This window comes from Tympanuchus pallidicinctus, unplaced genomic scaffold, assembly GCF_026119805.1.
Source record: "Tympanuchus pallidicinctus isolate F22 unplaced genomic scaffold, pur_lepc_1.0 scaffold4, whole genome shotgun sequence".
Lineage (NCBI taxonomy): Eukaryota > Metazoa > Chordata > Aves > Galliformes > Phasianidae > Tympanuchus > Tympanuchus pallidicinctus.
Window position 1 is genome coordinate 29,089,645 of NW_026294758.1, and position 144,179 is coordinate 29,233,823.

A 144,179-nucleotide genomic window follows, 5' to 3' on the forward strand; every position below is an offset into this window, starting at 1 on the left:
TTATATACAGTTTAACCACCATTAAATTAAGCAAAATTAAAAATAGCAATAATAAAAATGGGAATAATTCCCAAAGAGTGAATGGCTCCTGCTATGACTTGAATTCAGATCAAGCTTCCTTTTCTTCCTTCAAATCTATAATGGTTAGCTGGAAATCCTGCTGGAAACTGTTAGGAAAATGATTCTCACTCAGAGGTTGTTAAAATATAGTAGAATCTTACAAATCTGTGTATCTCATAAGCAGAAAAAAAATATATTTCCAGTTGTCAGACATGGAAAATCAATGCGGTAATCTCTCACATTATGTTTTCTCCATAATGTGTAGGAAATATATTGCTCTGCATGTCATAATGAGTTAAGAAATGTTACAAATTAATGAAACTGAAGCGTAGCATTTCAAATATATGAAACAGTCGTGTAATGTTGTAGCTGCCTTGCTTCTATAATTGTGATTACTCAGGTAAGGAAAAAAAAACAGCAAAATAATTTTCACTATGCAAGCTCTGCATTACTGGATGCACTAATATGTCTTTCAGATATTGCCTTAAGCTCCATTTCTTCTGTCACAACTGAAGAGTATTCTAGTAGCTGGTGTGCTGACAATATGCCTTAGTTACAGCTAGGACAACTGAGCTCTTCCTGCCCCACATAGAAAGGGTCCATACTGGGATCCCTAAGCTGAGGCTACTGCAGCTTAGTTAGAGATGTTTTGGAGCCTGTTTGAACTTAAGCTTTATTTGTATGCATGAGCAAGAACAAAGGATCAGGACTACATCAACGCCAGTATTGGTCATCTCCCCTTCTGCAATATGAGCAGGTCGATTAGCACCTTAAGAAGGTGTTCACTGTCTCTTCACTCTTGTCAGGAAATTCCTATGTCTCATAAGGAAATTCTCTGAAGAATGGTACTGTAATGTAGGTTTTCTTGATTAACTCATACAGTCTTCCTTGTCGTATACTTAAACCACAAGCTTGGGTTTAGAGTTGATAGAAAAGATGTCTCATTCCCTTTATCGTGAAAGGAGTTGAACTATTTGGTGTATGAAAGGAGCTATTTGGTGTAATTAGAAAGAGGACTTTTACTGTAGTTGTAATTGTTTTAATTGTATTTGCAATATACATATTGCTAAACTACAATGATGGACATACAACTAGACGTTTTCTTGGCCATCATTTATTTGAATGAAAAGGAATTTTTACATAGACAGCAGTATCCTAGCTGAACCAAAGCAAAATTGTATCTAAATGGTTAAGAGAACCTGGGACTAGAGCACAGGCTTAAGTGCATTCAAGCAAAGTAGATAACTGTTTGTTCTTCCCTTTAAAAAACAGTTTTTCCTTTGACTAGCACAGGAAGGACAAATGAAGGAAATAGACAAGTCTATGCATTTCTTACCTGAGTTGCTTCAGTACATGAGTTAGTTGTGCTCTTGCATTCAAGAGGTTTCTTGTTCCTTCTCTAGACTGGTTTTTCTCTCTTTCTTTTATTGGACTATATACACAGCTGTTTCCTTCTTTGCCAGTTCCCAAAACACTAATCTCTTCATCCTCTGCCTCCTTCTCTATTTCTTTTTCTCTCCTTTTTTTTCTACTACTTTCCTAGTGGTCTCTAATCCTTATTTCTGCTTCCTGATTTTTTTCTGTTCATCCCAATCATAAAAAATATAGGATGATCACTTTCCCTGAAGGCAGACTGTCTTGAGTATCACTGAAAACAAAATATGGGAGGTCGTGCTCATCATTATTGAATTTCATGCATACAGCCTCTAGGAATACGATAGCCATTTTGATTTAAAGCAGTGTGGTTTTAGCTTTTCTGAAAGGTGCAGTAGCTGATAGACATTTTAAATTATCAGAAATTTGCAAATATATGCCAAGATCTATGGGACATTTGCAATATCACACATCACAAAAAGGTGATGAGGTAATGACACCTGAAAATGTCCTGTTTTAGGTTGGCAGGTTGACCTCTCCCTGCATGATCACTCTACTTGAAATGTTAATCTGATTTATATTTTACAGTCATAAAGAAATTGTGCCTGGATCAGGGAAGTCTGTACACAATAATGTGCGCCCCTAAATTAAACAACCTTACTTGCTGTTACACTGCAACTTCAGCTAGGAGCCTCTGCACTGGATGAATACCTGATGCACAATAAAATGTAAAACAGAGAATACGACCTCAGTGGGATTTAGTTCTAACATGTCTAAGGAGCTGCTGTAGCATTTCTTTGCAAAAGAACTTCTCTTCCTATCATACACACACACAGAACTTCTCAGAGATTCATGTAAGTTTATTATAGCTGTCTCCGTATTATTGATCCTGAGGTTGTTCTGTAAGGCAACTGCAAACAGTAAGTCACCATTGCATGTTAGACACAAAAACAAAAGTGGAAGTGAATCTGAATATAGATTCTGAACTGCTTTTTATGTCTCTGAACATTAAAAGAAATTTAAGCATCACTAACCCAAACCTTGAATCTTATACAGTGGAATAAATGCACTTAGCAGTGTAAAAATGTAATTCATTGGATCATCTTTAATTCCGCTGCATATAGAAAAGCAATTGCTCTATAAAGCTGATGTATTTGAAATGAAGCTATTTCCAATGCCACTAATGCTAAAAATGTAATACAGAACTGTTTCTAGTACAATAGCATGTAGATTACATTCCAAAGAGAAAGACATCTTAACAAAAGTATGTGTGGATAATGGCAAATAGAAGCACAGAAGATATTCAGATTTTGACTGTGAGAATATTTCTTTTGCAAAGTATTAGTGGTTTGTGAACATTAAACAAACAATGGGGATGTCTGCTATCTTTGCTGGAGTCATCAATGAAAATATTAAAAGATATTGATGTCTGGAAGGAATCAGATCTAAGTATCAGCTTTACATAAATATTCCTCATTTTTCATTTTTTCATTTTTTTATCTGGTGTTTCTTTTCTACAACAAAGCCTGAATAGTTAATACTATTAAATATGTTGCATAAGTTGGGGTTTAACTGTTAGCAAAGACAACAAAAAAATACTTGATAAGCCTATTCCTGAAACAGAAGGTGGACAAACAGATGAGCTTGCCAACAGAGTATTTAGTTTTCTGCTATAAGTTATTTTCAATGAATCAGAAAACTACACTGTAAATTGAGCATATATATATATATATATATATGCTTTATATATGTATATAAAGGACCGGAAAAAGCTGCCTATCCTTTCAACATGGGTTAAGAATCCAGAGATTTGTTTAGCCTCATCCTCATTCCACTGATGGAAATGCTATAGCTTCCCCAGGCAATCTCTTCTAGTGTATCTCTGTTCTCACTGTTAATGAGGACAGAATTAACGCAACAGATATTTTCTGGGCACTGACACTCAACATGAAAAACCCTTAATGCAAAAAGGGCTTTATATGGTAATATGTTTCAAAGAATGTAAATGTTTCAAGTCTTGAGCTGCTTTCTTCAGAATGAAATGAAGCCTTTTCAAGAACTCTTTGCCGTAGGAACTAATTAGCACTCTGAAATTTGAAATGCTTAAATGCATGATTATTTGTATTATTCACATTTTCACTCCTCTAGACTTCATGAAAGAAATTTTACTGTCATCACCAGCTGCCATGAAATAGGATTTACTGAACATGTTTCTAGGTCCACAAAGCTAAAACCATTTCTTTAATTCACATAAAATAAACTACACTATTTGATAGAAACTCTATTCATTATTTAAATACCATTAGATTGTACGAGAAAGAGGAAAACATTTCAAGGCATAATTTAGATAGCTTGTTAGAGTTATGAAGTGCTGTTGATGATACATTAAAGAAAGGTAATTAAAAGAATTGCTGAAGTACTAGACATGAATGTTTAAATTCTTTATATAGTAAACTCATTTTTTGTCATAATAAGCTTTGTCATTGCAAATGAAATGCACCACCTGGCTCATTTATGCTATATATATTATATGTATGTATACTATATGCCCCTGATGCCTCTGCCTATTACTTAAGTGCATCAGAGAGCTGCAGGATAGAGGTACATTAGGAGAGAATCATAGAATCACAGAATACCCTGGGTTGGAAAGGACTCACAAGGATCATCTAGTCCCACTCTTGGCTCCACACAGGATCACCCAAAACTGAACCCTATTTTTGAGACCACTGTCCAGATGCTCCATGACCTCTGTCAGCTCTGGGTGTGCTCACTGCCCTAGGGAGCCTGTTCCATGCCCACTCCTCTCTGGTCCAGAACCTTTCCCTAACCACTCCCAACCCTCCTAACACAGCTTGATACTGTACCTTGGGGCACTGCTGCCGTCACCAGAGAGAAGAGCTCAGCACTGCCCTGCGAAGGCTGCAGCTGCCATGAAGTCTCCACTCATGCTGTTCCTCTTACGTCTTATATGATCTCTAACAGCTTGATGTCCTTCTTGTAGTCTGGCACCCAACCCGCATGCAGTGCTGTAGGCTGTGAGGCTGCACAACGCAGAGCAGAGGGGCAGCCCCTTCCCTCGCCCAGTGGCAGTGTTGGTTCTGCTGCATCCCAGAGTACAGTTGGCCCTTTGGGGCTGCTTCACGTTCAACTCACCATCAGCCAGAACCCCCAGATTTGTTGCCACAGCACTGTTTTTCATTCTCTTGGTCCCCAGTATAGGGGATATTGAGGATTGAGGATATTGAGGATATTGAGCATATTGAGGATTACCACATCCCAGGTGTAAAATCTGGCATTTGCTCTTCCAAAAACTAACGTGGATGGTGATTTCACAGCCCTTTAATTTGTTCAGATCTCTCTGCAAGGTTCCTTAGCCCTCAAGGGAGTCATCTCTCTACCCTCAGTTTAGTGTCATCTACAAACTTACTTAGTATGCATATGAATCCTGCCTCCAGATCATTTATAAAAACACTGAAGAGAACAGGACCCAAAATAGAGCCCCTGGGAACCCCACCAGCAACTGGCTGCCAGTCTGATGCAAATGAATTGCATTTACTATAATTTTTGAGCCTGACCCATCAGCCCATTGTTCACCCATTGTATTATGTTTTTGCCAAGCTGTATGCTGGACATTTTATTCAGAAAGAGAAAAATATATAAAGATACAGAAAGCTTTTCTGAAATCCAAAAATATTACATCAACTGTTTTCCCTTGGTCACCTAGGTGTGTAACCTTGTCATAAAAGGAAATTAAACTGGACTTTCTCCTCATTAACCTGTGTTCACTGTGACCAACAATTGTGTTGCTTCTAAAGCATTTTTCAGCAATTTCCAGAATAATCTTCTCCATAATTTTACCAGACAGTAAAGTGAGGCTGGCGGGCATATAATTACCAGGGTCTTCTTTCTTACCCTTATTGGAAATGAGGACTGCATTTGCAAGTTTCCACTTTACCTCTTCCTAATCCCAATACTATTGAAAAAGAATTGAAAGAGGTCTCACAATATTATCAGCCAACTCTTTTGGTACCTTGGTATGAATCCCATGGGGCCTCATAAACGTACATGCATTCAGCTGAAGCATCAAATCCCACACAAGTTTAGTCCCCTGGGAGTTAGTTTTTGAAGTCATAGTCCTCCAACTATAGGTTCTGGAATTTCCAGAGTCCATCATAAGTGTTACAGACAGAAGTTTAGCCTGCATTAAACATCTTTCCATTGCATCCTGGTTTGTGAAATGACTACCCTCATCAAATAATGGAACAATGTTATCTCTGGTTCTCATGATGCTGTTAACAAACTTGAAAAAAGAATCCTTTTTGTTGTCTTCCACAATAATGGGCAGCTTCAACTCTGTTTGATTTTTGTCTGCACGAATTTTTTCTTGGTAGTGATGAACAGCATCTTTGCAGTCCTGTCATGTTTCCTGACCTAGATTCCAATGTCCATAGACTTTGTTGATCTACTGGAGTGGAAAAGAAAATCACAGCTCAGTCAAACTAGACTCATACCACGCATGCTCACTTCTGATATGTTGGAATTACCTGCTTACTTCCTTTCAGGTGATACTTCAAAAATAACCAGCAGTGATGGACCCCAATACCCTTGAAAGCAGATACCCAAGCAACATTACTAACTAGTTCTTTAAGAAGCCTGAAATCTGCTCTCCCAAAGCCCAGGGTAGCAGCTTTGCTGACAATTTTTCTCACGTTATTAAAAATTTGAAACAACCATTTCATGATCACTGGGCCAAGACAGCTGCTGATCACCCACTGGCCCACAAGACCATCTCTATTTACCTGCGCTGCTTCTTGCATCCCAGATTATATTTGGCCTTTTAAGCTGCCAATGCACACTGTTAACTCAAATGAGTTCATAATCCATTGAAACCTCCAGATCCCTCTTTGTAGGCCTGCACTTCAGCTGCTCATCACACAACCTATAAGGAACTCCAGGATTGCACCATTTCAGGTACACAATCTGGCGTCTCCTTATTTTAAATATCACACAGCTGATGACTGACCAGTGCTTTGGTCTATTAAGACTTCTTCTCTTTTGGGCCTTCCTACTCTGAAGGGAACTGGCAACTCCTCCCAGTTTAATGTTGTTTGAAAATTTATTTAATGTGCACTTAACTCCAGCAGCCAGGTCAGTGATGAAAACATAAAAAAAAACAGGCCCTAAGGTTATGGTCTGACCCAGTAGGCAGCTAAGCTCCATCCCAGAGGGATGAGAGGAGGAAGGATAGCTTAATATGACAAAAATGGAAGGGGAAATCACAACATTATCATAAATAACAACAGTAACAACAACAAAAATAAAGAATACACAACATGGACGATTCCCAGTGCTATTGTTTGCTACACACTGACCAACGACCAGCCAGTCTCTGAACAATGGCTGTCCCCCACCCTGGCCAACTGCCCCAGTTTTATTGTTTAGCAGAATGTCAAATGGTGTGGAACACCCCTATGATCAGATTGGGTCAGCTGTGCTGGTTCCGTACCAGAAAAAGAAGCTTCTACTTTTTGTGCGTCCCAGACTCCTTATTGGTAGGGAAGTTAGAGAAGCAGAAATGTCCTTGATTTAGTGTGAGCACTCTTCACTAACAATTAGAATACTGGTGCGTTACCAACATTATTCTCATCCTAAATCCAAATCACAGCACCATGCCAGCTGCTATGATGAAAATTAACTCTAACATAAACAAAACCAGGACACGGAGGAACACCATCAGTGACTGTCTATCACCCAGATGTTATTCTACTAATTATATCCTTTTCCAGTTCAACCCTTCAGCTAATTGTTCACCCACCATATTGCATATATCTGGACATTTTGTCCAGAAGGATGCTGTGACAGACAGTACCAAAGCTTTGCTAAAATCCAAAAACTACATCCACTGCACTCATTTGGTCATGTACAAGTGCAACCTTATCTTGAAAGAATATTAAATTAGTAAGGCATGACTTTCCCTTCATGAACCCATATCAGCTTTCTCCGATGGCTGCATTGTTTTTCAGGTGTTTTTCAATAACTCCAAAAATGATCTTCTCCATATTTTTACCAGGCACTGAACTGAGATTGACAAGCCTGTAATTGCCAGTCTTCTCTCTTGCCCTTCTTGAAAACTGGAATAACATTTGCTAACTTCCAGTCGACTGAAACTTCTCCACTTTCCCAATACTGTTTATAAATAATTGAGAGAGGTCTTAAGTTCTGTCAGTAGCTTAGGACGAATTCCATTGGGCCCCACAGACTTATGTGCATTCAGTTGCAGCAGAAAATCCTGTACAAGTTTAGTATCAACAAGGAGCTCCACTTGTGGTCCATCAACCCAGGCACTACAGGTCCCAAGCCTGTCAACAGTGTTAAAGACAAAGATGGGGAAGGCCTTAAATGCCTGCTTTATCTTTCATCTCTTTTTTCGAGTGACCATCAAGTAAAGAATTTATATTTTGTTTAGACCTCCTCTTACTACTAATATACTTGAAAAACACTTAGTTTCAGTTGTAATTGTGCTTGATTTTAAATTCAACCATTTCATGATCATTGTGGCCAAGAGAGCAACCAAGTCAACGGTTCATCTATGAGACCATCTTTATTTAAAACAACCAAGACCAAGAAGGGCACCTTTTCTAGTCAGCACGCTGAGTATATGTGAGAATCTTTTTTTGTTTTTTTTTTGGCTCAAAGCTTGCTTCCTGAGGTTTTTCTTGTGATAAAGACTCTGAGTGACTTGTCAAGGAGGCAAGTGATGGGTGCTAACCGTGTGACAATCGATATCGCTTTGGGAACATTTGAAAGCCCCTTCCTCCAGGGCTGCTTGCTCTGTAGAAGAGCGGAAGAGAGTGCTCAGGAGTGTTTACTGGCAGAAGATCTGGCTCCAGCTTGGTATGGGAGGCTGGGGGATGATGCCATTGTATCCTGTGAAGGCAAGATACAAGTTGGTGCCTCCCTGCTCCCTCTTATCTGCTGGCAAGGCCAGGAAGATAAGAACAAAGGAATTTCCTGCTGAGGGGACAGAGCCAGAAGCTGCCACTCAAAGGAGAGCTGACTCAACCACCTTGGGTTTGAGCTGTCACTCCAAAGACAGCTGACTCGACCACTTTGAAAGCATTGAAAAGGGGCCATCATCGCCACAGTCGTCATCGTTGTAGTCGTCAATAGAACAACTCTGCCCGATGACTCACAACTACTGAAGATCAAAGACTGAACTACGAACCACACTGGATCCATGGTGGTGGCTATCTCCCTCTTGCTTCCTATAAAGACTCCTTGCTTCTTCTTTTCTATCTTTTCTATCGCCCTCCTTCCCTTCCCCATTACCCTAATTCATAATAGTGTCCATCCTCCCCTTCTCCATTTCCCTGATTAAGATTTGTAATAAACTGGTAGGACCAACATTCGAACCGTTGTTTCTTAATCTCACATCGGGTGTACAGATATTAAAAGAACCTCATCTCCCTCCTATAAATTGGAGCGAGACAGTATACCTGTATCAAATATTTCCGTGCATTCCCTGCAATGAAGGCAATCTGAAGCCAACTTACTTGGCCTCTCTAGGTGATGGAAGTGGGTTTTAGGTAGACTGGTTGCATGCAGGTCAAGCGCAGACAAAAAAGTACTCTGCTGAGCAGGGATCTCCTTCACTGCATCCATACCCTTTAGTTCTTAAGACTCTTTGATGCGAGCAGGCTAGTCTTTGTATGGGGTAAAGATCAGCCTGCACCTGAGGAGCTGCATCTTGAGCTTCAAGGGAAGAAAGTGCAGCTGCAGACAAGGAAAAGGAAGAGGAAGAAGGCGACAGCACACTACTTTCTGAATATACACATGGCCTAGCATGAAACCAGGAACTACTGCTGTCATAGTGCTGTGCTGCTGCAGTGATACTGTGAGCAGCCATCATTTGTTATGAGTGGAGCTGTGTAAAGCCACCACTGAAGACAGAAGAATCAGAGATCCTCTGTATGCTTTTCAATATCTGTTGCTGATGAGCCCATATATAGCTACAAAAAAAAGTACAACAATAAGGTAATGTATGAAGAAGAGCATTACAGATGCTCAGCAGGGTTAACAGGACTGATGGAATCTTGACTTTCTGCTGAACAAATAGTGTAGTTTGTACAGTGGTATCAAAATTGGGGTTTTCTTTAAGTTACTTATTTATTTATTTTTTGAAAAAATAACCTGTCAGGTATGAATTATATCAAGTGAAATTTGATGTTCACATACACACATGCAAAAAAAAAAAAAAAAAGTTTTTCTCCTTTTGCTGGTGATGCTGTTTGGAGGTCACTTTCTGAGACAAGGTTTTTGGAGCTGCAGAAGTGCAGACCACAGAAAACAAAGCTCAATCTGGCTTGTGTGGAAGGAAATTGCTAAGCTTCCATTCTTTCCCACTGAGGCTGAATTAAACCTTTCTCACTAAAGAAAATTGATTTTTAGAGCAACACAACTATTAGAAGCTCTGGCATCCTCAAGGATTTTTCTAAACCTTGCTTCATATACTATGCTTGTGAGTGAATATTCTCTTGGGTAGGAAAAATCTCTACCCATCTCCCCATCTGCTTGCATGTGAAATATCTGATACCGAACAATTCTGGAGACAGGCCATTAAACTAACGAGACACGGGGAAGGTTCTGTCATCCCGCACACGGGTATCTGCCCTGTATTGGGAGGAGAAGAGTCACCCTCGATTTGCCAGAAAACCTTCTCGTGTCTCCGTGGGAGCCTTGCTCCACAAATGTGAACCTGTGTGAGCAGATCCCTGTCACACAGAATGAGGACAGCGCGGGACAGCCCAGCCACATCGCGAAGGGCAAAACAACACAGAAGGAAGCGGGCACAGCTCGTGATTTCTTTCTCGTGTTGCATGACGCATTCAAGTTTCAGGTTGGCTTGTTGGGGTTGATTTGTGAGGAAGGGGCATTTGGGGCATTTCAGGAAAATGTCCTCGCACAAATTGGCAAATGACAACACAGCGTCGGCGTCGATGAAATGAGACCCAGACAGCGAGGAACCGGCTCCGGCAGCATCTTCCGAACCGCTTCCTCCCTCCCGCCCCCGGGGACGGGTCACCACCCGCAGCCAGCGCCCACACCCCTCCCAGTCCCCCGTCCCAGCCGCCCCGCAAATCTCCACCCGCGGTCCGTCCGGGGGAACGGAGGCCGCCCCTCCCGTGGCCCGCCGGACGCGCTGGATGCCCGCCCCCGCGCGGCGCCCATTGGCTGCGTTCCGCCCGCCACCGCCCCGCCGCGGGGAGGGAGGCGCAAGCGTCGCCCTCGGGCCGTCGCCGACGCCGCTAACGGAGCGAGGTCGGCGCGGAGCGGGGCGGCGGCGGGAAGAACGCGGCGCGGAGTTGTGCCCCGGGCGGAGGGGAGCGAGGCGCCGGCTGCGGGCGCACCAACCGGGCAGGGGAGGGCAGGGAGCAGGAGAGTCAAACTAAACGCCCAACAGCCTCCGGCATCCGCGGCCGCCCGCTTTTTTTTTTTTTTTTTTTTTTCTTTCTTTCTTTTTTTTTTTTTTTCCTTAGAATTATTCCGAAAGAGAAACATCACTGTGTTTTTGGCACACTGCTCCGCGTGCGGAGTTGTTTTCCGCGCACCGCTGACAAACAAAGGAAAAGGGGGAGGGGGACCGCGCTTCGCAGAAGACATGCGTTCCGTCAGGAAGAGGTGGACTGTGTGCACCATAAGTCTCCTCCTCATCTTCTACAAGACCAAGGAGATCGCGCGCACTGAGGAGCGCCAGGAGGCTCCGCTCGCCGGGTAAATGCGGCGCCGCGCCGGGAGGGTCCCCGCGGGGGCGGCGGCGCTGTCCTGGGGGCTCCTCGGCTCCTCCACGACTGCGGTACCCCTGAGCCTCGCGGTGTGCGCGCCGCCGCGGGTCTCCCGGAGGCCGGGAGGGTCCCCCCTGAGCCGAGTGTGGCCCCGACCCGCGCCCCGAACTTTGTCCGGGCTCCGCGCGTAACTCGGGGCGTTCCTCCCTCTTGCGCCTGGCATTGCTCTGATGAAGAGCCGCCGCTCCCCACCGCCAGCCTGTGGAAATAAGAGGCGAAAAGTCCCTTCCCGCTTTGCGCTGCACCTCAGCTTTCTCTTTCTTTGTTGGTCACCTTGGCTGTGTACGTGCATGCCGGCGTTCCTCTTCTCCCTGCTAACTTGCACCCATCCTGTGCAGGAGTTGGGTGTTCCGCTCCGGCTGCCTCTTTCCCGGCGGCGGTAACCGGCACTGTTCGGGTGAAGGATGCGTGAATCCCGCAGGCACGGTCAGCTCGGCGAGGGCGCGGAAAGGGCTCGTGCCTCGCGTTCGCCTGTGCGCGTCTGTTGCGGTGAGATGCGCTCAGCACCCGTTCTCCTTGGGTGTAAGCCCTTAATTTGAGGAAAAAGAATAAAGTTGCTGAAAGTGCCCATAGGAGCCCGGAGGGAGCGAGGGCAACTGCAGTCCCCCTGCGTTCCCGCGCACCGCTCTGCCCCCAGTCGGGGCAGAAAGCGCGTCCTCCCCCAGCTGCTGCTCGGGCGCAGCGCGACACAGCGTTGCGGGGCACATTTGTTGTGCAGTGGGACAGCGGTGCCGTGCCTCGCAGCAGTGGCAGGTCATAGAATGACAGAACTATAGAATATCTTGAGTTGGAAGAGACGCGCCAAGATCGTCGAGTACAACTCCTGGCTCCACACAGCACCACCTAAATATCAGACTGTATGAATAGGGCTGATTGTGCCTCTCTGCACCTCTGGTGTGGTGTTCGGTTCTTGTGGCATTAAGGATTTTCACAAGTTGCTGTAACTTTCCCTGTTGTTCAGTTTAGGTGTGATGCTTCTGCTGCAGTGTTGTGGCACCTGCATATTTGGAGATGTATGGAAGTGTACAGTGTTTAGGTTGTGGGGTACACAGAGGTTGGTGTGAATACAGAGCTGTGAGGGACTATCAGCCTCGACCAGAGGTAGTATGTTTTTCAGCAGACATTTCTTCCTGTTACATTAGGGGCAAGTTAAATGATTCAGGAATTAGTCACTAGGTAAAACCCGTATTTGCCAGAAAAGTCCCCTACTTGTTATGACGCATTCTATTTTACATTATTTAAGAGATAGTAAGGAGAAGCAATGCATTAACATTAACGAAAGTGTATTTAGGCATAGGTATGTATGTCTTTAGGAGTGCTTCAAAAGGCATCAGTGCCAAGTCTCTGCTTTGGTGGCAGCAGGATGTCCTGTGCAGGGTGGAAGGTGATGGAATAGGGCCCTTCTCACCCATGTCCCCTACTTCACTGGAGGACCACAGGTGGGTGCACTGTGACCGTCTGCCACCACTGCTGGCATGAGGCTCCATTCCTCTTGAAGGAAGGGCTCTGGTATTACACGGGTTGTTTCTGGCTGCCACAGAGGAGATCCAACTGTTTTTTTTCTGTGGGACGTGTTACTTCCAGAAGTGCCAGGAACAGGCACTGTGAAGGCGGGAGATGGTCTGTTTGGGGTTCTTGGTAGCACCACAGTTAGATCCCAGGCTGTCTGTGTGATGCACAGGCATGTGGTGGTACCATCCGCTGTGTTTTCATAGTTGAGTTCTCACGGATGGTAATTGCAAGACTGTGCCCAGTGTCCTCTTAAAGGTTATGTGAAGTAATGTGAGTAATGAAATATTCATTACATAGAAGAGCTGTTTCCTACATTGTCTTGGTATCATTGTCTTGGTATGAAATATGCCACTTAAAGCTGTAAAGCAGTTACTCGTATTCAGTGAACCATGTTCGGGAGAATAGACTGTTGTCCTGTGCTGTCTCAGTCAGGTTGGTCACCAGAGGAAGCTGGCTTGGGGCTGGGTATGATACCATCAGCCACACGCTGCTGTTGCTCCAGGTAGGGCTCGCTGTGGTTGTGCGTGGTATAGGGAGGCCCAAATCCGTTTCACACTTTTTTTAAACAATGAAGAATTTTCTGGAATAAACTGAGAATTTTATGTATCAGCTTATTTTATTTTATTTTAAGTAAAAATTGAATGAACCAGTAACAGTAAATGGAGGGGAGCATGAAGCGAATGCCTTTGTATTCGTGCTAGAACTTTAGTGCTTAGGACCTTATTTTAGCTCATGAGAACATAATTCAGCATTGTTCTGCTCCACTGTATGAAAATCTGTGCAGTTCACTGCATGTGTAAATTATGAGTGCAGAAGACAACGACATTTGAAATGCAAGGGCACTGTAGGTGTTGTCAGCATAATTTCTCCCAGAGTTGTGTCACCTGTGTCACTCTTAAGGCGCCTGTGGGACAGGACTTGGGGGCATCTGTGCGGTGCTTTCAGACCGGGTACTTTCACCAGATGCATTTTGGTAGTTTTTTGTTAGGTGTATATGCTTGATCTTACTGCAATAAAATATATGTGGTTATCCATAACCAATAGGGAAAATTTTAAGGAATAACATAAAAATAATAAAAAAGGATAGCAGAAAATACTAATTACATTCTGACTAGTAAATTCAGAGTGTCCAGTGTCATTCTCACATCCTGTGAATAAATTAGAGTAGGGAGCATGCTTTGCATGCACATCATGTACATACACAGTTGCTTACAGTGGTAGATTTTTCGGTAGGTGGCACTCTTACCTATGAGTCGGTGTGATGCTGGTGCTGCAGTGTGCTGGCATCGGGGAGGGAGGGAGACTGCTGTCAGTGATGCTGGGCTGCTTTTGGCTTTGTTGGTTTGTTGGCTACAGGGTCTTCTGCAGCCATAGCAGCTTTTTCAGATGACCGCTGCTACAAGTTATGTTAGCTTAATTAATGTCCCACTGAAGGATAGTTCAAGTTTAGTCTGGTTTATAATTTACAAAATCATTGAATTATAGAATCCTTAGAGTTGGAAGGGACCTTCAGAGGTCATCTAATCCAGCTCCTTTGCAGTCAACATGGACGTGTGCAGCTAGATCAGATTGCCAGGTCTTGATCCAGCCTTGATCCAAATGTTAATGCTCAGTGTGGCTCTGTATTGTCATAGTTCTCATTAAGGACCAGGATCCAGTTGCTTCATGCACTCACAGCCACAGGAAAACAAAAGCCAGCAATCCCCTAGATGACCGTCGGCCACACATCTTTAATCTTAGATCCTGTTGGTTGAATGGTTGGTGATCAAGAGTTCTGTTGGCAAGTCAAGCGATGCCTTTATTGTCAGTGGTATTTCAGACCATGCTTATTTAACTTACAAAGACATTTCTGTACATTACTGTGATACGTATTCTTTCTTCAATACATTCTGCATGGTAAAATGTTAAATCCAGTGATTCTGATATATGTATATACACATTTGCTTGTGCATATATATATATATACATGTATGATATATTTATGATTAACAGCTTTGATTGAACTGAGCTGAATGTTGCTTACGGGGAAACTGTGGAAGGTAATGAAAACATACGGTGATAAAACACAATTCAGACCTAAGGCTTTACACTGTGCTTGCAGTGTTTTATCATTTGTTTTATTTGTGTGACCCTGTTGATGAATATAATTATAGTTGATGATGAACATTTATGATTCTTCATCAGTTACTCTGTGGTTGTCAGTCACAGCTTACTATGGTTCTTAATTTACTCAAATAGCTACCAAAATTTCAGTATGAGGTAAATGAAAAGGTTTAAGACAACTGAAAATGTTTGGATACACGCATGCAAAAGTTTAATGAAAGGAAATTTTGTGTGGTTAGAGCCATTAAACTCCCAAAATTCCACTCATGAAAGTACTAGTGGGAGGGAAGGAGAGTCTGCAAGGCAGTTATTGTGTGCAGTGTGACCAGTTGCTGGGGGAAAGATTGAAGGTTAACATTTAGTTTTTAGTTTAAAGCTGTAAATTTGTAATACAGAAGTGCAGAATCTGCTTTGTACACCTGCTGAAATTTGATGTGTAGATTCACAATTTGGAATTTGTTTTTTTTTTTTTTTTTTAGTATATACGTATACATTTCATTAAAAACAAAAACATACTAGAGCTCTTAAATGGCACATTAAAGTGTTACCTACAGATGTCTCGTAGACTACTCACAGGGAGAGCTCATTTGCTTGGCAAGTGGAATAAGATAAGGGAAGATAACTGCTTCTTTTTGTGAAGAAAATGAAATAGTGCTGGTGCTTGTGAAGTAAGGTACTTAAAAACAGAGCTAGCCTTGCTGTAACTGTTTTTTCTGTGTTGCATTGCAGAGATGGTGAGCTGAGTTTGAGTCGATCGATGATCAATAGTTCTGATAAAACAATCCGAAAGGGCGGTTCCGCTATCTTCCAGCATTCTGTAGAAGGTTGGAAAATCAATTCTACTTTGGTACTGGAGATAAGGTGAGTGTCTTAAGTAACACACAATTCATTTCATATCACTATTGCCTACAGTTCTCTTGGTCCAGAACAAAGTCATTTGATTTACTGCTGCAGGTAGATGTTTTATAACTGTACTCTCTGAAGGTGCAGTGTTAAATGCAACTAAATGCCATTAGGCTGCTAAGTAAAGTCAACCTTTGTATGAATGAATAAAATGTTTTCACCTGGCTATGTCAGTCAGACCTTGAGGACAGTATCTACATTATGCATGTTGTCAAGAACCCTCTTGGAGTCAGTGATGAGAAACTGCACTTTTAGAATATGATTTCCTCTCATCCTAGAGGACTAAAATAAGACAGATGTAGCCTGAAAGTACTTATTTTTCTTCCTAACTACAAAGGGAGTTCAGGCGTGTGACTTAGATGTAGGAGTCAAGAGCTGGGACGTGAGGTGCTGACCTCCCTGAGGCCGGTCTGAGTCAGAAGGCACACATGTCCTGGTGATGCTGACAGTCTCATAGAGTTTTCTTTTTTTCAGAGGCAGAGAGGCCAGAAAGAGCTTTAGGCTCATACTGAATGTGGGAGCACAGTGGAAGAATTAAAGCAAATGGTAGCTCTGATGTGTCTTAACAGAGTGGGCCTACCCATGCTGGAGCCTGAGGGAAGAGCAAGTGAATCTCCAAGTACTGCATTGCCATCGTATCTTGTCTCAGTCAGGTGGGCAGGCAGCAGGAGAGGAATATGGAGCGGGGCTTAGCAGTGTGGGAGTGAGAAACATGAAAGTAAACAAATTTTAGCTGCAGTTGTTTATTAGAGCAGCCTTGATTTTTGGAATATTAGGATGCTAAATTGGAATTTCATCTAATTAAACTGTATTTTCAGTGTGATTGTTCTTTCTTCCTTTTTTTCTTTTCTCTTCCTTCTTTTCCTTTTTTTTTTTAAGTAAAACAAAATAAACAAACAAAAAAGTAAGGCCAGCTTAAAAAAACCCCTCAACTAGCAATCTTTCATCTTATGAAAAAATATCTATTCTGAATGAGGAACTGTGGAATTTTTTTTTATGACTACAGTTATGTGTTTTTAATTCTAAAACACGTAGAGAAACACAGAAGCAAATGATTTGGGTTGGAAGAGACCTCAAAGATCATCTTGTTCCAGCTCCATTGTCTTGGGCAAGGCTGCCACCCACCAGGTCAGGCTTCCCAGGAACTCCTCCAACCTGGTCTTCAGTGCCTCTAGAGCACAAGGTTAACTCAAAAATGATTAATAAGTACACAGTGGTAGTGAAAGCAGTGGGTGCCGTATGTGTCACCCCATTCTGGAAGTCCTCTGCTGTGACAAGTGAAGTGCATTCCCACTGCAACAGCAGAGAATGGGGTCAGGGATGAAAAGTGTAGCAAGAATTGAGTAGGCAGTGAACTATGCTGCTCTTAGTACTTCGGATCCTGTAGCTGTGTCTCAGCTCTGTTGTGCACTGTGGTGCCCTGTCCCCTGGATGGGCTCCCCGCTGTTTTCCAGGCTCATACCAGCGAGCATCTGGCAGTCAGCCATTACAGATGTACTTCCAGACCTTAGCACTAGAGTTTTTCCCAAGAATTTTTTTTGTCACTTGTTTGGCTGGTGTGTTGGTCACGAGGTAATGGACAAATTACGCTCTGAAGGTAGGCTAGGAAAGATACGTGATGTCCTGTACCAATATCTAAAATTCATATGCATGTAACAGATAGTTTAAATTGGAAAAGTAGGAAGCAACTTCGGAAGAATACTGCAGAAATTTCAAATCATATATTATAGTTTTGACAATGAGAAGAAAACAGCACACTGTTGTACTTATGAAGTAAACTTGGAAGCCACTGAAAGACTGTGAGTAGAAGGAGGTAATTATCATTCTTAGTTATCTAGTTTTTTGGAAAAATCAGTTATCCTATTTAGGAACCATTTACAACGAATACACCTTTACTGCTCAAGCCAAATAACATACAAGTAAAAATTTTACAATAGATTTTTGATTAAACTTAAAAGCGAAAATGAAGCTTAGGTTATGCTCATTTTTCACCTGCTTCAGAAGCAGCATAGATCATTAAGACAGAGGGTCAAACAATGGTGAATGCCATTGAAAGTTTTTTTTAAAGTCTGTAACTACAAGACTATCATCTCAATCTACCCCAAAAGATGAGTTTCAAAATCAATACCTTTTCCGTATTGTTGGAGGTGGGGAAGTTCTGCCATTTAAAAAATAATTAATGAGCTCTGAAGGAGCATATGATATGAACATGTGGTATTTCTTAAAAATGGTACAGTGAAGAATGCTTTTTGTCTCAGTAGCACAGTGAAGAAAAATGTGTGTCCTGAACACAGTATATGAAAGGAATCCATGCCACCTGCTAGTCCTATCCCTTCCAGAAATCATCTTTGCTAATATATGTCCCATATTCAATTATGATATTCAGCAGTGAGGAAGGAAACTTTGCTGTACTTTCTCCTGAGGACCCCCTTGTGAAACTTGTTCTGTTCCTGATGCTGACTGAATAATACACATTTTTCTTTCATTATTGCAGGAGGATTGCCATAACCTTTCTTCCCCATTTCAGCAGCAAGAAACATCTTAATCTTAAAATATTTGTACTCTTAGGAATCTTTCAGGATTATCTTCAAATGTATCTAGCAATCTCCTGTAGTGTTTTCATGGTTAAACTAACTCTTCAGCCCTCAAAAGAGCATGTGAAGACCATGAGGATGATTCACGCAACTGTTAATGTGAGCAGCAGTGCTCTTGTGGTTGAGCATCATCCTAGCAAGTAACGGTAGGAGAGAAACACTTTAAAAAAAGCTAGCACCTTTTGAATAATATATAAGAAAACTTACCACTTGTAAGGAGTGGAGAAATAGTTTGTGTAACTATTAGCGTACAGCCTAGAGACATTTCATAAAACTTTTCATCAGTCATAAACTGCAGCTACCTTTGTGTCTTACATCAGCTTGACACCCACAATGACTATTTTAGAACATGGAAAATATTTGTCAGTGAATTTTGCTTTGTGCAAGGACTGCTCTTTAGTGGTATGTCTGGTCATTGCTGTCTGGCAGCTGGAATGTTACCTTTTGTTATTATACTGTGCTGCTTTCTCTGTTTGCTCATGTATTGATTTTATTAGCTCAGGGTAGTGACCAGTTTCTGTCAACCACAAAGGTCATAGGGGATCTTGGCCAGGGCATTCCTTAGTGAGTCAGTGAGTGAAAAGATTCATTATCCAGACCCATAAAGGTTTTGCAGGGTGTCTGGTGTCACAGACTGCACTCTCTTGGGACCTTGCAACCAGAAGAGGTAAGGGAATGTAGCAGCTGTTCTGGGAGGCCGATGCCCTTTTGAGGAGTTGCTAAGCAAGCATTAAAAGAAAGTGCTAGGCTTTTTTCTATTACTGAGGAGGGAATGGTGATGTTATTAATAACAAGGGGCTGTACCATATTTGCTCTTCAGCTGGTCACAGTTGCTGTAATGGGAGAGATTTTTCCAACTGATGTTACCTGCTGATTGCTGACAATTTCTTTGAAAAATAATTAGTAATTCCTGTGCCTGAGGGTAGAAGACTGCTTGCTTGATTCCCTTTCTGTCAGAATGACTTCAGCCATGTGTAAGGGGAACCCACCTTCTGCAAAATTGTGCGTTTTAAGTCCTTCCTATTCTTAGTAGAAATGTGAAGGCTTTCTGGTACAGAAACAAGGAAATTTTGGTCATGTAAGGGGCTGTACCTTCAAACAGGAGAGGTGTGGCTGAGATTATACAATCCTCTCTGATGGAGGACTGATGCTAGCACCTCTGTAACCTTTGTGAAATCATGTAATTACAGTGTGAAGTTTCAGGATGGGACTTTGGTCTTCCACTTATTTTTGATTAAGTGTGGCATGTGTTTGTGTTGAAGGGAGCAGATAGGGGTTTTGAATTTCGAGAAGACAAAATGAAAAAATGATGTGTGTCTAGATGTGTTCATCTCTTTACTATGTGAGAGAGTGGAAATTTCCTTTCTGAAAAGTGTGAGAACTTCTAAGATGTTAGCAGCATCATTAAAAACAAAACAAAAAAAAAAACAACAAAAAAAAAACAGAACAAAACAAGAAAAAACACTGTTGTGACTTCCCCTTCTGAAGAGTTTTGATTATTATCACTGTTTATCTTTCAAGTTAATATGAAACAGCTATGATAAGCCACTGAACAGCAAATGATAGACGCTGAATTGGCACTGGAATAGTGAAATTGCTCTGAAGCTTTTGTAGGAGCTTTTAGAGGTTTTAGAGCCAGCCACTGGCCATTTCCTCCAGAGTCTGAGACCTCCAAACTGGGGCTTTCCACTATGGTCACAGTAAACTTCAGAGTTTTTTTCTTGCTCAGTCCTTAACGTCAATTAAAAATTCAGTGTTCTCTGTAATTGGAAGCAGTTAACTCCTTTGACTCCTTTCCTTTGGCTCTGGCTTTCTTCAGTGCATTGAAAGCTGAGGTATTTCTAGCCTTCATATGTTAAGCAGCAGTTAGGCCATGCTAGGTTTAAAAGTCCACTCTTCTTTTTGCTGGAAAGCTCTAAAGATTTGTAGCTCGATTATTGTAGCTTGATTAATGTATGCTTCCGCTGCTAAAGTGACCTTTCTGGTCAAGGAGGAGCATGTTGCCCTGAAAGTAGAGAGGGGGGGGTCAGCATGGAAATAGTCAGAAACTAACTGTCAGCCAGCACTTGGTGTTGATTGTCTGTGGGCTGGTGACTGCCAGGAACCTCTGCCGTATTAGATGCAGTATGCATGGTTGTAATGAATCCAGATCTCTGAGAATTTGCAAAATTATTAGGAAGAAAGCAAGTCAGAGTCTGTGGTGACTTAAGAGAATTAGGAACTTCTGAGAGTGAGATGTTGCTGGGCATGTGCTAGTTATATATCAAAGGAATTTTTTACATTGTTTTATGAAAAAAAATAAAAATCAAATGAGTCCCAAAATACAATAAGACAGCAGTTTAGCTATTTAGCTATCATTGTGATCAAAACAATATTTAGAAATTTAAATAATTATTTCTTTACGGAAGAAAAAAAAATACCCACCAAATGTTTGTAGATAAGTAGCTGCTGGCCTTTCAGTAGTAAGTAGCTCTTCAGAAAAACAAACAAAAAAAACTTTCAGTTTTGTTAGCATGTGAAAAATATTCCATGTAGTTGAATGAAGAGCACATTCAAAAAAATAACTAACTGATCTTAATTTAGGAGTCTCCATGTGATTGGCACACATAGAGCATAAAAAGGATGTCCTGGAAAGGAAAAATAATTAATCAAACATTCACTGTTTGTAAATATCTCTTTCAGTGCTGAAGGCAAGCAGAGAGCTGGAGAGCATAGCTCCTCTGGAGCAGGCGTATTTTTAGTGTCTTAAATAAAAACAACAAAACAAAAAAGAACTCTGCAGTAACGTGAAGTTACAGCCTGCCCTTCTAGGCAGCTGCAACTCCTGTGTGCCTTCAGAGGAGGCAGAGATGTTTGCACCTAAGTTGGTTTTGGCCAGTGGAATTTCTGTATTTCTCTGTTGTCTGACTGAAACAGAATTTTTAAAAAAAGCTCTTCAAGGAAAGAATTAATTAAGTGGGAAAAAAAAAAAGTGTCTTTGTCTAGTGTGCATCATCCTTGGGGGTGTCAACAGCTGAGAGCCACATTCTGCCTTCCATTTGGGGAGGGTGAAGTGATGTCAATACTTGACTAGACTGGAGTCGCTGGAAAATCAAATTGTTTAAAGGCCTGAGTAAATCAGTTGGAGGAAGTCTGAAGGAGAGCTACAAAAAATGTCAGTGACCTCAAACACATGACCTGTACTTAAAAAAAATATATATATATTTTAATTGGATGTCTTCGTAGCCTCAGTTAAATGAAGGTTCTTGCCAAGAGTAAGCAGTAATCTGTCCTCTGCATGCAAGGTAAATGGAAAAACAGGCTTCAGTTGCTGTGGGAAACACCCACACCAGCACTTGGAATATTGTGCTCCAGTGAGAATAAAAAAGCACTGAAATTAATCAAGATCATGAAAGAGTCCATTCAGTCTACACCGCTGGGGAGGCTGCTAAGGCTAAGCTTGATAAGCATGCAGGGTGATGTTGAAAAAGATCTATCTTCAGAGGAGTAGGGAGTGGACTAGGTGATCACTCAATCCTGCTGTTTCCATAAGGTAGTAGTTAGTGGCTGACCTCAGCTAGCTACCTCAGTAGCGAGGATACCAGTCAGGCACTTCGCCAAATCCTGGAATTCCTAGCCAGAAAAGCTGGGACACTCCGGTGACAAGGCTTTCCAGCAGTTCCATGCACAGAGGAAGGATTTTCTCTGGAAAGGTATTTCAGATAGGGTTGTGGCCTACTTTGGCTTTCACTGATATTAGTGTTTATGACCACGGTTTAGAAATTTATTTGCAATCTTAAAAGCCAAGTATTGAAATGAATTTTTTTTTTACATAATTCACACAGTTTGGAGGAAAATGAGGAAGAGTTAACCACTGTGTAATTGTAAGTGTAGTTGCTAGTAGTTCAAAGGCTTTTTGAACAAAATAAAGCTAAAAAATGCATATAAGTAGAAAGATGTCACCACACTGCCCTGAAACTTTACATTGTTTGGAAAGCTATTTGAAGACAGTGTTATCTGTTACATATCCCTTGACAGTTAATCAGGAGTTGTACTCAGTGTTTAAGTATTATGAACATCTGGTTTTGGTCATTGAAGACAAGCCCCAGGTCAACCACGCGTTGTGACACCATGTTTGTATAAGTCATGTAAACAGGTAGCCGACAGTTCCTTGGCTCCAGATAAGCCTGAGCCACGTCTGCCTCACCCGCCCACGAAGGGCTCAGTTGCAGTTTTATTCATCCAAACAAAACTTAAAGACCACCTCAAATGAAACAGTTCTGTTCCACATTCTATGTTAAGGTTGCAGAAGCTATATCTGTTTAACCCATTTACTAAAAGGTTCAACTAAAAATTATGCTGTTTTTTTTTCCTTCCTCTAATTGAGCGTGCTTTTGAATTTTATGTGCGTCAGAATGTGAATTAGCACTTTCTTAAAATTATTTGTCAAGTCCATTTATTCAGCCTTTTTACAGCCTTTTTGTGTTGTTTTTTTTTCAAGACTCTATGCTTGGGACAGAATAGAAATTTAAAAGTGCTCTTACTATTAACCAGGATTAAGACTGATACAGCCATATGTGCTTCATAGTTTGAAGTTATCATATCCTTTAGCATATCTTTTTATCTCAACACTTACGTGAAAGTGGGAAGTCCTGCTGTCTCTGTGGTACAGATGAGTCAGTAGCAGAGAGGAACTTAAAACAATAATATGAACATCTGCATTCTTAATCATATTTCCTTTAATATTAAAATACATATTTTAATGCTGGTGTTATACACATTTCTTATCAGCAAAGGGATTCTTATGCATACTTAATATCTGTGCACACAATTGAATTTTCTAATGAAAAATTCAGACTAAAATATTTCAGCTGTTTAATACGTGGTTGGCTGTATCGATCTGATTCAGGTCCACTTGAGGACCTGTGGAGAAATTCCATGAGCAAATGTAGTCAGGTAAAAAAGATTTAACTGTGAGTTGCCGAATAAGTAATGGAAGCCAAGGCACTTTTTTTTGGGGGGGGGGAAGAAGGGGGGAGCAGACTCTGTTTGCATAACTTCACTGCCTTGCTCTTATATTTTGGAATTATGTGCAAGATACTCAGTTGATGAGTAAATGTTGCTACTTGTTTGGTTACACAAATATTTAGGTCAGTTTGTTCCAGATATCAGGTATGGGTGCTTTAAATAATTAAAGCAAAGCTGGTAGTGATCATGTGTGCCTTTTTTTAGTCAGAGCCCTAGGTTTCACGTAATTTCTGTTGTGTTTTCTGGTTTAGTTGTGGTCACCTCATCTCACATTAGAATGAGTTATAAAATGAGTCTCTGGATACTTTGGCTGATGCTGTTGGTAACTTTCAGGGCATTCATTGTCCAGCCACTGGCACATTACAGCCACTGGTCTGGTGGATCTTCTTAGATAATTAATAATTCTTGTCACTTATAGTACTGCTAGATCAGACAAGTCATTCTTTTTTGCTCTTTTTTTTTTTCTCCTTCTCATTTCATGGTAGTTTCTTATTTGTTGCAGAGCAACAAATTACAAAATGAATTCATTGGCCTGGGAGGATTAAAGTTCATTAGACTTACAGGCTGAAGTGGAGTCTTTATCCCGTGTTACAGAAGCACTTTGCCTGGCCCTTTACACCATTTGCAGGAAGATTTCAGTACTCAGAATTTTAATATTCTCCGCCATTCTCCCTTATTCTGAGACCCTTAGTGTAAGCTGTCTTTGCCTCAATGCTCCTTCATTTATACCTGACAACTGTAAAAGACACCTCTGAACATTCTTCTTTTTTCCCCTTTGTCCTGTTGCAGCAACTGCGAGGAAGCACTCAAAAAAATATTTTTATCCTGTTTCCCTTCCCCTGTGGCTTTTAAAGTCAATTCCAGGTTGAGCGCTTTGTGTAACGGCAAGGTTTAGACTTGCTCTTTCCACTTAAGGCAGTGACACAAGAGCTGTCTGGTCATGGTGCTCCTATAGTTCACTCCTTTTTATTTGAGATTATTTCTCCTTTGTATCTCTCAGCAGGTGTTGCAACTGCTGGAGCAGCGTCTCTTTTCCTGTTTTGATCTGCTTTAAGGAAGTTCTGCTCTAAAAGTTGGTTACGTAAAAATAGTATTCTCTTACTCAAGAAATAATCTATTTTAAATCTTATTTTATCTGCTGACAGCAGTGGAAAATGTAAAGTTATTGCTTTTCTTCTTGTCTTGTTAGTATTGCAGAAAAAGAAAGAAGAAGTGTGTTCATATTAACAGCTATAGGGATGACCTACCTCAGTTCATCAAGTCCTGCCTGTTCCATATCGGACTTTAGCATGAGCTTAAATTCAGCCATGGTATTCACATCTGCTCCCAAATATTCACACTTTGCAGGGCGAAGTAGGCATGGGCATGGGTGCATAAGGCTGTGGTCAGTGGTCGTCCTGAGCCAGCAGAGTCTCCTGCAGCTCTGACCTTTTGTAGCTTTTTATCCCAGGGACAGACATGTACTGCAGACTGCTTGAGACTGCCAGTGGTGGGATAAGTCCTTACTAACTGTAGTCCTTAAAAGAATCCTTAAAATGCTTACAAGCAGGTATAGGTTACCATGATTTAACTTCCAAAACTAACGTTTAAGCAGATACGCTTTGTTACTTTCTGGGCACTGGAAGTGTACAGATGCTTAATTATCATAGTGCCTTGATCTGTGATAGCTTGTTAAGCCCTGATCTTGATCCCATGTATCTGAACCCTGTTAACAGTTCAAACGTTTAGTGGCAGAGAAGCAAGCTGCAGGACTGAATTAAACTGATTTAAAGTAATGATCGTTTTCTAGGAAGTGTTCTGTGAGTTCAGGGAACAGTTTAACTAGACCTTGAGCTGTAGTACTTAAATTTCCAGCATGTTTTTAAGCTGATTTTGCTTAAATCAGAGTGAAAGACAGTGGGTGTTCTTATTTCATGTTAATTAGAATAACTTTATCTGAGCTTCAGTTAATTAGTACTAAGTTTATGCTAAACTGAATGTGTTACAGTGAAATAAGGAGCTGTATGAAAACACAGCTATTCTTGAACCGAGTTGAGTTGCGAGACGTGACAGTGTACTGAAACACTTATTTCCTGAGCTATAAATACTTAATGTTTTAAACTGTCATGTTTCTATGAAAACAAACAGCTCTTGTCCTCTTTGAAGTATATGAATGTTCTGAAGCATTGTAAAACATTAGAATAGTATATGCTGTGTGATTTTTAAAGTCATCTTCCCTTGGTCTCTCAGTGCTTTCATCTCTATGGAGGAATTAAAATCCACTGCTGTAGTACTTTACTTGTGATATTGTAATTAAGATTTGAATTCTGTTGTGACAGCTTTCATCTAATTCCATTCTAGAACATGGGAAGTGACTTCTGTCTGTCTGTTGCTAACTACCTGCAGTAGTATGCTGCATGCTCTGCATGGTCTACGTTAGATAATTCCATGCAGCAGTGAACAGTGGGTCTTACCCATGACTCATGTTTTTTTTTTCCACCCAGAAAGAGTATTCTTCGATTCTTGGATGCGGAAAGAGATGTCTCAGTGGTCAAAAGCAGTTTCAAGCCAGGAGATGTAATCCATTATGTACTTGACAGACGTCGCACCCTAAATATTTCTCAGGATTTGCACAGCCTTCTCCCTGAGATTTCCCCGATGAAGAATCGCCGATTTAAAACCTGTGCTGTAGTTGGAAATTCTGGCATCCTTCTGGACAGCGGGTGTGGAAAAGAGATTGATACCCATGACTTTGTTATAAGGTGAGTGTTCTGCTTTTGAACACACAGCCTGCTTTGCTTCTTGGACAAAAGCTGGGAGAAGTGCTTTAATCTCACCTACAGATTTCAGGGGTTATCTGAAATTACAGAAAAATTAATGTGAAACTGTGTTCCTCATTATGGGATTCCCCAGATTTGAATATGTTCCTGTATTATTTACAAGAGACTTTTTTCTAAAGTGAAAGTGAAACAAGAAGTGCACTTGAGAGGAGAGAGATTTGAGCTGCTGTTGTTTTTATTCCAAACAAAATAATTATTGTTATGGAGCCCATAGTAGAAAAAATGCAAAGTATTTTCTTTTTCAAAAGTATTCTTTCTTTCAGTAGTGATGGCCTTTTCTTTCTTTAGCCAATAGTGATGGCCTGTTGTAAATTACTATGTTACTTCTGTGCAGCATGGGGTAAAATTTCAGTGTGATGTGTTGATGCTGAACCAGATGGCTGCCATTAAGGTAATCGGAAGTCACACACATAAATTTTTTCACATTGCTTTAGAAACGTATCCATGCAGTTTGGGAAAAAATGCTGATAGGCTTCACTTTTTATTCATTCATCTGTCAAGTATATACAATAGAATACCGTTGGCCTTCATAAATCAATAGAAACTATGCAAAATAGTAGCTGGGTTCATCTGAGAGCCTGGCATTATAAAGATATAGATCACAAGATCCATGGTTAATGTATGTAATATGATAAAAGGGAGTAAAATGGAGAATTCCTTTTATTTCAAATTAAAGTCAAAGCATACTTCAGGGTTATAGTTTCCTACATTCGTCTTCTTACATTACAAAAAAAAAAAAAGTTATATACAACATACATGATCACGTGATCTAATATTACCAATACATTTGGTAACCACTCACCTTTGGCTTTTGGGATTCTGGTATTTGTAGTGTGGCAGACAGCTTGTTTTTCTTCAGGTCATTTTTCTAGAAGTAATACGTACTAATTCTGCTCACTACCTAGCACTGTTCTGAAAAGCAGTTAGTGTATATAGAAAATCATGAGTGCATCTAGGTATGTTGACTGATGAACAAAACTTGCAGAATCTCATGATGCTGAGTGCATTATATTTAAGTGCTACAAAAAGTAATTTATACTATTGGGGTTAAATTTATGATCCAGTTGATTTTGATACTAATTTATGTTCTTTTTCTCTTATGAGATCTAAAACAAAGGTATTTGTATTTGAGAGGGTCATTTCTTAGAACAGGAATTTTAATGGTAGATCCAACACCAACAATACCACTAATTTTATGATTAAGCTGATGGTGAAAATCTGTGAAATCCTAAATTTTCATCTTTCTATTAAGGTGATATGAAGATCTTAGTAATAACAAATAAAGACAGAGAATAAGAGAATATAGGCCCTATCAAGAGTAAAGATATAGTCAATACCTAGTGGTTTCCCAGGTACTATCAGGTATAAATTAGTGTCTTTGAAAGTCATCCAAAGTTGCTAATAACTGGCCATATTTCTTTGAGACAAGCCTTCTGTTTAACAGTGCTTCTCAAAGAGCATTCATCTGACAAAGACACAAAGTAATTAGAATACTAAAATTTAGAAGAATGTTTAAAAATAGACATCTAAAATAGAGGTAAGTAGTAAGCATTCCTGAAATCCTACAAATTTTACAAGTAAAACAATGCAGTTGTTCTTCACTCAAGAGTCATTTTTGCAAGGAATGTAATATAAGCGTAAGCAGATTTACTGTATTTACTGGACATTTTAAAGTGGCCTCTTTTTTAGTTACTTGATCACTTGGGGACTTTGTTTTTGTAACATCAGAAATGAAGAGTCTAGGGACATGTCTTCTGCCAGGATAAAATGGATTAGTTCCACAAGTTTAGTGTAGTCATGCTTGTTTTGACAGCAGAAAATGTGACACACCTTGCTAAAATGGCAAGCACAGGGGCTCTTCACTAACAAAAAAAATAAAAAAAAACTTAGGATGTCTGTACTACTACTATATTATACTACCCTGTTTCTCATATCCTTTCTGTTTTTTCTATTTGTTTTTTTTTACACCTTATCAATCCTTGCACCTCTAGAACTGTAGTGGTGGCAAGCTAAAGCAAAGTGAATGTTGCTGCATTGCCTGGAAAAGACTCTGAAGCATTCCCAAATCACTGATTCCATAAAGTAAATTAGAATGAAAATGTTAGGTAACTAATCTGATTGCATTTTAAATGTTTTAATAGCACAGTTCTGTTTCAGGAGCTGTTTTTCACACGATGCTCTTTTCAGCTGTTTCTATAACTGTTGGGTCAAACGGTGTTCACTACATCTGAGAGTTGAATCTGAGATACATTTTGCTTTCTTGTTGTCTACACTTTTTCATCCTGGAGGTCAGAGACCAGAACTGGTGTAGACATTACCTATCTCAGCTGATGTTATTGTAATCTTTGTTTCTGTTATAGTTTCTATGGAAATAAATAGGCATTACTTTCAGAGTAACCTGCATACATTATAATTATCTCCTTTCTTCTTTCCCCTGTCCCTGTTACCTCCCTTCCTCTTTTTTAATGGACTTTAGTTTTCATTATGGAACCTTTTCAAAAGCAGTTGCTAACTAGAGTTTTGCAATTTTTTGATTAAATAAAATATGTAAATAAGTAGCAAAATCTTGTAGATTTACTCCTGGTGATGCTACTTCTGGAGAAATCTGTTTTGTTTTAGCTGGTCTATGTGGAAAATAGACCTGAAGTAGTTAAGACACGTTACATGAAGCTGTGAAGCTTCTTCAGTGCCATAGTGAACGACCATGTCAGGATATCAGTATTTAATTGCGTCTTTGGATTGAAGTGCACAGTTTATATATTACAAATCCTTTTGCTCAGCACAGGATTTTTCCTTCCAGTTTAACTCTCAGAATCTAGGAATCAAACTGGAAATTTTTGCTATCGTTGGTAATGATATTTTAATAGACAAATCTAGCTCTTAGTTTTTCAGTGTCACTTAACTACTTGCCTTGTACAGTCTCACACTTAGTGAATTTGAGGTGGAAAAAGCCTTGTAGTCATGTAATAGATCTGCTGCTTGATCCTGTGTAAGGAGAAGGATAATCTGTCCTAATTCTTCTCCTACGTGCTGGTTTTGTGGACAATTGTGGTGTAAGCAGCAGACAATGAGCAGCTCTGTTCGGAAAGAATAAAATGACAGACCTGCCAACAGTACTGTGTACATGTGATTTCTTGTTTCAGGAGGATAGCTGGAATTTCTCTGTATCTCCTTAAATTTTAATCCAAGTGGACAGTGATAGTATCTTTTTTCTTCTGTTTTGTTCCTTAAATTGATAGGAAAAAAACAGTTGTAATTTTGTTAGAACCCTAAGTTTGAGGGTAGTAATTTACTTATATCTTGAAACTATTACTTTTTTGTTTTTAAGTATTAGCTTCTATATTTCAATACTCATTTAATTTGCCTTGCTTGGAGTACAGCCATTGTGCCAGTGGAGCTGGATGCACAAGGAATTAGATCTGTCAAAAGAGAAGTTGCCAGTTAAACGGACTTCAATACAGAACACTGCCTTTGAATGTGTCCTCACTAGCTCATTTGAGTATTTTCAGCTTTTAAATGTGGCACTCTTTTTTTTCCTTTGCTCTCTCTTCCTTCTTTAGCGTCAAAATGCTTAACAAGTGCAATCTACAAATATACTTCTCAGTAATTTGGATGGCCTCCCATACTCATGAGTAGCCTTTGCCTCAGGAGATCTTTGGTTTCTTGTCAGATTTCAGATTTCTTGTGGCTTCATTTTCTTTTTGGCTTCACCTAATGATAACTGGACGGTGCTGTGCATGATCAGTCAGTCAGCCTGTTCTGGGAACAGAAATGGAACAGAGATGTTTCGCTATGAAGCTGAACTTCTGTCAATAAGTAGCACCTGTGCCACAAATGCTGGTGGGCCACAGTACGGAATACATTCCATTAGTATTTAGAAGTCCAACATTGGAGCATTTTTCTTCTATCTTTTTTCTTTTTTAGGAAAAAATAAAAGTTAATTCCTAATATAAGAGGTGATTTAAGGACCTAAATTTAGAAAACTAATGGAACTGCAATAAGAAATGACTTCTATAAACTCATATTCACCTAGTTCCACATTATCCAAGTGCATCTTGAACACTGACAAGCACAGAAAGCATGGAGATCACCCACCTCTTTAGGAAATTCATTCCAGATCAGACCGGAATAAAGAAATTTTTCCTAATATCCATTCTGAACCTTCCTTGGTGCTGCTTTTTGCTACTGTCTCACATTCTATCATTAGGAACCTTGTCCCTCTTTGTTTTGGCCTAACTCCCTCTCCCAGCTTTACCTAATATTTTGTCTCATTAGACCACCTTCTAAACATTTCTACTGTAGAAAATATGCTTAGAAGAATAGGGGAATAAGTGAATAGTCATCATCTTAGTGCAGGAGAAGAAAGAAGTAGCTAGAAAGAAGTAGCTAGAGATTCTGATTTAAATATATATATAGAAAGAAAATATTATTCATCAGTTCGTTAGGTTAAAAGAGTAAAGAGTGCACTTTAAATGATTTTTTTTTATGGAAAAACAAAAGAAAACTAAAAGGAACTCAGGGAAGTCATTATTTGGCTTTTTTTTTTTTTTTTTTTTTTTTTTTCCTGGGGCAGGAGACATTTCATCTTTTTCCCTTTAAGCAGTCAAGAGCTCGAGCTCAGGAGAAACAGCTTTACAAATCTTGGTACAATCTAATGTATATTCACAGTGCTGGTGTTTACAGCTGCTGTTGTAATTGATCAAGCTGATTTTCTGTGCTGCATGTGACTATTATTTCCAACCTGTTCTTACTATCCCAATATTAGTAGCCTTGTTGTAAAGTTTGTCCTACTCAACTCTGATCTGCAGTCCACTTAGTTCAGTTGTCTAAGGTGAAGGTAGCAAATAAATACTTCTAGAATGAAAGTGTATGTATGTGGTGGAAGATACAGCATGTTGCAGAAAATTGTGTTTTGGGCTCAAATTTTAAACAATAGTATTGTTGCAAAATATTAGCAGTGCAGCATGTGAGAAAGAGGGAGCTCAGTAAATGACAGTCTTCTATTTATTCTAATGGATTTAGTATAGCAGTGGCAACTTAATAAAAAAGTAAGGTTTTATTTATTGCATGCAAAATCCTAGGTACTTACTGTCAAAGCTGAGGTGTCAAAGCAGTTTTACTCCTGTGGATGTGTGTGGAGTTCTGTGCCTAAATAAGCAGGAAAGGCTATTGTCTGTTTCAAAGTGTTTCAATAAATAGACTTCTTAATTTACTTGGCAGAAAGTAGGTATATGAGTCTACGTATAGGGTGTTTTCATGAAAGAATCCTGAGAACTGTTGTGGAAGAATCCTGGTGGATTATTGATACTGGCTAGAAAAATTAACTCTAAAATTTCAGTAGCTATATGAAGCTATGTTAGCATATAAAGATGCGTTAGAGTTTAAGATAAAACTCAAAATTAAGTAACAGAAGTTATTTACATGCACTCAAGTCTGAAGGCAAACATACGATAGCCTTTTATTAGCTTTGAAATGTACTTTTCTACAAAGATTTCTGGAAATTATCTGGAAATACATATTTTCTTGTGCAAGCAGTTCAGAATGAGTGTTACCATTACAGAAACTCTGGTACACATGTGGAGAAAGTTTATTGAGCAGATGTGCAAAGTTACAGAAAAACGTAAATCCGTTTCCCAAGAAAACTCACGTCATGATAAAGCTGGACAACTGTATCTCTTCAGGGTATGCAGGGTTAGTAGCCTTATGAACATTTATTTCTGAAGATGATTGCACCACTTTACTTGATAATTACAGAATAAGGTGTTGTTCTGAGAAATTAGTATTGTTATCTAGGCCTAGATCATGCGTATTAATTGCCATCGATATGCTGAATTATTTTTATATAACATGAGTATCTGACCAGTAGAAGATGTTAAGGGATTAAGCTTAAGCAGTAAGTTCATTGTGCCAGAAAATAATTGCAGAACTAGTAGAATGACATTATGTTTGGAATATAATAACATGGAAGTTTTTCAAAAGACATCTGACATCACTTAGCATCCTTTCACTCAGCTAAAATGTTTGCTGAATCATGAATATACGGTGTCAAGGTGCTGCACTGGTACATATCAGCTAGAGGTGAATTCACAGAAGATTTCTGGAGATGATTTGTGTTAGGTCTGACTCATCACTAAAATCACAGGTAGTTTCTGAACTACAGACACCTGCCTCTTGTGCTGCCCATAGAGAAGGGCTTCCTGCTTATGATACATACATTTATATGACAGAGACAAAAAGATATGGAGAGCAAAGTCCTGATGGAAGCGACAAAATTACTGCAGGTTGGACAAGGTTTGACCATAAGACATCACAGCAATTATTTTTTTTCCAAAAATGTAATTTCAAAATGAATTTAAACATTAAATTTCAAAACATCTGATCAGCTGCAGTGATATTCTAAAAAAAAACAAAAATCTTTTTAACATGAGCTAAATTTAATTTGTCAGTTATACTTAAATACTGTACTGAGCAAATAGGCAATGAGTATATAAATTATACCTAAATTGGCTGACATGATTTCCTGTAAGCATGTGCATTGTTGGTAACGAGAAGATGAGAAACGAGCACTAATGAAAGGTAATAGATGTTACAAGGCATACCCTGAGCTATGCTTTTTAAAGAGTAATGACATTGTTCTCAAATACACAAAACGTCTTTTCTAACTGACTTAGTTGCAGTCAATGCCTTTTGTTTTTTTCGAAGTCTGAAAATGTTGGCAAAATGCTATGTGCAGTCACACCTACTATCACTGGTATTTTTTCCTCATGTCAATTGAAATAGGCTTGCACGTTCATTTTTAGCTTTTCCTTCATGCATACATTTTTCTGAGTTAATGTTTCATATTTATTTTCATTTTTTCCATTAATTTCTTTCTCTTCAGGTGCAATCTAGCTCCCGTGGTGGAGTTTGCTGCAGATGTGGGAAATAAATCTGATTTTATTACCATGAACCCATCAGTTGTACAAAGAGCGTTTGGAGGCTTTCGGAATGAGAGTGACAGAGAAAAATTTGTGCATAGACTATCCATGCTGAATGACAGTGTCCTTTGGATCCCTGCTTTCATGGTCAAAGGCGGAGAGAAGCATGTGGAGTGGGTTAATGCATTAATCCTTAAGAATAAATTGAAAGTGCGAACCGCCTATCCATCACTGAGACTTATTCATGCTGTCAGAGGGTAAGTGTCTGGAAAAGACTGGTCTGTCCTTGGCACAATGAAACTCATAACTAGAATTTCTAGCAGCCAGAAAAAAAGAGGGCGTAAATTGTTAAAACTATTAGCATATTTCCCCTATTGTTGTAATGGATTGCATTTATGGTGAAATAAGCTTGTTCGGCAATAAATGTCATCCACTCATTTAGCCCACTGTAATGCAAACAATTGAAATGCGACAGCACAATAACATTTCTCTTCTGCTTTTACATGCAAAGTATTTTTATGCTCATTAGAGTGAGAAATTGATGAAAAACAGACAGGAATCAAAGAATATTTGTATTCTTAACAAATCAGAGGACAATAAAAGTTCTGTTTGGTTTTTTTTGGGCAAGACTATGGAGTGAAAATATAAATTCAGGCAACGTATTGGAGGGAGGGTAACAACCATGCAGATAATGAAGTCTGGCAGATCTGAAAGTAATGAGCTCCTTCCCAAAATGCCTAAGATTTTGTAGCAAACTTTCTTCTTTTTAATTCAGCCAGGTGCTTGGTCACTTCAAGAGTATTAACCAAAAAGATTCACATTCACTCTTTGTACAGAGGCGTGCTTCTTTTCAACCTCATAATCAAACAGAATTCTTAGTTGAAGTCTCCATTGCAAGTATGAGTATGTAGGGCTCTATATGAAAAACATTCAGAATACGATAATACAATATCTATTTGTTATGTGAAATATGACAGTGTGATAATATTCAGCATCTGTTCCACTGAACTGTCTAATTCATGGAGTTTTGGGAGATGTCTTAAAGCTTGCACAGCAATTAATGATTATGTATCTGCCTAGAAAGTTTGCTGTTGTTACAGCAGCAAAGATGGGAGCAGAGGGGATTTTTCATCTGATAGCTCAGTGTAGTATGAGAACATGAGAATAAAGCTTAGAAATGTGTTTTTCTTTTGGGTATTAGTGCTTTTGAGTGTGTTTCTCCTCTTCTGCCGTGTCCCAGATGGACTGATGGTTTTGTTCTTCATATGGTATAATTCTGGCACTGAAATAAATCACTGTCACTTTTGGGATTTCATTGATTTTTCACTATGTTTCTCAGTTTTCAGGTGGATAGTTCTTTTATTATACAGTTACAATTTAATTACTTTTGGGCCTTGATTGTGTTGAATTTTCAAGTGTTCAAAATGCCTATAGCACAGTCCACAATAATGAGGCTTGTTAAATGTAGGTTAAATATAAGGAGTGAGAGTCAACTCTACATAGGTTGCATTAAACTTTTCTAAGATGTGGTTGGTTTCTATTTTAAATGGAATATCATGGCAGTATGGGAAACAAATGAGCAAAAAATATTTTTGAATTAAGCATGCCTAAGCTAAAAATTAATATTTTCTGCAAGTGAACTGAGTGTTAAATCAGCCCATTTTGAGCAGTAAGACATGGGAGAATTTAAGCAAGCTATGGGTGTTAATTTCAGTTCGAAACTAAAGGGCAGCTAACCCCAATGCTATTTAAAGAAACATGTGCAGTGTAGCTACATAATTTTAAGTAAAATATTCATGTTTTATTCTGTTACGCTCATGTCTTTTTCAAATCCGGTAAACTGCTATTTTATGAACTTATGAAGAGACACTTCCTAAAATATACACCTATGAAACAGTCCTTGTTTTATGAATCTGAACTATTTTTGTATATTTTCAATACTTTTGCAAGCTGTGCGTTTTGCAAGTGTAAGTCTTCGTGACCACATAAAGTAAACAGTGATGACCTGTGGAGGGCTCACAGTGCTGCAAAACAGAAAAGATAAAATAAACACAACCTGAAAACAGCTTCTAGTTGGATGAGAAAACAGGAAATCTACCCACAAAAACTGCAGTTAAAACACTGCAAGGCTTGTGCAGACCTTTCTTAATAGGTGTCTGAGCACATGTGTGCAATTGAGATTGCAAGGCTTATGCTGTGTCTTTCAGCGTCTTAAGCCATAAGAGGGAAATGAAGTTTGAGTTGTTGATAAAAGAATGATAAAGAAATCTGAACTGCAGGAGGTGTGTTCTGTCGTTTGTCTTCCTTTACATGAGGAAATGACTTGCATGTACATTTTCAATTTCTGTTGTGCAGAGTGCAGTGCTCTCAAATATTTCTATCTTTGTTTCAGTGTGGCATAATCTTTTAATTTACAAATGCTTGGAGCAGTCGTTGTCCTCTGTTTCTTACTGTAACATCCTCAAGCTCCTTTTAACTTCCATACAAATAAAAGTTCGCTTATTCTCCTTCTCTTGTGTTAATAATACCAAAACATTCTGTCTTCGAGAAGCCGTATTTTGGATTTAATAATAGTTGATATGAAGGTAGTTAGAACTACTTTAACTTAGACTTCAGTGATAAGAGAATCACTCAGGAAAGTCAGCCTGGCTCATATTGCTTCCCACATTTTTAAATCATCCTGGTGTAACTAAAGCACAGTGAGAATTTTCTTAGATTGTGCCAAAGACATAATACCAGGAGTATGTAGTGAACTAGCATACTTAGTTTGAAAGTATATGGTTATAGAGGTGAATAAAAGGTGCAGTTTTATCTTTAATAAGCTAAAGTAATCCCTTAGCTGTTTTTGAAAATTTTAGCAGCCTTGCTGGTTTTTGTTTTGAGGGCTCCGCCACATCCTTATCATTCAGCTGGGTGAAATGAGGCTTGTATTTGAAACGTATTACACTGCAACTACAGGTCTTTATAATCCAAAAATACACAATTCTGTACTGCAGCCTGAAAACTTACAAAAAGAGCATATAACTACCCTTAACAGGTTTCAGTTCTGACTTTTTTTTCCTGAAGAACAGACTGCTTGTGAAAACGTAAATTGATATTGAGTTATTTAACACACCTACAATTTTATGAAAAAACGTAGAAATATAGTGTATTGTGTGCTAAATAATTTAATAACTAATGCTTATAAATTCAGTCTGACATACTTAGTAGTGTTAGAGATCTTTAATGCTGAAGGATGCAGGCTGATGGCCATAAGGCTTGGAAAGGATTGCCTCTGTTCTTTTTGTACGTATCACACTGCCACATTGTTCAAGCAAATTAGATTCTTCCTTCATTAGTCTGTAAACCATAAGGCATAGTTAGTTGCCAAAGGCAGGACAGTAGTTTTCTTGGACTTCTGTTATAATCTAGAGTCACTATACTCTATGTGCTCTATTAAATAATAACAGCAGTTTTGCTGCAATTGCATACATCTTTGAGATTCTGTCCTTTTTTTTTTTTTCCCTTTTAATAAAAGCAATTTTCTGAGCAGTACTTAGTGTTTGGGAGGTGATCTTGGTCACATGTAGCATAAAGTCTGTATTCTGAGAACGTTCTGAAAACTTTTTTCTGTCTGTTCTTGCATGTTTTGCATGTTTTGGGTCATAAGAGAGGTAATGTGGTGTTTAAAAAAGAAATTGCTTTTTTTTTTTTTTTTTTTTTTTTGGTGGATTCCATGCCATGGCTTATTAAACTTATGGGAATGATGTCTTCTCCTCTAAAATCTCAGAGAGATTCAAAGTTTTGAGAAGAGGTTATATAAACACTAAGTCCAGCATGGCAACCAGTATCTTAACCGATAGCATAAATTTTAAATGGCTGAGGTATACATATATTTAAGTTGAGCTGTCTAATACCAAGATGATCTAGTAGTTCCATATGGTAATTTCTAATTTTCTTTTTTTTTTTAACTTCTGTACTTCTTGCTCAACAAGTTCGTTTATCAAGTTAAAAAATGGGATTTAAAAAGTGGGGCAGTTGCATGATTTCCTCTTGAAGTGTTTCTAAAAGCTTTTTTAATGGAATTTTTAATGTAACTGCGCACACATTATTGACAAAATAATTGAGGTAGTTAATACCAAACTGAGTTCAAGATAGAGGTAGAATCTATAAATGAGGAGCTTAATTGATTAAAGGGATTCTTTGCTCTGTAATGTCAGTGCTAGGAAGGTTAATTCTAAATAATTGAGATGAACAAAGAGCATTATTATTTTTTTTTAATTGAATTGAGCAACAAATTTCAGAAACTCTGATTTATTAATAGATCTGAGATTTCATACTGAACACTTTCATTATTAGGATTATTTTTAATGATCTATTCCAGGTGCGTGATTACCCTTTGAAGCGTAAAGTGTGTCTGTATAATCTAGTCTCAGTAGCAGAGTTCCACTGGAAGGCGTGCTCAACTGCAGTGTGGGCAAACAGGAACTGAGCTTACAGGGATCAGAGTCCAGATGCTCGTGTTTATTTCTGATGGTGGCAAACAGCTAAACCTGGAAAGAGGAGGAGTAGATGCTTTTTGCTGTTGGTGCTGTCTTTCAATTCCCCTGGGGGGTCAGGTAGAGTTGCTGAGGCTAGGCACGTTGATGCACTGGAGGCTAGAGTTAACTCTCAGAGCCCACATCTGCTGGCGCATATTGGAAGACATGGGCTGAAGATGCAGAAACATTCTCACTCTTGCCAACACTGTCCTTTTATCTTCTGCAGTTTTCTGAGAACTTTTTTCTCACGTTTCCTCCCTGTCTCTGCAAAACAAAATTCTCACATTTATCTTAATGTGTGAGAATCTTTTCTTGGCTTTTTTCCTGTTGGAATCATCCCATGAACCGTGAGTCACTCACCAGCAGTAAACTGTTGCAACTGCTTCACAGAAGATTCCTTCAGCCTTAGGGGTACACAACAACTGCATGAGCATCCTGTGGGATTAGCTTGGGCTCCACTAACTTCCTCCTTGCTACTGCCTTTACGAGAGTGGTATTAGACTTGATCCTACACTAAACACAGCAGAATTCCCACTGAAATCTCTGTGTTGTGCCTGTGTAAAGAGTATGCCTTGTCTATTTATGGGCATTTCAGTGCAGAGTCCTTTTCCCTTTGTCAGTGAAAGCAAACAGCTGTCGTTTAAGTGGAGTGACCTTTTGCACAGCTTCAGCATAGCTCTGGAGTCCTTCACTGTGAGAAATACAGAAGTACTCTGAGAAACTGAAACGGGCAGAAATTGAATACTTCTCCAGTAACTCTCTGCTAATAAAGGAACAATTGCCAGGAGCAATTGAAACTGTAAACAGTCAGTTCCTTTCTTTACTGCTACCATATTGTTTCTTACTGCTAAAATATGTTCCTAAAGGAAAGCTATTTTGAACTACATGGATTACAGTCACTGCAGAAATCAAGGAATGAAAAAGATGGACAATAAGCTGAAAATAACTGAACAGATTTAGTATAAAATAAGAAAGACTCTTACATCACACCAGAAAAAATACTCAATATGTGGAAAAAAAATCAGATTTCTCTTTCAGCTTTCCAGTGAACTACGCTCCTGTTTTCTATAAATGTGGGGATAGAAATAGCATTTTTCTGTCACAAGTATCCTTCTGACTTGGTCTAACCTACTAGTAGAGCTGGCTTTGTCTGCCAGATTCTTTGAAACCAATGGGACACCAGCCAGTTAGGATTTTCAGAACTTGAGTTGTGTGAAGACATTCACCATATCTCAGGATCTTTTCCTAATGTGAGAAGAGCATGTGGCACTCCTCTTCCTGAGGCAGAGACACCACCAAAGCACCCGGGCCAATCTCAGCCCAGCAGCTGATGGCCAGGGCTGCTGGAGCCCTGCATGCCATGAAAGTTATCAGTCTGCTTAACTGGGCTTAGAGCTCCTCAGCGTGTCCTGCTGATTGCTTTGCACAAAATCTCCTTTCTTCTTCTGGTTTGGGGAAGTTTAGGAAAGATGAGATGTGATGCTTTTTGAGAGAAATAAGTCTTTTTTCAGTGGGAACAAACTCAGTTAAAGTAGGGGAGGACACAAAGGGGAAAGAGAACATATGAAAAGTAGTGTTTCCTATCTTATTATGTTGGCCTGCAACAGGGGCAGACATTGATGGTATGAAAGTAGAAGTTGAACCTTCCCACCAATATTCCGTTACACGTTGTTGCCTTGTGGCAGATGGCAGCACTCTTACAGAATGGTATCTGACACGCAGGTGCATATGAGCAAAGGTGTGTGTAAATGAGTTCCTCCATGTGGAAAAAATGGCACTGAATATTCATTAATGTTTGATGTACATTTCTGGAAACCGAACAGTGGATGTGAGCACAGCAAAAGCTGGACTGTGCATGAGTGTGGCATGTGAGCTCTTGTTTGTAATTGGCAAAAATGCATGGCTAGTGGTTGTGACTGTGTTGAAAGAGGAGTGTTTTGTAGCTGAGAGCTTTCTCTGTCAAATAATGTTGTTGTGCATTTTGTATCTGTTCTAGTTTCCATGGAAAGAAATAGAAGGCATGAGTTTTGAAGTGATCTTTGTTTTTTATAAATGTATTTTTCATAGTTTAGTCCATTCAGCCGAGTAGAACCTGAAAAGTCAGGTCATGATTGTAGAGAGACAACCTTTATTCTTATTTCTTTGTTGATAATAAAGCTCTGGGTTGTTTCTTGTGTGTGTGTGTGTGCATGTTCCTTTTGCTGTGGCAACTGCTTTGCTCCTAAATACGAGCAATGAATGTACTTAGGAATTGTAAAACTTACTCTACTAAGGCTGAATTTTAGCTTTCAAGCAGATGAGAGCAGCGGACTTGGTTATATGAAAAATAGCAAGGAAATTGCTTATTTTCTAGTTTCTGAAGCTTAGTTTGTGGCTGTTAGCATGACTGTTAGCATCTAAGGGAGGGATAAACTACACATAGTTTATTCATGCACTATATTTACATCTTTATATTTGACAGCAGTTTTGCTACTGATCTGTTATTTTTCAATTGTTTTGTATGATCTTGCATAAAATCTTTTAATTTCTGTGTTTTTGAAAAGTATACAAAAGTGCAAAGTTAATTAATTCTTATTTGTCTGTATCTTGCTCCTGTAACAATAATTGTTGATGCACAGCAGAAAAGCAAATCAGAAACAGTTTTCACAGACCTTAGAGCAGGTCCTTGGAGTCCATAAAGAGCCATGTTTGATGGGCAGTGCTAATAGGATGGAGAAGAGTTTTTCAGTGCTTTTGATACATGAAGTAAGCTGTCGATTTCTGTATGATACATGTGTGAATGAGGAAGTTCTGTCAGGTTTACTTTTATTTGTTTAAAGGAAGGTGAAACTTACAGTTCTGCTAATTTTTGTTTTGTCTGAAATGGTTAGGTAGAGTTTTCAAAAATCTGTGTATTTAGCTTTCATGTTAATGAACTTCTGTGATAAGGAGCAGTTATGTCGTGTATCTAGCCAGTAACTTATTTCTTCATATGGTCAGTTAATTTCCTAAGTAGAGTGGAAAGTAGCAAACAGATACGGTTTTAAAAGATGTGACTAAAAATGGCTGTCTGATTTTCCTGCATAGATGATTCTGAATTTTTCAGTAAAATTGAAGCACTAGTAGGACATGGTAGATTCTACTAATTCTAAATATATTAATCTGTTTTCCAAACTGATTCTTCATCCGGAATAAGAAATAAAAATAGTTAGAAAAAGAAAATTAAGAAGACTTGATTGTTTTTTTTTTTGTTGTTGTGGTGGTTTTTTTGATTTTTTTCTTTTTTTTTTTTTTTAAGTCTTCATTACATATTTTCATAGGGAAGAAAAAAAAAGATAAAAATGGATACACATACTTCTTCTGGTTCCTTTGTTCCGTGATATACTTCTGGATGTCCCATTGATTTTTTAAACTGAGCTGGAAAAGGAACGCTGTATGCCATGTTTTTCAGAATGGACAGTTTTGGCAGAGGAACAGTGATTCTAGCAGGCCCTTACAGTTACCTTTTACTCCAGCTCAAATAATTGGATAGTTTATTAGACTGAATAAACAGTCCAGTCCTTCAGCGAAGTGGTACTCTGGGACAAATAGTGCCAGTGCATGAATGAGCAGTTTGGCTTGATGTCATCATAGCCTCCCGTTTTAGTTCACATGAGCTTCTTAAAAAAATGTTCTAATGTTTGTTTGAAGTTCCTGGATTCTTCTTGTATGGAGAAAGACTCCAATACTCCAGGTCAGAGCTAAGTAGAATTAGGCATTTTAAAGTTAACCAGCGCTGAAGCCAATCACTACCTTACTTCCAAAGACTGCTTGTGAGGAAACACTCTGCCTGTTCCTTAGAAGAGTACTTAGATGTTACACAAAAAGCACATGTTCCCCCTGCTTTGTGAAGTGTACAACTAGGTCTGGCTGTAATGACATTAACGTTCTTCACAGTAGCCCTGTGCCACAGCGCACAGAGACTGTGTTCTGGACTAATGGCTGAATCACTGTTGGTAGCATACCACTGTTCTGGCATCAGGGCCTTCTCCATGTCTTGCTCTTCCCCACAGTGAGCTGACTTGGGTGGAGAAGAGGCTGGGAAGAGGCACAGCTGGGACGATTGACCTGAGCTCACCAAATGCATGTTCCGTGCCACATAAAGCCATGATGAGCAAAAAAACCCACAGTAGATAATATCTTTTTTGTTACTGTCTTTTCGTCTTCCAGCACAGCCACTGCTGAAACACTGAGTGGCTGGGCCTTTAATCTATGTGTGGAAGATGCTGAGTTACTATCTGTGCATAACTTCAGATGTTTTTTTCCATTTCCTTTGTCTAGTAAGTTGTCTTTATCTCAGTGCATGAGTTGTCACACTTTCACTCTTCCTGTCATCTCCCCCATCCCACTGGGGAGGCAGTGAGCAGCTATGTAGGGGAAGTGAACTCAAGCAAAATTGAGTTTTTCAGTGGCTAGAAAAGAGCTTCTAGTCTGTTTGGTTTGCATTGGAGAATTAAAATAGTTGGTGAGTTACAAGATGAGGAAATGGGTGAGCATTACTTATTCCATGTATTTGTGAAATTAAAAGGCCAGGTGGTTAGGTCAGTGCTGTAATGTGTACAGAGTTCCTAGGCACTGAACACGTTTGGAAAGAAAGTAGTTGACCAATCAGGTGACAGTTGTAGATTGTGTTTCTTTGAAATTAGAATTGTGACACAGCTCAGTTAGAAGCTCGCTACGCAGGGAGTAAGGTTTTAATCTCTTGCCAGTTTTCTTGCCTCTGCCTTGCTGTACACTGTCTTGTGCACCTCTTTCAGCTGATTCCTGGGAATCTTGTGCTCAGGTGTCTTGCTGTCCTAATGCTCCTGTATGGACAGTGAAGACATGTTTTTTGTGTATGGGAGATTAAGTTGTATGTGAGTTCATATTAGCTAACAGATTGAGTTTGCTGATCTGAAGTCTGATTTTGAGATTTGTCCTTTAATCTTTGGCAAGTGAATTTATGGATCACAAGAAAAGAATATAAATTGTGTTTGTAAATGTAAAAGAAAGTAGTTTTATTTTTACGTTGCTTTTCAGTATTTCCGTTTTGAAATAACACTTGATATGCCTCAGAAGCACTGCAGACGTGTTATTTACATTTCTGTTTTTAGTGGGCACAAGTGTAATTGTGTTCTTTGAAGCGTGTGTTTAGTGGAATAGTCAAAGAAAATTGACTTAGAGAAAGCTATTGCTAGAGCTTATATTTCTTTTTAATCTTAGTTGTACTCTATTAACCAGCAGAAGGATACAGGAGAATTTCCAACCAGACTAATTGTTTTCTCTCACAACTTGCAAGTGAACATTTGCAAAAGGATCTGAGAGAAGACCCTACAAAGAATAAGAGCAACTGCTGGTTTCAGAACATCTAGGAGGTTCATGGGGTTTTGTGTTGTTTTTTTTTTGTTATTGTTGTTTGTTTTCCCATCTTCGTTTCAGTATAAAAGAGGGCACAGTCACCAGAGGTGCTGGAAGGAGAGGAAGTAGTGGGTACGCTGGAGTCATACTGAAACCAACAGGTGGCACGTCTTAGTCTTATGTCAAAATCTTTATCTTCAGATGAAGCCTGTAACATGCAGAAGGCCTAAAAGGGTAGTATCCTCCTCTTCATGTTCCAGACAGATCTTACAATCTAAAATTCATCTGCAGGCTTTCCAAACTTGAATATGCATGCTGGCAAGAACTTTCCAGATGGGGCCCTTCTCATGTTTAGTCTGTAAGGGACAAAGTAAAAGATGTAAGAAAGAGAATGTAGACCATGGCATATTGCTCTTCAAGACAGGAAGCTTTCAGAAGATAATTCTGAGTGTTTTAGGTGTTTTGGGGGGGGGGAGTTGGTTTTTCGGGGTTTTTTGTTCTTGTTTGTTTGTTTGTTTGTTCCTTCTACAAAGCTAGTAGTCATTTAAAAATCACAAAGGTTAGAGCCCAGAAGGCTGTTAAAGACAAGACCCGAGAAAGAGTACTTCTTTTGATGCTGCAGTGTGTTCTCCCTTTTGAGCAGTGAGGTATACTTACTGGCAGCAGCTGGGAAGCTGGATGGCCGCATGAATCTTCATAAGCTGTGAACATTCTGTAGAGACTGTGGGGCTGCTGTAAGGGATGGGTGTAAACTGGTGCTAGAAAAAGAGTGCAGGGCTTGACTTACAGATCCACCGATGACCACTGAGATTTCCACTGCCTGTAAAGGATTTATCTTGTGATTTTCTAGAGGATGTGAAGCTCTGTAGTTTGGATTTCTTAGAGACCCGAGGGACGTTTCGTATAGGAGCAGATCTGTAGGGTCAGTGCAGATTTTTTTTCAAATTCTGGCCAATCATGACAAAGTTTTTGGTTTTTTTATATTTTTCTACGCTCTTTTTTGAAATATATGGTACAACAGACAAATTGATGCAGGAAGCTGTCATGTTGGCAAATCTGGGAGGACGGCAATATAAATAAAGGAAGTCTTTCTGGAAGAAAATCAAGCATTAATCTCCTTGCTCATTAATCATGGGAATTTGTGTTGGAAATCGCCTGGAAAATTTATCAGTGCATTCTGCAGCCTTTCTCATAGTCATCACATGTTAAATTATGACCCAGTGTAGTAGTGACTCCAACCATTTTTTTCTCAGTCTGTTGCATGTGTTTGTGAAACCAGTTGGAGGGCTTGGCAGAGCTCTGATCACATTTTATTTGCTGATAAGTAGCATTATGGTTGGCATTGTTCTAGCCGTGCATTCTAGCCATGAAGCTAGAGCTTAACAGAATATGAAAAATGAACATTTTGCTCTTTAAATACACTGATTCTTTGGCATAGAATCATAGAATGGCCTGGATTGGAAGGGATCTCAAGGATCATCCAGCTCCAAACTCCTTGCGACAGGCAGGACTGCCAGCCTCTAGATTAAGTACTAGATAGTTTGCCCAGAGCCCCATCCAACCTGGCCTTGGACACCTGCAGGGATGGGACATTTACAGTGTCTCTGAGCAACATGCTCTTGAATCTATCAGTAAGAACTTCACCAGCATCTACTCTAAATCTTCCCTCCTTTACCTTAAAACTATTACCCCTTGTCCTCTCACTGTCGACCTGTGTAAGAAGTTATTTCGCTTCTGTTTATAAACTCCTTTTAAATACTGAAAAGCCACAATATGGGCTACAGTGTATTGTTAAAAAGTTTTTCATGTTTGATGGACTTTGTAAGGCTATGTCTCACTTCTCCTGATCTTTATATTAAGTTGTGATGGAACAAATTATTACTGTTCAATCACGTTCTTCAAAAAAGGCTTTAAAGAATGTTTTTTACCTGTTTGAAGTCTTGTGGAATCTTTATCTTAGGGAGTAGCTTCTACTTTCTTCTTATATGAAGTAGTTGTATTAGTATGAAGTCTGGTTCGTCTGCTTGACTAATTCATTGCAGCTGTGGGATTTATTATGGTAAAATCAATACATTTTATATGCATTTGATTAATCTACTCTATCTCATTGTACTGTTCAAATCTAAATGCCTGTAATGGATATATTATGTAGTAATTTCTAAAAGAGATACTTTAAATGTTATTGATCAAACCAAGAGGTCGGATTTTCTTCTATATACTTGATGGTGGTTGAGCAAATAAAACAAGTAACGTAGCACTGCACATGTTGATTTACTGTATCAACTGCGAGCTGATGTTAGACTGACTGCAGGCTTCAAGGGGAGTAGAGCACAAGCTGAAAGTGGTTTTACGCTATCAGTCCAGTGAGCAGAATGCATCCTGAAGTAGTCTAATTTATATTCTAATTTCTCTTTTATTATTATTTTTTCTTTTATGGCCTTAACTAAGACGTAGGAAATTGTTTGCTCTTATTTTTAATTATTGTTTTGCTGTGCTGTTTTTTTCTTCTGTTATAAAAGCGTTACTGCTGGAAACTAGATCTTCTTTTTCCTACTGATACGAATATTTGCTCTGTTGGTGAAAGACAAAATTGTTAGTGCAAGGTGTACTCCAGTAACATGGTGTTAAAATTTTCAGAGGAAAGAAATACTAATCAATTTGAAGTTGTAGAATACTTTGATTAAAATATTAAGAAGTCGGTATTTAAAAAAATAAGAAAAAGGCAACCTCTTCATGGCTGAATGCCCCTGGCCCTCCCGCCCCACCGCGTGCTGCAGCTCCGTCCCGGGGCCGCTCCCACCCTTCTGGGGTGATGTCCACTGCATAAGGGTGGCCTGCTCCTCCGTGGGCCTCTCCTGGGCCATGGGGAGGTGCTACTCTGCACCCCAAGCTCCTCGCGCTCTTCTCTTGTGCTGTACTCTTCATCTCTCTGTCCCAGCTGCTGCCAAAAGTCTTGATACATAAGCCCAGTAAACTGTGTTAGGAGCGTCAGCTGGTGTCTTTCATGACAGAAACAAAGAGAGGTGTTTAAGCTGGCGTGCAGTAGAAGACTAAATGTGTTCATTTTCAACGGCTCAGTGCTATTTTAGGTGTAATGAGTTCCGAGGAGTTTAAATGACTTTTAAAAAATATATTCATGGATATTCTTTGCTGTTATTGGTGGCTACACAAGCTTCTGCTCTCCTTTTCTGTTTATTCAAGCAGCAGATCAGTTTTTCAAAATGTTTCAAGGTGAAAGCAGGAAGAAGATTTATGTCTGGGCAAACTCAGTGCTTGGAGGAGTAGGGAATACTGACTTGTGGCACACAGGTATGTAAATAGAATCATAGAATTGCTCAGGTTGGAAAAGACCTTAAAGATCATCAAGACCAACCGCAGCCTAACCGTACAACCCTAACAACCCTCCACTAAATCATGTCTCTAAGCAGATAAATACCTTGTTAGGAAAGTTGCAAGTGCAATGCCTGCTTTCTGTGCTTTCAAAGTCCTGATGAAAACAGAAATGATTGAGGTGACTTCCGAGAAGCTCATATATTTTGATAAAGGAAGAGGTTAAAAGGAGCTGTGCAGACAGAGAAGTCCCGTTCACAATTTTCTGTCAGAATGCGGGGCAGTTAAGCACAATCACAGTGTGAAGACTAAGGTGTTCCACAGATGGAACAAAATATTGTCCCATCAGCAAAATGTTTGCTCAGACATATTTTAAAAGTTGTTTTGAATGAGAGTTGCACAGTGAAAAAAGTATGAAAATTAAGGGAAGACACATCTTCCCTTAGAGCTGAAAAAATGTGATGTAGGTAATTGTAGGTGAAAGTGAATAAATGATCTGGAAGATCAATAATCAGCAGGAAAAAAACTCTTTTCTACTGCAAATAATAAACAGAACTAGTCATGTCTACTAGAAGCTATCAAGGGAATGCCAAACAGGCCAAGGCTTAAAACCTGAGGATTCCTAATACAGATTTTCAGATTCGCAAAATAACTTGTGTAAGTAAGTCTTAACAAAACATTACAGGATGTGTAATTACAGCAGCACAGTAAGACTATGAGAAGACAGTTATTATAAATGAAGAACATATTGATACGATGATCCTTCTAGTAGGATTTAGCTAGAAGTACCTCAAGCCCAGTTTATTAATAATATAACTGAATTATAAACAGTTTCATTCTTCAGTTGGGATCAAATTTTTCACATTTAAAATGCCCTTCTTGCATTGATTTTGGTCTCACTAAGTTCGGAAAATAAGAACCTTCCTAGATAATGTTTTGATTCAAAACTGCAATTTCACTTTTCCATGCAAGCACACGTGCACACAATTACTTCTTTTTCTTCTTTTTTTCCCGTTACTTACTTATTTTGTTCTTCATAGTGACAGCCAAAGCATGACATGGGCAAGTAAGATATAGCTGTTGTATGGTCATATTCACATTCTTTCCTAATGAGCAACAAACCCAGCTTAGATTTGGCATCTTTTCTCATAAGCTTAATTCTTGACAGACTTAGTCTCAGAGGAGAATAAGAATGATATCTCTTTCATTATAGAAGGGAAAAAATAAATGTTATGTTGCTTTATTGAGTACAGTAGGCAAGTTTTAGTGAGAGACCTCAAAGAACATTTCAAACATGCCAGTTAGAATCATTAGGAAATGTCTTTGAGACTTTTATTGATACCATATAAGTCAATAGTTAACTGTCATGTGTTTCTAGTGTGAATCAGAGAGGCATTTTTAAAGTAAATGTTCTGTTACTTTACTGTTCTTCATGGGAACTTCTTAAAGCAATTGTACGTCAGATAAACTGGGCTATTCTTGTGGCACACTCAGTATGCCCTAACTGCAAAAGAGCTCTCAGTATGTGTTGCCACGTGGGAAAAGATCTTTATATGATATGGACATCCCATATACAGCACCAAATCTCCTACCCCTCAGAGCAAATTCAGATTGTCCCCACCGCTTGTGAATTTCCAATTCCATGGGAGCAGAAATCAAAATAACTTCATGTAGAACCATAGGATGGCTTGAGTTGGAAGGTTCCTTAAACATCACACAGTTCCCTGCTGTGGACAGGTTGTCCAAGGTTGTGTTGGTCAGTTGCCAACTGAAAGCGACAGTTGAGCCTGCTTTTTTAGAGTGATGGCTTCTGGCTCTGGGATCTCAGCAGGAACTTCTTGTTCCTTGTCTTCTAGGCCTTGCAAATTTAAATTAACAAATAAAAGGAAGCTAGGAGACTCCAGCTTTTATTATGCCTTCACAGGATGCAGTGATATCTCCCAGTCTCCGTTCATTTGCTCCAAGGCCAAATCTTTAGCAAGTAAACACTGTTGGGCCCTCCCATTTGAAGGCTAACTCAGAAATGTTTTCAGATACAAAACTGTCCACAAAGTGATGCTAATTGTCTCATGTTGGTTTGAGACATTCCTTACTAGTCTCAACTCAAGCTGCCCAAGGCCACGTCCAACCTAGTCTTGAATACCACCAGCAATGAGGCATCCACAGCTTCTCTGGGCAGACTGTGCCAGTGCCTCACCACCCTATGAATAAATAATTTCCTCCTATGTAACCTAAATCTCCCCTTTTATTTTCAAGCTGTTCCCCCTTGCAGTATTCCTATCTGCCTGTGTAAAAAGTTTGAGTACTGAAAGGTTGAAATGAAATCTCTCTGGAGCATTCTTCATGCTGAACAAGCCCAACTCCTTCAACCTTTCTTCATAGCAGAGGTGTTCCAGACCTCTGGTCATCTTTGTGACCCTCCTCTGGAACCACGTAAACAGTTACACATCTTCTTTGCTCTGAGGTCCCCAGCCTTGGATGCAGTATTGCGGATGAGGCCTTACAACAGCACAGCAGAAGGGGGACAGTCCCCTTCCTCTTTCTGCTGGCCAGCCCTCTTTTGATGCAGCTCAGGATACAGTTGGCCTTCTGGACTGTGAGCTTCTGATGGCTCATGTCCAACTTTTCATCTGCCAGAATCCCCAGGTTTTTCTGCACAGGGCTGCTCTTGATGAGTTCTTCTCCCAGTCTGTACTCAGATCCAGGATTACTCCAACAACAAGTGCAGCACCTAATACTTGTGCTTGTTCATTTGGGCCCACTTTTCAAGCCTGTCCAGGTCCCTCTGGATGGCATTTCCGCCTTCTGTTATGTCAGCTGCACCACTAAGCTGGTGTCATCAGCAGACTTGCTGAGGGTACATTCAGTCCCACTGCCTGTATTTTTGGTTAATGAGCAAACCAAACAGAGCAGTGGTCTGAGATGAACCGCCTTAGGGACACCACTCATGAGCAATCACCTGGATACAGATCTGTTGACCAGAACACTATCTGTAACCATCCAACCAGCCCTTTATCCACCAAATATCCAACTTTCAAATCCATGTTTCTCTAACTTAGTGATAAGGATGTGGTATGAAACCTTGCAAAGGTCCAGGACAACATCAGTTGACCTTCCTCTTTCTACCCGTGCCATCACTCCATCACAGAATTCCACCAGACTGATCAGGCAAGGAAGTATTTCTGTTAGTATCTGACTTCAGTGATGTTGCCTGTATGTCACATGCATAACTCATAGAAGAATTTAAACTATTTCATCAAGAAATCTCTTCTGGCATGTTAACTGCTACAACATTTTCAAGTCAGTTCAAAACAACTGACAGGCCACTAGCATGTAAATGAAACTCAAATTTAACATAGGTTATTGTCCTCATATCTGTCCAATCTCCTTTGCAAGTCTCATATTTAAACATGCTCACGCATCTGTGTCAGTCACCTGACATATCCTTATTAAAGTTACTTCTGTGAAGGTGGGCCTTCACTGTTACTGTCTCTTTAGAGAAATGTATCTGTGTTTTCCAAAAAGGCAATTGATGTATATACAAAATAGGCTTGGAAATTTGCTTTATGTTCTCGGAGTACTTGTACTCGTCTGGTGTCTAAATAACATGAATGATAGTATCTATGTGAATAGCCATTAACGTTATTTTGCCTATTTGATCATTAATATACTGCTCATGGAATGAAAGTGAAACATCATTTTTCAGTTTCAGTCCTACTTATAGCAGTCTTGAAAAAAGACCTCTCTTTCCTACTGTGACAGTTTAGTGTTTTGGTAGCTGCATCAATTCTCTTTTCACAGAAGCTCTTGGAGACGTCTCTTGTTAGTGCTATGAATAACTTACCATTTTGAAAGAAAAGTTACACAAGCATGGGCTAGTATCTCTGCACTCCTGTCATTTTCAGTTAGCCCAACAATTGAAATTTAGGGTAAGACTTAAAACTATAGTCTGGTTCTTTATGAACCTGCTAGAGCAGGATTGTGCACTGTTACTTTCTACAGGAATGCCAACAATTTCATTAGTGAAATCTAAGGTGAAACAGCTGCTATATCACATTTTTCTTTCTTGTATAAAGGCTATTTAAAGATAATTGCAGTTGCTTTTTAAAAATATATGTAGAGAAGTATTCCAACTACTTCTGTAGATTGTGTGCAGAATCATAATAAGTATGTATTGTTTATTGCTTAAATTGCACATTCACTTTTCTTTTTGATTCCATAAGCTTCCTATTTCCTATTTCTCCTTTCTTCCACAGTTTGCTATTTATAGATGGAAAATACAAGTAACAATCAACTTCTTCAAAAAGAAGGATTTTCCTAATAGAAACCTTGACATTTCTTTTAAATTATTTCTAATAAAAGTATAATAGTGCCCACTTTCATTCCTATTGTTTCTTCCTTAGATCTTAAAGATCAACGATTTCATAGGCAGAGTGTACCCATAATAGTGTGAAAATAAGAGCATTTACCAGAGTTTCATAGCTAAGTGAAGAAATTCTCTCTTCAGTTGAAATATGTTTTGTACAAGCAGTTTTGTATTGAGGCACAAGTGTTTAGAAGAACAGCTTGTTTTTTGTTTTTGTTTTTTTTTTTTAATTTGGAATTTCTGATATAAAGTTCAACTTTTGCTCACGTTGTGGAATATCTAACCATGACAGCTACAAGCAGGGTGTCCAGTGCTTCAGTGCTAAGCTTTGCAGTGGTGTGGCAGTGTGATGTTCTTTCAGCCTAATAAGATCCTGGCTTTGTAGATGTGTTTTGTGGTGGCCCTTGCCTGTTAAAAATTAGGCCCCACAGACGTACACTTACATTTTCTTTCAGAACCTACTGAAACAGATGGAAGATATTGTCATCCATTCCCACTTTTTAGTACAGTATTGGGTACAGAGTACTTGCAAAGGACCGGAAGACTTAAACTTTTTTCCCCTAGATGTGACAAACTGAGGCCCATATTTTCTACAGTCACGGTGTGTCATATATTTGTTAGCGGGCATTTCTGAGGAAACAGCTGTCTCTGTTCTGCTGGAATGCTTCTGCATGATAATCAAAAACGTGGGCATTTTTGGAAGTCCTTGTTTATGAATGAAGGGTCAATGTTTCTGCAGTTCGATCATATCACGTTAATACACTGAAATGTATGAGTTCCTTATGACATAATCTTACAGTTTAACATAAAAAAAGCCGTTGTCACTGATTCATCAGTGACCAAAAGAGGAGTATTTCCTTTCTTTTGCTGAATTTTCTTATTAAATATCTAGAGAGGCTTATTCATCTTTCAGTCTTGTTCCAAGCCAAGCTCAGTGTTTACTTTTTAGATATGAAAAGTGAAGGTCATCTGGTTTCAAATGAGAGTGTTTTGATGGCTTGGAAATACTGCTGAAGTGGGTCAAAGGTTGACACGTTGTCAGTCTTACAAGTATTTTGTAAAGTGCCTGAGAAGACTCTCTTCTTCATTTATAAAAATTTCTGCCTTATACTTCCAAATACTACGTGGTTTATGTCACTGACAGCTGTGGAGGATTCCAGCTATGATACCAAAATCTTCTCATGTATGAGCAAAGAGTTCATATGCTTACATGGTTTTAACTAGCAAGTGATTCTTAATTAACTGGCAAAAGAAATGCAGTGCTATGCAATGACTTGATACTTCTTTATCCTTAGCTCATCCTTTTCTTACGAGGTGATTTGCCGTAAGTTGATAAGGCTGCCTTGGGAGCAGATCATTCCTTTTTTTTTTTGGAGACAGGAAATAGTAAGCTTCAATATGTTCTAAATTATTTTGCCAGATCCAGAATAGACTATGTACACAGTGGTTAAATTTATGTGGAAAGATGGTAGAGCTTCATGGCGGCCTGGAGGCCATGAGTACTGATAGCTGGGGCAATATAATGTGTGTACCATGTACCATGGTCATATTCACCATTGATGTCATTAATTTTTTTCATTCTCTTTCACAGCAAAGTTTCCATGCAGAGTCCAAGCTCTTGAGCGATCTTTTAAATCTTCTTCATAAGCAAAAACTGGAATTTGGAACTTAACAGTGTAAGATGAAGGGATAATGGGAAACAAAGAAAGAACAGGCCTTAATATTGATGTAGTTAATTAAGCTTAGTTGAAAGTGAATGACAGTTTGAGGAATGTTTCATCTCTTCATTAAGCAACGATTTCTTTTGCTGAGGTAATTATGCATACTGTTTCAAAATACATTGGAAGATATAAAGCAGTCTCATGCAAACCCTCAGCAGTGTTTTTGTAGTGGCTGTTGCATTCTCAGTGTTATTTGTACTTGAATCCTTTCACGCATTCCTTACGGAGTATTCTGCCTAATAGATTTTTAATTAATACATTAATGCATTTAATTAATACAGTTGGGAGGGTCAGATGAAGGGTTGTTTATATCACTGATGTGATTAATCCCACTGAAGACATGAAAGTTCAAAAAGAAGTAGCTGAGAACTAGCAGAGGCTTTATTCCTTCAGAGTCTGTTATTTTAACTAACGTCTTCTAGAAAACAAGCTAAATAAATTGAGTCTAGATCCTGCTTCACTGAAGATGATGGAAGTTTCAGCTTTGACTTTAGACAGACTAAAGTCAGACAACTGATTCAACTTTCCTTATTTGAGAATAATTACTTAAAATGACTACAGTTAGAAGCATCGTTTTATGGTAAGCTATGCAATGCTTCTGTGACAAGATAATTCTTCAATACAAATTGCTATTTGTAACATGCCATCCAACGTGACATCCAACCAGATTCTGGGTCTAAGACCCTGTCTCCTCTCTAAACTGTCTGCTGAAGTAGATTCTTTCCTTGCTTGCTGTCATATGGATACTGAATGCCAACTGGATGGAAATGTTAAACGCAGAGGAGGTGCCAAGCTGTGCTCTTGAGGCCAACAGGTTAGCAGTTCCATGAGAAGGAACTTCATCTGCGACCCAGTGTTTGTCAGCTTCTGAGTTTCACTCTTTGTAGTAGGTTAGATGTTGTCATACTATTTAATGTCTACTATTTAATGGATGCATAGCCTTTATATTGCAGTCTTTTCGTTTAGGTCGTTAAAACCCTGTTTGTCCCCTTTTTCAAGCTACTCCAGTTTCTTTGTCTTCATACAGAAATAACTTTTTTTTTTTTAATTATTTTGAAAGAATGTAATTGAGACAGTGTGGAAGCTCTGGCTTCTTCTTGTAATACTATATAAATGTACATACATTTATATACATGTATATATTTTATATAAGTATTATATGAAATCTAAAGCTCGGTTAAAAGTATTCTCTCAACTTAGTGGCTTTAGAAAGAAAAGAATTTCACTGCCAGGCAAGTGTACAAAAGCAGTTTCACACTGAAACTGACATACCTATCTATGAACAGAGATTGATAAGTAATCTTTAGGAGCTATTTGGACTTACATACTTTTTTGTTTCCTCCTGTTCAATCCTGATCCAAGAAAACAGTTAAAAATGCGCTGAAATACACACATCCAGATTCTGATCTAGCATGCTGGGCAACACTATTGAATTTGGTACACAGATACAGCAAGTAAAAGCGTTAAATATGCTAAATTATGAGGTAATTTAACGTAGCCTGTCAGTTCAGATTTTCTTTGTTAACGCAGTAGAGCCTAGGAAAAGCACATACCATGTTCTAATGTAGTCAGAATTTATCCATTCCGCAGCAGCAGAGAAAATAATAGTCATCTAGATTCTCCATTTAATGTAATGAAGATTGACATCAGTTGTTTCATGTATTTGTCATTGTGAAAAGATCATTTGTTCACTATCTTTTAAACAGATATCCATATTTTTGATTGTTTATTTGAATTTTTGTCTGCAAGGAGTCTTGACCAGGTAGCAATATGCTGTTCAATTAACATTTCCTCTGAAAGCATGCTTTTAATACTGCATTCCATTTTTATAACTTGTAACTACTTTTGTAACTTGTACTGCGTGTTACCGCTCTGTTCCCAGTGTCAAAGGATTGATAATAGCAATTGGAGAGTTGTGTAGCTGGTTGGGAATAACCATTTTCACAGAAAGTTTACTATCTGATCCAAGCAGAAATGTTTTATATTATATTCTGCTCACATTCTGCTTTTCATTTTGTTTCCCTTTATTTCAATTTCTTTCATGCGAGGTTGAGTTAAACCATTTCACGGTTAAACCAAAAAGATGAATGTTTGTAAGGATGTAAAGGCGTCATGAAATGTTGTGAAGAAATAGAAATATGCTCAAAAGTAGATTTAGAAAGTTCTAATCTCAAGAACTCTGAGAATTTGTTGACTTCAGTAGTAACAAATTCTTAAGCTCTTATTTTTTAATATAATTTTATTGATCCTGATGGAGGTACAGCAAGTATGGGATAGGAACTTCTAGGGAGAGAAAAGTTTTCCTACTTCTACTTCTCTATATGTAGTTGAAAGCCTTCTTGCAGTTCCTGAAATAACAATAATTGACCTGCAAATATCTCACAGTACGAAGGTATCTTGAATTACAGATAAGATATAAGAGGTTTGTCTTTTTGACTCACAGGTAGTTCATGACCAGTTCTAAACTCTACATGCACCTCTGAAGAAGTACATGAGTTGTTCGATTTTATCTAATCCTCTAATTTTGCCCATGCCATTCGCATTCACTGCAGCAGTATTTTATCTATTCCACAATATCAGACAGTTGTGTTACCTTCTTGATAGTAAGTGCAGTCAGTACCACATTTGAACTGCAGAGCTTGGATATCTTTTTCATGTTTAAGAGAAACCAAAGAGAGAAATTCACTTTTTCTGTGACAAGCAGAAAAGAAGACGGAGCTTTTAAGTCCTAAAATTGTGAAATGCTCTTCATTATGTCTTCAATACTTCTGTACAGAAGCTCTCAATTAGAAGTTTTTGTGGCCCTCTCAGGTATTAAGATACATCCATTTACAGTTCCCTTTCTTCTCTGCAGTAATCATCTTGTAAGGTTGAAATTCAGCTTGAATGGTGGCAGTTGTAGGCTATTGCACTAGATACGTCAAGTCTGAATACTGTTAGGCTAGAGACAGTCATGTAGATAGCTGACTACATGTAATTAGAGCAGATGCAAAATTATTTCTGAAGATATAAATTCCAATTTATATGAATATTAAAAAGTTTTACTTTCAGTCTGTTCTACTATATCTATGATACAAACTGCCAAACGTGCTAAGCTTAGTTTTTTCAAAAACTTTTCTACAAGCAAACTTTCAAAAGTAACAGTAATAAAAAATCATAGGATCATTAGTCACAAATAAAACCCTTAAAGTCTTCTAGTCGAACCGTCAACCTGACACAACTGAGTCCACCACTAAACCTTGTCTCTAACTGCCACAGGAGACAAATGACAACTCTACGACTTCCCTGGTCATCCCGTTCCAGTGCCTAAATATTCCTTCCATTCTTTATATCCAGTCTAAATCTTCCCTGATGCAACTTGAGTGGTTCCCCTTATACTGTCACATATCACCTGTGTGAAAAGATGGACATCCTTCTTGCCACAGCCTCCTATCAAGTGATTAGAGGGAGTGTTGAGGTCTTCCCTCAGTCTCCTCCATACTGAATAACCTTATAACCCTCAGCCACTCCTTGTAAGTCTTCTTTTGTAGTCCATTCACCAGCTTCATTGCACTTCTCTGAATATATGCAAGTGACTCAATATGCATCTTTTAAGAAGTCCAGAACTGAGTGCTGCATTCAAGGTGTGGCCTTACCAGAGCTGAGTACAGAGGGACAATCACTTCTCCAGTGTATGCGGCCACTGTATGTCTGATACAAGCCAGGCTACTCTTAGCTATTTCTTGGTCACCTGCACACACTACTGACTCATGTCAAACAAAATCAGTAAGAGTCTCTCCTTTAACTTGTCCTGTTTTAAAAATACTGTATCAGTTTCTCAGAGTAGGAAGTGAATGCTTAGCTTTATATGTCAGGAGCTTTTGTCTCAAAGCTCAAGTTCATGAAAAATGGTGTGCAGTACATTCAGTACATTGGTCATTTATACTTGTAACTATTCCGCACTGTATTTGCTTCTTAACTGCACTTATTACTGTGATACCTTTTTTTTTACAGTCAAACAAAATTCTGACTCATTCGCTTTGTTGTCTTTGGTGAGACAGTCAGTCAGCTTAGAATTGCTTTCTGCTCGTAGATTCCTTCAGCTTTCAAAAAAGTAACTGAGTACAATGGAAAATAATCTCATTCACACATATCTTTGATTCAAAGACATTAGCCTGTAGGGCCTGTGTTTTTGGAAAAGGGAAACTGAAGAGGCCAGGTGCAATGCAAAGATTATTATTAATGTTATATAGCATCTGTTGCTTTTGAGTCTGTTCACTGTTTGGTTAAAAACATGCTCTTGTTTTTTGTCATTTGGGTGAGAGTCATTTTGCTGTTTCTCTAAACGCTTTTAATATGATACTATCTAAGCTTCAACCTTATAATAACTGTTTAACACAAGACTAACTGTGCTGGTAAGGCTAATCTCCTTTGACCCCTTCTAAGAGTGTAGTGATACAGTGCAGTGGTTTAGATTTGTGTGGCAGTACTGTATAAGGACTTGATTATTTTTCTGGTTTTACAGCTTCTTGTTCCCACAGTTTGACCAGTACAGCTATGTGTGTGGTTGTTTATCTGGACCAGCAGAATGACCAGGTTTAAAGTCTAAGTGCCCTTCTTTTTATGTAACTCTCTTGAATCAAGGATGGGAAAGTTACGTTAGCAATAATAATAGAATGGCATTAGTTTATTGAAGTCTAATTTTTAAAGATTAAGAATGTAAAACAATTTTGGTAGTGAATTTTGAAGATACCAAAGTGAGTTACATGCCAGAATCCTGACCAGTTTCTGTGTGCCTTCTGTATCCACCTGCCACTTATGTCTTTGAAAACTACCTGCAGCTTTTAAGCTGCCAATCAAATGTTGTTATTGCTTCAGAAGAGTAACAGTCCTGTAGTTTTAGGTGGGTTTGTGTGCTGTTGAGTACAAAATCAAACCATTTTACAATTATAAATACAAGATTCTGAGTTTTTCCAGAGACTGCTGTTCGAAAATAGGAAGCTCTAAGTACTTCCAAGCAAACTAATTAAAGCTAAATTTGTATTTAGTTACAAACATTGTATTTACCTTTGTTTATGTTTCTCTATATTTAGTCAAATAATCTGTGAAGTAATTGGAAGGCTAATCAGATATTCAGTGTAGAGTTGATTTGATGAGGTGAATTGGATACTGCATGGGGTGAAAGCCTATGACAAGAGCTGTGTTTCCTGATCACAGCACAGCATCAAGGATGTTAATGGAAGTTTTCTAGCAGTTGCCGACACTGTGGGTTCTTATCAGAGTTGAAGCCTGAAAGGGAAACTTAATTTAGCTACCCTTTCTCCAACACTGTCGTTTTTCTTCCTGGTGGTATAAAGGCATATTAAATATAGTGTCACTGATTATGATCTCAGTTTAGAGCGAAGAAAGAGACTTGTTTGTTTGATGGGGAAAATGGATGTTTAAAAAATGAATAGATAAAAATAAGTGTAGAATCACAGAACCATAGAATGGTTTGAATTGGAAAGGACCTTAAAAATGATCCAGTTCTGATCTTCCTGCCATGAACAGAGACATCTTCCAACAGCTCAGGCTGCCTAGGGCCCCATCCAGCCTGTCCTTGAGCGCCTCCATGGTTGTGGCATCCACAGCTTCTCTGGGCAGCTGTGCCAAGGCCTTACCGCCCTCTGAGTAAAGGATTTCCTCTTAGCATCTAACCTCAGTCTCCCCTCCTTTAGTTTAAAACCATTATCTCTTGTCCTGTCACTATAGGCCCTGGAAAAAAATGTCTCCATACATTTCTTAATGGGTACTGTAAGTAAAGTGCAGAAAAACTGTAGTTAGGTCTCCCCAATGCCTTCTCTTGTGTAGACTGAACAAGCCTAGCTGTCTCAACATTTCTTCACAGGGGATGTGCTCCAGCCATATGATTGTGTCTGTGGCCCTCCTCTGGACCCAGTCTTGACAGTCCATATCTTTCTTCTGTTGATCTCTCAACCTGTTAGCTGCAATTCTTTCACTGCAGCCAACAATACAGTTTGCTTTCTGTGCTGCAAGCTCACATTGTCAGTTTGAGTACTTCACAGTGTAATACAGTGCAGCGCAGAGCACTGCTCCTCCAGTTCCTTCCCATCAGAACTGCTGTCAATCCATTTTTGTGCTTTGGATCGCCCCAGCTCATGTGCAGGACTTGGATTGCATTTGTCTTTGTTGAACTTTATGATATTTATCTGGGCACACCTCTCAAACATGCTCCAGATGGCATCCCTTCCTTCCAATATTTCAACTGCTTCACCAGTTTGTTTTTGTCTCTGAGCACTTTCTCATGATTTACATTATTTATTCACTGGAAGTTGTATGAGAGGATTTTAATGTACTTTTTTTTTCTTCGCAGCTACTGGCTGACAAACAAGGTCCACATCAAACGACCCAGCACTGGTCTCCTCATGTACACACTTGCTACCAGATTTTGTGATGAAATTCACCTGTATGGATTTTGGCCATTCCCAAAGGATTTACATGGAAAACCAGTCAAATATCATTATTATGATGATCTGAAGTATCGGTACTTTTCTAATGCCAGTCCTCACAGGATGCCATTAGAGTTTAAAACATTATATGTATTACATAACAGAGGAGCACTTAAGTTAACAACAGGGAAATGTGTACAGCAATAAAGCACATGTGAAGTACAGTAAGAAGTTTGGAATATGCTCTTCATCATAAAGATGCTGTGGAATGGCAGTGGGACCCCAGTGAGGATATGCTTCAGTACCCTTTCAGCCATTGGAAAAAGGAATTTTATCAGAATTACATAACCAGCTATTGTACCTGCAAAGTGCTATAAAACTAAGCTATTTTGACTGCAAGGGTTCAAGTAAGTGCCACTTTCACTAAGAACAAAGTTTGAATGTATACTCAGTAGTGTTTACAGTATCCAGTGATACATTCATCATGAATTAAAGAAAAAAAAATATAGCCTGCTTACTGCTGACTTACCACTGTGGTCAGAGAGAAGACATCACCTGGGAACAACATATTTTCTTCTGTAAAGAAACTAGGCTTTGGCAGAAAAAAAAATATATATATATCATTATGGAATTGAGTAGAGAAAGTGAAATAAGGTCAAACAAGTAAATGCATTTAGTCAGGGGACTGTTTCTGATCTTGTATTATAACCTGAGCTTTTGTTGCTGTTTTTCTTATGGCTGTTGGTTGGGTTTTGTTGCTTTTGAGTAATTGAATCCTTAAAGGATTTTGAGGATGTAATGAGTAATTAAAAGTAAATATTTTATGGAATTGTCTTAGGAAAAAAAAAAAAAAAACTACAAAAAATAAACACAAAAGAACATAAAGGTAGGAGGGTGGAGGGAAACATAAAATACTGTGTCAGTTGTTATTGTGTTGTAGCCTACTGTCACACAACTCTTAACCTCTCAATTGTTTTTCTAGCTACAGCTGTCAATACGTGGAAGCACTCAGAGATAGGTCATTTGAGCCATTTTTTTAAGAGTGTTTCTGTTGTGTTCATATTTGAAGACATTTACAAAAAGGTGCCCTTATTTTTGGTACCAAAGATTACTCTTACAGTGTATACACCTTTTTCCTTGAAGAAATAAAGTAGATTTAACGATGTTTCTTTGCTGCTGAGGGGAACGTGTTTAAGTTTTTGAACTAAGCATCTCAAAAGTGAAGACTTTGCCTATATAGTTTCGTTCTTCAGAAAAATCTGCAAGAGTAAAGAAATTGTTTCATACATTCAAATATATATGTGATTTTTATTCCTAATTGAATGGAAAATACGAAGTCTAAAGAAACTCAGGTGACACAGTGGAATATGGTTAAAGAGGAAGATGTCCAGTTAAATGGAAAATAAATGAACTGCAGATCAAAAAGTTCTTTTAAAGCTCACATTTCTAATGTGTTGGATGATAACCCCATCTGATATACCTCTTTTCTAACTTGATGTTCTGATGGATAATTCTCTGAAATAACACAGAGCTGCATTATTTTACACTGATTTTTCTGAGCATCAACTTTGTTTATCCATGAAATTCAGAATTCTTTCCCTCTTTCAGAAATGAAGAGGATATAGGAGGGCATGGGAGGGTCAGTAAAACATACAACAATATGCAGTACATGTGTGCATACAGTATGTTTTAGCTCTTCAGGAGCAGGTGAAGTAAAAACACAATGGTTTCACCCTTTTCACGTAAGGCTAGACTAAGGAGATGGATGCCAGGAGTATTTTCTTGTGATGTTTTCAGCTCTAGGTTAGATTTTCATCTCCAGTGATGTTTGGTTTATCTATCCTAGTTTGAGCAATATGTAGCATGGCACTAACAAATATTACTAGTTAAAAACACCACTTGTTAACTACTTTTCTTTTTATCTATTCACATATATTTCATCACATGTGGCTAGAGGTCTCTGATTATGCCATTTTAGTAGATTAAATCACTGCCTTTCAGACAGTTTTGCTAAAAGTTGATGAGAAACAGAAATTATTGTGCTTTACCTAGGACAGAGTAGCATCTTTCCTTATTCACCTGGACAATTTACTTCAGCTATATACAGAGGTGTGGGATAAGATCCTAACGTGAACACCACTGAAACAAAGGCATGACTAGGAACTAAGTAGCGGTACTTAGTAGAATGTAGAATGTTTAGAAGGTAGAATGTTTACCTTGATATTGATCAGCCACAGAATGTTCTTTGTACACTGTGAAAACTTGCAGTTTAGGACAAGATATTTCCTTAATAGAAGGTGGGCATATTAATATTGTTTCCCAACAGCTAGTGTCAAGTTTTTGAAATGCATTTTGTACACATTGATTGACTTTCCCTTGGTGAATTCACAGATGCCAGTCTCGCAGAAGCTCAGAAGAGCATCTAGTGAGCTTCATCTGTTCCTCTAGGAATGTTTTTTCTTCGAAGTGGTGTTAGTCTATCAGCAAAAAGAGAATTCAAGTAAATCAAAGTACAAACTGTGCTGCAAGCTGTCCATTTTGAATTATTTTGTGACAGTGGTTACCAGTTGCTCTAGGTTGACCTGAGTTGCGATGTACCCTGGAGTTTTCCTGGTAGGTTTGGTGGCCTTGGTTGTTAGCCCTGTTACTGCTAGGGAGCCGTAGCAGTGGACTCTGCAAACATCTTTTCTCACCTTTCCTTTAGACCTGCTTCTGTATTGCTGTGGGATCTTTGTACATGTCTCTCCTGGCATCCCAGGTCCCAGGTTACCTGTATGACTTTTTCCCTACAGTTGACCTAGTGGAGAAGTGAAGGTATCCCAAATGCTTAGCAGCTGCATAAGGACTTTACAGTGGAATATATTTCACCTACTGATCCTTCTCAGTGCAGCGGTGAGCAGCTCAAACCTCCATACCTCCAAACCTCCATAGATCATTTCTGTTTTTCTATAAATATTCATACCTTCTGTGTTCCCTATCAGATAACAGGCTTTATTAAAATCGCTACTTCTATCATCCAACACCACCCACAACAAACATGAAGTAGATAGCATAAAAAGAAAGATACCTAATATTGCGATGATCATCTGCGGAATACCCATTGACTGAGTGTTCCTCAAATTTATCCTCCCATAAGCCATGGTAATTGCCAGCCATATTTTTAAAATATATGTTAAAAATAAGAACCAGGAGCTACATCAGGACAGCCCTGCATATTTTTCCAAATCTTATCGCAGCTCTACATTGAAGAACTCAATTTCATTCATGTAGATTTATTACAAATTGTTTAACATTGTGTATATTAATGTTGCTGCAGCAGACAGTCTTTCTCTTATATTTCATAAAGATAATATGAATATATGCTATATAAATACCTTTCATTGTTAAGTTTTCAGCTTTGGGAACGTTCTTTCTCTCTCAGCTCTGAGCCACTCTCCACTGAACCTTTCAGACTTTGGCTTGTTTACACAGTACAATGTCTAGTAAAAACTATCATTATTTTGTTAAACAAGAGAATCAGTACATGCCTGAGGTCAGCACTTTTTTTTTTTTTTTTTTTTAAACTTTCTTTTTTCAATTGATTGCAATTTGAAGAAAAATAGGTGTAGGTTCAGAACATTTTATTAGTGTTTGATCTGAAAAAAGTGCTGAGCACTCTTTACAGTGACTTTCCTGGAGAGATGTGTCCGGGATTTAGATGGGGATCTAGATTAGCATATTTCAGGATATTAATCTGAAATTGCACGTTATTTATTTTTAAGAGCACTGTTACTGTGTTTTGGGAAAAGCACAATTGTTCTAAATGTAGATAAAATAAAGGAAGAGCGTTTACAGAGAGCATCATTCCTGCACAGTACTACTGCTACTGAGTATATGTAACACAATTTCTGTGGTTTAAAGTATTGATATGTATTCTGTCAGAATTGTCATGTTTGACACTTTAATATTATTCCAAGTACAGCTATTGGGGATTGTTTTCTTATTTGTACAACTGTAAAAATAAAGATTTTTTTTTCATTTTTCTGCTATATTCTACTCCATATTCCTTTCTATTACAGTGTCGATAAGACTTTTCAATTACGTGCAAATTGTGAAGATAAGTGGGAGAGTGTCTTCTCCTTTAAGGGTGTGTGATTGAGGACCTTCTCAACACAAAAGTGGACATTAAGAAAAGGTGGAAGCCATAAACAAGAACATAGACACAGATTTGATCCACACATGGTAACAGAAGCAGTCATGCTGCTTGTTAATGTGGAGTGTGAAAGTATTTATTGTAGTATGATGATCTAATTGAGGACCTTGTTAAGTAGGATGCTGTCTCGCTCCGATTTATAGGAGGGAGAGGAGGTTCTTTTATTATCTATATACCCGGCGTGAGATTAAGAAGCAACGGTTCAAATGTTGGTCCGACCAGTTTATTACAAATCTTAATCAGGGAAATGGGGAAGGGGAGGACGGACACTATTAAGAATTAGGGTAATGGGGGAAGGGAAGGGGGGCGATAGAAAAGATAGAAAAGAAGAAGCAAGGAGTCTTTATAGGAAGCAAGAGGGACATAGTCACCACCATGGATCCAGCGAGGTTCGTAGTTCTGTCTTTGATCCTCAGTAGTGGTGGGTCGTCAGGCATTGTTGTCCTGTTGCCAACGACGACAACGACCATGGTGATGATGGCCCTTTTTCAATACTTCAAAGTGGTTGAGTCAGCTGTTTTTGGAGTGACAGCTCAAATCCAAATTGGTCGAATCAGCTCTCCTTTGAGTGACAGATCAAACCCAAGGTGGTTGAGTCAGTTCTCCTTGCGGTGGCAGCTTCTGGCTCTGGGATCTCAGCAGGAACCTCCTTTGTTCTTATCTTTCTGGCCTTGCCAGCAGATAAGAGGAAGCAGGGAGGCACCAACTTGCATCTTGCCTTCGCAGGATACAATGGTATCATCCCCCAGCCTTCCATACTTAGCTGGAGCGGTTTGGCCACAGGCCAGATCTTCCGCCAGTGAACACTGCTGAGCACTCTTTTCCGCTCTTCTACAGAGCAAGCAGCTCTGGGGGAAGGGGCTTGCAAATGTTCCCAAAGCGATATCGATTGTCACACGGTTAGCACCCATCAGTTGCCTCCTTGACAAGTCACTCAGAGTCTTATCACAAGAAAAAAACCTCAGGAAGCAAGCTTTGAGCCAAAAAAAACTAAAGGAGGATTCTCACAGATGCCAAGGAAAGGGGGAAGCAATAAAATATACGGAGGCACAAACCTGGTATACAAATGTAACAGAGACAAGAACAAGAAACCAGCTTGGTCACTCACACTAACTGATGGGTTGGCAAGAAACTGCACACAAAGTAGGTCTTTGCAGCTGATAAGAATGTAGATGTGAGGGTCCAGGATGTCAGAGGGGGTCAGTGGCACTGTGTCAGCTGACAAGGTGGCCGGTAAGGGAAGGGGACAGGGGTCAGCAAAATGGGGAGCAGATAGAAGAGATAGGTAGGAAGGGGCTGGTCGCGTGTGAATCCTTGCCAGTCAGTACGTTTGTCTGTCTGACGTCTGTGTCTGATCACCACAGCCTATTCTGTCTCTATTAAATCCTCTCTCAGTAATGTCTCTGTGTGATCTCAGTCTCTGCCTCACATGTGTTGGAGTGTCAAGGATTGGGTGCCGGCTCCTGGGGAAGGAATGAATGGACGGGGCGCCAGGCCCCAGTGTCAAACTGGGGGCATCAGGCAGCTGGGGGTGCACAGGCAGGTGTGAAGCCCAGAGAGGCTGTGCCGCAGAGGGGCTGTGCTGTTCTGTGCTGGGAGCGGAGGGTGTGTGAGTGCTGATGTTATCACAGGGATGTTGCATGTGGGCCTGCAGCAGGGCCTGCTGGCTCTGCCATCCCCGGGGTTTGGAGGCTGTGCCCCTCAGATGTGGAGTCCTATGTGTGGGGCTGCTGGGGGCAGCATTTGGGCTGGAGCCAGCTGTACAGCAGCCAGGCAGCAGCAGCCTGAGGCAGAGCAGATGGAGGAAGCTGCCATGTTCCTTCAATCACTTAGCGGTAAGTTAAGTGCAGTGAGTTACCTGCACTCTAGTATCTGAACTTTGTCATGGCTTAAAATGAGAAAGCTGGGTCATGGTTTATACTTAGTATCTGTCTGCCAGTATCCCTCAGCTGAAGCTGATCATTTCTGCCAGCAGCCCAATTCAGTGGTTCCAGCCCTGGTCACCAGTTCTCCACATGTATTTGATAAAATTACCCAGACACCCACCCATCAGTGCCTCCAAGAACCAGGGTTGGCGTCAGGGTATCTTCACAGACTCATTTCTTCCATCTGGCATGGTTAGACTGCTTTGGGATAAAACAATCCAGGTACTTGCTTATAACCAAATCTGTAATGAAGGGATGAAGTACATAGCAAGCAGTTGGACAACAAAACTTCAGGACCCAGGCAGCTTGTTTTCAAAGGCTTAAGGTTGGAAAAAAAGTGACTACTGTCAGGCCTGTTACTTCTTGGTGCTGCAGCATAGGCGGATTTACCATCTTGCAGGAGCAACTAACGCCTTCAGCATGAATCCCAGTGAGACAGTTTCAGAATGGGACTTCCAGAATCCAGAAGAGGAAAAGTGGTTTCCACCATTGTAATGAGGGGTGAGCAACCTTGTGCTGGAGAAACAACACAAGGATTTAGGAGATTAACAAAGTGTGGACAGAGGCTTAGCAATGACTACTGGTTATAGGATAAGGGAAGCTGTTAAAAGCAGGGGATTGCTTCATGCAGCTGAGGCTGTATACTGACAGGATCAAAAACTCTGCCAGTGTGGTAAATACCAGGAGGGGGCAAACAGGAGAGGTAGGTGATTTACTTACAGATAAAAAGTGGAAGAACACAAGTTGGTCTCACTCATCCTCATACTTTCAAATTCTCAAGCACTCAAAGCCTGTCTGTGATACACAAGAAGTCTGTCCTGCTGCCCCACATGCACTAGGGCTCTGTCTACAGCTACAAACCCTGCCTTGGGCCCCAACCATGCTTAGCAACAGGGTGAAAAGATTGATTAATCTTTTCAACACTCCCATCAGAGTTCTTAAATTCCCTAATTGATAGACATACAGACATATATCAAAGGCATAAATTTAGGTTTGGGTTGGTTGACTCCAAATCTTCTTTTGCAGGTCTCTACGCCTTTTTCCTTGGAAGGCTGCTGCAGGACATGCTTTCAGAAGTGTTTAGAAAACGTCATGACATCTTTGGCAGTTTCCTCTGAATCTGGGGAAATTTAGAGGAATGGAAGCTGTGAGAAGTGCTGCTGTGCCAATTACGGGCGCACATGCAGTGTGCAAATGGGAGATATGGAGGTGTAGAAGAAAGGTTGTCAGTAGGCAGCACATGGCAGTTCTGACAAGCCAATGGCACTCAGACTTGGGCTGTTAAAATCACCCCAAGAGATGGAGGCCTTGAGCTAAAGGGCTTTGATCTCTTGGAGTCATCCAGGTAGACTGTTTCACCTGCAACAGTTAGTCTCCAGCTGGAGCAGGAGGCAAAGGGGCTCTGCTCCCCAAACAGTACTCCTGACCTGAGGGCAGTGAGTGGGACCCATGGGCATCTCACCCTGACTGTGGCATTTCTTTTTTGTTACTTGAACAGAATTCTTTTCAGCATGAGTATCTCCATATGGTGAGGGACAGTGGGAGCTGCTAGCTGGGCACTGAATAAAACCCCGTTTTAGGGAGGTCTCACATTTTATTTTCCTCTGAGTACTGTTTTCTCTTTTTATGTTTAGTTTTCCACTTTCCTTCCAGTTTGTGTGGAAAAGATGAAACTAATCCCAATCATGGACCTAATGATGTCAAAATTCAACCTCAGTTGCTTTTGTAAATTTTACCACTTATCCTTTGCCACATTAAAGCACTGCACCAAACATTTCAATGCAGGAATTTCTTTCGAAAGCAAAACAGGACAATCAAATAGTCAGTCTCCCACCTGATCTCTTAGATTCTGAAATATCCTCTTGGAAACCAATGAACGAAATGAAGAAGGTGGATTTCTCATATTGCAATTTCTGATGTTGATGCAACTGAGGATGTAATTGCTACCTTTTAGACTGGCAGTGCTTTCTCTTCCTGGACTTAACTGGTGTAAACGGACGTACAATAGTTGTGACTGGATTGTACTCACTCAGCTCTTCAAAACCTCTAGACTTACAGATTCCATGTATCACTGGTGTTTAATGAGCTTCACCATGATCTTTCTTTCTCTCTAGTCTGAACCTCATAACTCCTCTTTAAATACTCCTTTTCTGCTCTGTACTGAACCAGGTTTGGCCACACAGGCTTTTCTCAGAGAGCAAGTGTTTGAGTGTTGCAGTAGTCTCCAATGAGCCCCTCTTCCTTGCTGATATCACTCGTGTATGTGGCCCAAGAAAGGACGTAGAGCCTGGAATAGGCCTGCTACCTTCAAGTAGGGGAGAAAAATAGAAAAAATCTCTGAGAGCAAGCCAAGGGCTTCCTTTGATGCAGAGGACTGGGCAGAACTGCAGGCATATAAGGAGAGTCATTAGGCCCATGTCCTGCTACCTCAAAGGCAGATGTGTTTTGTTGAAGGCACCACTGTGCTGCATGGATCTGGAGATGAATCAAGATTGGGGCGACCTGTTCAAAAACACAGTCAAAGCCTTGGTCACTGCTGCAAAACCCAAGTGCCACCTGTACATGATATGGGGAATGGAATGGACAGAGGAACTGGGGAAAATACAGATGCATTTGTTGGTGTTGCTTTGCTGCAGCTGACGATCGCCCCTTGTAATGTCTATGGTAATGGACATCCCTACATGAGGACAGGCGATATATGCAGCAGGGATGGTGACCACATGGCCCTCACTGTGCCTGCACTCCAGCCGAGCGTGTCCGTGAGGCTTGGAGCGAGCAGCAAGGATAGCCTTGGTGCTGGTCTCGTGCTCTGGGAGCTGCCGACAGCCGCTCTCAGTGCTCGTCCCCAGAGCCACCACAGCTTCTTCCCCGCCCTGCCTGGCTCAGGCAGCCGGGGCACCCAGGAGGCCGCAGCAGCAAAGGGAACCGGTAAGGGGACGCCTCAGCCTGGGCAGCCCACTGGGAGGGTTTCCTTCCTGAGGGACCCGGGCACTCGTTCCTCCGCTGACGGGGTCTGCGAGTGACCGTGGCCTCTCTTCCTTTCCTACGGTGATTGACCCCTGCAGCTGCAGAGGTGGGGTGAGGAGCAGCCCCTCATCCCCTGTGCTCTCGTACCCACCACAGCAGCTGGACAGCATGGCCACTGAACTGGACCATCGCCATCCCATTTGCCAGGACACCATGGATGACACAAGATAAATGAAGCCGTGCCACCACCGGCTCTGCTTTGGTTGCATCTGTTGGTAGCCCACATGCCCCCTCTACAAGTTCTTTATTATGAGAGTGGTGAGGTGCTGGAACAGGCTGCCAAGAGAAGTTGTGGATGCCTGGAGGTGTTCAAGGCTGGGTTGGATGGGGCCTCGGGCAGCCTGGTCTGGTATTAAATGGGGAGGTTGGTGGCCCTGCATGTGGCAGAGGGTTGAAGGTTCGTGCTCCTTGAGGTCCCTTCTAACCCAGGCCATTCTGTGATCCTGTGAGTCTGAAGTTCAAATGCTCTGCTGTAGTAAAAAATACCCGCAGAAAAAAAAATTCTTGTTGTCACCACAAGCAGCTATACAGCCTGTGCCTGTTGCAGGCTGTCCCAGTAAAATGGTACTGCTGTGTTAGTAAGAAACCTAATGTTAGCTTTGCAGGAGCTGGTGGGCTATTAGGGTTGTTACCACCTTGTGCAAATTTTTAGTGCAAACTGACAGTCAATATCAGGCGTTTTTTATTGCACTACACGTAACATCAATGTGGAATAATACCAAAGACCTCAAAAATACACGCACAAGCTGAGAACGTAAGCTATAAGACTAAACAGCACCTGGGTCAGCTTCTGGTTACTGAAGAGGTACTACCGTAAGAGCTGGGAAAGAATACAGAATAGAACCAAGAAGCAGTCAAACAGCAGGATAGGACACCTTACGTGTCCTGGGGAAGTTACGTCCACCAGCTTTGCACAGCATACAGTCCCAGGAGCTGAGAGCAATGGCTTACAATGCAACTTGAGGGGCAGTCTGACAGAATGGCATCTGGTGCAGATGAAACAAAGGTGTGTCACTGAATTCTTCCATGTGGAAATAGTGGCATCCGCTGACATTCAGCGACATTTGCTGCATATCTGTGGAGACCACAAAGTGGACGTGAGCACAGTGAGGCGGTGGGTGCTGTGTTTCAGCAGTGCTGGCAGCAACAAAGAGCAGAGGTGTGTCTGTTCTGTGGAGCTGATGGGGATTATTTCTGTAAGGAGAACTCAGAACACCTACTGAACTTTGAGGAAAGAACAGGGGCTCCGGACCACAAGGCACGTTGCTTAGTTGCAGTAATACTCGCTCATCAGCAAGTGCTGTAGGGAAAATTAAAACCCCATGAGAAGCAGTATTTTAGAGGTTTGCTTTAAGAAATGCTTCTTAATGAACTGCTTTTTCAATCAGCTAATTTTTGTGGGGAACTTTGTAAATCTCCACTTACATGTACATTCTGTGCTAATGCTGCACTCACAGGTTGTTTTGTACAGCCAGTAATGAGCATGAGGCAGCTTAGTAAATGGCTGGGTAACATCTACAGCCATGATATCCACCAGCCTACGCTACAGCTTGATCACCACACAACTCCTCAAGAAGGCAATGCACTATTCCGTTTGCAATGGGCAGGGGGCGGTAGGTGGTGCTAGATGTGCGTAGGAAAGGCCTTGGAAATGCCATTCAGCTTCACCCTGCAAGAAACACACGCACCACAAAATCATAATAAATGCCATGTAAGCCTTCTGTTCCATGAGAGCTTCGCAGAGAGGCCCACAGTGTGTCTGGACGTCTGCTACAGGATGTTTCTGGAGTAAAACAGCCTCAGAGGCAGCCTTTGTCCAAGCACTGAGGTTGACGTTGTTTCTCTGGCGCCTCGGTATGGCCACTTTGAGGCACGGGCTCAGGAGAGGTAGCTAAAGAGGAAGCGTGCAAAAGCACAGGACTATGACACGGATATTCAGGCCTTTGGAGACAGAAAACTGTATCCACGAATTTATTTCTAAGGAGAAAATTGTGTCTTTTTTCCCGTTCCTGTCAGTTTTCTAAACCATTCTCTTACCACGGTGATGACGGTCTTCTCCTTTCTTGAAGCTCTTGAGATTCCTGATATGTTTCTGCATTTGTGTAGGATGAAAGTAAATAAACATAATCTGTATTTCCTTGATCCTGTCACAGAAAATCTAAATGTTAAAAACCAAGCTGCATGACCAACCAAAATATCACAACCTAAGTTTCTCCGGAAGACAGAATTTCCATACAACATTAATACATCACAATTAGATGGATGACAAGGGGAAGGCAAGCAATACCATCATGAGCAGACCATCCTCCAAGCAGAAATCCCTTAGCTTTCCAAACTATGTGCTCTCCTTCTTAATAAAATAAAATATGAGTAATAATAACAAAAAGAAAATTTATCTTCTGTCCTACTTCCTGAGAACAGGAATGGGGTTGTCTTCCTACAGAGTCAGAACTTGCAGCAGCAGAGCTGTTGACTGCAGTGCCATGTTTTCTTTCGTCAGGATTCAGAAACTTGTCTGGCATTCTCACTGCCTCATTACCAAGTTTAACCACCAGAAGTTCACTGGTGTGGCCTATTTTCTTTGCTAAGAGCATCATATGTTCAGCAAAATCTGAGGGTGTTCTTTGGTTATATGAAGCTTAATGGTTAGGGTCAATGTAAACGACCCACCAGAATCAAGATATCTTGCAGTGATCCTGACTGCTTAAAGTCTACTCCCTTAAAGATGACTGCTTGAAGTTTGTTCCCCAAAACACCAAGCTTTGAAGTTCTCCAGCAGTTTGCACACTAGGTAGAACAAGCCAGTTAACCTCCCACCCGTCCTAGATTTTGAAAGATTCTCTTGGTAGAACTAAATCTCTCAATGAACTAAATGATTCTCTTGAAGAACCGAATGATGAAGGTTGATTTCTCATATTGCAGTGCCTAGACATCGTTGCAAAGGAGGATGTCATTGCTGTATTTTTCTTTCTGGATTAGCCTGTGTGTTCACGGGCTTGCGACAGCTGTGCACTCAGCTCGCCTTATGGATTCTGACATCTCACTGGTGTGATTTTTTTGTCTCCAGCCTGATCCTCCCAATTGCAGTTCATGTCAGCTGCCTCTGAACTGGTGCTGGCAACGCAAGCCTTTCTTGCAGGATAAGTGCTCCAGCTTCATCATTGCCTCAGCAGTTTCCTGTGAGGCCCTCTGGATGGGCAGCGTCACGCCTGGCTGCAACTCTGGCAAGGAGGCAGAGCCTGGATTAGGCCTGGTGCTTGCTGGGCAGAGGAGATCGGACCTGCTGCCCCCAGCTAGGGGAGAAAAACAGGAGAAAATCTCCAGGGGCGAGCCACGGCCGTCTTTGACCTGATGTGGGAGGAAGCAATGCACGGAGCGGGCAGGGCAGCAGTGCTGGCGTGGGAGAGTCAGTGAGGTCCGTGTCCTGTTGCCTCAGGAAGAGGCAAAACATGGGTTTTGTTGAAGGCACCCCAGTGCTGAATGGATCTGGAGATTTGTCACGACTGGGGCGACATGGGAAGACTCAATCAAAGCCCCAGACACTGCTGCAAAATGCCAACAGCGAGCAGACACAATATAGGGAACGGAACGGACAGAGGCACCACAGAAAACCAAGATGCCATTGCTGGGGTTGGAGCGCTGCAGATGACGCTCGCCCGCTGTGACATCACTGGCACCGACGCCCTCCGTGAGGGATAGTGACACACGCAGCAGGGATTGTGACCTCTTGGCCCTCACTGCCTGCAGCCGGGCGCAGAGTCTCTCACTCTGGCTTGTGCCTGCACTCCAGCCGAGCGTGTCCGTGAGGCTTGGAGCGAGCAGCAAGGATAGCCTTGGTGCTGGTCTCGTGCTCTGGGAGCTGCCGACAGCCGCTCTCAGTGCTCGTCCCCAGAGCCACCACAGCTTCTTCCCCGCCCTGCCTGGCTCAGGCAGCCGGGGCACCCAGGAGGCCGCAGCAGCAAAGGGAACCGGTAAGGGGACGCCTCAGCCTGGGCAGCCCACTGGGAGGGTTTCCTTCCTGAGGGACCCGGGCACTCGTTCCTCCGCTGACGGGGTCAGCGAGTGACCGTGGCCTCTCTTCCTTTCCTAGCGTGACCCCTGCAGCTGCAGCAGCGCGGTGAGGAGCAGCCCCTCATCCCCTTTGCTCTCCTGCCAGCTGGACAGCATGGCCACCGAGCTGGATTGTCGCTGCCCCATCTGCCTGGACACCATGGATGACGCCAGCTACGTGATGCCATGCCTGCACCAGTTTTGCTTTGGCTGCATCCAGCGGTGGGCTGAGAGCAGGCCCACGTGCCCCCTCTGCAAACGCAGGGTGCAGTCCATCTTGCACTCCGTGCGTGCAGACAACAACTTTGAAGAGTTTGTCGTCGGACAGCAGGAGAGGGCCGGAACAGCAGCCGATCACACAACACCGGCTCAAGAGCACACAGGGGCGGTGCCCAGCTGGCCGTCCGTTTCCCGCCAGACTCCGGTCCCTGCTGTGCTCCGGCCCCTGCTGCCCTGGCTGCGCCAGGAGCTGAGTCGGCTCTTTGGTTCTGACCACAGGGCCGCCTCTGCAGCACAGCGCCAAGTCATCTCTGGCCTGTGCTTCTTTGGCCTGAACCAGAGAGCTCTGACTTTCTGGCTATTCAGCTTCCTGGAAAGCCGGGCAGCCAGCTTTGTGCAACGGCTTGTTGCGCAAGCTGCACAGGTGTGCAACGGGCCGGTGCCACGTCTGCCTGGCCCCGAGGCCTCCCATGCTGCCACAAGACAGCAGGGCAGCCCCGCAGCTGCCCGTGGTGCACAGAATCCCCATCCCGGCCCACAGCCCTCCAGCAGCACCATGGCAGACAACGAGGAGGGTCCCAGCCAGCCTCCATCCATCCCGGCTCCATTGCGGACCGGCCAAGCAGCAGCCCAGCAGGAGCCGGGGGAGGCAGTGCCAGGTCCCTCCGGCACCAGCAGGGCCAGGCAGCGCTCACGCAGGGCGCCTCAGCGAGCTCCAAAGAGGAGGGCCCGCAACTCTGAGGCCTCTGCACCTCCTGCCAAGAGGCCACCCCGCCGGCAGCACTAGGACGCCGCCCCAGCAGCTGGCGAGAACAGGGCCGGGCCTGCAGCTGGGGCACAGCCAACAGCGGGTTGGAAGGGACCTCAAAGATCATGGATCTCCAGCCCCCCCGCCACAGGCAGGGCCACCAACCTCCACACGTAACACCGGACCAGGCTGCCCGAGGCCCCATCCGACCTGGCCTTGAACACCTCCCGGGACGGGGCATCCACAGCTTCTCTGGGCAGCCTCACCGCTCTGCCTGTGAAGAACTTCCCCCCGACATCCAACCTGAACCTTCCCTCCCTCACCTTCAGACCATTTCCCCTTGTCCCGCTGTTATCTACCCTTTCCAAGAGTTGACTGCAATAAAATCACAGAAAAGTCTCCATGTTGTTCCACCAGTGCCTTTGTCAGCGCTGTGCACGAGGGAGGTCTGAGCTCTGCTGGGCCTGGAGGCCTCCTGTGCTGCTGTTACTGCTTCTTTACAACCTCCCTTAACACATTGCAAAGGCAAACGTCAACAGAGGAGGCACTGCTTCATTTCTATGCAGGGCACAAGGTGGCTCATCTCCACCAATAAACACTCCCATGTCTTCACACTGTCTTCTACTTGCAATCCCAAAGGTCTCACTCCACACCCATCACATACTGATCCCACTGATACATGACAAGCTTACAAGGTTACACAAGCATAACTGAGCCTTCTGCACCTGTGCAGAGGGTTCAGGGTCCTTGATGGTTGTTTGGGAAGGTGTCCCCCTCCTCACTTTCACCACATTTGGGCTGGCATCTGGCGGGAACAGGGCCAGGCCTGCAGCTGAGGCACAACCAGCCTCAGCGGCTCAGACTGTGTCAGACTGAGGAAAACCATATAACAGAAAAATCTCTGTGTTGCTACCAATGGCTTTGTCAGTGCAGTGCAGTGCTGCGAGCTGTTTTATGAATCTCCTGGATCTATCTGTATTAGATCTGTGGTGTTCCCAGGTTACATCTGTGGTTTTGAAATCAGCCATAAGAATAAGGGCAGCAGGTCTTGATGTATCTCTTAGAACCTTTAAGAATAATTCATCGATGTTTTCATCCTGGGTGGGATGGCTATTGAACAACAACATCCTCTTTATTTACTTATCTTTTAATCCATGCCCAGAGGCTCTCAACTACATCATTGCCAAGCAGGAACTCTGTACATCTCAACCCCTCCTTCATGAACAGCTACTTCCCCTGCATCACCTGCCCAGCATATCCCTGCTGAGGATCCCAGAACTGTCCATTGTGACACACCAGCCACAGGGTTCTTCTCACCATGTTTTGTCCATGCTGGTGATGTTGTAACTCTAAGACCAAGCCCAGATTTCTAGTTCCTCTTCCTTCTTCCTCATGAGTGAGAGTGAAGAGAGGGACAGCAGGCAGCACTGCTTACAACACGTTTGTCATTGCTGTCTCCACTCCTACTGCTTTCTCTGTTGATTGCCCACCTTGTCCTGATGTGCCTATGGGGTCCTGAAGTGCATGAGGCTGTCTCATAGGAAGAGGACATCCTATCCCTTTGTGGGAAGGGTTGAGGTGTTCATGTCGGCACTTTATTCCCCATCTGAGAGGCAATACTACCTCAAAAGCATGCACTGCTCAGCTCCAGGCCTGCACCACTACAGATTCTCCCAGGGAGTTTTTTTCCAGTTTAACGGTGTCTCGCTCCAATTTGTAGGAGGGAGAGGAGGTTCTTTTATTATCTATATATCCAGCGTGAGATTAAGAAGCAACGGTTCAAATGTTGGTCTGACCAGTTTATTACAAATCTTAATCAGGGAAATGGGGAAGGGGAGGATGGACACTGTTATGAATTAGGGTAATGGGGAAGGGAAGGAGGGCAATAGAAAAGACAGAAAAGAGGAAGCAAGGGGTCTTTATAGGCAGCAAGAGGAAGATAGTCACCACCATGATCCAGCGTGGCTCGTAGTTCCGTCTTTGATCTTCAGTAGCGGTGAGTTGTCAGGCAGAGTTGTTCTGTCGACAACAACGAGGACCATGGTGATGATGGCCCTTTTTCAATGCTTCAGAGTGGTTGAGTCAGCTGTCTTTGGAGTGACAGCTCAAATCCAAAATGGTCGAGTCAGCTCTCCTTTGAGTGGCAGCTCCTGGCTCTGGGATCTCAGCAGGAAACTCCTTTGTTCTTATCTTCCTGGCCTTGCCAGCAGATAAGAGGGAGCAGAGAGGCGCCAACTTGTATCTTGCCTTCACAGGATACAATGGCATTGTCCCCCAGTCTTCCATAGCAAACAGGAGTTATTATTTGGTAACAGGCTAGATCTTTTGCCAGTAAACAGTCCTGAGCACTATCTTCCGAAGGCAAACAGCTCCAAAGATGTAAAATTGTCCACACAGCAATTTTGGTTGCCACATAACATCCATCACTTGCCTCCTCAACAAAATACCTAAGGAAGCAAGCTTTGAGCCAAAAAAAACAAAGAAGGATTCTCACAAACGGACCATAATGCCAGCCCTTGTACATCTCCATTACCCCAGATCTAGCCTACTCTTCACCTTACTCTCTGCCTCCAAGACTCTCCTTCCAGTTTGTAGTGCTGATTATGCTCAGGTTATTGAAAAATTTCCCTCTGCCTGAGGCAGGAATAACCCAGACTGTCTTTCCCAGAACGCTTTTTGTATGCAATACGAGGACTTTATTCTATTCTGCAGTATGTAACGGTTTTGACTGAGCAGGGTCAAATCAATTACCAGAACCTCATTAGGGTTAAATGTCCCCAGCACCCATTCCTCTTTCCTTTACTGTCCTTTGTACTTCTTCATTTTTCTACAGGCTGATTCATGACAGGAAAATTTGATATACCTATTCAATGCCATTCTCCTTAGACCAGGTGCCTTTGAAGTTGTTTCAGAAATGAATCCTGTGCCTGGCTCAGTTCTTTTTGGAGAGAAATGCTGCCATAAGACTTGTCATTCATTCCCCAGGATAGTGTTCTGTGCAGTGACATAGAGTATGAGCAACATTACCAGCCACCTGGTGGTTACTTTTGCTATTTAAGTGCATGGCAAAGTGAACGTGGAACAGCAATGAGGCCTTGCTCCAATGAAGGCTAATGATATTCTGGGCGAATAGGTGGAGTGAAATAGGTGAAGTGTTGTCAGCAGGTCAAGGGAAGTGATATTTTGTCTGTTTGAGATACTTGCTCAGCTTTGCCAAGCAATAAGGCAGTATCCATGACTCCAGGTCTTCTGGCACCATGGTATGCCCCAGCGACTGGGCAGGAAAGACCTGAGACAAAGCAGCTGATGGAGGTTGCCATGCTCCCACCATCTCTTAACAGTAGCATAATTTATCAGAAAATGTTAAAAGCGAGCACATAACAACTAAACAATCCCGTGAGAGCTAAAATTAACCTCTGTACGTAATTCAAAACTTAAAAGAAAATGAAAAATAATTTGCAGAAATCATATAAAATGTTGCCAAAACCCTGCACTAGGGTTTAAAGCTTACTGAATCAACCAATAAAAAAATTCTATACCTTCACCAACTATGTGAAAAATATACAGCTCCACTCTTCATAAAGAAACTGGTAAAAAAAAATCTTTTTTTTTTTTTTTTTGTTTTGTTTTGTTTTGTTTTGTTTGCAATGAAGTTGTTATTTTTAGTCTATAATAGAGTATTCAGCCTTCACACCCCATTTGGAGTTCATGCATATCTGAGAATGGTATGAAAACTGGTATTTTTGAGCAGTGTTCTTTTCGATAGCACAGATGCAAGAGGCCATATTATGCTGAATCATGTTTGTAACTGTGTACAATTGATTGGATTAATTTACACCACTATTTATTTGGTAAGTGCTGTCTTTTAATTACCTACTACAGCAGAAATGTAAGCATATAACTGATAATCACTAAATGAGACCATGAAAAATTCTTGAACTGTAATCAAGATGTGCTTATAGTGGCAGTAGAGGCTCTGAAGCATGTCCAGAGAAGGGCAGTGAAATTGTGAAGAGTCTGGAGCCCAAGTCCTATGGTGAGCAGCTTAAAGAACTGGGATTGTTCAGTCTAGAGAAGAGAAGGCTCAGGGAAGACCTTGTTGCTCTCTCCACTGTCCTGAAAGGAGGTTGTGGTGAGATGGGAATTGGCCTCTTCTCCCAGGTAACAGTGATAGGACGGGATTGCACCACGGGAGTTTCAGGTTGGATACTGCAAAAAATTTATTTTCTGAAAGAGTGATAAGGTGTTAGAGCAACCTCCCCAGGGAGGAGGTGGAGTCAACATCCCTGGTGGTTTTCAAGAGAAGTGTAGATGTGGCACGGAGGGACATGGTCTAGAGTGGTCACAGACGTGGGATAATGATTGGACTAGATGATCTTATTGGTCTTTCCAACCTGAATGATTCTATGATTCTTTCCAAATGTCCTTTCTCTTGTAGTCTTTAACTGTAGCCTGGTGAGCCTGACTTTTCTGTACCTGGTTTAAGCTTTCTTAACCTCTTCATGTCTTTTTTGTCCCAAAACAAATACGTAATTCAAGATGTTTCCACCATTTTCTCATAGCAAAACTTGAAAGATATGTAATCTGTGCTTACTGTGGTTAAACAATATTTGAGAGTTACTCAGTTACTGTGTAGACGTGCAGATTGACATAACAGTATCCTATGGGCATTCCCAGAAATCTTCCTGCCAGAGGAAATTCTGTTAACATGCTAGGATGCTATCCAGAATTAAAGCCCGAGATCAATGCAAAGGTGGGAAAGTAGTTAGCTCCAGAGTCAAGGTGGGTAAGGAGAAGCACCCAGAATCCCAACTAGCTGAAAATACACACTGTACATTGAAACGATATTGAAATAAATGCATCATTTATATTACATATGCAAACTTTTGTGCTATTTTTAGCTGGCCTTTTTGTTTCAAGTTGTTGAGTAGACAGTCAATTTCTGAAATCCCAGCAAAGCAAAATCAAACTCACCAAGCTTTTCACTAAAATAGAAAGGCTGAAGTGTGCTATTTCCCTGGATGGCAGAATTAGCTCTGCTCCATAGCAATGTTTTGTCTTTTCTGGTGCCCACCTCATTTAAAAAAAAAAAATAAAAATGTGCTGCCCAGGTAATGTTTCTCAGCCTTTATTCTATTCCTTACTACTTCCTAAATATCATTCTTAGGTGCTTCTGTTCAGATGCTGACAGATGCTGTTAAGTTCATCTCAACTGCATGCCTTTGCTATCAGGATTTTCAGACTCAGTTTCATGGCTCAGCAGTTGTTCAAAACCTTATATTCATCCTTTGCTTTGCTGGTCTAACAGGAATTACCCTTAGGTTACCCTTAGGTCCAAAAGCTTCAACAAAGTTGCCTAAGTAGGTAAGTTCTCACATTTTCTTTCATAATTTTCTGATAAATGAGAAAAACTGTCAGAACAAAGGTTAATAACTTTAGTAGCAACAACAACAACAAAAAAAAACAATCAACCAAACTCAGGAAACAAGTAACAAAATAAGAGTAGATGACTTCAGCTCTCCTCCTCCTCCACTCCTGATAAATTCACAGGATTTATTCTTTCTATTTGCTCTCCAACTTCTCTGTTCATACTCCTGCTGGACCATTGGCAAATGCAAGCTGACTCCTTAATCTATGTGCAAAGAGAGAATATTTGAAGTATGAGGAGTATTATGTAGTGATGCAATCACAAGGCAGAAAAAATGGTACTGTAGTACAGTACGACTTTTGGATTAACTGCTTATTTTCAAAGAAGGATGAAGTAGCCTGAATCATGGTAATGCTTTCTGACCTGCTTCTACAGGATGTAGAAGAGTCCTCTGTAATATACAAACAGCAATAAGTACTATAATAGCTCCAACTCTCTTCATCAAACAAGAATGTCTAAATCCTTATTTTTACATAAAGTGATGTCCTGAAGTAACCCAGCTTTTCCTCTGCCAGCTGTATCACTGCTTGTCCACCTTTCATCTTTCCTACTTCCAGTGTCTTCCAGAGTCTTCTGACTGAGCTGCTTGCCTCTTCAACAATCACACCAATATCCACCACTGCAGCATGAGGCAGAGGATCTATCTTCTGAAGACAGGAGAAACTCAGACTCAGACAGGCAAAGGCACCTGTAATGCTTGTTTACAGCTCTGCAAGGACTGATAAATTCCTCTTAATAAATCTGTACCTCAATTAGGGATCAGGCTGTTATAGCTGAGGAATTATAGTGTAACTTGTCTTCCCTATAGCAGTAGAAGAGGTGTGTTTAGTCCTTTGTCATTTTCTTTGCCCTGTGCTGGACTCTCCAGTTAAGTTACTAGGATGAACCAACAGGCAATTTGTCATATAAGTTATCAATGACTTAGCAAATTGGAAATGAGCTGTTTGCAAGGACAAAGCTACGTGGCGTTATCCGTTGTAAAAGAATGGCAAGTGAATAGGAATCCACTCCATATTCTCTCTGTTACACTTCTTGTATTTTGTTATCTGGAGCATTTGAAGATGTTAGGAAAGATGTTGATAATTCCTAAAAAGAAAATTCCTAGATCATTGGGATTCCCTAGAATAAGATTATGGTTTTATAGCCACTATGTATCTTCAGCTGACTATGTTGAAGACACTGGTACTGGTTACTTCCTTAATTTGAATGGTGTCAATTAATAAGAAATTATTATGTAGATTGCTCCAAAGTAATTTCTCCTATTTATTTTCATCCAAACTGCAACAGATACAAAGAGCAACAGATAACACTGTTTGATAGAAGTAGTGTTCTCTGAGTGTTCTTGCTTCCTTGGTTTTTTGACAATTTTTTAAAAAACTTATGATGTCATATATGTACACACCATCACTAAGAGGAAAATCAGAAGAAACTTTGGAGACTGGAAGTTGCCTGTGTGCAGGAAACTTTTCATCACAGTGCAGTCACCCCATTTTTACCGGGTCATTCAGGGAGTTTCTCAGCTCCACCTTGTTGGAGGAGAGAGTTTAGTAACAAGAAAATTAACTTGAAGGCAAGATGTCAGTAGCAGTGAGAAAATTTCAGTTAGTTCCTATACAGTTTCCTATTTCTAGATCAAAACCTTGGAAAGAAAACTTAGACATGCAGCTGAGGTGAAAGGAATAGGAAAGGATCTTTGGGAAATGACTCTCATGTTATTTCTCTGCCTTTGGACTTCACAGGAGATGACAGCACCCTCTGACAGAGCACAGTAAAATAGGATTGTGGCTCTGAAATCTTTCTTGTTAATGGTAGGGCTCTTCTGCTTACCTGATGAAGAGAAGCATACAGATTCCACTTTAAGCCAATTCTTGAATTGCTTAAAAGAAAATATTATAGAGAGAAGAATAAATAAAACATGAAGTTACATATTTAATCTGTTTACAAATTGTAGACATTTTGTTGACTATCTAAATTATTTAAATGCAGTTGAAGGAGTAAAGATGATCAATATGAATTTTAAGCAAACTACTAAATTGCAAAAGGCAAGAACTGTTGCTTACGAATGCAGAATGTATTCTAAATCAAGAAGGAGCCATGATGCATGTGACTTCAGACTGTACTCACTAATACATTGTATTTCAGAACTGTGGATTTTTCTGTTGCTAATGGATGGTCTCAAAGTTGAAGTGGCTGAGGATGCAGCTGGCAGAGAATTCACATGAATGCTTTTCTGTGCCTTTCTATATGAGTGAGATGCAATCTAAAAAGAAAAGAGGTAGAAAATAAGTGTGTACTATGCAGACAGCAAAGCAAAATCTCCTTGGATTACTTTCAATTATCAACTTACGTGTAAAGCCAGTTTGCTTTCTAGCAGTTTGAAAGCCGGACAGCTATCCTACAGTTTTTTATGCTCATGTAAGGAGGAAGTCTGTTTCTGTTACATTTCTTTTGCTGCTCTTAAGTGAAGTCCTTAGGACTATCTGTGTCACTGTACTGGCTAACACTACAGTACAATGCATAAAACATGAGTATAGAGGTAGATTTTAGCTGGTAAGAGTACATTGTGTTTGCTGAAAGCATACTTTCCTCAGTACTTAAGCAAAGTTTTCAGTGGATCACATGAACAAAACGCCAAGCATTTAATGCAGACATTTGAAAAACACATACTTTCTTTTCAAATTTTATTTGAGCCAACAGTATGTTTACAGCTTCTCTCTGCTGCTCTGTATGATAAACTGAAACATCTCCTGCCAGCAAAAATGAATAGTTCACAGACAGCAAAATTAAAGCACGTTTTGATGCAGTCAGCCTAGAGTGTGGATGGGAAACAGATGCAGAAAGAGTAAAATGACCGAATGGTGATATTTAACATGTCCTGAGTAGCAAATATGTTTACAAATTTGTTCTACTGAGAGATTTCCTCACTTTAGGAATGGCATTCTGGCATAAAGACTGAAACCATAGGCAGAAATAAGCAAATGGTAGGAAGCTTAGTTCCCAAGAGCTATTAATAATAAGAAGGTAAGTGATAAACAATTAGGACTATAAAAATAATGAGTAGAGACAGCATGTGTTCAGAAAGCTGATGTTAATGAGTTGGCCTGTAGCTAGAGTGGTTTTAGCAGCAGTGTGGTCAGCTGTGCAAATATACCCTTCTAGAAGCTTGGGCAGCCATGGGTCTGCTTCTTGGCAGCTGTGAGGAAAAGGACAGAGCTGGGGCTGCTTATGATCAGTCGGTTTGTGTGTGGGAGGCATTTAGGGAAGGGGAAATAATAGCGAAGGGTTTCCTTCAAGTGCTTCTAGCAAATATGGTCTGAATTAGGTTGTTTTTGAAGAAGTGGTGTGCTACAGTTGTTCAAGTTATTTATGAGAATGGGTCCTTGTGCTCTTGGCTTCTGACTGCAGATTTATCTTCACAATAAATACTGAAGAGGAAAAATATACCTGACCTCTTAAGAACTGCCAGTTACAGATAAAGACTTTGAGGATTACAGACCAATATTTTCTCATTTGGGTGCCTACATGGAGCATCCACAGTCTGATAATGAGTGAAATTTAGTCTTACTTTCTTGGCATTGACTACCACTTCTACTTCATTGATTCATTGATTTGAATTTGAGCTTAAGTGCACAGGCTGTTTGAATCATAAGCTACTTAAATGAGGCTTATTGGTGCAAAAACTTTATAAACATTCCTGTTAATGCCTTCAGTTTACTCATCCATTGGCATACTGTTTTCAGCTTGTAAAGATGTACGCAGGTGTATTGAAATGAAAGAGTATGAAGACAACTCTTTTCCATGCAGTACCTAATGTGGACGAAGTAGAGCCATGGTTCTATTTATATATTACCACGTTCCTTTCCCCCTTTCTTTAAAAAACAAAACAAACACTCTAACTTTTAGACTTAAGCAACAGCTAGGATTAAAACTAATGAGTGAGTTCCAGAGCAGGCAACCCTTTGTCACTGCTGATTGCCATCAGATTTTCAACTTACCTTAAAAATCATTCTGCAGCAAGCCATGAATTATAGAGATAGCTGGAAAGTAAATGGTTTCTGGTTGCTGTGTGCACTTCATAAAGAATGAGGAAAGGATTCTTTTTGTCACTTCTTTTTTTGTTGTTCCCATTGTAATGAAAACCCAGCAGGATGTAAGAGTAATCAAGAGGAGATGACATCTTCTACGTACGGTTACATAGGAAAAGTGTCAGGAGCTAAAGGTGAAAAACAATATCTGAAAAGAATTGGTGGCTAGAACAAACAGATTCCAGGATGAAAGAAGTGATAGCATTTTGGCTGGAAGAATGGTTAAGTATTCAGATATACACTGAAGACAAACACTTTCCATGCCAGGAATTTTATTTCATTTTCCAGGACTCTGGACAAAGTTACAATCAAAAGTGAAACTTAAGGAATTTAAGTGCTGTTGTCTTTGTTGAATTCTAGCAAAAGACTTAGATAAGAATGTGATAGCATACCCCTTTATTGTGACCCTTTCTGGAATATGAAGAGTGATTGACTTCATTATGGAAATAATTCTGAACACTCCAGTAACCAAAAGATCTTCTAGTATTGTATGCCCTGTGGAACAGTTCACTGCCTATGGCAAAAAATCCATGTTTTACATGGACTTGAGTTACAGGAGATGAAGATGTTTTGTGTTACTGTAGTACTGCAAGATTCTTTGAAGCAGAAAGGTGACAAATTATTTTTTCTTGAGGATGATTCAGATGCAGTGTGACAGGCTATAAATGTGGGTGAAAATATGTCTTTCTTCTCTAGGTCATTTTGTAAATGATCCTAAAGATTTTTAAATACTGAATCTGATAGGTTCGGTGATGAAGATCTTTTGATGGATGGCTTTCACTGCAAACATTTAAAAACAAAACAAAACAAAGCAACAAAAGCCTGAATCAATAGGCTAGGAATTTGAAGGTAACTAAAAGGGAAGGAGCATTTCCAAGAAATGGTCATTAAAACATAATTCAATCCACATTAACCTCCTTTAGCAGATGGTGCCAGCACGTTCAATCTCAAATTTATTAGCCAGGCAACTTGCCAACTCTTTACAAAAAACACTGAAATATGCTGCGATGGCTGTTTGATCAGCTCTCCATTCTGCTTGTCTGTCTTACCCCTACAGAAAATAACTGGCCTACTTCAGTGCTCAAAGTAATCAGATCATGCATGTAAGGGGAAAGTAACCCAGTGTCAGTGCTCATAATTGGAATGCGTAGCAGTAATGATAATTTTGACTTCCCATCTCTAAAAGGATCCCTTTCAGCATTAGTTGATGTTTATTGATAGACAGAACAAGAAAATTTAATAACAAGATATAAGGAAACCGGCAATTTTAAATAAAAAAAAAAAGTCTTGGCAATAACTAGATATTCCTATGAGAATTTTTTTCCTTGGTTTTTCAGTTTCTAGTTTCCTGGGAACACTTCTGCTGCTGTCTGAATTGTCTGGTTGTCTGACCCAGCCAAGAAATGTGGTGGTACAAATGTCAGTTCAATACATTCTTCATTTTCAAAGTTTTATTTATGGACTAAGAGGAAGTACACTTTACACACTTTACATATCACTCCAAGAGTTCATTGTTAGCTTCACAAATCTAAACAGTCTCATTCAAGAAACATTATTAAATCTGATCTCATTGTAACAGAAAAAGAGTAATTCACAACAAGTCCTGAAGACTTGTAAAGCTTATGGTATGCTACTAACAATGGCTAACAATAAGTATATTTTGCTAAAGTGTGTATTTATACACAGAACTGATAGCAACTGTGGTTGGGAGTTTAACAGTAACCTAACAAATTCCACCATCCAATTACAACTAACCAAATTACACCAATTTCTGGTGTAATTTATTTCCTCCTTTTTTTTTTTTTTTTTCCCCTCTCCCCCCCAAAAATTTCATCTTAGAATAGAAAAAAAAACAAAAAAACAACAAGTAACCAGAATGCCTCACAATGCTTTGTTTGTTTAAATCAGTCTGAGGTGGGGAAGGGAAGGAAGTATGACATTTTAATTTAGTGGCAGATTTCCAATAAGTTTTCCTTTGGAAAAGTTTGCATACCAAAGATGTTAGGGAGTTGGTGATTATTTTTTGTACACATAGTAACTTTTTTATGTTGCACTAATCTTTGGTTAAAAGAACACAGACTTTGTAAGATATTTGTATAAAACATGCCATTTTTGTTTGAATAACCATTTTAAGCTGACTATTGAAATTAAACGCAGGCTGAAGATTGAGAAGTAAAAGAGAAAAAATGTACACAAATGAACAGATGAAGCATTTTTTAACTGTGAATATCACAACTTTGATGTCTAGTTTTTAAAACTCACACACACAAAAAAGAAAGTCTTGGATGTCATTTGAGTGTCAAGAAAGTGTACTTATTCAATTTCTTCTGAATTATAATATGTATATATAAGAGTACATAATGGTTTTATTTGCCCTTTTCTCTTATATCTCAACAAGTTCTGAGATGTGAATAAGAAAATGATGATTTTTCTATGGCCAGATCCTTACCCTTTCTTTTAAACTAAATGCCTAAATTCTTCTAAATTCTTCCTTGTGAGCTTATACACTGGTATAAGCTAGATTTACTAGACAGCACAGTTTTTTAATTAATTACTATTGTGTACAGGTTACTGGAAACTAAGGGGTAAATTTTCAAAGCATCTGGCTCCTGTGGAGCTTTGAAATAATCCACAATTGCCTAACATGACACTGCTTGAATGGCTCTCTGGTCTGATCAACAATGCAGGTCCAGGTGTTCGTATCCAATAACTGTTCAACCAGAGAGGTAAATCAGAGGTTTGGATGACAGTCATCCTTGAAAGATGAGCTCTGACAAATCTGGAACAGCAGAAGCTCTACAAGTTGTCTCTGCTAATAGCTGCATTTTGCAAAGTATCACTGTGAAATTAATTAGATTGCTTGAGAAATGACAGAACATTTATTGAAAGGTAGTATTTGAGCTGAAAATTCAATAAGATCTTAATTAATCCTTTCTGTGTTCCTGGATATTAGGCAACGATTAGCTGGTCAAAGATGATTTTCAATTTTGCAAGTTCCTTAATGGCAATATAATGTAAGCCTACCTAAAAGATTTGCTTAGAGAAAGAGTAATATATGGAGCCATCTATTTGGCTGTCTGAGAAAAAAAGAAATTAGTGTGTCCTTGCTAGCTTTCTCCAGATATATGTTTCAGCCCAGGTTTTTGGGGTACCTCTTGCTTACAAAACAAATTCTCTCTTGAAAGTGACCAGATGGCAGAGGAGAAAAAACAGAGTTTTATTATCTCTTACTGAGAATAAATGTCTATGCTGTAAGGCTTATTTGTCTTTATTCAGGTGTCAATGTGCAGTCACTTTAATGACTAAGGTTCAAGATTTTTCAGTTCTTTCTTCTTTTATTTCGAGTGATGTTGCTTCATACGTATACTTGCTTAGAACAGTGAATAGTCATTTTCAGATCTGCAGAAAAATATGTCAGTCATAAAAAGATTTCCATGGGGCCCTTAACAAGATCTTTTTCACTTCATTAATATAGAATGAAGTGAATGTTTTTGCTAAATTAATATTAAGAATCAATATTAAGAAACGTTTGTGGAAGTGGTATACTCCAGATATTCAAAATAAAATATTCTCAAACTGACCATACTGCTTTCTGTAATATTTCTATGAGCTGGAAATTACAGGGAAAAGTGGAATGGCATTCTCCCATACCTCTAATGAGGATAAATACAGGGTTAGGAAAAATATATATATATTTAGTTGAAAAGAAAATTATTTTATTTTTTGTAAATTAATGTTGGATGCTATGGACATGGAATGAAACAGATACAGGCTCTAACACACATACAGGAAACAGTTTGCATGTACAGTTATCACACTGAACAATAGGAAGCATTTTAAGAAAAGTGCTTGAATTATATTTACTTAAATGGAGTATAATTTTTAACATGATAAGAGTTTCAAAAGCTGTGCTTTTCATCACTTCATAGGTAACCCATTTTGGATTAACAATATGGATATTTTTTTCTACTGGGGTATGCTGAGCATTGGCATCTTGTAAGATCTTCCACAAGAGGTAAAATCTTTCATCAGTAACTCCATTAAGTTGTAAGGTGGTAAAACTTCACGTAGACTGAGTGGCAGTTATACGCAGGCAGCAAGTATGAGGCAGATTAAGAATGGCTACGCTGAAGACACTGGGCCACTTTCTGAGTGCACTGATTATGACAGCTTTGAGACTAAACATTTTTATTGCATTGCTACACTAATATCTTTTGCCTCTCAGCAGAATCCATTAACTTAGTTTCAGGGTTTTCTAAAAGAAATACATTTGATTTTTCTGAAGGGTCCTTCTGTTTATGCCAAAATAGGGCCAAAACTGTGTTCTGTGTAATTATATCCCTTGATGATGTTTCACAGAAAGGCTTTGGTTCAAAACCAAAGTTAACAAAAGCTTTGGTTCAAAGGGACTGGTTACTAAAAGAACTCAGAAATCCTGCATACTCATTTTTTTCTAAATTGTGAAATTATTATCTGATGAGTAGGACTCTATTACTTAGAGAAACTTACTTTATAGGTGGAAATGCAGAAATATATGTAGAGACACATATTCTGTACTGCTTGTGTGCAAAAAATAAATATACTTCTAAAGGTAATTGGTAGTTACAAACCATGTGTACTGAAAGGATGGTGGCACTATTCTTAAAAATGACAGAAAAGGGGAAAGAAATAAATGTTTTTGGTTTTTTTTTTTTTTTTTTTTTTTTTTTTTAACTGGTGTCATCAGTGCTATGATACCTTATTCTCTCTTTAGTCATCTGATGTAAGATATTAAATTATCTTCACATAGCTTCGGAGGCTAAAAACCCAGTTTGGATCATCGCTCTTATTTATATCTTCTGTAATATTTCTACCCACACAGTAATCACGAATGTCAATGATAGTAGCAGTAAACTGAAAAGCAAGCAAACAGAAAAAAAAACACAGACTTTGTGTAGGGAATTTTGTTATTGTCTAGAGTATCACTGTGCTTAATAATTTACTGTTTTAATTTAGGATAATATTATTCAAACACCTCAACTATTTTATATAATAATTATTGGACACCTCAGCAAGGGGCACATGTGTGTGACACATGTATTTCATATTTATTTTCATATTTAGCAGTATGCCCCTACCTACCTACAGCCCCTAGTCCCTCACAAATATTCCGCCTGTTTATGGACTACTTAGATACAGAGTCAATAGTCACCCTGAGTGGAAAAGTTTAAGGTAAGAATGCTGACAGAACAATAATCCAATGGCCTGAACAAGCCAGTAAAGCATAAAATTTGGTGTCGGTAGGAAAAGCAGAAATTTGGTCAGCGTTTAGTAGAAGGAGCTGGAGAATTTTCACAGATCCTCTGGCTGTTTGTAAGTGGTCCAAAGGAAGAAAGAATCTGTTCTACTTATGGATGAACTTATTATTAGATTTCCTATAACTGCCTCCCTTTGGAGAAGGAAAGAAAGTGAGCCCAACAGCACTGAATTTTATAGTACTGATGAGTAAGTTAAAGAGAACCAGAAAGCATCCACTACTGACCATCAACCAACACATTCATATACCATTAATACTGTCTTGTCTGGCACCACGTAACAATTACAGATAAAAAGTAGCTTCTTGAGCAGTAAGTACTGAAGGTGTCTGTAATCATTAAAGACAGCTGTTGAATTTAGGAATGCTGAAGCAAAGAAGCTGAAAAACAGATTGTAAAAGAGCAAAGACATAAGTGGGAGGACAGTTCAAAACATTTGGAACAATGCCAGGAAAATAAGAAAAAAAAAAAGAAAAAAAAAGAGGAGGAATAAAGTGAGAGATTAGTAAATGAAAGGGTTTTTAAGAGATATGTGTAAGAGAAAAAACTGTGTGAAAAAAATACAAGATAAAAAAATGTTAGAACAGAAACAGAATGGAAGAAAAATGCGATCTTTTCTTGTCATTCTAGAAAGCTAGAGAAATGGGATGGTACCTTGCTCTGAAGTTGAAGAGTAAATATTTCTTTTTATATTTAACTAATTTGAAACAGATTGAATCAATCAAACTAAATTATTTGATTCGTCAGTCAAATGATACATAGTTTAAAGGATAGTTATCAATTTCAAGCATAATTATTTAAGCTCATGGCTCTTTTGTCATGATTTTATCATCATATTATTACATGAAAGAGAAAATTAAGATTATAAAAGATGCTAAGAAAAGTTTCTCTGTGTGAAAGAGGGAAGTGCAGAAAATCATAGAATCATAGAATGGTTTGGGTTGGAAGGGTCCTTTAAGATCACCTATTTCTAATCCCCCTGCTATAGGCAGGGACTTCTCCCTCTACACCAGGTTGCTCAGAGCCCCACCTAATGTAGCCTTGAACACCTCCAGGGAGGGGACATTTACAGTCTCTTTGAGCTGTTTCTGTGTCTTACCACTCTCACAGTAAAGAATTTCTTCTTAATATCTAGTCTAAATCTATCCTTTCCCAGCTTAAAACCATTTCCGCTTGTCCTGTCACTACATACCTGTATAAAAAGTCCCTCTCCAGCTTTCCTCTAGGCCCCCCTTTTTCAGGTACTGAAAGGTTTTCTGTGAGCCTCTCTTTTCCAGGCTGAAGAGCCCCTAATCTCTCAGCTTGTCCTTGTAGGGAAGGTGCTCCAGCCTTCTGATCATCTCTGTGGCTCTCCTCTAGACCTGCTAGAGCTATGAATGGCTAGAGCTCGTCAGTGAAGACTGAGCCAAAGAAGTCATTGAGCATCACAGCTTCCTCCATATTCCTTGTAACCAGGTCTTTAGTTTCCTTCCAGAGAGAGTCCACGTCCTTTTTATCACTGATATACCTGTAGGATTTGTTCTTGTTCCACTTTATGTGCCTGGCTAGACTTAATTCTGTCTGGATTTTTGCATTCCTAACTTGACTCCTGGCTTCCTGGGCACTTTCTCTGTAGTCTTCCCAGGTGACCTGTTCCCACTTCTATTCCCTATAGACTTTCTTTTTAAGCTTAAATAAGTTCAGCTCTTTGCTGAATCATAAAGGCGTCCTGGCATTCTTGCCCACCTTCCTTTTTCTCAGGATGAACTGCTTCTGGATTCGGAGGAGATGGCCCTTGAATACTGACAAGCCCTCTTGGGCATCTCTTCTCTCCAGGGCTTTCTCCCTTGTCACACTGACAAGCAGTTCCCTGAAGAGTTCAAAGTCTGCTCTCCTGAAGTCCGCAGTTGCAAGCTTGCTGCACACCCTCTTTGACAGCCTAAGGATTTTGAATTCTGCAATTTTGTGGTCGCTAAAATCAAGGCTGCCCTTGAGCTTCACATTACTCACCAGTCCCTGCCCGTTTGTAAGGACAAGGTGCAGCGTAGTCCCTTTTCTTGTTTTCCTGTACTACTTGGTAGAGGAAGTTATTATCAACATATTCCAGGAACCTCTTTGATTTCTGGTGCACCTCCATGTTGTACCTCCAACAGATATCAAGGTGGTTGAAGTCCCCGTCTTTTATGAATATATAGCTATTTCTATTTTTCTGTAGATGGCCTCATTCACTTGCTCTTCCTGATCAGGTGGCCTGTAGCAGAACCCCACTATGGTGCCTCATTCCCCTGCTTTCCCGTTAGCCCTAATCCATAAGCTCTTTGTCAGCTCCTCTTCTAGCCCAGGTGGAAGTCCAGGTTGTCATTCATTTAGACAGCAGCATCCCCTCTCCTTCTACACTGCCTGTCCTTCCTAAAGAGTTTATACTCATCTATTTCTACATTCCAGTCATGAGAGTCATCCTACCACATTTCAGTTATGCCAGTGACTTCACAGTCTCATAGCCCTGTTGGCATGTACATGCCTGCAACTCCTACTGCTTGTTCCTCATGATCCATGAATTGGTGTACAGGCTCTTGAGCATAATCTCTCTACTGTACTATGCAAAATTCTCTGAAATTTTGCTGCGTATATACAAAAATTCTCATGTTGAACCATGATTTTTAGAGCTGTGTTTCTCTTTTTCCATCAAGTTTTTCATCTATAGGCTATAAAGATATCTTTTTTTTTTTTTTTTTTTTTTTTTTTTTTTTTTTTTCAAAGAAGCATTCACTTAAAGGCTGTAAATGCAGATATTACTGATGTAATCAGTTTCAAAGACATAGCCTATTTCAACTTTTTAAAGAAATGTAACAGAGAATGACTTGAACTGTAATCCCAGTTACTGAGAAAACTCATGGAATTCTCTTTTTATGTGTTTGCCATCTATGACAATGAAAGCCTAACATATCACCACAGAGGAAGACCCAAAAAGCAGTACCTGAATGTTTAGTTCTTCAGCAGTCAAACTCCACTTATCTGAAGAGGGATATTTTATATTGAGAATATGAAATGATTGTCAGCCAAATATTGAGCACATCCATAGTTTGCAATCTATGCATTAAAATGCCTAAAATTGACATGATTGATCCAACACATGAACATTAACTGCTTGCCTCTGGATCATGACAAGAGAAAGAAAACTCAGACTTACTACATTGAGTAGTATCAAAGATATCTTTTGACCTAGCCCACTGCCCTTCTGCTTTTCCAGTGTTTGAGTGTCTTTTACTGGCTCAAATTGCACTCCCTGCACATGAAAATGGCCAAAAGAGTTTATTTATGTTAACATATTTTCCCAGTACATTTGGCACAACTGCAGAGATGCCTAAGCAGTGTGTCTTCTATTAGTTTAGCAGGATACATCTGTAGCCAGTAGGAGGGCAGGATGCAGTAAGTTGTTTTTGGCTGGGCAATGGCTTGAATAATCCTACATTCCTGTCTGCTATCTGAACGGATTTGAACAGATCTTCCCAGCAGGGATGCATATACTTAATAAGAAGTGACCACTGTAGCAATTTGTACTTATCTTCTTGCAGTTACATACTGTGTCCTTCCTCTTGTAACAAGTTATTCATAGTGCAATGCAACTGCTGCAGGACTGAAAGTATACATTTCAGTATTTAACACATATTTTAGGCAAATCTATGTATTTTGTACATATGTATGCTTTCTTCCCCAGTATGTTAAGACAGAACCAACTTTTAACACAACTTTTTAAAAAGCAGTTGACAAATATATTTAGAAACTTCATATCTAACGGAAAAGGACCACTTTTCTCTATTGTTACTGGAAACAAAGTTTGGTTTTAAAGGACTGTAAAACACTAGCTTCTCCTGAATGCTCCTCATTCACCTGAGTATTTAAAGAGCAAAGTAACAACGTACAAATTAGTACTTAAATAGATACTAAAGAGTATGCATATGTTTCTGCATGTGTTATTCAAAATGTGATGATGAAAACTCACTGAGCAATGGGGGAAAAAAGGTATGTATTTTGATTGTTCTTCAAGGAACAGGTCAAGACTACATATAAGAGGCAAAAATATAGTCTTCATTTGTTACATATACTTAAAAGTTATCACTGAGAAAACTGTAACTTCTCATTTTATTCTGAAGATCCTAAAAAGAGCAATGCTTCTTAATGACTCTATCTTCTAAAAGGGTATTTTGTTCTAGTTCCACAAGCTTTGTCCTTGAAAAAACAGATAACATTAATATCATCATTTTTCTAACTCATTATCTTTTATCACTAAGTGAATGTGGTCATAATTGGCCTGCATATTTTTTCCCCAAAACTATTCAGCTGTTTCGTACCACTTTTCTATAAATGTGTTTTGTCATTTTTTCTATAAAATATGCATGGAATGTTTATGCAAATTTTCAGAGGGCAATAACTTTCAAATATATGTAATTTAATGGGATGGCTGCAGATCTGGCATGTTAAGTTTGACTGATAAAATACATAAACTGCAAGGTCGGATTTGTGTGTGTTGATCCATGGAGCAGCCCCTCAGCAGTATCAAAGTAGTCCTGAAGCTCAGCTGATTTGAGTTGAAGTAGTCCTGAGAGATCTGTTAGTCACTAACCTATTAAAAAGAAAAAATCCTGTAATCTGTGGTCATTCTGCCTCTCTGCAAAGAAGAGCCCACGGGCCACCACGAGCCACTCAACACCTGAAAATGTATTTCAGCAAAACGTTGGAGAGAGCTCTACTTTTCTATAGAGGTGACTGCAGGGACAGAGGACTGGTGAAGTTCTTGATTCCCATAGACTTAGTGTGAATTACTTTGTTTTGGTCTTCTAGCTGTCATAAATTATTTGGCTCTGTTTCTGGATGGTTGAGAAATAGCTACAGCAAAGGTACTGTGAGCATTTCTCAACTACAGTTTATAATAAAATCACCTTGTGCAGTTTTGTTCTGTCAATTGGAGTGAGCTTTTCATTGTATTTCAAAAGATATCACAGAATCATGTAATCATATAATTGTTTGTGTTGGAAAGGACCTCAGTAATCATAAAGTTCCAACCTCCTGACATAATGTATTAGATCAGGCTGCCCAGTACACCACCCAATCTGGCCTTGAATACCTCCAGCAACGGGGCATTCACAACTTCTCTGAGCAACTGGTTTCATCACCTCACCACTCTCTTAGTGTAACATTCCCCCTAATATCTAAACTATATCTTTCATCCCCTAGTTTTAAGTTTCCCCCTTGTCCTATCACTACCTACCTCTGTAAAATGTTGACTTCTCTCCTGTTTATAGTCTTTTAAATACTGGAAGGCAGTAATGAGGTCTGCCTGTAGTCCTCTCTTCTCCAGAGTAAATAGGCCCAGCTCCCTCAGCCCGTCATCATAGGAGCGGTGCTCCAGCCCCATGATCATCTTCATGGCCCTCCTCTGGACCCTGTCGAAAAGCTCCACATCCCTCCTGTGTTGGAGGCCCCAGATCTGGATACTCCAGATCAGCCCTCAATGGGGCAGAATAGAGAGGAACAACCCTCCCCTTTTTCCTGCTGCCAGCCATTTTTTAATGCAGCCCAGGATTCTGTTGGCCTTCCAGGCTGCAATCTGGACAAGATTGCTGGGTCATGTCCAGTATTTCATCTACCAGAACCCCTAAGTCCTTCTCATTAGGGCTGCTCTCATGGAGTTCTTCTGCCAGTCTGTGAACACGTATAGGATTTCCCTGATCCAAATGCAGCACCTTGCTCCTGGATATATTAAACTTATTTAGGTTCTCATGTGCCATTAGAAAACAAATGAATACATAACTACTTGAAGCTTCTTACTGCTATAATGAAAATAATTAATTCTTAGAAATGGGCTTTATTCCCATTTTAATGGGAAAAATTGAAGATTTAATTGAAACAATATATATTTATTAAAAAAAAAAAAAAACAAACATGAAAGGTTAATATCATACTGAGTTTTTTTTATGCTTTAAATTGCTCTAGTCAGCATGATGCAAGATCCAAGTGATAGGATGCAATCATAGTTCCTATCATACTGCCATACACTTTTCTTGTCTCCTGACTGTAACAGTGAGAAGAGGAATTGAAAGCTGTACTGTGCTGGTAAGCTAGAGCCAGCAAAATGACTATTATTGCCAAAGCAATGTACATCTCCTGCATGCTGGCCATTCCACAGGGCTAATTTTGCTGTACAGAAATGGAGATAATCCAGCATAGATGTCCTTGAGAATAGCAGGATATAGTTCGGACACAAGTTTACAAGAATGAGGGAAGACACTGGGAATACTGACCGAGAACTTGACCTATTTCAGTCTATGCTAACTATATTCTGACACAGGAATGAATCAGAGAACAGTAGCATCACTTTAATTTTCAGAGTGTTTTCCATGTACTTCTGCTTACAATTTAGGAGACATGTGAAGATAAAGTGTTTCAGAGAAATCCTTCAAAAGCAGTATATAGTTCAGTATACATATTCGGTATACAGCATTGAATGACTGTTAGGCTCATTTACACAGAGATAGTGACAACTCACTAGGAAGATTTCAAAAGCTTGTCACGTGTCTATGGCTCACCTGCAGATTGTCTTGTTCTGGTAGAGGCTTCTAGTTCCATGTTGATCACATTTTTCGGGCCCTCATTCATATTATTCCACATTGTGTACTGCAAGATATCATGAGGGACAAAAGTGTACGGCTTGATGTCCGTAGTTAGCATCCCAAAGAAACAGCTGTGATTAACCAAATCAAAATCTTTTAAGGAAAGTAGCCATAGACCAGCAGCATCCGAATAAAATGCTGTCCTCATGTTAATCGATGGCTATATTAGATCATTTTATATAGTACAGACAGTAAATTCACAGAACTGCCTCTTGCATACTGCATCTCCCGGAACCGACAAATTGGGGTGGGATGTCTGTAGGGAATGTCTTCATTATTATCATTTTTTTATTTTGCTTGCTTCTTGCTTTTTTTCTGTACTCCAGTTAAAATTATAATTAGATTGCTGATTCTTCTCATACCAATTAAACACAGAATGACCCTCAAACACTGTTTGACAAAAATGTGCTTTTCAGCTTACTACCTCACAGTGCCTGACCAGAGCCTAAATAACCATTCACCATTCACCATTGAATGTTTGGCAAAGAGATTAATCTCCACGTCTGTTTCACCTGGACTCAATGACATGGTTACTGGCAGAAGGACATTTTTGGAAGTGTCTATGATTTTGCAGCACTAAAGTCCAAATGCAGCAGCCTCTGACATGGCAAATGAGTTCATTGCATTGAGGTTATGGCTGGCTGGCACTGACAGCAAAAAGGGAAAAACTTCAGTTTTTGAATGAGTTTTAGAAAAATGAAAATGAAAATTGATTTAGCAGAATAGGAAAAAATATGGCAGAAAAACAAAGTTTGTTTTTCTTGTAAAGATACTTTTACTTCTCATAAGGAAATTGCTGATTAGATGTCTGAAATCATTTTCCATTTGATTGTTCATCTTTCCTTCCCTCTTTCCCCTTCACACACTTTTCCTTCCCTCTTCGCCCTCCCCATCTCCTCTCCATTCTCTTTCTTCCTTTTCTCTTTCATACCCTCTCACTCAGCTTCTCACTTCTCTTTCCCCCCTCCTGTCTTCTACCTCTTACTATCTCTCTTTTCTCCATCACTTCTCACCCACTGTTGACCGTTCTCCCTCTTACCCTCCCTCTGAAAAATGTTCTTTGTACACCATATAATTCTAAATTCATGCATTTATAAGAAAACAGCTTTTATTTTAATCCTCCTTAGCCCTTTGAAAACTTAAGTAGTGGACTTTGTTAAGGAAATAGTAAGCATAATAAACATGTAGACATAACCACGATAAAACAAAACGAAAATCCTGGGATGTTGAAAATGAATGCAATATAATTTTAAAATATATTACAGTCTTTTCCCTAATTTTCCATGCATTATTCTCTTTTATTTGCCTACAAGAAATTCAGATTTGCAGACAAATGTGATCATTTCCAGCTGAGTGTCTCAGATGAAACTGGGCCGTATGAATAGCAGCTAATTTGGATGTTCGATTCTTGACTTCTGAAGATTTGATTTCTGCTTCTTGAAGTTTAGTCAATTAGGAATGTAGAAAACACTCTCTTGGGTCTCCTTGCCACATTCCTGAGCTCAAGACACTGATTAAATCTACTTGATAAGAAGCTTCTGAATATATATACACATTAAGTAGAAATCTTAATATTTACTTGCAATACTTTAAAAAAAGTCCTTATTTTAGTAATGATATTTGCATTTCTGATGTCTTTATATCAAACATTTGTCAATGGAGGACATTTTAAGTAAACTTGTGCAAAAGTAACACCTAGTATAGGTAATATGGACAAGCAGTATTTACAAAGTGAGCAGTTTGGACTTAGCCTGACTCAGTAAGAACAGATTGATCTCTTTCTACTGGATAACTGCAAATGAGACCGTATTTAAATGATAATGTGAGCCCAAGAAAAAAAAAAAAAAAAAAAAGCAGAGTTCCAAATTCTTTTAACAATGACAGATCTTACAGTCTTGTTTTTATTGTCACCCATAGGGTGCCGTGATTTAAAAACTTGTGTTTTGCCAAGATATCGATAAATTATTTTATAATCTGCATGCTGTTTATTAAACTGATGATTCCTTTGATGAAGCTACAGTTGAATCTTGTTTAGTTAAACATGCTGGTGATATCTTGTAGGAAGAGTCTACAGTTGTGTCTCTCAATTTTGATCTCTTTATTGTTCATATAGAGCTCTTGTGCTCCTTTACTTTGCAAATCTCTGTGTTATTTTTTTCTTCTTCCACCTTTTCTCTGTTTTATTCCTGTTTCTTCTTTAAATAAATCTTCCTGAAGCTACAGTTTAGAGAGAAAAATGAATGTATTCAGATTTTATCTATTTCATTCATAATTAAATAATTTGTAAAATAGTATAAAGTATTATTCAGCCCAATTTTAATCATCAGTTACAATTATAAAGAGACACTATGGGACATGGTTTAGTGACAGCACATGATAGGACAGGTTGGTGGTTGGACTTGATCTTGGAGGTCTCTTGATATATTCTATAATCTGCCTGGCATGGTTGCACTAGAGTTTATTTTTGAGTATGGAGAGCACATATAACTTCTAAAGCACAGATAAGCTGGGACAGAATAAATTTTGACACATTTCTGAAGCATCGCTATGTCAAGGAAAAAAGGGGAAATCTGGAGAGATAGGAAAATGTCCTATCCTTAAGATAAGTTGTTTGTTTGTTTGTTTGTTTTCTTTACTCTTAACATGGCAAACAGAGTCTGTGTGCTTTGATCACAGAATCACAGAATCATAAAATCATAGAATGGCCCACAGTGATCACCAGGATCATTGAGTCCAACTCCTAGCTCCACAAGGGACCACCCAAAATTTAAAGCCTGCTTATGAGAGTATTGTCCAAATGATCCTTGCACTTCAGCAAACTTGGTGACCTGACCACTGCTCTGGGGAACATATTCTGATGCTTGACTTTCATTCTTTTACCCACAATGCCTTGTCTGGGTTTCTATGGTTTGATGCCTTTTTCTTCTCTTATTCAGCTGCTAGAGAATCTCAGAACTTCTTGACAGGACACACAGGAAGGCTAACAAGATATTTAATATTCTTTAACTTCAGGAAATTGAGATACAAGGGAATTTGTCTTACTGCTGAAGTCAGTCTGTTTCAGTTCAGGTTCTCTACACACGTCTTCTAAATCTGTTTCTATTTCGAGCTGGGAAGTTCTTCACTTTGCTAATTCCCAACTGACATTAAGTTAGTTTCTTATCTTACTGATTTTAACTATGCATTTGAACAATCTTTTTTTTTTTTATTATTTTTTTTTCATAATTTTAGAATGCATATTGTCATGGTTTTGTGATTTTTGGCTTTCGGTATTCCACATCCTAACATCATGTGGGGCACTGGGACTTTAACTGTCAATGCTCTTACCTGCTGTAGGGAACCTACTTTGGCAGGGGGGTTGGACTCGATGATCTCTGGAGGTCCCTTCCAACCTCTACAATTCTGTGATTCTGTAATGCTCAAGTCCTGGGTACCTGCCCTGAAGAGAAGAAGAACTGCATTCCCCAGGGGACCTTGCAGTCAGGGAGAGGAGGTTTAACTCCTGCAAGGTCACCTGATTGTTTTTTCTCGCCTGCCCTTCGTCATGGGCGCTGCTCCCGTCCCCCCGCTGCTCAACTGGACTGCGCATCTCACCTCAGCGTTGTGGTGAGGCCTATCCACCTTTCAGACATTCTCTCTCTCATTATATTTGATGTATTAGCTATATTATGTATATATGATATGTATTATGTATGATATGTATTATGTATGATGTATTATATTGTATTATAGTGTGTTATCTTGCATTCTGATAATATACTTAGTAAATTAGTTTGTTTCTCCTCAGGTCGGTGCCGCTGTTTTTAATTATTTTGGGGTCCCCTGTTTCTTTTTTTTCTTCCGGAGGTGCAGATCTGCAGATCCCATCACGGAACCGGGCAGAACCAGCCCGTAAACCATTGACACATATATATGTAGTTGTGCATAGATGCACATAAATATGACTGATTTTTTGAAGATAATTATGTATGTGTTTAATAAATACATATATACAATCTAGTGAAACTGCATGCAATACATTTTCTGCAGGATTTTTAATTATTTATGATGCTGTGTCATTTTAGTACTGTTTTATATGTGTTACATGTTATCTTTTAATTATTCCCATTTTTGTCTCTCCTTCTTCTCAATGGGTGTAAAAGCCCCTGCTGTGTAGGCTGAGATGAAAAAGGAAGGCTTCTGTGATACTGGCAGCTAGACAGCAAATACTTCATTAGGTATGCATTGTCTTCATCACTGTTAATCATTACCAAGGTAATTACTCTAACTTTGGCAAACATATCCCATCTTAGTTAAGAGGCCACTTCTGTCTTTAATCAATACAGTCTTTCAGCTTGGGTATGTTGCCAGACTGCTGCAAACTGCTGGAAAACAGATGATTTACCCCTGCTGAAGTTAAATGCCTCTGTATTTTCCCACTGATATACTTCATTTCATTTCTATCGTGTGTGACTCTCCTTCAAAAGAAGATAAGGATGTGATGAAAGGGAGTGTCCAATTCTTTAGTCAGTGGCTTCAGAATAGATACAAAGGAGAAGTGATACAAAGGAGAAGTGAAAGTCTCATTCCCTCTTTCACTTCCCCGATCAGTGCTTATTTGAATGATGAAACAGCAGTGTGAGGGAAGAGCAGTTTCATATAGTACAGGAGTTTGCATTTGGAAATTTCATCTCATAGTGAAATCATTTGGTGTGAGATCACTGTTGTTTTTAAAAAAGTCCTGATCTTGTGAAAGTTGCTTTATTTAAATTTGTGGGACTCTGCCTTAGCATCAACAGAATTTCTGCAGGGTTCCGATTAGCATTTATGAAGATGCCAAAAGTCTTCTCAGTTTGCCTTCACACTAAGAGTAGTCTTATTTATTAAAGTAAACTTGGTAAAAAATACCAACAAAATATGATCTTAAGTCAACTGAAAATTCTTCAACACATTCAAAACAAAATTACCCACAATTTTGATAATTTTTTCTTTCAGAATTCTTGATTTTCCCCCCTAAATTTAGAAGGTGAAATCCAAGGACAGTGAACTCTACTTTGAAAAGAGGATACAGTATTTTTATGCAGTCTGTCTTGTAAAGTGAAAAAATAACCCAAACAGTAGCTGTAGGTCCAGCAAATAAATTCACCTTACAAAGTACAAATTTTTGTGCCTCCTAAAGAATGACAGAAATGAATAAAAAATTATACAGCTTATGATCTTTTCAGAGGAAGAACATGCTCTACACTGTAAAATTACAGCTATAAAAACCAAGTTATTAGGAGGAAAAGTTTATAGAAGCACTATAACAATTAACATCAAAGAGAAATCTCCCATAAATACTCTCTAATGCTGTTTTCACACATACCAACGGCGCAAAATCAAGTAAATGTATATAGAAATTATTTCACATCATATTTTGCAAATTATGCTATTATAGATGTGCTGGCTTAGCTGAGTTGGGTTTTCTGACTGTAAAGTGAAAACATGCAAACATTTTCTCATTTTATGCATTAACTGATACCTAAGAAACTTATATTAATATAAATGAGAGACAGGTTGCCAAGGATTGCGTTTATCTGATGAATTACTTATTCTTCCTTAAAGTGACCAAAGGGAGTAATGATTACTTTTAAATTTGTTTAAGCAGTGAAAATGTAGATGAAAATAGGGAGGAAAAAGAAAAAGAGAATCAATTATTTGGCAACTGAACAAAAAAAAAAATAAGAAAGGAAATTAAAAAGATTAAGCATCATTAATCTTGCAGCTCACAAGTGGATAGTGATGATGACTCCAATGCTGTGCCTAGGAAGGTATCTCCTTTTGAAATTTTGCTTAAAACGTCTTTGAAAAACAGTTTTGACTTATAGTAACAAGGGACAGTGATAACAAGTAGTAGAAGAAAGTGATCTTTGGGATATGCCTATATGATTTAAGATCAAACTATTGGCCCACTCCTACTATTAGAACAAAACATTTGGATATCTGTTTTGTTTAGAATTATGTCTTAGCTGTGAAGTTGGGTACTGAAAAATAGGAAGATGTGTTTTCATTCAATATACACATCATTCTGATGGTTCAAGCAAGCTTTAGCAGTGCTATTAGTCTAAAAGTAAAAGATGAAAAATTCTTATTATATCAACCCAAGAGCTAAGGTTCCAAAACAAAACCACATTTGGAGAAAGCTAAAAATAAGAAGTTTGTTGCAGAGGCAGCGTTCCTTTGGGAGAGAGACTTTCAGTAATACATTTTATTATTTTGTCTGCTTTGGACATCATACTAGTTCTGGAAAAGACTACTGCATCCATAATCTATTCCTACAGATCTAGTAAAAACCTTAAGAAGTAAAGAATGATCCTTTCTTTTTTCTCAATAACTTTTTATTACGTATTGCTACAGTACATTATTTTATAGTATCAATTAAATTTTATTAAAATATTAATGTAGCTCCTAAAAGGCATCAAGATACTGGATTGGACTGAAAAAAAAAAAAAAAAAAAAAAAAGGTTTTGAGTAAATGTGGTTTCCAGCATCTGGTATTTTCAATAGAAGAAATGTAAGTTCCTGAACCCTAAATTGAGATAAAGTAAGGAATGTTACTTACTTGCAGTGCCTTCATTCTCTGAACAAAGGGTTCTGTGTTGAAACTTTTAGAATCTCAAAGCTTAAGAAAATGTTGGAATCAGACACCAGCTCTGGATGAGAATGGTAACCAATTGACTTATTCTGCTGCAGCATAATTGGGATAAGACTTCAGGCAAGGTAAACTGGCATTGTTTGAAGAGATTACCTAGGGAAAGGAGAGAAAACAGTGAGAGGGGAGAGAAAGACACTGAACAGTTCTTGGGTCAAGCAGTGCATGACTAGTAAATAGCAGAAGTTACAGAGATGTCTGGAGGTTGCAGATCCACTCTACCTGGTTTGCAAGAAGAAAAAGGTGAAGGATATATGTTATCAAGGATCCCAGAGGAAACAAACTCTCAAAGTCCCCCAAAACAACAACCAAAGTTCTAAACACAAAAAAAAATTATCTCAGCTTTGTGTAGCCTAAATTCCTTCCAAATCCTCCTTCCTAGTGTTTCCTTTTGGAATCTGCAGGGTATTCTACCAACGTGAAACACGAAGAACAAAGAATTTCAGTCACTGAGACCATTGCTGTGAACGTAACAAATCACAAATGTAGGGATAGTGGAAGATGAAAACAATCAGTATATAAGGCATTAGCAGTACTTGTAATATCCCCCAAATCAATACAATGTTAAAACTATACAGTGAAAATTTTGCCACAAGTGCCATTCGTAGTTGAGAAGAATCTCATCTTTCTGTCATTGTGTAGAGCTTAGTAAAAAAGGGTAACTGGGAAAGGAGAACATGCCTCCATGAATGTAACCATTAATGTATTTGTTAGTACCTTTATTACAAAAAAGCCTAATTCCAAAACTCTATTGCAACCCACTGAGCTTTGAAAATCTGTAGTAAAGTTGTCTAGTATTAAGAGCTTGAGCTTTGTACATAAGATTGAGTAGTAATAAGTAGTAATGCTAAATGCTATGAGCATTTTGTTGTTACTGTTGCTTTTTTCATATCCTTGAATGCCTAGGGGTAAGAAAAACAAGCAAAATGAGGGAAACTGACAGAGATGTATTTCAGATCTTGGTCTGTGGCCCATAAAGATAATGCCTTAAGATCAAAAAAGTAAATAACTTTTCCATATTTTTCCATGTGAAAGGAAAATAAATAAAGTCTTAACACGTTAAAATAAATAAATAAATATGTTACTGATCTTTCCTGTAGCTGAAAACTGATGAATCTTACAGAGCTAACCTGCAAGATTTACTGGAAAACAAAGTTAAACAAATACAAGCTGTGGACATTAAGAGGCATCACTTAACCTGATTCACATTTCTGTCGTAAATTTGGATATTTGTAAATTTAACTGAGAGTATCTACACAGGCTTACTGCTGCTGTGCATGTATGCTCTCAAGGGTAAAATTGCACTATGTGCAATGAACCAACTTAACACCCTTTCCAGCTTCAGTGATCTGCTAGAAGGGCTCAGGTATTTTGTGTAATTTCCTCCTGTCGTACATGGGGTTCTAGGGAGTAGTCCTTGTTTCCTAAAGGTGCAGCAAAAAAGAACTGTTCTGATCTGTTTTTGGTAGACTGTGGGAGAACAACTGTCCCTTCTCAAAACACATTTTCTTTGTAAAATGTACAGTTCAATCCAGAGAGTACTGCTTACCATGCAGTATAGTCACAGGGGCAACAAGCTGACAACTTTGGTTAATTCTACAAAGAGACAACTCTAGATGGTGAGTAGAATAGACACATTATGATGGGAATATTTTCTGCCTAAAACATCCTGTCTTTCCTTAGCGTGAGTGAATGATGGAATAATTTCTATGACCACAGTCCCAAATCTCAGCTTTTATATAAGATGTCCACAAAATACTCTCTTCTATGCCCAGGAGAATAAGCATCACTTACATACCTTTGAGCTCAGTTATATCAACACAGTCAGTATTATTAGAAGAAAATTATTTCATTACCAATCTGACAGCTTCAGGAAGTTGCAACTGCTGTAGCTCCACACCAAAGTTATGGCCAATCATGTTCACAGTAGGCACATGCAAAATAGCACATTTTTACACTACATTGACTGGCCAGTGATCACAGCCAGATGCACTGAGCACATGTATGAACACATGCATCACTAACAACATAATCTATCTCCTTCTCCTCTCTGCCTGAACATATGGAGGTCACTTAATGAGAATATATATATGCTTATTTACAGTGTGGGATCCTCCAGCAGATAGGGTCACACACAATAGCTGCTTCTATATCCCAGCCTCTGCTGTTGCTTTGCACCTAGGTTTACATACACGATCTTCTGAGGCCACAATCCCCTCCAGTGGCTGCTACAGACCTTTTCACACATACAAAAACTGTCTCCCTCTGTATGTCCGTCAAGGCTGACCAGCGCTTCCTTAGTTCCCAGTAGCCCCCAGTAACCGATTTCCCCACATCCTCACAGAGATCTTGGTAGATTAAAGTTCTACGCGAACATCAAAGTTTTGAAATTAAAAAGAAAAACTGTCAAATTCTGCACCAGGAATAATGAAATCCTGGATGTATACATGGTCTGGGGACAAGCAACTGTAGTGCAGAGAGGGAAAACAGAGGTTTTCATTGATGGTAAATTCTTATGGGTCAACATTGTGCTCTAGTGGTCAAAAGGTGGTCAAAAGGGCCAACCATATCCTGTGGTGTGTTAAGAACAAACAGCTAACTGGTCTAAAGGAGTGACTGTCCTACTATACCCAGCACTGGTGTGGCATCATCTCAAGCACTGTGTTCAGTTCTGGACTCCAAAGTATAAGAATAACATAAAACTAATTAGATGTGTCCAGAGAAAAGCAAAAAATATGGTGAGAGGTCTAGAAGGAAAGATGTGTGAGAATCAGCTGAGGATAGTGTCAAGAATTTGAGACAGTCCAGCACAATACCTTGGTCTCCAAATTGGAGAAAGATGCGTTGCTCAATGGACCACTCACTGTAAGAGGAATTGACTGTGTGGTTTCACTCAGGGGGTTGTAATCAGCAGCACAGTGTCCAAGTGGAGACTGGTGAAAAGCAGCATTCCTTAGGGATCACTGCTGGGACAGGTGCTATTTAATATCTTCGTAGGTAATACACAATGAGATTGAGTGCACCCTCAGCAAGCTTGCAGGTGACACCAAGCTGAGTCTGCAGTAAACACACTTGAGGGAAAGAATTCCACCCAGAAGAAACTAAACAGGCTTTATGGGTGGGCCCATGCCAACCTCATGAAGTTCAGCAAGACCAGGTGCCAGGTCCTGCACCTGAGAGGGGCAATCTCAAGCACAAATAAAGGGTGAGTAGGTAGTAGTTTAAGAGCAGCCCTGAGGAAAAGGATTTGGGGCTGTCAGTTGACAAAAGACTCAACCAGTAGTGTGTGCTTGTAGCTCAGAAGGGCAACTCTATCCTGGGCTGCATAAAGAGAAGTATGACCAGCAGGTCAAGGGAGGTGATTCTGCCCCTCTACTCTGCTCTCATGAGACCCCATCTGGAGTGCTGTGTCCAGTTCTGGAGTCCCCAGCACAAGAAGGATGTGGAGCTGTTAGGGCAGGTCTAGAGGAGGGTGATAAAAATTATCAGAAGGCTGGAGCACCTTCCCTATGAGGACAGGCTGAGAGGGCTGGAGCTTTATTTCTTACCTTGGACTGTCCCTAAACATCCCATATCAATTTTGTGAATACCCAAGTACTATTGCGTTTCAGAATATCATAGAATCATGAAGGCTAGAAAAGACTTCTAAGATCATCTAGTCTAACCATTCACTTACCACCACCATTTCCCCACTAAACCACGTCTCTTTGAACCACATCTAAATGTTTCTTGAACATCTCATGGGGTGGTAACTCAACCACCTCCCTGGGCATCCTGTTCCAGCACATGACCACTCTTTTGACCTGAATCTCCCCTGGCTCAGCTTGAGGACATTCCATCTAAACCTATTGCTAGTTATGCTGGAGAATACCATCACAGGGTAATTACAGAGAGCTATTATGTCTCCCCTGAGCCTCCTCCTCTCCAGCCTACACAACCTCAGCTGCTTGTCATATGACGTATGTTCCATACCCTTCTCAGACTGGAATGTGCACTGGAATTGACCCATCTTGAAGGATTTGAAGATAGCAAAAAAACGCAGTCTCACCATTTATCACTAAACCTGCCTCTCTCTTTCCTTCTTCTAGTAGCTGACCCAGACTAGAGTCACAAAACAAGCTGATATTTCACACAACAACGTGTATCTGTACCTATCTATCAAAACTTGTGTATCCATGTATAGGTAGCAAATAGGTAGCAACTCAGAGAAAATCTAAGAAGTCTGAGGGAGCCGAGTAGTAATTTCCAGTTTCCAAAGAAAAAATATTTCTTTCACAGCAAAATGCTAGAAGAAATTAAAATATGTCTTAAAGCAAATCCTCCACTGTGGCATTACTAATAATTTGTTCTTATTTCTGCATTCCCTGTACTTTTTTTTTTTTAAATAAGATCAACAAAATTAAAGTGAGCAAACAGCAATCTTGTTACCTGAGTTGTTTTGTTTTTTCATACTGAGAGGCCATAATCATCATACGTTTCCCAACACAAAAAGAAGGTCTTTCTCTATTAATCACAAGAAAGATCTAATAAAATGAAAATGTTAGCACACTAGTTCTGAAACAGCTACATGTTGAGTTTAAGACATCAAAAACAAAATGATAATAGACAGGATTCTCACCTGGTAGTTTTGTTGATATTACAATTATATGAATACCCATTTTCCAGAGAACCGGGTTATAAAAGCTTTCATCTAGAAGAAAGATGGTAAAAAAATGAATGACTCCAAATTGTTACAGTTAATGTGAAGGGCCTTTAAACACAAAACTCCCTTTGTTGTTGTTCCCAAGGCTTATTGCTATAATGCTCTGTGTTTCTGACTTTAATTGCATCAACCTGTGGTAATCAAGGAAGACTGAAATATTCCTAGGCCACACTGCTTCTACTTATATCTAGAAAAAGCATAATAAAGTCTAAAAAGACTCCTTGGATGGATTGTAACAAATCTTATTCTGATTGTCTTGGAAAAAAACAAACCAAAACAAAACAAAACACCTGTTTAAGTATGCAAACTTTTCATTTCTGCTACCGTAGTCAAGGGTGTATATCTTATGGACACAAAATCTACCTTGGCAAAGACTCCAGCATGTTTATTTAAATGTTGTACTGTGCATTTCTGGAACATAATTTTATTATCAAGGCAGATCATGAAATAAACATCAGATTCAGGGATAGATTTTATTTATTTATTTATCTATCTACCTATTTATTTATTTGTTTATTTATTTATTTTTAGATATTATTTGAACTAGAAAAATAAAAGTAATGTAAAAATAACGGTAAAAATAGAAATGTAGGTGACTGAGTCAGTGAGATTTTGTGGAGAGCCTCTTCAATGATTTTAGCACCTATAAATCAGTCCAGCTCTAATCCTGCAATCTTCTGCTCTAATTTCTCAGAGTGTTTTTTTTATTCAGGATGGCAGTGTTGCATGTCATGTCATTTGTAATGCTACTTATTATACAAGAATAAAGTATAGTACCTGTGGATCAAGAATGGCATGAAATGGCTTCTATCAATTACAGCTGTTGTGCTATTCTTGTAATTACATGGACTGGGACCATTGTAGCCTCCTCGGCCAGCTCACAGGCTTCTTCATAGAAAAGGAATGAAGATGAAAGCAAAAAAAAAAAACAAAGAAAATTGAGACAGATTTGCAGTTTGACTGCTGTTTTGTAGTGTATGCTTCAGAACTAGACAAAGTCCAACGTATACTTTCAGTAATGGCTAATTTCTGTTTATTTCTATGTTTTATGAAATAAATAAATAAATAAATAAATAAATAAATAAATAAATAAAAAATTCTAATGTAGAACAGATAAAGTGTCACAGAAGAGGGGTCAGGAGCTACCTAACTCTTTTCATGAAATATTTCATAGCAACTTTTATTCTCACAACCTTTTCATGGTCCTACATTTGTCTATAATTGGCTCTGAATACAATTTCTGGATATGTAACTTCTATCACTATCTTAGGAAATGAGGAAATCTAACTCCTATCAAGAGCACAATGGAAGTCTTTTTTTCTTCTAGTGTATCAGTAGACAGAAGACAAGCAAGCCCTACTCCTCTGCATGGGTTATAAATAAAAATAGCAAATACTCCTTTACAACGCGAAAACCAAAATACATTAATTACCAGAGAGGTCTAATGGGCAGTGATTTTAATGGCATATCAAGGTGGCTCAAACACCTTGTGAAATAACTCCTTGTGAAGCTCAAACAACTTCAGCAGGTCAAATGTCTTAGAGGCTTACCATGTTTGCGGATGCTCAAAACAGAATTGTCAACATCTAAGACACTTCTAGCATGCACATTTGAATTGGTAGGCGAATATCAAAGGCATTTATGTGTCTCCCTGTAAGCTTAAGAACTCGGTAGGCATTCTTCTCCTTTAATGCTCTCATAATTTTAAATATATATGGCTTGTACTCTGGTTATGCTTAAGGTATTTTATTGACATTGGTTTAGGCTTTGCCACATGATTTAAAAACAAACTAATTTAAAAAAAATCCATAAATTTAAGAAAATGACTTTAGTAAATGGGGCTATATTTTTTTCCAAAGTACCACCTACAATTCTGACTGACTTATACTTCCATTATTCTAATATTTGTGTTCTACCAAGCACTACTCTTCTGTTTTGCTGGACAGAAGATCTTACAACAAAGCAAAGCTGCCCTGTAAACTATTTGATTGTAGGCAGTATTTCTTTCTAGGATGTGCTGAAGACATTAGGACCATTTGAAATGCTTTGGAATGCACTAGAATTCTACTGTTGATCTCAGTGACACTGGATAAATCAGATCTAATGTCCTTGAAATCCATTTTGGATTTACAAACAGGTAACAATGTCTTCCTGTGATCCATCTTGCTCTATCAGCAGAATCACCAGAAACTAATAGTGTCTAATCCTGAAACAGGCATGCTTCAAAATGCATGTTCTCCACTAAATTTCTCACAGATCATTTTTAAAATGTTCTAAAATTATCTAAGTATGCCTTTCCTTCAAAGTACAGCAAATCTGAGGCCATAGTGGAAGGTATTAGAAAAACACTTGAATTACAATCACACGAAGAATTTTACCAAGCAATGGATAATGTGTAAGTCAACTGCAGCAAATTTCTGTCTGTGTGATAAAAGTTTTCATGACTACGATTAGATATTAATGTTGAGATTTCACAACGCTGATCTCTCTTAGGATATTAACTCATAAGCTTTCAGAAGTTTTCAGGAAGGTGGAGTATCAATCCATATTTGTATTCTGAAGAGAGATAAATGAGAAATATTGGCTTTATAGAAGAGGTTGTTCAGGTTTGTTGGCTAGTCAGATAGTATCATGGTAAGGGGAAAAATTAAGAATATTTTTTTAAAGTTTGTCTATTGGAAACAAAATATTTGACTTGGTTCTTAGTTTCCACGAGAAAAAAAAAAAATAATTTGAAGATAATATAAAACTGTTAGAAAAGCTTATTAAGCACAGAAGATAAAAGAACTAGTGAAGCTTTAAAAATGGTAATTAAAATATCTGATGTGTGTCTAATGCATTTTTCTCAATGTTTTCTAGCAAGAGATCACAATAGTGTATGTTTAACTTTTTCATCCACGTTATTGAAATGATTACTGCTAAAACTGCTATCTCAATAGACTGTCAAGATGCTAATATGATAGTAGTTCTTGGAACATAAAAGCACCATTATATTTTCTGCTGAATATTCACTGTGTGAATGTACAATAACTGAGTCATCAGCCTTTGTTTTAGTGTTCTGCCTCATTAGGAATAAATGCAGAAATCATGATCTGACATGAATGAACACTGTTTCTGTAGCATACCACATACATTTTGGGGTAAAAATAATTAACAGGCGATAGAGGAAGTAGAAATGGCTCAGTGATTGATGATATTTTCTGCTTCCCTGGGAACTCTACTTGTCACGTTTCTGTGCTTCCTGATTTTGTGATCTATATGGTAAAATATTACAAAAATCTGAGAGTCTGTTGAGTCTTATACCCTTATTAGTATGTTGGCAAACCAGCAAACAGTGCAAGAAAATTTGATGTGTCTGACTGAAAGAAAAAAAAAATTATTCAGAGATTTGGCATTATTGGAATTATATCTGCAAAATCATGCATGGTTTATGTAAATGTCACACAGAGTGGTTTCTGTTACAGTTTGCATGTATGGTAGTCTAATCGATGCATTCTAAAAACTGAGTGAAACCTACACAGACCATAAAGACTTTATCATCTCTATTGTCTTCCTCTGAAATGTAATGCTAATACACTTCACAATTTGCCCTCTGTGTGGGGTGTATTACACTTTCCAGTATGAAATGTTCTCTGCTGGGGGAATGTGTTATCCGAAGTTATCCAAAGTATCTTCAGGCACTTGAGCTGCTTTCTCACACAATGGAAAGATCCACAGGCTTAGTTTTTCAGATCATAAAGCCATAGAATCATAGAATCACCAAGGTTGAAAAAGATCTCCATATGTAACACATCTCCAGTAAACCATGTCCCTTAGAATCTAAATATTTCTTGAACATCTCTAGGGTTGCTGACTTAATCACCTCCCTGTGCAACTTGTTCCAGCACCTGACCACTCTTTTGGAGAAGAAATTCTGCCTAACGTCCAACCTGAATCTCCCCTGGCTCAACTCAATAGGATTCCATCTCATTCTATTGCTAGTTACTCTGGAGAAGAGTCTGATTCCCACCTTTCCACAAGTTTTGTTCAGGCAGTTGTAGAGATCTATAATGCCTCCCCTGAGCCTCCTCTTCTCCAGACTAAACAGTCTCAGTTCCCTCAGCTGCTCATCATAAGACTTGTGCTCCAGACCCCTCACCAGCTTTGTTGCCCTTCTCTGAACATGCTGCAGGGCTTTTATGTTCTTCCTATAGTGGGGGGCCCAAAACTGAATGCAGTACTTGAGTTGCAGCCTCACCATTCTGTCCTTATTAAAATGATCATGCCTAAGCAGCCATTTAAAATCCTGTTTGTACATCTAAATGCAGCAAATATTTGTGAAAGAAGTGACATTTTCCTTCAGGATGTTCTTCAGACCCATCAAGGGACAGAAATTGTCACATTCACTTTTAGTGATTGTCAAACTCTTTGACAATTTCAGTCTGCTTATTTATCTGAAGAAGAGAGGTTTTAGCAAAATGCAGCATGTGACAGGAATGCAAGGGGACTGCTATAGGCAAACACTTTCACTTTTCCATTTCATTCGCTCTTTTAATCTTTTTTTTCTTTAAAATAAAAAAGTTAATAAATCTTCATGAGCTGCTTTTGGTAGCAAATTTGATAAGTCTTTGAGATGCAGCAGCTCCAGCCCTCCACCTCCTCAGCATGAGTTTATAATCTCAAAATGTTTTGCATATAATTGATCTCTACTATTTTTCTAAGATTATCAGGAAAACCTGCCAGCAATGTACTGTGAACACAGAAAGCAAAGGGATTATTACTGCTAATATATTACTTGCAACCTATAGAGGCTTTATATAACATAAGGTATAAAACTTAGGAATGCAGCTGTGGTACCCGTTTCCTTGCCAGATCAGAGCTCACAAAAGCAGATATGAGACAGCTCTGTGAAGAGCTAGCCTGGGAGGATCTGATCACACTTCCAACTCTTTATCTGCACAAAAACTGCCACAGTTACCGCAGTAAAAAACATTCTTTCCATTAACTCCCTACCAGAAAATTCAAGATATGGAGCAATACAGAATGTTTATGAATTATTTACTCCATAGCTATTTTTAAAGCCAAAATATTTTATTAAATTTGTATTATTCTTAGATAGAAAGAAACAAAAATCAAGTTGCAAATGGAAGTATCTTTACTAAACAGATAGCATTATCCAAAAGTAATAATTGGCAGCTTGTGAGCAAGAAACAGCTGAGAAATTCTTAAGACTGCTTGAAAAGTCACACTTTACAAATTTCCAAAGTTCTTGGATCAAATGCCAAGAGGAGATTAGATGTTGTGATGATCTTTAATACTATGCCTTCAAGTTAGGTTTCTTTCTTAGTTGTAAAATTCATGATGCTGTGTTAAAGTGAGTAAATGTCCTATGGCAATTTGAGCAGATTTAGACACTCAAAAAGGAATTCACAGAAGCCAGCACACTGAGCTCCAAAAAATTTAATATGCCCAAAATGAAATAATGAAGAGGTGAATATGTTCTCTCCTTCCCAGATGCCTAAGGAAACTTCCTCTATAAGGCTGGGGCTCAGTGGCAAAACAGTGTCCAGTATGAGGTGTCCATCTCATACAGTTGGGCATGGACAACCCACATTGTATTTTATTATTTTCATTATTTTCTTTTAAAGATGAACAAACCAACTGTACATTAAAAAAACCTGCTTTTTTTCTTTTTCTTTTTTTTCTTTTTCTTCTCCTTTTTTATTTTTAATCTGGTTCTTTTACAGCTTTACCTCCTACTCTGTGCAGAATGGTGCGTGCCCGAGACTACAGGACTCAGCCTGCTGCACTTTTTTGCAGGTTTTGTTGCAAGCTAATGCTAAACAATGAGCATGAGAGAGTCTCTGTGTTTCTGTATGTGTAATGATTTTCCCTTTGCAGGCATGTATGTGTGAGCAGCTACGTATGTGTACACATCTGTAAAAGCTGAAATGCCCTCTGAAATATATTCAAACTACGCACCCTTTCCCAGGAGGAAAACATCATGTATACCAGGGTATGCCACCCTTGAGAGGAAAAGGTCTTCAAGAAACAAGGATCAAGATTTTAAAATCCTTCTGTGCTCTGCTTTGAGGATGAAATCCAGAAGTAATCCTGAGAATGAGCCTTGTGGACTCTGCTTTCTTTTGAGAACTATTAAGCCTGTAGATTAGAATGTTCAGGATAGTACTCCTTTTTTACAGCAATCTCACTGCTTCCTCCCAAAGCTGATAATCATTCTGTACTACAGAAGAATGTCTGGTTTCACCCACATCAGTTTCAAGCTTAGCAGCGTAAAGCAGGCACTTAATTTATAATCCCAAAGCTTCCTCTCAGCTTCTATGTATTCTGCTTTCTTTGTATTTTCATACTGCAATCAAGGAATAGCGATACTTTTCTGAATTATAAATCAGACTTTTATTCAGTCTAGCCAGCTGTAACAGCTTATCTATATTACTGTAATTAAGGAATGTTATTATCATTGCTTGTGGAGGCCACCAGGTGCTCTGCTCTCTGTCCTTTGCATGACAAAGGAGGCATCGAAAAAGATTTCTATAAACATTTATTTAAAGAGGTATCAGCTATTTCTTTTCTTGTTTTCCTCTTTTCTTCAAGCAAGTCAACTTGCAGATTGTTCCTCATACTTTGATTTTCTAATCCGTCTACACTCAGTCTTTGTTGTTTCATTCATTAGACATTTTCTGTTCAAAGACTTCAGTTCAGAATGGAAAATCTCTTTTTCAGAGAATGCATACCTACATTATTTTCATTTAAGTTAACATCAACGATTGAGGTATAGAGATCAACACTTTGGTTCCATTCCATTTTTTCCCTTAAGTATCGTTTAAATACAGAATGCTGTGCCTATGTATAAACATAGGCATGCATAAAAAGAAGTCAGCCATGTATATTCCTGGGGAGGCTCCCTCCAAATGTTTCACCAACTCTCATTTTTCCTGTTAATTACTCCATCAGATCATAATGTCTTCTCCAAAAGTAAACTCAACAAATACTTCATAGTTTTCTGCATTCTTAAGAGAAAAATGTAAGGAAAAAATGAAAAAATGCCTGCCAAAAACACCTGCAAAGTGTGTTTAAGTTCATTTACACCCTAACAAAATTAAGAAACTCTTGTGATAAATCACCTCTGGTCAATTATGAAGTGGAATAATAGAAATTTAAAAGCAATATTGTACAATATATCACAATTTAACTTATAATAAATGGGTTATATGTAATGAAGAAATCAGTTGCTAAATGGTTTCAGGTACAGATGATAATTTCGTCAAGAGTGAAAGTTTGTAAGGGAAGTGAAGATTACCTAACAAGACAGGGAGCTTCACAATATTCAAGAAGAAATCTGATCTTTATTAGGCTTAAATGGGAAGACATATATTTATTTAAATAGAGATCTGCCCAGTCATAAGAAGTCCAGTAACCACTGGGAATATTCTACATGAAATCCATTAAGAAAAAGATTTTTAATTTATAGGACTGTAAATTCTAGCAGCTCATAGTTCTAAAAATGTAGCATAAAAACTCTAATAACAGGAAAGACTGACAAAGTTATGGTGATTTTACAGAGAAAAAGAAATAAAGAAAAGCAAAAAAGGGTGATTCACATAAATAATGAAAGTCTGTTGCAAAAATCATTTGATAAACAGGTGAAGGATATGAATTTAGCTCAATTGATACTCATATATGGGAAATTGATCTTCTGAAATGTCTACTTTATTGAAAAAATAAGAGTATTTTTCTAAGAAGTACTTTCTTCTTACCTGAGAAAGATAAAGTGGAAGATATATTTGGATGTGGTAAGTTATTTAGCCATGTAAGGTAGTGACTATAGCATACAAAACCGATTCAGTAAAACCAATATCATAAATATTAAATATATGGATTTTTTTTTAAGTTATGCTTTAAGAATTAGGCTACACAATTAAATGATTATTTTTTCTCTGACATGACATGAAAGAAAAAAACAAGAAAGAAATGAATTATAACACTGAACTGATGGGACTGCTGAGGTTTGACATGCAGCCTTTAGAGAAGATAATGAAAAGCTGGATAGAGTTATTTAAAGTGTTTCTTGATTATAAGTATTTCTTTTCATGCTATGTTGGAGTAAATTTTACCAGAACGCTTAGTCATTGTGAAACTGTTCCTTAGGCAGACTGTTTTTTTAGTATTTTTGTATTGAAAATTTTTCTATCTATCCTGCTTCATAAAATCACAATCAATAAGATGACTTGCAGAGAACTCACTGCTAGCATTGCAGTAGCATTCTCCACTTGAGAAGCACTTTTGCTTAGAAAATGCTGTATGCTCCCTTTCTCTAGTGATGTATTATCTGAAGAAGAACTTTCTTCCACTTTCTGAAGATTGGTGCTAAAATGAATGTTGGCTTTTATTGTTTACTATTTATACTGTCATAAAAGCAAAAAGATTTCATTCCCTTGGCCTATGAAGTATATTAGTAGTTGACACATCTGTAATGACAGAAGAGTTCACTACATCTCTGAGAAAAAAAAAAACAAATAGAGGTTTCTTAAACTAACATTTTCTTTAACACGTGCCTTGGTATCACTGAAAACACTTCTGCACAGTCTTTGCAAAGACAGTCTTTCAGGGAGCAGGCTAGAAGGTAGAGTGGTGCTGTCTAAAATTGTACTTGTAAATTACTTTCATTGATTTTTGGTGGTGTCTTACAAAAGAGAAATATCTGTTTGCACAGAGAAAAGACTGCGTTTGAAAGGAAGATAAAGTTTAACAGTCCAGTTTTAGAGAACTCTGTATGTAGGGCAACATATTAATCTGTGATAGAGACAGTTGTTTTAGCATTAAATATAATGTCATCCATATAGAAGTATCTCCTTTCAGAAATCTAAACATGGTATAGGATTACTTTAAAAAATGCTAACTTCAAAACCAGTGCGAACAGTGGAACAACTGATCAAATATTTTTTATGATAAATATTAAATGCTTTCACACCTTTAATCATTTATGAGGACCGAGAACCAAATTCAGCAGGGGTGTTGGACTAGGTGATCTCCACTGGACCCTTCCAGTGCCTACAATTCTATGATTCTGTAAAGAAGGGTGATGTGTTTGGCTAATTTGTTGTAGAGAAATAAAAACCAAATATTGCTTACTATTAAGGAAAAAAAAAAAAAAAAAAAAAAAGAAGAAAAAAGATTCCTTACAATTTCTTTATATCTCATCAGCTTCAAATTGGATGAAAATTCTCCAAAATATGTGATCACAGATTAGCATGCCCTCAGAGGTCAGCTGCTTTATAAATCATTCTCAGCCCATCCTGTGGGTAGGTCAGCATGTCCTGACCTCAGAATGATACAAAATCCAGGCTTCCCCTGGTCCATAATTAGAGATGATTTAGGCAAGGCAGCACAACTCTTGTACCCCATGGCCCTTTGTACTTATGACAGGCATCATTCAAATTTTGAAACTGAAGAGACAGACAGGTGAAACTGAAGAGACAAAAGGGTGAAGATGATCTTTAAGGCCCCTTCCAACGTAAGGTTTTCTGTGAGTCTGCAATTTACAGGCCAGATCTCAGACATATAATGTCAGTTCAAACGGTGAGCAAATTTAACAGTATGAATCTGAATGTGTAGTCTATTCTTAATCTTTCATCAGCACATTTCCTCTCCCCTAAAGCTGTTCTATTTTTTGCATTTAGATTATTACATATGTCTGCAAATTTGCACTGCCGTATGCAAGTATTTTATACAACTAATCCCTTTGAAATTAATGGCTTTTGAAACATTGAACATTTGGATTAAGATGCTATTAAAAATGTTATTTTTCTTCCTTATCTTAGAGGGCAGCTTAATTTTTTTTGTCATGACTATCAATTGCCCTTGATTAATTAGTCAAAGAAAATAGTTATAATTAGCAGTGATATGTTACTGAGGAAAAATATCACAGGAAATCCTGCAAAAATAGAAATAATAATTAGCAAGAACAAAAGGAAGTCAGTTTCTCCATGAGGCCCAAATGCATCTGGTCCATGAAGAGCTCTTTTAAAGCACTGCTGGATAAATGTTTAGTTGATTACATTTTATTGAAAACTGTAACTACAGTATAATGCTTGATTAATATCATATTTCTACATGTCTATTTTCTTTTTGGTCTGCATTTTTATTATTGCAAAAAGAAACAATTTCATACACACAGAAGAAATATTATTTAGACTCAGGATCAGATTCACAGTGTTTGCTGCATCCTCATTTGCACCAGCTGAGAAAGCAACCCAGAATTTCCTCAACTGAAAGCTAACTACATATGTTTTCAGCCATGAACAAGCAATTCTACTTCTAGATACACAGGCACTTTGTTTCTCTAGCATTTTCCCACTTTGTACTGACTAGGGGACTTGTCTTAAATATTGTCAACAACATATACTTCACCTACATTGTCTGTGTGGTGTCTTTTGTAATAGAACTGTAGCAAGCTTCTCTATTACTTGCCTTGATGAGGTATGTGCAGTCTTCTGAATTATAACTGTTAAAATTAATTCTGATCCTTGGCTTTCTTGTCCTAAGTGCTGAGGCATTTTATTATAAAACAAAAAATTATATATTTTTTTTATAATTTGCAGGGCTAACACACTGAAAGTTTTGCACATTTCCACATCCTCATATCAGAAGGGTTTGACATATGAAACAAGTTGAAAAAAAAGTAACTGAAATCCACAGGTGCATCTGAGAATACTTTTTCCTTAAGGTGCTGCGTATTTCTCTGTAAATGATTGTTTCTCTGCTCAGATTTTCCCATGGTGCTTCAGAAATCTGTACCCTGTCAATACCAGTACTACAAAATTTCGTCTCGTCTTAGCATCAACATACTGTGTTTTTCATCTTTCTTGTTTTTGTGTTAACAATAATGAAATAATGAAATATCTCATTCTACCACAATTATTTATAAATGTCCTTTGTAAAAATGAGAAGGCACGAGTACTTCACTGGATGTCAGAGTAATTCACCATCACAAGCTGTGTACTCAGACACTGCTGCCTCCAAAAGGGGCTGAGATACAGTCCCAGTATTGTGCAGTTTTGGCTGTGTATTTTGTTTTATTTCCCTCCCTCTTTCTTCAATTTGTAGCATATGTAGTAGCTGAACAATTCATAAGAGTTTGACTCAAAAAGCTTTCTGTAATAAGACTCTCAACCACACTCCTTACAGCAGATCTTCTCAGCACCTTATTACAGTCAAATTCCCAGCGGACCAGCAGACGCAAGTATGTGACTGCATTTCTATGACCAAGGTCAAAACCACCGTGAACAAAAAAAATCCATAACATTTGAAAAGCCTTTATGAATTTCTGGCTTCCACAGCTTCAAATGTATCCTCAGACAGCGTTACTGTTTGAGTAGACATCAGAATGACTGTTTTGGGCAACACTGTTTCCAGTCACTGGTAATGAAGCACATATTCTCTTTGCCACAGGTGCTTCAATCTACAAGAGGTCACCCCTGGTCTCAGTGTGAAACTGGTGAAAGGCATCTAAGAAGTACTTCCTGACAGGCACTGGAGAGTGCTCTGCCCTCCAGCTGAGAGTGAGGCTACCATGGAGACTCCCAACAGAAGAGGCTCAGGAGTGATCAGAAAACTCAACACTGCCTTGCAAGTTATCATTACCATTTTGCCAGATCTCCTGGTAGTTCTCCAGATCTGTCCGTTTGTCCAAGAGCTACCCAGCAAGCTTTAGGCACAGGACTACTGTCTGCTTGAAACAAATTTACTTTTAGATGCAGTACATCAATTTCCTGAGATATATCAGAAAACATCCTCATTTTTATTACATTTTACAAGATCCCACAGAGGTTTGTGTTTTCTGTTCTACAAGTTCTTTCAATACCAGATATTTCACAGTTGGTTCTGTTTCTCTTAGCAGCTTTGCTTTCTTATTAATTGGTTTTATTTATTGAGGGTTTTTGCTGCTATAGCTGTTATTAGCTTACTAACCCTTTTTAGTTACTGAGAAGAAAGATTCCTCTATTTTCCTTCAGTAGTAGAATTTTTTATTTTAGCAATCTTTATTAAGCAGTGGCATATTTTGGCTTAAACTGTACTCCTTTTTTTTTTTTTTTTTTTTTGCCTTTGCAACTTTATTTGTGTCATTAACCTATGCTAGGTCATAGCAGCATGACTAGGCAAGAAAATGTCTCAGAACTATTCAGTCCCCCTACGTGGAGATAGGTGTAAGAATAATCATTCATTCAACGTTTGATTTTTACATCTATGGCTGTTTTGGGAAAAGGACAGCAAGTAGATTAATGAGCCTAAGACTAAGATAATTAACTAGCAAGATATCCAGGAATAGTTCACAGAAAAAGGAGAAGCTATGTAGAATGACTTGGAAAGGAGACCACTGGGTGAAATAAATCTTGTAATCTTTCAGATTGGAAGAGAAAGGGAAAAAAAACTTTTTTTCTCTAGTGTTGGGTAGAGAAAAGCAAATAATTTTGAGGCTTTCAAAAGCAGGGCGGAGGCAAAAAAAAGATTTTTTTTTTTGTTAGTTTTTCTTGTTTTCTTATTCTTGAAGGCTTTGGCAGAAGAGTGAAGGAAGGCAAGCTGAGTTTGTTTTGAGTAGCTGCGAGGCAAAGAAAGGAAAGGTAAGGAAAAACATGATTATTATTATTCCTTTCTGGGGCAAAACAACATGTGTATGCATGAATGCTAAACAGCTGTGTGGAATCCATTTGATCCAGTGTCCTGTGGCCAGTGTCATGTTGATGGTGGTTGCAAACAGCAAGACAACAGACCATGTGAAAACTGGAAAAGTAAATAATGGTATGTTATGCAGAGTTTTTGTAGTTTGTCTTTGCAATAACATTACCCAGACTACAATAGGCTGATGAGATCTCCACGATAATACTAATTATGGCCTTTGTCAATCAGCCAAAGCCTTCGCATGATCCTGACAAGAATGACTGTTTTCAAATGTCTGCAAATGATCCAGGCCTGTGACCAATACATGTGATGCTGCAAAATCTGCTCTGAAAGCACAATCTTGGCAGCTCCTCCAGCCATTTCCAGGTTTATATTCTGATGGCATACTTAGCTCTCTGATATTTCACTCTTGATCAGGTACACAAGCAGTGCCACGGTCCACAAAGACTTTGAGAATCTCATAGCATGGTAAATCTAGTTTAACACATGTGAGGTGGACATGTAATGACAGAGACTTGAGTAAGAAAGGTTTATGAGACAGTTAGTGTGTTTAAAATACAGTCTTGGAAACATTAAACACCATGTATGTAGAATTTCTACTCTATCAAGACCTTGTTTTGCTTGATGCAGGCACAAGAGTTTTGCTCTACAGGATCTTGGAGCTGCAGTTGTCAGAAAATGCATAGGTTGTTTTGATGTATCATTACTACTTTTTATTATCTTGCTGCAAACACAGGAATACCTCATACTTAAAAATGGTCGGCTGGGACACTATTCCTACTAAAACATAAAAGGAGACAGAGAAATTATTAAGCATACTTCAAAAAGTATAACTGGGGCAGTGAAAAATAACTAAGAATAAGTTTTTATCTGCTACAAATACTGGAACTCCCTGATACAAAAAAGAGTCATACATTGAAAAGTTATTCTGTACATCTTTTTAGATTACTTTTTCTTTCTTTCACATACATATTATATTTAAAGTTCATATTTACTGGATATAAATTCTAATATAATCTAAACTTTGTACAGCTAGAAAGAATCAGAGTATAGGATAGGAGTGTTGCAGGCAAAATATTAGAGCCTGAAAATCTTTTATTAGTATATCACACAATTAATAAATCTACTGAGAAGATGAAAGAAAAAGACTGTAACTATGTAATCAAATAGTGTCAGGCTCAATAGCTATTAACTGACTAGTTTCAATTGCCTGGTAAGAAAAATGCCTGTGACTAGTCTGGCAGTCACAGCACAGGTAACACTGGGCTGGCACATCTGGCTCTGAGTTACTGTGTAAGGTTGAGTGGGGATAAGAGAGAGCAGAAACAAAAGTTTTCAGTGGAAAGGAGCTGCCAAAAACCACGGCAGAGATGTGAGCACGTTGCTCTTCTGGTTCAGGACTGAAAGGCAGGGAACTCCAGCCCAGGCATGTTTGCCTGTGGGAAAAGTTGAATGGAGACAGGAAAGATGACTCCTTGTCTGACGTTTGAATATGATCAGAAAAAGAAGAGAGATGAGAGGAAGACTACAAATCTTTGTACGTCTTCAGAAGGCAGCATGATGTTCTCTGATGGATGCTGGATGCTACCAGACATCTATGATTTAGAAGAAAATCCAGTACATGGGTTTCCATCCAATCTTCTGGCTTGCCTGGGCTGTAATGAGTGAAGAGGAATTGTCTTGGGCTATAGGATGCTCCAAAAGTAATACCTCCTGTGTATTTCCATGGAAAATAAGCAGATTCAAGAGCACAGTAACACTGCTTGATAGAGCAAACTCTCAGCAACAAAACACACTTTTTCATCATAGTCACCACTATTAGCAAGGCATTTTCACCAGCAATGAACATAAATATCTGCACCAGCAAAGATAACCTGCTGTTGCAGCTGCTGAAATGCACCCCCACCACCCTACTGTGTTCACATTCTCTGTCTGGTCTTCAGACACATTCAGCAGCTGTTCATCAATGTCACTGAGTGCCATTTTTTCTGCGTGGAGGAATTCAATGACATATCTTTTCTTCACACACACTTCCATGTCATATGCCATTTTGTCAGACTGCCCCTCTGCTGACCTCTGTCACACAGCAGCGAAATGTAATGGAATACAGGTGGGAAGGTTCAACCTCTTCTGCTGTACCACCACAACTCTACCTCCAACACTGTCAGCCAGCTTAATAACATAGGAAGCATTCAATTTTGCGCAGGCATGTAAAAATACATCATTAATGTATATATATAAGAATATATAAGAATATATAAAAGAATATATAAGAATTCTTATATATATTATATTATTATATATAAGAATACTTAATATTCTTATATTAAATATTCTTTTATATAAATTATATATTAAATATTATATTTTTATATATATTACATTAAATATATATTAAATATTCTTATATTAAATAATATATAATAAGAATTATTATATCTATAAGAATATAATATAAGAATATATATAAGAAACAAAAATTATTAATATTTTCTTATATTAAAGCATAAAAAAGTGAAGGCAACAAAAACACAAGACCAGTGGGATATTTTGTCCTGTTTTTGTGAAACCAGTGCATCAATCAGGGTCTACACATTTGTTGTTTTCAGGGCTATGTTGAGGCATCAAAATGCACACAGTCATTTGCTATAACTTGAATCAGCACTGCACTGCACCCTTCCCACCCTTCATCTCAGACAGTGCTGATTGCACACCAGTGTGCAGATTTTGCAAGCAAAGGGTGCATGCTCGGGGCTGAGCCTGGCTGCTCAGTGGGGCAGAGCTGCCAGTATGATGCTGTGGGGCAGGGGGAAGCTGCAGGTTGAGCTGTATTGGGCTGTAAGAGGCCAACAGGCAGCAGGTTGGACATACCTGACCTAGCAGCTTTGTGGTCCTTTTTTACTTGACAAATCACTGTGCTTGAAACTGAACTTCTTAGTACTTCCAGAAGGAGTTTTCACTGCCTACACCAGAGCTCCATTAGATGGGAGCTGGATCTCCAGCTCTCACTTGTCACTATGGATGTTATTGCTTTTCTTTTGTGAACTACATTTCTCTATGGGGCTGCTAGGAATAACCAGAATGAGATATTTCACCTGCACTGTTTTATTTTATTGCACTGAGGAACTATTTCTTGTTTCTGTGTACTGTGGTAGTTCACTGAATGTTATTTGTGTTACCATTATAGCTCATGGAGCTGCATTTGCTGGAGTAGTTATTACAGATGAAAGCTTTGGTATTTATGAATGTCTAGCTTCCCTTTTACTGTGTTAGTATGTGGGGGCTTAGAAATGTTGAGACTGATTCTTTCAATTTCTGCATCACCCTTAAATGCTCTTACTCCATTTTTTTTAAACTATTGAAGACATTTTGCCTGTACAAAAAATGCATTAGACTGTTCTGAGGAGTGTGATTTTCAGTAACAGAGTTCAGAGGACTCATGCTTAGAGTAGGGAAAAGCTTACACAGTAAGGGACTGGACTGCATTAAAATCGTTCTGATTGGAACAGGGTAGAGCCTTTTCAAAAATGAAAAGAGGTGTTCTTAGGTAACCAAAACCATATAAAAGCCTTGATACTTGCTCCTGTTTTGCACCTATCAGAATGTGGCTCAAACCAGACATTAATATTCAAGTTCTTATACTGTGATATCCTAATGAAAAATCTCTAACTTTTTTCTTGTAGGTTTATTGGTTTCTTGTAATTCATATGTGCGTTTTGGTCTATTCTGACACAGTGATCAATATGTAGTATCTTCCTAATGTATAGTATTGTATGTATGTATAGTATGCAAAGTATTTTCTAACAACCACATTCATCTTTTGCCGTCTCACCGAGGTGCTATTTCTGAAGAATTGCCCCAGGCAACCCTGCATTACTTCCTAAGGCATCTCTGGTCTAGTTAGTGTCAGTGCTACAAGCGAACATCCTCATTACCACAGGAAGAAAAAACCTAGTTATCTGGAAGGTATCAGATGTTCCAATGGCATGCCAAAACAGCTCTCCTGATTTCAGGTTCCAACCAGCATCTTTGAATGATACAGCACTGTGCCTTCCAGGCATATCTGGAAGAACTATGTTGCCAAAACACTTATGAAAGGGTTGCTCCAGAGGTAATGTCTCCTATTTTATTATGTTGACTCATGTAATCAGAGGCAGATGTTGGTGGTACAGCAGTACAGGTTGAACCTTCCCACCAATATCCCTTTATATTTTGTTGCCACGCAACTTATGGTCGCAGAGGAGCAGTCTGAGAAAATGGAGACTAACATGGAAGCACATGTGAAGCAAAGGTGTGGAATTTAATTCCTCAACAAGGAAAAAATAGCACCCATTTGTGTTGATCAATGCTTTCTGAACTTTTCTGGAGGCCAGACAGTGAACATGAGCATAGGGAGGTGGTGGACAGCACATTTCGTCAGTGGTCGCTTCTGCTGGTGCAGATTTTTATAAGCATGGCATGCAGGTTTTGATCATTGTTGTTGAAAGTGTATAGCTAATTGTGCTGAAAAATAGTTTTCTACAGCTGAGAACTTGCTCTAATTTGCTCTGACAGTAAGTGTATTTTGCGTGGAAATAAACAGGAAGCATTACTTTTGGAGAAACCTATGTGTTATTTCAGATCCTGTAAGATCCCTATCATGGCTCTGAAGCTCCATGGTGGACCTTGTCCATCATTACAGATGTGCAAGGTGTGTGTTCATCTGTCAAGCCACTCAGATGACTTTTATGTACTATGTATTCTCCAGTGGGACAAGAAACCTGCATCAGAGCAGTTGTATCTTACCCACATGTTAGGGAGATAACTTGAACATCTTGCACCAGTGTGACACCAAAGATGAGAATCCCTCTTGTGACTAGTGGGGAATATTGCACAGCTGAAATCAAAATATTCATTCATGCTGAAAATAAAGAGACTCTTTTGGTGGTAATGTCCTTTGACATTGGCGGAAATAACAGAGCAGATTGGATGTGGGGTTTTCTGCTGAGTTGTCGTGTAATATCAGCCTGCCTTGCTTGAACTAGCTGGGTTCCAATAGTAAATGCAAATGACAGATCTCATTTTTCCCACAGATTCAACAGAGAAAGAAAAAAAATTGCAGAAAGTGTTATATGGCATGGGGTGATACACGGCTCATTGGGGTAATACAGTCACTGAGGGATGTTTTAGTCTATTCATGCTTCTAAATTATTGTTCTGATAATATTGCTACATCTAAAAGAGGAAAGATACACAGTTTTATATAGTAACTGGTACGGAAATGTCTGTAGCTTGCAGAAAACCACAGGGGAAATAGATTTTTCTCATAACATATAATTTCTCAAAAAACATCTGGGACAGTGAGACATGACTATATAGAGTGGGGCAGTTTACTTAATGTATTTTAAGCAACACATATTCAATCAAGTTGTGGGTTTCAAAATTACGGGATGAACAGTCTAGTATGTATCGTGTTTTCCATAAAACTTAGACATTTTATATGATATAGTTGCTTAAGTTGGAGGGAACCTCAAAGATCATCTAGCTCCAGCCTCCATGCCATGGGCAAGGTTGTCACCCACCAGATTAGGCTGCCCAGGGCCTCACACACCTGGCCTCCAGAGGAGGCCCCTCCTCTGTGGGCAGCCTGTTACAGCACCTCGCTGCTCTGAGTAAAAAATTACTTCCTAACATTTAACATAAATGTTCCTTCTTCTAGTTTAAAGCCATTCCCCTTTGTCCTATCACTATCAGACCATGTAACAATTTGGTCCCCCTCCTGCCTATAAGCTCCCTTCAAGTACTAGAAAACCACAGTGAGGTCTCCCCAGATTCTTCTCTTCTCCAAGCTAAACAAGCCCAATTCCCTCAACTTCTCTTCATTGGATAGGTCCTCCAACTCTCTGATAATCTTTGTGGCCCTCCTCTGGACCCTCTCTAACAGCTCCACATCTTTTCTATCCTGGAGACCCTAGGCCTGGGCATAATACTCCAGATGGGGCCTCATGAAGGAGAGTAGAGGGGAACAATCCCATCCCTCTCCCTGCTGGTTACCCTCTTTTAATGCACCCTACTATTGGCCTTCTGGGCTGCAAGTGCACAGTTCTGGCTCATGTCCATCTGGACACCTGAGTCCTTCTTCACAGAACTGCTCTCAGTGAGTTTTTCTTCCAGTCTGCACTCATGTCCGGGATTTCCCTGACCCAACTACATCTATTGCACTCTGCAACTTCCTGGAGGGAGGCAGTGACGAGGAGGGGTTTGGCCTCTTCTCCCAGACAATAAACAGGACCCGAGGAAACAGCCACAAGTTGTACCAGAGGAGGTTAGGGTTAGTCATAAGTAAAAACTTTTTCTCTCAGAGAGTGGTCAGGCCCTGGAATGGCTGCCCAGAGAGGTGGTGGAGTCACCGTCCCTGGCAGTGTTTAAGAGGCACCTGGATGAGGAGCTACAAGATATTGTTTAGTGGCTTGTAGTAGCAAGGGTGATGGGACAGTTGGACTAGATGATCTTGTAGGTCCTTTCCAACCTTGTGATTCTATGATTCTATGATTCTATTTTGTCTTGGCTTTGTTAAACCTCATTAGATTCTCATGTGCTTACTTTTGGAGTGTGTTGTCAATGGACTCCGGGAGTTTCCTGGATTGCTTGCAGCCCACCATGTTTTTTTTACCAGCAGATATCTGAGTGGTTGAAATCCCCCTTCAGGATGAGAGTCTGCAAGTATAATGCCTCTTGCAGTTGAAACAGGAAGGCCTCATCAACAGGCTCCCTTCGAACAGGCATCCTGTAGAACACTCCAACCACCGGAGTTCTTTATTGATGCAAACCCAAATTTCAACCTACAAGCTCTCAACGTTTTCATGACTTTTTCTCAAAGGCAGCTCTTTGCAGTCTATCCACTTGCTAACATAGAGAGCAAACACCCTCCTCCTCCCCCCTTCCCACTTCATATCCCTTCTAAAAAGCATATAGCCCTCAGATACGATATTCCAGTTATGTAGTAATCCCACCATGCTTCCATGATAACAATAAAATCATAGTTTTCCAACAGCACCACAGTTTCCAGTTTCTCCTGCTAATTTCACATGCTGCTTGCATTGGTACATTGGAACTTCAGCTGGGCTTTCAGCCATGTTACCTCTCTGGGAAGACCCCTGCCAAAAAACTCTGTGATAAACCTGAAGATTTCCTCCACTGCTTCCTAAAGCTACAGTCCTCCTGGATATTCTCTTTCCCTCAGCCATACATCTCCTTCCTCGATCAAACTTAGCATAAAATCCTGGTGACAAGCCTCACTTGGTGATGAGCTCCCCTGCTGATGAGCTTGCTGCCTAGTATATTCATTCTTGCCCCTTCTGGTCAGTTGCATCCCATCCTATATCAACATTCCCAGTTTATTGAAAGTGTATCCTAAATCTTAGAAGCCAAAGCACTGGACATGACACCATCCATGCAGTCATTCATTCAGATAGTCTGTTCTCTTCCTTCTGTCTGGTCTCCAGCCAGGACAACTGAGAACACTCCCTGTCTCTTGATCCCTTCATCAAATTCCCAATGGAAATAAATTATTTTTGATATTTTTTAATTTTCTAGTCACGGCATGGTGTGATCCAGCTTGAAAGACCAGGTGTGGATATCAACCCTCTGTCTTTATCATTTGTGGTATCTTCTTCCTGATATCCTAAATATGGACTCCTAACAGGCAGCAGACCTTGGGGGAAGAGGGGTCTACTGCCCCCTGTCATGGGCATACATTGATTTAGTTAACTCCGTGACAGCAACACCCTCACTTACCTCAGTCCCTTGGAGGACTTCCAGATTTTGGATCTCCCCACAACCAGAGATTTAGGTAGCTTTTTCCGTCCTCACTAGGTCCATCTGGGTGGATGTATCAGCTCAGAAAAGTTACAGCACTTTGGTCTTGGTTTCTGCCTCAGCCTGGCTGTAGCGGTGGGTAGACACTATGTTAGTTTCCATAGGGTGCTGTACTCCCATGTTCCTGAATAGACAAGTGGCCTGCCTAACACCATCCCTGCTTGTCATGCCTTCTCCATTTTGCCCCTCCCAAGTCAAAATGCTGTAAGAGATGTCTACTTACTTTGGGGATTCACAGCCAAAATTTCCCTCAATATGAAGAAACTAAGTCATGTCTTAAAATGTATTCTGATGACTCACTTCTGTTTTTGTAAAACCCGTAAAGATGTAAAAGGAAAATCCCACTTTGTGCATGAAAACTTTGTGCTTACAGGTATACACATGATCTACCTTAGCTATATTAGTCTGAAACATTATTAAAAATTGACAAATTCTTCTTTTGCACTGAAAATTCTGATGAATTTTTCTCCTCATGGAAAATATTGATTTGTTTGTTTTATCTTGAGAATACAGGCATGCAGAGAGTTGTCAGATTTGATATTTCTGATATCTATTAGACATAGCTGGCTTGCATTTCCTTGATTTTTCACAAAGACATGTAGATGTCCTTTCCTATTTCTTTGTCTCCAGAGCATTACTACTGCTGACAGCTATCTCAAATGCCTATGATAGGTACACTTACAGCGCTTGAGAGTGAGAGAAAGGTAGTAATTTAAAAACAACAACAATAAACATTTTAACTACTCAGCAGGAAAGACACAATCTATCTTTGATTATAGTTATGTCAGCAATTGGATCTAAGGAAATGGCATAGAGATGTGCCAGGGAAGGGTCAGGTTGGGTGTCAGGAAAACGTTCTTCACCTGAGGGCAGTGGGCACAGAACAGGCTCTCAGGGCAGTGGGCATGATACCAAACTGCTTGTGTTCAAGAAGTCTGGACACCATTCCCAGATACAGGGTTTGAGTGCTGATGTAAGGATCAGGGATTTAGGCTCCATGATCCTTGTGGCTCCCTTTCAACTCAGGGTATTCTATTCTATGATCTTCTGATTGACTCTGCATGGCTGGCTTATCTGGAGAACTGGTAATCGAGTTGTAAGACTGGAGCAATCAAGGGACTCTGAACAAAGGATAAAGAAGATGTGCTTCCTTTTCCATGGGGTTTGCTTGCAGCAGGGGAATGGTCCTGCGTAAAGTTGGTCAGAGAGCATTTACGTGGTGGTGGTGGGAATACCGGAGAAGTGAGGGTATCCATGTGCTGGGAATGGGCTATCCTTGCTGCTCGCTCCAAGCCTCACACACTCAGCTGGAGTGCAGGCACAAGCCAGCAGAGTGCCCAGCAACAAACAGTGAGGGCCACTTGATCACAGTCCACCTCTCTGTATGTCACTGTCCCTACTGTCATCTGCAGCGCTCTGACCCCAGCAAGTGTACTGAATTTTCCACAGTGCCTTTGTCCATTCCATTCACCACACTTTACATGATCACTCCTGGTGTTTCACAGCAATGACCAAGGCTTTGACTGAGACTTCTCAGGACCCTGTCAGGTCACCCCAGCCTTGACATCTCCAGATCTGTCCAGCATAGGGGTGCCTTCAACAAAACCCATGCCTGCATTTGAGGCAGCAAGACATGGACCTACTATCTCTCCCCACATGCTAGCAGTGCTGCCCTTCCCTCTGCATGTATTTGTTCTTTCCGTACCATGTCAACGGCAGTCCTTGGCTCCCTCTCAGGGATTTTCTCCATCTTTCTCCTCTGCCCAGCACACACCAGGCCTAAGTCAGGCTCTGCCACCACAGACAGGAGTGACACTGCCCAGCCAGAGGGACTCATTGTAGACACTGAAGAACTTTCCCTGTGAGAAAGGCATGTGTGGCCTGCACTGGTTCAGCCCGGGGCAGAAAAGACTTCAGGGCACCCAGGAGAAAACCCTCATGCTTCTAGTAGTTTGCAGAGAAACTGAAGAGGATTGTAAGACCTGATTTCAGTGAAGCCCATTCTGGATGGACATACAGACTTCAGCTTGTCTTGAAGTTCTGATCCAACTCTGTTTATCTCATTGAGATTTCTCACTCCGGTATCTGCTTCTATCAGCAGTGAACAGGTTTTCAGCTCCTGTTTGGTCTAGAAGATTTGTATGGAAATGAGATGAAGTCAGTTCCCACTGTGTTTCAAGGAGAGCTAAAAGCAGACAGCCAGGGCTTCTCCTGTGTTGATGGTCTGCCACCTGGCTGCAGGCATGCCTGCAAACTGGAAGTCAGGGGACCTGAGATGAACATAGGAACAGGGTAAACTGTTATGATACAGTGCAACACTGTGTTTGAGGCCTCCCTTTCTGTCAGTAAATCAGCACAGTCAGTGCAGCTCTGCTGGTGTCCCACACTTGCACCCTAGATAGGACAAACTGTCACGCTTGGCATTCCCTGAAACCTGGGAACTGCTTATGGCAGGCGACAAGAAAGAAAAGTCATGGTTGAGATTAATGTACAGACCACAGGGGCTAGAGAGGCACTGAGGCACTCACACTCCGTGACTGCAGCTCACCAAGCTTTAATCCTAGCTGAGAAATCAGAAAAAAAGAAGCCCTAAGCACAGGATATATCTGTCTTTACAACATTTCTTTCTAACATAATCTGTAAGAGCTTATTTTGAGTCTATATTTCTGTTAAGGCATATATTTAGTGACTCTATCAGCATTTGAAAACAAAAGTATATTTTTCTGTGCATCAGGAAGAAAATACACTTGGTTTCTGCATATTTATCAAGTTGTAAAAGTGCAGGAGGGGTAACTTAAATATCCTATCAATAGCTTTTTAAATCATGATAAATAATATTATCATATATTCAGAAATTATATTTTCACCTTAGATTTAAACATCTTTAAGGAAGACATCTTCCATTTCACTTTGATACCATTCTTGCCTGTTGTTTTGTACCCCATCCGTCAGCCGGTGAGTCATCAAGCTAGTATCAAAGTCCATGTCAAGGTAAACGTCACACAGAAGTAAAGCTATTTCACAACACTTTAGAATACACAATACAACCATGGTTAAAAAAAAAAAAAAAAGAATTTGATTTAGGATAGTGTATAGTACATTGTAATCATAACATCTGTCTTCATTTTGCGTGCAAAAGAATTGAAGAAGTGAAATGTCAACTACAAGATCTTAGCCCTCTGTCATTCTAAAAACTAGAGCAGAACAATAACATGTACTTTCATTCTGCTTTCACAGTAATACCAGCTGCTTATAATTCACATTTTAGCAATTTTTAGGACAGTGTTATAGATAGCCTTTTAGGAAAAAAAAGAAAAAAAGAAAAAAAGAAAAAAGGCTGTAATGTTTTGAATTGGAATGAACAAATTAATAGCTTTTCATTTTTGCATAAAATTCTGGGCCCGTAACAGTCTCCACAAGGAGAGCTTTGAAGTGCAGACCGTAACAGAACACTGCTCTTTGCCTTCAGTGCAAGTAATGGTAAAGAAGGAACATGAGTGTGTTTTAGAGGTGACTGATTCTCAAAATGTATAGAGACCTTACAGTTCTGAACTCTTACCACAGCCATGGAAATGCATTACTGAATTCTGTTTCTGCCCATAAGGAACTTCAAACACCCAGCACTGGGGATCTTAGAGAACTATATTGAACTATTTTGGTGAAAATATATGCAAAACTTGCCTTCTTCCAAGCTGGAGGCCTGGATTCTGGAACCAAGTTGGCTGTTTTTAAATGTATGAGCAGTGCCAAAGATGGAACCCAAACTAAGAGAAATGAGTGTGCCAACACCTCACTCTGGACACTGGCATAGTGACGAGAAACATCTTTGCAGGAATGTTTTCACTGAGCTTTCTTTGAAACTGCTTTTAGACATTTCCTTGGCAAATTCCGATACTGTCATCATTGCTGTCTGCAAATGCTTATCAGAAAAATATGTAATAATTTATGGCAGCACTCAAAACTAGATTTCATCCTTCCATTGTCTAGACAGTTCAATTCTGACACTGAGTCTGTTTCATTGTTAAGATAAACTTCACAAAACATCGTATCATTACCTTAATAATAATGTCAGTTCACTTGTATAATAATAATAATGTAAGTTCAGTTGGGTAAAGAATTTTTTAATATTCTGAACAACGGTGTTTAAACATAATTACCTCAAATGTAATGAATGACTAGAAATTACTTTTCCTATGTCTAGTATCTATTTCCTCAGTTAAATTGGATATTGAGAAAAACTAAAGAAATCCAATTGAAAGTGTTTTCTAAATTAAAAATTAAATTAAAAAGTAACAATGCTATGCAGCCATCATGGGCTGCAGTCCAGACTGTGCTGTAAGACTCAAAACAATCTAAATGTTCTTGCTTTTCTGATAATTACTTAGCAGTTTTGTGGCTTTTGCAATTACAAGAAACCGCATGCATATCAAAGCAGGTGTTGTATGTATTGTAATACAGCTTTTCATAAGCGCAGAGACGATTCGAGGCAGATGGCAATATCAGAAATTTTCTCAGTGACAGTGCAAGAGCTGTGTTAATCCCATTTAAAGCCTTGACACAAGCGTTGCATATGTCCTGTGCTGATTCCCCACAAACAAGAGATCTTTTTATATTTAGTGAAAACTCTGCTTACCGCCTATTGAATCTTATTTATTCTTGCGCTTTGTGACAACAGAAGACCGTAGTTTAAGCCTAATTCTGTTTATGAGTACATGCATTTCTGCTTGCTATTCCTGACACTGGGTATTCAAGCTGTGGAACAAAACAACCTGTAGGTATGCTGCCACATAGACAGGAACGAGATGTTCCGCTCTCTTGCTTTGTTCCTGGTCTCTGAGTGTTATGAACCTCTTTGCAGAGGTGAACTGCATGGTATGGTGGGAGATTTGTTGCAGTAATCAGGAGCAATATCCAATACCCACTATAATACTATCTGCCCTTCAAGCTAACAAATATATTTCCAGTTTAACAATTTGTTTTTCTCTGTTCTTACTATTATTATTCTAACTGGTTTAGTATTTCAATTTAAGCCAGGTCTTAGAGGTATATTTTGGACAGCTGTCATTTCCACACATTTTGAGGTCTTTACAACAGAAAAGCAGCACATATATAATGGCTAATCCAAACACTCTGAGTTCACGATTTCACAAATTACAGAGAAAACATTTTGAAACCTTAACTGAAAATTCAGTGATAAGCGTTGTCTTCATACTGATGTTTATGTAAGAAGCAGAGAGAATAATATTTTCTCTAATAAACTGTAATAGCTACTCCAGGATACACAGCGTGGGAGAATTAAGATCCAAAGAAACACACGTGATGAAACCTCAGTTAATTCAGCAATGGTTTTCTAAGTCTCTTGAGTAGACAACTGAGAAACTATTTTACATTATTTTTTAAAAAGATACTATGTATCTAAAAGAGATATTGATAACATGGTCACCTGGAAGGACGCTGTGTTTTCAGTATACATTAAGTTGGTGCTGGGAGAGTGAAGGAGATGATAAAGCATCCTAAAAATCCTCTGCAAGTGTTACCAGCTGTGTGAAGACTGAAGAAATAAGAACATCTTGGAAGGAGTGTCTGTCCTGCTAAGAAGCCATTCATGTGTTTTATAGTGTGAGCAGGACACTTCAGTGATGAAATGCTTTGGACCTCTCCTCAGTAGAAGAGACAAATTTGACACATGTCAAATTTTATTCTTGTATTTAATAGAGCAAAGATGTTTTGTGAGTCTTTCTTAAATGAAGCATTTAGAAATTACATATTTAGCTGGTATATTTTAGCACTGCTGCAAAGTTTTAGCAGAAGTTATCCAAGATCATGAAAAGTTGACAAGATACAATTCTGTTTTAAAAGCAATATATATTCAGATAGATGCTATATGTAGTAATAGTCACACAATTTAATTAATCATGATATTATTACTCAATAATTAAGGAGAGACTATCAAAATTATAGTCAGACATCTAAAATTTAACTTGCACAAATTACTGAAGTGATTACTTTAGGCTGTAAATTATTAATATGCAGTCTTGGTATCATGAATTTGTAGTAGTGGAGATTGGTCAGTTTGACCTACAAACTGAACACGATGATGGACAGGCAGCTATTAAGTAATATCTGTTCTTCTGCATTAGTTAGAAATATATCCTGATCATAATAACATCCAAGTTATTAAAATGCCAGGCTGTCTAAATTCTCAGTAGACACTCATCTAACAAAAAGACAAGAAGAATGTTTAAATGATGTCTTGAATTTCATTATGGCATTTCCTCTATGTCTTATTAGACACCCAATGTTGCATAATAAGCTGATGAATAAAAAGTCTTTCTTATGGCATATTTCCTTTTCATTTCCAAATCATGCTCTCTTTCGGAGTAGCAGGCATGCTCTAAGAATAAGAACTGCTGTGAAAAGATCTGGAGGAAACACAACACCAATATCATTTTTGAAGCACAATCAAAAAAGAGCTGCTTTGCTGTATCCAGGCTAAGAGAAACGTATTTGATGCAGTTTATCAGTTTTGTATAGAAGCAAAGGTGGTTGGCGTAACTGAAGATTATGCACATCAATTCTATTTAATTGGCTTCTTACAAGGTTCACATTTTTTGTTAAGTTTCTTAATTTACAGAGCTTTTGAACCAACGTTACAATGTATTCTCTGGAGTTTTTTAAGTTTTGGTTCCCATCCCTTAGAAGGCAGTAAACCACAGTCCTGGCTATTCTGCTCTGGAAAGGACTGCGTATACTTGAGGTAGTTTAGCTATTCTAGTAGTAATAGAGCTCATAAGATTATGAGCTGTCTAGCTCATAAGATTAGACTGATACTGCATGTGTAAACATCAGAAAACTTTAATAAATTCATTATTTTGAACTTTCTTATGGAATTCATCATATCCACTGACCACAATATCTTATTCTGTAGCGGAACATTAAATTTAGTTCTCCAATGTTATGCTAACATTAGAAAATAGGAGTGTATCTGTAAAGAAAACAAACAAACAAACAAACACAACAAAATGATGCAGACAACCATGGGTCCTTGCTATATGCATTTCAGTGGTTCAACTCTGTGTAGCCCCAGTCGTCAAGGACTGCATGACCATCAGTTACCCATTAGGTGCTTCCGTAGGGTATATCTCTCTTTGCATTCAGTGGTGTGAACTAAAGCATGGTAAATTGTGTGAATGGCAACCCTCCTAATGGCAGGGGCTTTGGAATTAGGTGATCTTTAAGGTCTCTTCTAACCCAAGCCACTCTATGATTCTATGAAATGGAGATAGCTGGGAGAATTGTTTCAATTATTAATCAATTAGGGAGAGGGAGGTGATTGTCCCTCTCTACTCTGCCCTCATGAGGTCCCATCTGGAGTACTGTGTCTTGTCCTGGGTGTTCCAGTGTAAGAAAGACATGGAGCTGTTGGAGAGGCTCCAGAGGAGGGCCACAAAGATGATCAGAGGGCTGGAGAAGCCCCCTACAAAGACAGGATGAGGGAGGTGGGCTTGTTCAGCCTGGAGAAGAGAAGGCTGTAGGGTCACCTCATTTCAGCCTTCCATACCCAAAGGGAGCTGACAAATGGGAAGGGAATCAACTTTTGACAAGGGGAAATTTGATAACTGACAATTTGATAATGACAGGACAAGGGGAAATGGTATTAAGTTGAAGGAGGGAAGATTTAGGTTGGATGTCAGGGGGAAGTTCTTTACAGAGAGAGTGGTGAGGTGCTGGAACAGGCTGCCCAGAGAGGTTGTGGATGCCCTGTCTCTAAAGGTGTTCAAGGCCGGGTTGGTTGGGGACTCAGGCAGCCTGGTCTGGTATTAAATGGGAAGATTCACAGCCCTGCCAGCAGCAGGTTGTTGGAGCTTGATGATCCTTGAGGTCCCTTCCAACCCAAGCCATTCTATGATTCTATGGTTCAATTACTTGGAAAAGGGAAGATTCTTATACAAACTACGTTTAATTTGTTCAAAGGTATCTCCAAAATACTGTCTAAATCCCCTATTACTCCTTATTAATATGACTAATGAGTCATATGACTAATGAATCAAATCTCATGCAATTATGTATACTCTCATTCTTAGCCCGATTTTAAAGAAACTAAACAAACAAAAGAATTATGTGCACCTTAAAGGAAAATATTTTTGTCCCATTATAAGCATCAAAGAAATATATTTTTTAATTTTTGATTTCAATGTTTTTTAAAATTTTCGTATACGTAGTGTAATTCTGATAGGTAAAAGTAGTTTGCATAGAAAATGCTTTTAATATTCTTAAATATTCTCTCCTTCTCTCTCCCCTCTCTTTTCTTATTTTTCTTTTTTTTTTTTTAAGTCCTTAGAAGAGCTATTACGCTAAATTGAGTGTACCTAGCGGTTGGAAGGCACCTTACTCTGACAATATTTTGTCACCAACATGACTGAGGCTCTAATGTTCTGATTTATCCAAGGAATTTGTCCAAGAGAACCAGCTTGCATTCCTGGTATGCTTGATCTAAAATTCAAGAACACTGGATCTAATAGTCCAGGTTGCTGGAGGGAATATAGGTGGCTGGTGGCTTCATTACCAACAGCACAAAAAGGTTCAGAGCTGCTTGCCAGCATCATCCCCATTAATATTATTTGAAGAGCAGATAAAAAAATGCAACATATCTGAACTGCTGCAATTCATGGGTGCTTCAGTATCACAGAGAATAGATCCTATTTTTGGTTTGTGCCCAAGCAGATATCATTTCAGCACTCTTCAATGGGCATTTATATTGAATAAAAAATTCAGAAAACTTTCCCACCACTTATCGGTGAATGCTGCTTAAAATTCATTAGCCTTTGAAGTTGTTTAGAGTTTCACCTTAATTAGTTTTCAGACTGTACATTCTTTATAATTGCTCCAAGCAAGATAAAATGAGAAAGTTTAATACACTCCATTTGTGCAATGAACTGAATCATTTGTAGAAGGTTCTTTATGATTAACGCAGGTTGGTTACTGACGTGCCACTTTCCATTTGATTACTATTTACTTAGTGCTATGTATAATTTAAGGCCCTCTTGTATTCTGTGGATGAATTGTTGAGATGTGCTAGAAGTACACTCTAATGCTGAAACAACAGGTGCAATAATTTTTTAAAAATGTTTTCCTTTCAATGAAAGAAGCCAATCATTTTCTGTATTGTTGTTTTGCTTTTTTTTTTTTTTTTTTTTTTTTTTGTCCTTGAGTGGTGGGTAGTTTCAATATTTCATCATATAGATATATTTTAGTAATAATAATGAACATTCTTCCTTACTAAGAGGTACACCTCAAGTACTGCAGTTTTGAATGCCACACTGTAAGGAAGACATGAAATTACTAGTGATTCACAGAGCATCCAAAGAAGGGCTACTAAGATGGTGAAGAGTTTAGAGGCAAAATATATGAGGAGTGTGGTGCCTTGGTTTTTTGAGTTCAGAGCAGAGGAGCTGAATGTGGCCCTCATGGCGGCTGCAGCTCCTCACAGGAAGCGGAAGGCAGCACTGAGCTCTGCTCTGTGTGACAGCGACAGGGCCCGAGGAAACGGCATGGAGCTGCGTCAGGGGAGGGCAGCTGGGGGTCAGGGAAAGGGGCTGCAGCAGAGGGTAGTGGGCATGGAACAGGCTGCACGGGGCAGTGGGCAAATGCTCATGGGACTGAGCTACTGGAGCTCAAGAAGAGTGTTTGGACGCCTCTGTCCAAACTGAATTTTGGGAGGTTCCCTGTAGAGTCCGGGGCCAGACTCAACAATGCTTTCACTGGCATCCATTTGCTACCTTGCTAATTTTTTTAAAGAGATTTCCTCCCTCCTGGAAGCCTGCATTTGGGACAACAAGAAAAGGCTACTGGGTCTGATAAAACCAGAGAACTACTTTCCACTCTCTCTCTTTCAAGGTGGTTTATATAAGGCCGCAACAAGGAAATTGCAAAATATGAGAAGAAACTTTATGTCCTTTTGAAAGAAGGATATTGAAAGGATTGGGAGCACAAATAGTGTTTGACTTGATCTTACTAGTAGAAGTCTGTGAGCTGTGTCAAAGGAAAAGAATGAATCAGCTGAATGAATGTCTGTGAGGATGGTATTGCGCTCAGGATTTTGGATAGTCTGATCTTGGATGTACCTTTGAGAAATCAAGCCTGCTGATGTCAGACAAGATGCAACTGACTAGATGGGGCAAGAATATTCTGGGCAACAAGCTGTCTGAACTTATTAGCAGAGCTTTAATCTAGATTGGATGGGGAAAAGAAGCATACTTCCAAGTGACAGAGAAGACCCAGGAAACAACAATACTTTAGGAACCAGCAGGGAAAAACCTCAGAAAGAATACACTGATGCTGTCCAGATGTGTAGACATGAGATTAGGAAAGGCAAGTCACAGAACTGCTGGTCCCTTCCAACCCAAGCCATTCTATGATTCTGTGATTCTATGATTCCCGTGGGTCCCAGCTCAGGATGTTATGTGCTTCTTGTGCTCCTTCTGGACAGCATCATGAGCTTGATCCTAGCCTGTTTTAAACCACTGTTTATGATCTGAGGAGCATAAAGTCTATGGAAATAGTTTACATATTTATAAAGATTATTATCACAAATAGAATTGTTTTAATTTCCTCTCTCCTAATGTTCTCTTTAGAAAATTCATGAAAGGATACAAATAAAAGACTGTTAATTATTTAAATGTTCATTTTAAGAACAAAAAAAAGATACACTTTTTACTTAATGAAGTAGTTTATTATTTGTTTTGCTTATCGTATAGAAAAAAAAAGGAATAATTCTTCAGGTGTAAAACTGTTTTTGTTTTTACTGCTTTGTTTTGAACACCAGAAACGAAGTTAACAAATAGAAAATAAAAAAAAAAAAAAGAAACTGAATAAAATTTTAGCAAATGCAGTACATGTGAAGAATAATTTACTTATTTTTTTATTAAATTATTTTTCATGCTTAACACAAATTAATCACCTATTCTTAAGTATTCTTACTCTAATGCAGTAAGTATGGACACTGGTGTCCAAGAATGCAATCCGGAGTGACATATTAGGCTATATTTAGAAGTTTAGCACGTGGTCAGAAACAAATACATTTTCTATTCTCTGTAAAAATAAGAATTTTTTTCCCTTTCTTTTTTATCTTTCCCTTTCTTTCTTATCACAGAATCATAAAATGGCTTGGGTTGAAAAGGATCACAATGATCATCTAGTTTCAATCCCCCTGCTGTGTGCAGGGTCGCTTACCACCAAATCAGGCTGCCCAGAGCCACATCCAGCCTGGATATTCTTCTGTATCCAGCCCAGATTCTTCTACTGAATCTTCTCTTACTCCCCTTTCTGTACATTTCAGTAACTATCTCATTTATATTTATTCCAAGAAAGCAAAGAAATAGATACCGATCTTAACCATCCCCTATGGATCATGAAAATTGGAGCTCCAGTTTATATTTGCTATTACCCTTTAACAAGACATTTAAATACATGCTTTAGACACAGGCTAACATAGGTCTGTAAAGCTCACTGGATTCTAAGATGTCTTCAGACTTTTACAGATAAAAATAAATGATCTTGGAACATAATTTGAATTCCAGGCTTATTCCTGTTTCCAGCAAATATTCTCCTTGCATTCTCAGGAACTCTATACTTTCTGTGCTAGAGCTCAGAAAAGAAGATTAAAGCTGTTTCTGCTCGGATGTGCTGTCTCAGACATTACCAGATACAGAGTAAGTAGAGAAAGAAGGCAAGCGCAGGAAATATTTTTCATGCTTCCCAAGAGCATATTTCACAATTTCTTGGTGAAAAGTGCCATGCCTCTTCTATTCTCATCGATATCCTATACTGATAGATTTTTCTAACTGAATTTTCTAAATCTGCATGTTTTTCGGGCAAAACATCCTGTGGAAGGAGGCCCAGCAATCAATTTTTGCTTTAGGCTAGGTAAAAAACAGGATTTCCTTTGAAGTCTAATGTTTAAATTTAATTGAGTTACACTAAGTGGTGACCAATTGTTCACTATACACTTTCATAACATTTATGACTTCTTGGGTATGAGTGAAGGGTACTTTTTATGATTAAAAAAACTCTCAAAAATGAGTATATTGTTCTGACAATATAATAGTAATACTTTTTTTTTTTTTTTTTTTTTTTTTTAATTTCCCAGAAAGAAGACTTCAAACAAGTTTTGGTTGGAAACAATCAAAGGAGGTCTGAGAACTTAGGGACTTAGGGTTCTGCTACTTCTGCCTCCCAAGACTTCCAGTCTTCAGGCTATATGGCAGAGTCGGGAAGTTTTGTGTTCCACTCTAGACAAAAGTGCATCTCACTGTTTGCTATCCCATGCCATCTACCTGCAGGTGCAGGCACAGCGTGATCTCCTTCACAAATCCCAAGACAATGGTGAAACTCTAAACTGAATTAATCAGATTTTCTGTAGCACCAGCTACACAAATCTTGGTGCTCAGCATATGCTTGGACATCCTTCATGCACTGTGAACGGCAGACTTCAAAGCCGCTTTCTGTTGACGAGGAAAGAAATAGTGACATAGAAGGGAGGCAGATACACAGAGTATTGAACAGTGCTGTGCTCTGACACTGTGCAAGTGAAACAGTGTCTGATCTTCTAAAGTGGCCTGTATCAAAGACAGTGAATAAAACTGGGCTGATACCACAGCACAGAGAATGCCATGTAGAAGGCAAGTGAAATGGCTTTCAGAAATCTCATTTGTGAATCTCCTTTCTGCAAATTCTGAGAAAGAACTTGCAGAACTGGCTGAAATTCTTCTATAAAAACAATCTGAAAACACAGACTCATCAAAAGATGATATAGCTTTGATGAGCAGATTTTTAATGAACTCCTTTCTTGAAAAGCTGGTGTGGTCCAGCCTCTACCAGATTTTTTCTTTTCTTTTTTTTTTTTTTTTTTTGTATTTTTGTTTTGTTTTGTTTTGTTTTGTTTGTTTGTTTGTTTTTCATAGTTCAATAAGAAAACAGAGTTTCTGTTCAGTAGTTTATTTTATGGAATATCTACCCAATGCAAATGGAGATTTTTTTCTTAGAACCAAATTCTTAAAGAAATCACCACATTCAAATGCTTCAAGAAGTCAGCGCCTTTAGACTGCAACGAGAATCTAAGCTAAGTTTGGTTTCACTTTCATAGAAGTAACACTGGGTACTTTGTAATGGTACTCTTCAAAGTAACGTTCAGGGACAGATGCCCAGAACAATCTTCTTTATTAACTTGGCAGCTTCTTTTCTATTAGCTCTAATATTTCTCTCTTAGTAGTTTTATTTCTCTGAATAACTGTTCCTTTAACTAGCCCACATACTTATAAAAAGATGGCTTTGGAGAAGAATAAACATGCCTTGTCTCACTTATCTTAAGGTTTCTGTTTTGCCTGCTGTCTCAGGCTCAGCAGCAGAACCAGACAGACACACAAATATTTGGAAGATTGTATGAGTATTCTTAACATTATTGCTATTTTCTCAGAGTGTTATTTAATGAATATAATGGAATCACTTCTGAATATATCCAGACTATGTTTTACTGTTTATATCAAGCCTCGGAAGGCCTGAAACATTAAGTTATTTTTTACACCCTCAGGATGGCTTAATTTTGAAGACTCATTTTACACTGGCTTTTCAGCGAATGGATCAAACAGTTCACTCAGCCTGTAATATACAGATTTATACCTTTATGCTAAATATTTTCATTGATCACTAGCTCTTAATTAAAAGGAAAGAATATTACTCTGAAATTCTGGCTACGGTTTCCTCAGAGGAGAGCATATTCTTATAACCTGCCTCATTCTGGGGGTTTGCTTACAGAATATATTTAAGATATTTCTCATATTTTGTCAGTATACATTTTGTTCTAAGTATGATGTCTAAATGACTTTTATATCCTTAGTATCATAACAGTTTCGTGCGACATAACAAACTGAGAGTATTTATTCTACGCTGAAAAACACTACATATATAGAAGAGCAAAAACAAATTACACTATCAAAAATGTAGAAAGTTGATTATCACATTAGTTTCAACTTGAATCTATCTTCTGTAGAGTGTTTAAAGCAACTGCAAACTCACAGTATTACTGAAATTCATATGCGCTGTGAAATCTGTGTATGAGAATTTTATCACTGCAAGCCAATGCATGACATGGTGCTCTGTTTTCTTATTTTCAATAAGTTTATGTGAGGAGATGATGCTCTCTTAAAAGCTATAAAATGAACAGTAATAATTGAACGAAAATAAAATGAACAGCTTAATATTGTGAACTCTTTGGTACAGTATCATAAACCATAAAGCTAAACGAAACACAGATCAATGAAGAGTGACTGTGAAGGAGCATGTGGCATTTCTCACTTACATCTTGTAAATATGGAATAGTGGAGAGTCTAGGCAGGTTTTTGGAGCTGTTTTTGAGATAGTAAATGCTAGGAAAGGATGGTAACAGACTCTAACTGTTTATTTTAGAAGTTTCCCTTTCTCTCTGTGATCTAGATGGCAACAGAAAAAAAAAAAAAAAAAAGAACAATTATAATTGTTTTCTAATTCTTTTAGGGGACAATAAATTTGTCCTCCTTGACTTATTATATTGATTATATCAATAACAATGTATAGAGATTACACACTGCATGAGCAAACACTATACATCCTGTTGCTAATGAGTTACATCCATTTAAAAGAGACCTTTTAACTTTATCATTAAAAATCTGTAAGTAGTAAAATAGTCTAATAATTATTCCTAAACAATAATATCAATGTCCTTGAAACAATTATACTCTTAATGCAGAAATAATTATAAAATTGATCTAATTATGCTACTCTTTTTAGAAAATAAAACTATCTGAGCTGGCCTTTTCTTGGATTTCAATTCAAGTTCACATTTTCTTGCTTCCATCTAGAAGTAGCCTATTAGTCTGGTTGGCACCAAAAACAACCTGTGCCATAATTTACGTTTACCAAGGCAGTATGCTTTCCTTTTTTATTTGATATTTACTAAAGAACTCATGTTTACCCAAAGAGACTCTACGCCCACTCTGCTTCTGTGAATGCTGACTTTTGTACTAACTGTCTTGGTACTCTAATAACTGAATCTAACAGATAGATTTTTCACAATTTTCTAGTATTTTAGTATATAGACAAAACAAAACAACTTTTGTCTCTCAAATTTCTAAGGAAAATATATAGGATGCTCCAAGAATAGTGCCTCCTATTTATTCCATGGAAACTACAACAGATACAAAGAGCACAATAGCAGTGTTTGATGGAGCAAATTCTCAGCTACAAAACACTGTACAACACACATTCTCTGCAACAGTCACCATTAGCTCTGCATTTTCACCAGTGATGAACAGAAGCCTGCATGCAGCCCTTATAACTATCTATATCGGCGGAGGTGACCCACTGCCTCTGTCACCACTGCTGAAAAGCACCACACACCGCCCCACTGTGCTCATATCCACTGTTTGGTTTCCATATTTCCATATCTGCAGCTGCAGTGCCTTATGTTATAAGGCTTGGAAAAATGAGCAGCACTGATCTTCAGGACCAAGGTGCTATAAAATCATAGTCTAACCCTTGCTCACAGCCTACACTGTCCTCATTACCTTAGTGAGATGGTTCAAGGGCTTTCAGTGTTACTTAGTCGATGCTGCAAACTAAGCAGTGCCAGAAAACATTAATGTACAGAGAACTCAACTAGCTATTCTAGCACAATGTTAATTGGTCACAGCCAATTTTAGAGGATGAAAAACTCTCCTGGAAAATCTTAGTCTTATTTAGGAACTAGAAAAGTCTCAGAGATAATTCCAGTAATCCACTTGCCATCCTGCTTGGAGATTAAAAAAAAAGTTTTTAATTGTAAGCATGCAGGCAGTGCAGAGTTTAGAAAGCAGTCCAGTGTGTGCTATGCAAGCCATGCTTGCAAAGAGAAATTAGTCTCCTGAGTCACTTCACAGAATCTGAAAAATCCAGCTGTACTCAAAGTCTTATCTTTGTCAAGACTTTTTTCTTGTATTCTATCCTCTGACTACATTTTCTTTCTTTTTTTCCTGCTTTTTTTTTTTTTTTTTTTTTTTTTTTCACTCTACATAAGCTTATACATATAGGGTGAAATAGGAGACAGTTGTAACAGTTGCAACATTTTAACACAGCCATCACCAACTTCAGTAGTGGTACTGCATCACTCCCATGAGTAATAATATTACCAGAATGATCGGAATGGTGAGACCATCAGCCACTGGCTAAATGGTCCCAGTCAGATTAAATGAACTTTATACAGCTGAAGAGAGTACAGAGAAAAGATGATACAGGTAAGGAAACTAGTGACTCAGAAAACTATTGACTCAGAATGTCAGAAGTAACAGACTCAGCATGAAACCTCAGTGCAATAAGTAAAAGAACCAAAGTGCTTTTGTCTGTGTGAGTAGAGTCCTGCCGAGACGCTGATTTCAATTCTGGCTTCTAATTTTCCATATGAAAACAAAACAAAACAAAGAGTTAAAAATGCTGCAAAAATAATGAAAGAACTGGGGAAAAAAAGGATATAAAAGTTAAATATATTCACTCTCTCCAGGGTTTAGAAGTAACTAATAAGGCCTAATAAAGCATGGAAAAGATTCTATGGAGTTTTTCAATCCTTCAGAGAAAGTTGTATGGAGATGTAGTGAATGAAATTAGGTAAAATATATCCTAAAATCAGCTTGTTTCCCAGCTGTCATGGGAGAAGTGCCTCAGGAGGGTGATAGAGCCTCCATTACCTAGTGCTTCAGGAAAAGAATGAGATGTTCGTATTAAAAAAGTTAGAACCAAAATGCTACATTTTTTACAAGGAGGAGGTTAAGTCATAGGCAGTTTTGAATACTGAGTTTTTATTATTTTCTTAATATATTTTTTTTTTCTGAAAATATGGTTCTACTATCTCTTTCAGTAATAAAATATATCTAAAGTATACCTGCTACATGTATTTTTCTTAGATCGGTGTGTTTGTGGACAGTGTCACCCAGCACCAATCAGGCTGACAACTAACATTCCTGCAACTAACAGGTACTGAAATTGGGAATTGAAGGTAATACAGCTTCAGTTACTCTCAGATTTGATTGCAATGATGGATTATTTCCACTTTCTACTTTACCCTCTCAGCTCAACAACATCAAAGAGATCATTCCTGCCTTGCATGTAATGCCCTCATTTCTGCCTCCAAAATAAAGAAAATCATTCAGAGATGAAGATAACAATTTTTTTTTTAATGTAGTACTAAGGAATTTATATATATATTTATATATATTAAAATATATATACTGTGATCCATTTGTAAAATAAATTGAATTAAAACATTAACTCATAGTAACATAATCTAGAGTATAATAGCAAATGCAATAATATTGTAGGATGGTTTGTAAATAAGTCAGCTACAAAAAACAAGTTCTTTATTTCTTTCCAAAACTTACTGTATAAGGACTGGTCTGAAAGTAATGCTTCCAATTTTATTACGTTGATCCATGATGTCAGAATTGGATCAGCTCATCCACACCAGTCAGCAGATTATGACCAGAGTGCTGTATATGGAGCTGAATATCAACTTAAATATGTTGGAATCAATGGTGGCAACACTGGGATATGACAAAGCTTGCAGCACTTGTGTCCCCTGAATTATCACACAGGAGCAGAAGGAACACCATATGGCAGTTTGTCAGAACTTATTGAAACAATATGAGGATGAAGGCGACAGTTTCCTGGATCACATCATTAGCGGTGATGAGCTGTGGTGTTACCACTATGAGCTGGAGTCAAAATGACAGTTCATGGAGTGG

At 39.1% G+C, this 144,179-nt stretch overlaps 1 protein-coding gene across 1 annotated transcript; it reads left to right on the plus strand.

The window, feature by feature from the left end:
- The first annotated feature begins 10,736 nt into the window (after nucleotides 1-10,736).
- Nucleotides 10,737-62,403, plus strand: ST8SIA4 (ST8 alpha-N-acetyl-neuraminide alpha-2,8-sialyltransferase 4). The gene is made up of 5 exons (XM_052700744.1): nucleotides 10,737-11,205; nucleotides 15,621-15,752; nucleotides 25,879-26,136; nucleotides 33,095-33,388; nucleotides 58,776-62,403. Exons 1-5 carry the CDS (start codon nucleotides 11,093-11,095, stop codon nucleotides 59,056-59,058), a joined length of 1,080 nt encoding a protein of 359 aa, XP_052556704.1. The 5' UTR covers nucleotides 10,737-11,092; the 3' UTR covers nucleotides 59,059-62,403.
- The last annotated feature ends 81,776 nt before the right edge of the window (nucleotides 62,404-144,179 follow it).

Coding starts and splice junctions, on each gene's coding strand:
- ST8SIA4 (XM_052700744.1), top strand. CDS start 11,093: ATGCGTTCCGTCAGGAAGAGGTGGACTGTGTGCACCATAAGTCTCCTC. Junction 15,753..25,878: donor ACTTTGGTACTGGAGATAAG/GTGAGTGTCTTA, acceptor TTTTCCACCCAG/AAAGAGTATTCTTCGATTCT. Junction 26,137..33,094: donor ACCCATGACTTTGTTATAAG/GTGAGTGTTCTG, acceptor CTTTCTCTTCAG/GTGCAATCTAGCTCCCGTGG.